This window comes from Trifolium pratense, linkage group LG2 (genome assembly GCF_020283565.1).
Source record: "Trifolium pratense cultivar HEN17-A07 linkage group LG2, ARS_RC_1.1, whole genome shotgun sequence".
Lineage (NCBI taxonomy): Eukaryota > Viridiplantae > Streptophyta > Magnoliopsida > Fabales > Fabaceae > Trifolium > Trifolium pratense.
The window spans coordinates 66,250,097-66,374,545 of record NC_060060.1 but is presented as its reverse complement, the minus strand read 5'-3'; the positions used below and the strand labels follow the sequence as shown (position 1 = coordinate 66,374,545).

At 34.9% G+C, this 124,449-nt stretch overlaps 10 protein-coding genes and 1 long non-coding RNA gene across 43 annotated transcripts; 9 read left to right on the top strand and 2 right to left on the bottom strand.

The window, feature by feature from the left end:
- The first annotated feature begins 25,295 nt into the window (after positions 1-25,295).
- Positions 25,296-28,804, top strand: LOC123906365 (metal transporter Nramp3). 2 transcript variants are annotated; one of them, XR_006808864.1, is made up of 5 exons: positions 25,414-26,130; positions 27,020-27,156; positions 27,282-27,934; positions 28,290-28,607; positions 28,679-28,804. XR_006808864.1 is itself a non-coding variant. In XM_045956274.1 (4 exons), the coding sequence occupies exons 1-4, from the start codon at positions 25,604-25,606 to the stop codon at positions 28,509-28,511; spliced, it is 1,539 nt and encodes a 512-aa protein (XP_045812230.1). In that variant the 5' UTR covers positions 25,296-25,603; the 3' UTR covers positions 28,512-28,804. The 2 variants fall into 2 exon arrangements, 1 of the variants encoding a protein (XP_045812230.1); XM_045956274.1 differs by having other exon boundaries at positions 25,296-26,130; positions 28,290-28,804.
- A 1,837-nt stretch (positions 28,805-30,641) lies between these two features.
- On the top strand, positions 30,642-37,192 carry LOC123906364 (aspartic proteinase 36-like). The gene is made up of 12 exons (XM_045956273.1): positions 30,642-31,084; positions 31,177-31,297; positions 32,083-32,510; positions 32,620-32,776; positions 33,148-33,230; positions 33,314-33,410; positions 33,505-33,577; positions 33,730-33,939; positions 34,141-34,265; positions 34,557-34,658; positions 34,741-34,838; positions 36,595-37,192. Exons 1-12 carry the CDS (start codon positions 30,807-30,809, stop codon positions 36,764-36,766), a joined length of 1,944 nt encoding a protein of 647 aa, XP_045812229.1. The 5' UTR covers positions 30,642-30,806; the 3' UTR covers positions 36,767-37,192.
- A 1,935-nt stretch (positions 37,193-39,127) lies between these two features.
- LOC123905252 lies at positions 39,128-39,959 on the top strand. The gene is made up of 2 exons (XM_045954870.1): positions 39,128-39,444; positions 39,515-39,959. The coding sequence occupies exons 1-2, from the start codon at positions 39,128-39,130 to the stop codon at positions 39,957-39,959; spliced, it is 762 nt and encodes a 253-aa protein (XP_045810826.1).
- Positions 39,960-50,586: 10,627 nt separating this feature from the next.
- LOC123905251 (lisH domain-containing protein C1711.05-like) lies at positions 50,587-52,787 on the top strand. Its single transcript, XM_045954869.1, has 3 exons — positions 50,587-51,423; positions 51,613-51,859; positions 52,750-52,787. The coding sequence occupies exons 1-3, from the start codon at positions 50,587-50,589 to the stop codon at positions 52,785-52,787; spliced, it is 1,122 nt and encodes a 373-aa protein (XP_045810825.1).
- A 4,194-nt stretch (positions 52,788-56,981) lies between these two features.
- LOC123906363 (lysine-rich arabinogalactan protein 18) lies at positions 56,982-58,596 on the bottom strand. The gene is made up of 2 exons (XM_045956272.1): positions 57,934-58,596; positions 56,982-57,262 (listed from the first exon to the last, which is right to left on the bottom strand). The coding sequence occupies exons 1-2, from the start codon at positions 58,507-58,509 to the stop codon at positions 57,182-57,184; spliced, it is 657 nt and encodes a 218-aa protein (XP_045812228.1). The 5' UTR covers positions 58,510-58,596; the 3' UTR covers positions 56,982-57,181.
- An 11,646-nt stretch (positions 58,597-70,242) lies between these two features.
- LOC123906361 lies at positions 70,243-78,866 on the top strand. Of its 32 annotated transcripts, none has more exons than XR_006808845.1 (11): positions 70,285-70,780; positions 70,915-73,633; positions 73,794-73,849; positions 74,286-74,423; positions 74,577-74,660; positions 74,743-74,800; positions 75,533-75,594; positions 75,792-75,882; positions 76,959-77,227; positions 78,138-78,349; positions 78,465-78,866. It is a non-coding gene; the product is annotated as an uncharacterized LOC123906361 (long non-coding RNA). The 32 variants fall into 32 exon arrangements; XR_006808847.1 differs by having other exon boundaries at positions 70,285-70,914; positions 71,494-73,633; XR_006808837.1 differs by having other exon boundaries at positions 70,306-70,914; positions 71,041-73,633.
- Positions 78,867-80,394: 1,528 nt separating this feature from the next.
- On the top strand, positions 80,395-83,809 carry LOC123906359 (DNA-directed RNA polymerases II and IV subunit 5A-like). The gene is made up of 4 exons (XM_045956270.1): positions 80,395-80,537; positions 81,222-81,628; positions 81,719-81,832; positions 83,347-83,809. Exons 2-4 carry the CDS (start codon positions 81,248-81,250, stop codon positions 83,470-83,472), a joined length of 621 nt encoding a protein of 206 aa, XP_045812226.1. The 5' UTR covers positions 80,395-80,537; positions 81,222-81,247; the 3' UTR covers positions 83,473-83,809.
- Positions 83,810-85,327: 1,518 nt separating this feature from the next.
- On the bottom strand, positions 85,328-87,635 carry LOC123906358 (subtilisin-like protease SBT1.7). The gene has a single exon (XM_045956269.1). The coding sequence runs from the start codon at positions 87,611-87,613 to the stop codon at positions 85,328-85,330; it is 2,286 nt and encodes a 761-aa protein (XP_045812225.1). The 5' UTR covers positions 87,614-87,635.
- Positions 87,636-97,716: 10,081 nt separating this feature from the next.
- Positions 97,717-101,237, top strand: LOC123906357 (probable esterase KAI2). Its single transcript, XM_045956268.1, has 3 exons — positions 97,717-98,833; positions 99,114-99,560; positions 100,748-101,237. The coding sequence occupies exons 1-3, from the start codon at positions 98,466-98,468 to the stop codon at positions 100,848-100,850; spliced, it is 918 nt and encodes a 305-aa protein (XP_045812224.1). The 5' UTR covers positions 97,717-98,465; the 3' UTR covers positions 100,851-101,237.
- Positions 101,238-103,365: 2,128 nt separating this feature from the next.
- On the top strand, positions 103,366-116,177 carry LOC123906356 (suppressor of RPS4-RLD 1). Its single transcript, XM_045956267.1, has 23 exons — positions 103,366-103,791; positions 103,909-104,018; positions 104,667-105,292; positions 105,367-105,411; positions 105,531-105,632; positions 105,721-105,801; positions 106,630-106,696; positions 106,931-107,031; positions 107,131-107,238; positions 107,559-107,629; positions 107,752-107,808; positions 108,193-108,301; positions 108,381-108,461; positions 109,763-109,849; positions 110,148-110,354; positions 111,304-111,638; positions 113,594-113,680; positions 113,751-113,850; positions 114,701-114,792; positions 114,880-114,918; positions 115,041-115,131; positions 115,411-115,508; positions 115,598-116,177. The coding sequence occupies exons 1-23, from the start codon at positions 103,670-103,672 to the stop codon at positions 115,887-115,889; spliced, it is 3,108 nt and encodes a 1,035-aa protein (XP_045812223.1). The 5' UTR covers positions 103,366-103,669; the 3' UTR covers positions 115,890-116,177.
- Positions 116,178-117,838: 1,661 nt separating this feature from the next.
- On the top strand, positions 117,839-120,635 carry LOC123906355 (subtilisin-like protease SBT1.7). Its single transcript, XM_045956266.1, has 2 exons — positions 117,839-117,892; positions 118,112-120,635. Exon 2 carries the CDS (start codon positions 118,118-118,120, stop codon positions 120,455-120,457), a length of 2,340 nt encoding a protein of 779 aa, XP_045812222.1. The 5' UTR covers positions 117,839-117,892; positions 118,112-118,117; the 3' UTR covers positions 120,458-120,635.
- The last annotated feature ends 3,814 nt before the right edge of the window (positions 120,636-124,449 follow it).

Here is a 124,449-nt window from a genome sequence, read left to right as displayed (position 1 = left end):
GGTTCGAGATTGGACTCCGATATGAAATTAGGGAGTCTGTGGAGCCTTTGGAGATTCGTCAGTTTCAAGCACTGGTGGAGAAATGCAAAAAGGTGGAGCGTATGAAAAGAGAACGCATGAATAGAGGATCGTCAGGAGGACCGTCTAGACTTCAGGTAGAGTCTAAACATTTCTTCCTATAATTTTATGAAGTTTTCTGTCGCTGAGCCTTATTTCAAACAGGGACACCAGGACCAGAATAGAGGTAGGCAACAACATCCATACAACCGTCCTCAAGGGAATGGTAGGGACCAATCTCGAGCACAAAACAGGGGAGGCCAGAGGCAACAGAATACAAGCCAGGTTCGATGCTACCATTGCGATCAGGTGGGGCATGTGAGGACTGAATGCCCAGAAAGAGCTAGGGTTTGTTACCGTTGTCAGGAACCAGGACACTTTGCTAGAGACTGTCAAGCACCAAAGAGGAAAGATCTTGTGCCATCTACTAATAACAACAATGATGCTGCCCGCCCTACTGCTAAGGGACGTGTCTATCACATTGGAGGAGAAGAAATTTCGGATGCCTCAGGATTAATCCAGGGTGAGTGTGAAATTTCAGATAAACTATTTCCAGTATTATATGATTCTGGTGCTACTCATTCCTTCATCTCTGTGGAGTGTGTGAATTCTTTACAACTACTTGTTACTTCGTTACCTTTTGATTTGGTTGTCACCATACCATCTTCCGAACCTGTGATTCTTAATAAAGCTTGCTTACAATGTCCCTTGACTATATTGGGCATGAAATTCAAAGTTGACTTGATTTGCATTCCCCTTACACATTTGGGAGTGATCCTTGGGATGGACTGGTTATCTAGTCATTACGTTCTATTGGACTGTGCTCGAAGGTCTGTTATCCTTCCAGATGTCGGTGTTTCTCGATTCCTTGAGGCCAACCGTTTGAAATTTTCTTTGAAGGGAGGAATCCAGAAGTATGTATTCTTAAATTCTATCGGCATGAAACCAGAAGTAGATATTAAGGAGATCAAAGTGGTAAAAGAGTTCCCAGAAGTATTTCCATCAGACATACCAGGGTTACCGCCAGCACGCGACATAGAGTTTTCTATTGATGTAATTCCAGGAACGGGACCTATTCATATTGCTCCATACAGAATGGCTCCGTCTGAGATGTCGGAATTGAAAAGTCAAATAGAGGACCTACTGTCTAAGAAGTTTATCCGACCAAGTGTCTCACCGTGGGGAGCTCCAGTATTATTGGTGAAGAAGAAAGACGGGAAGTCGAGGTTGTGTGTCGACTACCGACAACTTAATAAAGTCACGATCAAGAATAGGTACCCTCTACCACGCATTGATGACTTGATGGACCAACTTAGAGGTGCTGTAGTATTTTCGAAGATTGATTTGAAGTCAGGATATCACCAAATTCGAGTGAAGGAAGAAGACATACCTAAGACAGCATTCAGAACACGATATGGGCATTTTGAGTATTTGGTGATGCCATTCGGAGTGACCAATGCACCAGCAATTTTTATGGATTATATGAATCGCATCTTTCATCCGTTCTTAGACAAGTTTGTCGTGGTTTTCATTGATGATATCCTTATATACTCTAGGAGCAGAGCAGAACATGAGGAGCATTTGCGTCTAGTGCTAAAAGTATTGAAGGAGAAGCAACTGTATGCAAATTTGGGAAAATGTGAATTTTGGCTAGAGGAGGTGAAGTTCCTAGGCCATGTGATCTCAACGGACGGCATTGCAGTTGACCCATCCAAGGTAGAAGCCGTAGTTGCTTGGGAAAGACCGAAGACTGCCACTGAAATTAGAAGTTTTGTGGGATTGGCCGGATATTACAGAAGATTCATCGAAGGATTTGCCAAGATTGTAGCCCCGTTGACAAACCTCACCCGGAAGAATCAAATTTTTGCATGGACGGATGAGTGTGAGAAGAGTTTCCAACTGATGAAGGAGAAATTGACCACTTCCCCGGTGCTAGTATTGCCACAACCAGAAGAACCTTATGAAATTTATTGTGACGCGTCTTATCAAGGATTGGGTTGTGTGCTCATGCAACATAAACAAGTTGTGGCTTACGCTTCGAGACAATTAAAAATTCATGAGAAGAATTACCCCACACATGACTTAGAGCTTGCCGCTATAGTCTTTGCACTAAAAATATGGAGACATTATCTATATGGTTGCACTTTTGAAGTCTTCAGTGACCATAAGAGCCTGAAATACCTATTTGATCAGAAAGAGTTGAATATCCGACAGAGAAGATGGATGGAATTTCTCAAAGACTATGAATTCACTTTACAATACCACCCAGGAAAGGCGAATGTAGTGGCCGATGCATTGAGCCGAAAGCGAGTTCACCTCTCGGCTGTTGCGGTGAAAGGGTTAGAATTGTTAGAGAAGTTTCGAGACTTGGACTTGAACTTAGATTCTTCAACCGGAAAACTGCACTGTGGAATGATTGCTATCGAGAATGAACTGATGAATGAGATTATGGATCTCCAGAAAACCGATGGAGAAATCCAAGAGAAGAATAAGTTGATCGAGGATGGAAAGGCACCAGAGTTCAAATTGGGACCGGACAATGTCTTACGATGTAATGAGCGTGTTTGTGTCCCTAATAATGCAGAGTTGAGGAAGACTATCTTGGATGAAGCCCACAAAAGTAAATTGAGCATTCACCCCGGAACAACGAAAATGTATCAAGACTTAAAGCAAAGGTTTTGGTGGTCAGGAATGAAGAAACAGGTCGCTGAGTATGTGGCTTCCTGTTTGACATGCCAGAAAGCGAAGGTAGAACATCAAAAGCCGGCTGGATTATTAGAGTCTTTGGATGTGCCGCAGTGGAAGTGGGACAGCATTTCCATGGACTTCGTTGGAGCGTTACCGAAAACTCAAAGAAAGTTTGATTCCATTTGGGTGATCGTGGACAGATTGACTAAATCGGCTCACTTTATACCTGTTCGAACAAATTACATCGTAGCCAAGTATGCAGAAATCTATATCGAAGAGATTGTCAGACTGCACGGAGTACCCTCTAGCATTGTGTCAGATAGAGACCCGAAGTTTACTTCCCACCTTTGGAAAGAATTGCAGGAAGCTTTAGGCACAAAGATAAGATTGAGTTCTGCTTATCACCCTCAGACAGACGGACAAACCGAAAGGACTATTCAAACCTTAGAAGACATGTTGAGGGCTTGTGTCTTAGATGATCAGGGAAGTTGGGACAAATTGTTACCACTTGTTGAATTCACCTACAACAACAGCTACCACGCGAGCATTGGAATGGCACCATATGAGGCTCTATATGGACGCAAGTGTCAGACCCCTTTATGTTGGTACAAGGATGGTGAGAGCACATTAGTAGGACCCGAACTCGTACAACAGACAACTGAGAAGGTCAGGTTGATTCAAGAACGAATGAAGACGGCACAGAGCCGACAAAAGAGTTATGCGGATCAGCGGAGGAGGCCTCTGGAATTTCAGGAAGGTGACCATATATTTTTGAGGGTGACACCGACGACTGGTGTGGGAAGAGCATTGAAGTCAAAGAAGCTTACACCAAAATTTATTGGGCCATACCAGATTCTCAAGCGTGTAGGTCCTGTAGCGTACGAGATTGCATTACCTCCAAATCTAGCCAACCTTCACCGTGTGTTTCATGTGTCCCAGTTGAAGAAGTATATGGCGGATGATTCACATGTTATCACACCAGATGACATTCAGTTAAAAGAGAATCTTTCATTCGAGGTTCCACCGATGAGTATAGGAGGAAGGTCGACAAAACTTTTGAGAGGCAAGGAAATTCCGTTAGTAAAGATGATTTGGAACCAAAAGACTGGAGATGCTACTTGGGAGCGGGAAGATCAAATGAGGGAGCTTTATCCGGACCTTTTTGCGACTACCTAGTTTCGAGGACGAAACTCTTTTAAGGGGGTTAGTATTGTAAGATCCTCTAATTTTAATTAATTAGGAAACATGATTTTTATTTATTTAAATATTTATTTAGTTCAACTATTTTAATTGATTAAGTGTACCCTTGCCTTCTTATTAAGGGTAGTATACAAATGGGTTACGGGTTTAATATATGTAGTTATCATGAGCCTTGTTTTGTGAGAGAGGGAATTGATATGGATGAGAATTATTAGGATAAAACGGGTACTAACTAAACCTAAAATTCCTATGCTATTTGTTCTTATTCACCGCCGCCTCCTATTTTAACATAACTCTCAAACCTTATAAATACCAACATACATATCCCACGTAAAAACATTCCACTCCCACAAACTCTCTAGTTGACAAACAAGTATACTTTGCAGAAGCCACTTCTCACCACCAATCCTCTCGTCAACTCCTAGTGTAGCTCTTGGTCTCTAAGGTATCAATCTTCCATTCACTTCATTATTTCTTCACAGTTCATTCTCTTTCTAATCCTAAAAATAATTATTCTTTCTAGAACCGTTAAGCCCCGATCGTGCGATTAACCGTAGAGAAATCTAGAGTCAAAATCATTATAAGGAAAGCGTCTCAGGTAAGGGCTTTTTCCCCATACACTCATGCTACATAGGACTATGTTGTGAGGTGATAGTAGAGCCTTTGTCACTTAAAACAAATTAGAAACAACCGTAACTTTATTAGAAAAGAAAAGAAATAGGGTAATGCATTAGGAACTATTGGGTTGGTTCATGTAAATGTGTAATCTGTCTAGCTAATTGTGTTTTTACTTACCAGTATATACATATATGTATTTATGACCTGCTTCAATACTTGCTATTAGTTTATTATTTGCATATGTACAATATCATATAATGTCTGATGTGCTATTATGGTTGTTTACAAGCTTATGTGAAACTAGATTATTAAGCAAGTAAAATTTAACCAATTTATACTTAAACCGGGAGGATTAATTCCATTGTTTGTTGGTTAGTATAAAATAAGGTACATATATAGATAAGAGTGCAAGGATTATTAGGGTGCTGTCTACAGTGGTCGGTTAGGACTAATTTATTTAAGAAGATGATAATCTTTACATAGGAGGCATGCATCATATAGAGAAAAGTCTGTTTAGAGCCTGTGTGGCAAGTTTTAGGGCCTGTGTGGCAGATGTTCCCCATTGGTATGTGTTGTAGTAGAGCCTGTGTGGCAAGTTTTAGGGCCTGTGTGGCAGGAGCCTGTGTGGCAGATTTTTCCCATTGGTATGGGTTTTTATCCGGATCATTGTCTCATATAGGGTTGTCTTAGTTACATTGCATTTCACATAGAGAGGAAAAATCAATAGTGGCAATAATGACTCTGGTCATAAGAGAACTAATGTAAATAGAGGGAAAGAAAATAAAATTGGGTTTTTGCAAGTTCAGCATTTTATGAAATAAATATGCCGTTGCGGCAATACTACTTTAATTTCAGTTCTTTTTGACATTTAAACTTGTTTAGAAATGCGGTTATGGATTTTCTTCCGCTAGGATTTTCGAACTACCACTTGGATTTAATTAAGCTATGTTCCTTTTGAATTTCAATTTAGTCGTTATACTATACTATTTTAATTGAAAGAAAAAAAAAAAAAAAAAACAGCCGAAATTTTCTAAGTAAATTTTAAGTAATTTCTTGGATAAAAATCCGGGATGTTACAAGTTCCATCCAGAACTTGTGGAAAAGAAGTTTACTCCTGAAATTCTGAACGCAAGTTTTCTAACCAAGATGCGTCTCATTTCATCAAAATTGGTTCAAACTCCACAAGAGTTTACAGCTCGTCTTGAAGATCGCTTGTATGTGGATGGATATCCAGTAATCTCTGAAATGGATGCTGAGCACATCATTCAAGATTATCTGGAAGTTCTTAGGAAAGAAGGGTTTACTGTTGATAGGAGTATGGTCCCTCCAGCTCCTGTAAACATGTACAATCCTAAGAGGAAGCCTAAGAGGAAAGCTGAACAAGAAAAACCAGATCTTCTTGCTCAGAAGAAGGTTAAGGTAGAAGAAACTATTGCTGAGCAAAGAACGAAAAGGAAACATGAAGCTATTTCTGGAAAAGCTGCTGCAACATCATCAAAGGAGCCCTTTGTTATTGATGAAGAGGAAAGTGAAGAAAATGACTCTTCTGAAACTCAGTCTGATTCAGAAACTCGGTCTGATGAGGAAACTCTGAGTACTATGATGCATCAGAAACAAGTTCCTGATCCCAAAGGTAAGTCTCCTAAGTACATCTTTAAAGAAGCTGAAATTGGAATAGGGTTTACCAAACCTCTTAGAACTATCCTTCCCAACAACCCCCTCTCAGAACTAGAAAAACATCTTAGCCCTGACCCCCTCAATAATCAACCTCTTACTCATGAAACCCACAAATCTTCATCACCTTCTAAAACAAAATCACCTCAACCTCAACCCCAACCACAAAAAGAGTCACCTGACATTCCATCATCTGAACCTCAACCAGATATTCCAACTGCTGAACAAACCTCTCCCACCAAACAACCTTCTCCACATATATCCCCTGAACCAACAATTGAACACACATCTCCTGACACATCTCCTGAACCTCAACCTAATCCAAGTGCTGAACATGCTTCTCCTGAGCGTATTCACACTTGTGCCCCTAAACCTTCAGAAGCAAATGTTGTCATCATTGACAACCCTGCTAATGAATCAACAAAACACTCTACCATTCCCAATATCTCACCCCCATCCTCTGACCCTCTTAGTAACCTCTCCAATCAGCTTTATGATGATTTACTTAGGTTATCACACATTCAGGACAGGTTCTTGGTGTGTCCCTCTGATGTGGATATGGAGGTGTCACTAATCATGGCAAAAATCTGCAATGCTCTGGATGCAGTGGGTGATGAGATCAAGACTGTTATTGGACAACGGGATTTGGAAGTGGTGCATCTGATGAAGGAAGGCTTAGCAAGGGCTAGCTTGAAAAGATTGACTATGTATAGCCATGAAGAGAATGAGCGTGCTAAGCTGGCTGCTATTTCTGCTACTGCAAGGCGTCTGACTGCCTTTAAGGAGTGCTGGGTGGATTCCAAGCTTTTCAAGAGTCTTGAGGATCAAAGGATTGAGAATGAACGTCTGGCTGAATCTGCTGCAAGACTTGCTGAAGAAATTCTTGAACTGAACCAAGAGGATGCTCCAGATGCTGATATTCTGATGATTGATTATCCAGAGGATGGTGAACCCTCCTCTGATAAAGGCAAGGCACCTTTGGTTGAAGATCAGCTGCAAATTCTTCAAGAAGCTCTGAGGGAACAACAAGAAGGTTTGGAAAGGCAAAGGACAGCTCAACTCAATTTGGAATCTAAGGTGGATGGTGTAGTTTCCAACGTGGGTTCTCTGAACGATAAATTTGACCAGCTCTTAGCCTTTCTCCAAAAACCTTAGGATTCTATGCACATTATTATTTGCTTATGGTGTTATGTTTGTGTTTTTAATTTTCTGAACAATTTTTTCTGTTTCATTATATTTCATGCTGGTTATTTGGTTGACATATTATATCTTCTGTTTATGTTTATCTTGATACGATCTGAGTTATTTTATTAGATTAGAAAGAAAAGAACAACACAAGATTTTTGCAAAAATGAAACTTTTATTAATTAACTGAAAATGAAGAGTACATTGGTGACAAGAAAAAGAAACAAAACAACCTAATCCTACTCAGAATGATCCTCAGAAGAAATCTCAAATTTCTCCTCAGCATCATTTGAGGAAATTTCAATGGGTTCTGGGTTGTGATTTTCTTCTTCTTCATCTTCTTGTTCCTCCTCAGGAACATAGCCGGCCAGGTACTCTGCATAATCTTGATCAATTTCATCCTTCTCAGATTCAGAGTCTGAAGAGATGACTATGATCTCAGTTTCTTGTGGTGTTTTCTCTCTTTCTTCTTCTCTTTCGCGTTCTTCTTTTCTCTTGCGAAACTCTGCTATGCGCGTGCTGAACCTTTTCATTCTTCCCAACCTTCTCTTGATATAATGTTTTATATTCTTTTGGTGTGAAGAATGTTTGTCAATCAAGCTCTCTTTTATAGCGTTTTTGGCGCTTTGGTTTTCGCTTTTTGAAATAAATTCACCTTTGTAACAACCAATTTCCTTCTTTGACTGTCTTGGTTATCTAATTTGTTTTTACTTTTTGATAATGACAAAAGGGGGAGTAGGTTACGCATTAATTGATAAGTGATAAGTTTCAAAGCTGAAACCACGCTCACGCTTTTATCTGTTAAGTTAAAAGTTGTTTCTTTTAAGTTGTTTTACGTATTTCAATGTGGAGACTAAGTAAGTTGAAACTGAAATAAATTTCATAAGTAAGGATAAGTTAAGAGTGCAATTTTAACTTAGCCTTATGAGACTTAGGGGGAGAGCTTGCAAACCTCTCACTCTGAAGAAAGATATGAAATTTGTTTTTATTCCAAATTATCTTAATCTTATACTAAATTAAAATATCATGGATAAAACTTAAAGCTTAGGCTTTATGGAGTATCAATCTTAGGGGCAGCTTGCAAACCTCATAAACCTAAGAGAAACATGATAAGTTAATTTAACAACAATTGTCAATTAATACTTATGTTTGTCATCATCAAAAAGGGGGAGATTGTTGGAACAAAATTGATTTAAAAATGTTTGCCCCTAAATCTTTTAAGGTTTTGATGATAACAAAAGTATTAATAAACAATTGGAAGGACTAAAAATTTAATTTAAGTGTGCATGACTTAGATTCAATTAAACTCTGATTAAAGATCAGAAGATAAGGAGTTCAGAAGTTTGCAAGCGTTCAGAAGATCTTGAAACTCAGAAGTTGTAATCTTCAGACGATGAAGTCTTCAGAACTTCTTAAGGTCTAAGCTTCATCAAACTCTGATGATCTTCTTGAAGTTTGTAAAGATTCTCTTTTGCAAGTCAACTCTTCTACCAATGAAGAAAAGGACCTTTCAAGCCTGATCAGAACATCTACTATTTTTTTGTCTGTCCTCTTTTGAGAACGTGGGTCATCAGTTGTGTTAGCTGAATAAGGAAAGTCTTCTCTGCAGTAGTCAAAGTACCTGAAACTCTTACTCAGTTTTAGATACAACCAAACTGCATCAAGACAGGCTGCTTGAAGACAAAAGGTTATCTACTTCAACGGTCTTCTTTGCAACGACTCTTTTCTAGTTATATATATACTAAAGGAATCAGTTGTAAAAACATATCAAGGATTATTAACACGCACGAACAAACTCTGAATTCCACATACAAGCTCTGAACCTCTGAACTGTGTTGTTGCACTTTTAGTTCAAATATTTAGTATTTGTTCTTCTAGGTTCTGATTAAGAGCTGTTGTATTCATTCTATTTTTCATTACATTTGTACTTGAGAAGTCTCTTGCTTGTGTGCTTGAGCATTGTGGTGAAGTCTCTTGCTTGTGTGCTTGAGCAGTTGTAATCTTGTGTGATTATAGTGAAATCCCTTGGAAGTGCAAGGGGACTGGACTACTCTCGTTTTGTGAGAGGAACCAGTATAAATTGCTTGTGTGATCTCTATCTATCTCTTAACTTGTTTTATTGTGTTATTTATCCGCTGCTGTTGAAGTTAAGTTAAGAACTTGAAAAAGTTTTAAACTTGACTAAAACACAATTCAACCCCCCCCCCCCCCCCCCCCCCCCTTCTTGTGTTTTCACACCTTCACTGGTACCACTCTGATGGGGAATTAGCACAATAATAATAATAACGAGCAATACGCAGCGGAAATAAAATTCCCCAAACTTGTAAGAACCTTGAGGATCAACAACAAATAATATGGCAGACAATAAAGCAAAATAAAGACACCGGAATTTTAACGTGGAAAATCCTCGATGTGAGAGTAAAAAACCACGGGTCGTCCAGACCAAAGAAATAGCTCCACTATAATCAAATATGGGTACAAAAGAGTCTCAAAGTGATGCACAAAATGAAATCTGGCACGCAGTGAACACAATGCTGCACAAGATGCTATAGCACACGTTGCAGCAAGACAGTCGCAGAACACAGTAAATAAATAAATAATTTGCAGAATAATAAATAAGACAGGTAGTTGTTAACCCAGTTCAGTGCAACGTCACCTACTCTGGGGGATACCAATCCAGGAATGAATCCACTATAATAGCTCTAGTTCAAAGCCCTCGACCAACACCCGGTACTTGACTTATCACCTAGACACTACCCGTGCAATCCTACCTAAGAACCTCTTAGATAATGAGACCCCGTCCCAAATTCCCTCTAACAACACGTACCATGTTGCTGTCAATAATAATAATCAGGATGGAGACACTCTCCTAGAAACTAGACCACACTCTTGCTTAAAAGCTTATGAGTGAATCACACACACTAACTCCGTGCTTAAAAGCTTAGGAGCAGCTTACAATAAACAACACAAACACAGTCCTAAACTTGCATCAAAGTGACACAAGAAAGGCTGACAAAAGACACAAACTCTAAACCCTAAAAACTCACACTTTGTAAAGAACACGGTTTAGAATACATGAGTAGAATAGCTTGAGGCTTCACATATTTATAGTCTTCAATTGTCTTGATGGGCAAGCTAGGTCTTCAGACAAATACAGCTGTAGGAATTGTGGCCAACCCTAAATTATTTCCAGAAATATAATTCATGTTGTACCAAACAAAAAAAACGCCAAAAATATAATATAATTATATTTTTGTTTTAAATAACATTCCTTCAACCGACTTCAATAAAACTTGCTGAGCAAGGCTCGTTTTGCCCAGACGCACGTGCCTGAATATATAATTGAAGCAAATCTTGACTCAGATTTGAAATAAAAATTCTGCACGAAAACAGAGCTTCAGTATGCTGTACTATAATGCTACAGCACCTCAGTCCAGCATCTGGCTGGTTGGCTTTTGCAAAATGTAGCCAATCAAAACACCAACAATCTCCCCCTTTGGCAAATTTTGGCTAAAACAACCTTAGGCCAGTGCATAGAGAGATACAGTCTAAACTTTCCTTCGAGTCAACATAAGCACACAACTAGGAAAGAAAGTAGAACGATGCTAAGCTATTTGAACTTTCCTTCGAGTCATCATACACACACAACTAGGAAAGAAAGTAAAGGAATTCATCAGATGAAAAGATAGCTAGCACGTAAGCATCAGAGGCATGCAACAGCGGAACATAACACATCTTAGCCTCAAAGTACAGATAGAGAGAAATAAACTCTCACATAGTGGATTCAAGATCGGAGAAATAAACTCCTTAATATTTAAGCAACGCCACAGAGAATAGGAAAAATAAATTCCTATATACGCATGCATATTAAAAGTAGTAGAAAAATAAATTCTACCTACTCCCCCTCAATAGATGCATAAACTTCACTCCCCCTCAAAACATGCATATAAACCAACAACATGCTATACTAGATGCTACCTACTTCCCCTCAATAGATGCATAAACTTCACTCCCCCTCAAAACATGCATATAGATATTACTCCCCTTTTTTAGCCATAAATTCTGACAACTAAACTCATTACCATAGAATAGGAGCAAAGTACAGACTTCCACAGAGTTATCAAAGCATAGAGAAACATAGAGTGCAGAGAGTATCAGAGCATTAGAGATCATAAAGTGCATATTACAGACCATCATGGCAAAGAGAACCTGGAGTGTCGGAGCCAAAAGACATGGATTTATGCATGTTACAATCCAGAGAGCATCAGGGCGTAGCCCACAAAATTAAAATCCAAAAGGGCATGCAAATAAAGCATAAGCAGATCACATAGAAGGACTTGCGTCAGAGTCCTCCTCCTCTACCTCAGTATCACCACCTGTAATTTCATTAAGAACACCAGGATTGACATTAAAAAAAAAAAAAACACCTTGAGGTCAACAATCATTTGCTTCCTAGGCAAAACATCAGTTGACTGATTGACAGATGATGCAGCACAGTCTGCAGCATGTGTACCCTCAAACAGTCTAAAATCAAAAGACAAATCACAACCTCTCTTACTAGGAACATCAGCCTTAGTACAAATGTCAGGATGTTGAGCTAGAATAATGTCACACATCAGTGTAGGAAAGACTATAGGCATCTTCACAGTACATGACTTACCATGCAGAACAGTTTCATCAAGAATATAAGAACCAAAGGCAAAAGGTGATCTGGTCCCTATAACATATATAAACCTAGCCAAACCTGTAGCCACAGTATTGGAATGAGTATTTGGAGCCCAGTTGCAGTTTTCATCAATCCAGCTGCATTATTCAAATCAACAAGCTTTTGGCATTGTAAAAAATCTTCACTTAAATTCCTTTCCACAACATGCCTTCTTTTTATCAAAAATTTCCACCTGTCAACATTTTCAACTCGATGAAAGGAAATGTTGCCCATGGGTACAAGGGATACATCTTGAGAGATCATCTTTTTCTTCACAGATTTCTTTGAGGATGCTTCAAGAGATGCTGTAGAATATTGGTCTTCCTCAAATTTTGAACCACTAGAGAAAACAACCTTCCTTTTCAAAATTTTCTTCTTTGTCTCAGAAGGCCTAGTAATCTTACTCCACTGTCTTTTAAGACCATAGATTTTCTTTTCCTTGGCAGTCTTGACAGGAACATTAGAAACAGCTACACCTTTACCAGCATTGCTCCTTAACCTCCTAGTACTAGAAGCAAGAGTCCTCTCAGTAAGGTTGAGATTGTCCACATAAATAACATTTGAATCTTTCTAAGCAGATTCATCAACATTCAAAGGAACAAACATAGTTTTACCACTATCATCAACATAAGGGATCACATAGATATCATGAACAAAAACATTATCAGTAGTAGTTGCTTCAGAACCCTTTTCTTTGTCAGGAACAATAACATCATCTGGAGACTCGGGTATCACGATGTTATCCAAATTTTCCTGTGCTGCAGATGTTGTAGCATCATGTGCAGCATCTTTCTCAGGAACTTTCTTCTTGACATGTTCCAACACAAAGTCATCTTTGACCTCAGTTGGAGCGCTAATATCATTACCAACAAATGTTAAACACAACAGGGGAGAACACCACATAACTTTCTCTGACAAATACTTTCTCACCATAAGAAACATCCTTATCATCAACAAACACACAATTCTTACCAAATCTTCAGATGTTTCAACATTACCCATAACAGCGTGCATTACTAAATAAGTTGAAGAAAAAACTGCACGCCACACTTGCAATAATTGCTATAACTCTTCAGATAGGCAAATCCCAAGTTTGCCTCACAATTTTTCAAATTGGACCGCATCTAGAGCCTTAGTAAAAATATCAGCCAATTGTTCTTCAGTTGAAATATGCTCAAGAGTCACAATACCTTCTTCAACTAGGTCTCTAATAAAGTGGTGCCTAATATCAATATGCTTTGTCCTGCTATGTTGGATAGGATTCTTTGAAATATTGATGGCACTAAGATTGTCACAGTACAATGCCATAGCATCTTGTACCACATTGTACTCCAGCAACATTTGTTTCATCCATAATAGCTGGGAGTAGCTACTACTAGCAGCTATGTACTCTGCTTCAGCTGTAGATTGTTTCTTGTTGAACCAAGATATAAGATTTTTGCCCAAAAAGAAACAAGCTCCTGAGGTGCTTTTTCTATCATCTGCACAACCTGCCCAATCAGCATCACAATACCCTACTAGCATAGAATTCTCACCATTAGTATACAGGATCCCATAGTCACATGTACCATTCACATACTTCAAAATTCTTTTCACTTGAGCAAGATGACTCATCTTTGGCTCAGCTTGGTACCTAGCACACACTCCTACAGCAAAGGTAATATCAGGCCTGCTGGCTGTGAGATACAATAAGCTTCCTATCATGCTTCTATAAAGACTTTGATCAACATCAACTCCCTTTTCATCCTTGGTAAGCTTTAAATGGGTTGCTGCAGGTGTTCTTTTATGAGCAGCACTTTCCATACCAAACTTTTTCACTATATTTCTTGCATACTTTGAGAAATAAAAATAGTGTCTTCCATCTGCTTTACCTGGAGCCCAAGAAAGTAGGTTAGTTCACCTACTAGACTCATCTCAAATTCAGACTGCATTTGCTGCACGAAATGTTGTACCATCTCACAAGACATTCCTCCAAAGACAATGTCATCAACATAGATTTGTGCTATCAGAAATTTGCCTTGATCCTCTTTCACAAATAGAGTCTTGTCATTTCCTCCTTTCCTGTAGCCTTGACTAATAAGGAACTCAGTCAATCTTTCATACCATGCTCGAGGTGCTTGTTTTAATCCATAAAGAGCTTTCTTTAATTTGTAAACATGATTTGGAAAGCTTGGATCAACAAACCCCTTTGGTTGTTCCACATACACTTCTTCATTTAAGTACCCATTGAGGAAGACACTTTTCACATCCATTTGGAATAACTTGAATTTTAGAATGCATGCCACTCCTAGAAGTAATCTAATGGATTCAAGACGAGCAACCGGAGCAAAAGTCTCATCAAAATCTATTCCTTCAATCTGTGAGTATCCTTGTGCAACCAGCCTTGCCTTGTTTCTGGTCACAGTTCCACTTTCATCTGACTTGTTCTTGTAGACCCATTTGGTACCAATTACATTTGCATTTTCAGGTCTAGGAACCAAGTCCCAAACTTCATTCGTCTTGAACTGATTTAGCTCTTCTTGCATAGCATTTATCCAGAACTCATCAGTCAGAGCTTCCTTCACATTTTTTGGCTCAAATTTAGACACAAAACAAGCATTAGAAACTAAGTCATGTGTCCTTCTAGTAGTAATTCCTTGATTGGGATTACTAATAATCAGGTCTGTAGGGTGATTCTTTTGAGTACGAATAGAAGGTCCTTTCTTTGGAGTAGCAGAGATTTGTTCAGATGCAGCAACCTCTGTATCATTCTTGGATTCATTAGTAGTTTCACAATCTACACCACCTGTTATAGATGCTGTAGCATCTTCTGTATCATCTTCAGCAGTTTCACTTGAGGTGTCATCTATTACCACATTTATAGACTCCATCATGGTTTTGGTTCTATTATTATATACTCTGTAGGCTCTACTATTTGTTGAGTATCCCAAGAATATGCCCTCATCACTTTTAGGGTCCATTTTGGTTCTTGGTTCTCTATCAGACAAGATGTAGCATTTACTCCCAAACACATGGAAGTGCTTAACAGTAGGTTTCCTCTCTTTCCATAGTTCGTACAGAGTAGTTGTAGTTCCAGATCTCAGGGTGACACGATTATGAATATAGCAGGCAGTATTAATAGCTTCTGCCCAAAAACCATGTGAAAGCTTCTTTGCATGTAACATTACCCTTGCAGACTCTTGTATAGTTCTATTTTTCCTTTCTACTACACCATTTTGTTGTGGTGTAATGGGAGATGAGAATTCATGTATGATGCCTTCAGAGGCACAAAAGTCAGAGAAACTGGAGTTCTCAAACTCCTTACCATGATCACTTCTGATCCTTAATACAACATTGTTTTTCACCCTTTGAAGTTGAATACATAGATCTTTGAACACATCAAAGGTTTCTGATTTCTTTCTAATAAAATTTATCCAGGTGTATCTAGAAAAGTCATCAACAACAACATATGCGTACCTTTTACCTCCCAAGCTTTCAGTTTGCATAGGACCCATCAAGTCCATGTGTAGAAGTTCAAGAACTCTGGTGGTGGTAAGATGCTGCAGCTTTGGATGTGGCATCTTGGTTTGTTTCCCAATCTGACAGTCTCCACATATGCTACCTTCTTCGATTTTGAGATTTGGCAGTCCTCTGATGGCTTCTTTAGATATTGCTTTCTTCATGCTTCTTAGATTAAGATGACCAAGCTTTTGGTGCCATAGTTTTACTTCATCTTCTTTAGTGATTAAGCATGTTGACATATTTGCTTCTTCTTGGGGAACCCATAGATAGCAGTTGTCTTTTGATCTGACACCTTTCATCAAAATCTCACCTTCGTTATTTGTAACCAAACATTCAGACTTGGTGAAGTTCACTTTCATTCCTTGGTCGCATAGTTGACTAATACTTATCAAATTTGCAGTCAATCCTCTTACTAACAGCACATTGTTTAGTTTAGGCAAGCTATTACTTCTGAGCTCCCCTATCCCAACAATTTCTCCTTTTGCACCATCACCAAAGGTTACAAAGCTGGTTGAATAAGACTTTATACCAACAAGAAATTTACTTATTCCGGTCATGTGTCTTGAACAGCCACTATCGAGGTACCAGTCTTCCCTTGATGAAGCTCTAAGTGATGTGTGAGCAATCAGAGCAGTAGTCTCTTCTTCAGGTTGAGTTGTATCACTTTTCTTCTCATTTTCACCTTTAGGTTTCCATTCTTGTTGAGTAGAGGCAGTTGTGGAAACATGTTTATGCTGAGGACGTCTGTTAGGGTACCCATATAGTTTGTAGCAGTAAGGCCTTATGTGCCCTTTTCTACCACAGTAATGACATCTCCAAACATGGTGTTTTCTTCTATTTCTTGACATGGAATGCTGCTGATGATGCTGCGGCTTTTGATAAGGCATCCTTTGCTTTTGAGTTTCTCTAGGATCCATGTACATGAGGTCAGGACTATATTTTTTGAATTTGTTGACATTCTCATAGCTAAGCCCAATATTCCTAGGCTTTCGAACATTTTTCTCTAAGATTTCCTCCAGTTGACCATCAGCCTTATGAAGTTTGTCAAGATGCTCATCATCTTTATACAACATGTCAGAGAATTTTCTCAGCCGCCAAATGTCAGCATTTAATTTTTCAATGACTTCCTTAGCTTCTTCAAGATCAGAGGATAGATAATTTACCTTCTTTTGAAGTTCCTCCATCTTTGAGATATTCTCAAATTTTTCTGCTTTTAACTCATTGATGGTTACCTTTTGTTTCTCAATAACCCTGCAGATTTCTTCACTCTTAAGACAAAGTTCCTTGTAGGATTCAGCAAGCTCTTCATAGGTTACCTCTCCATCATCAGATTCTGTATCAGATGTAACAATACCTGTTAAGACTGAGATATGTTTAGCAGTTACAGATGCTGTATCATCTTCTGAGTCATCATCCTCAGACCAACTGACAGTTAGCCCTTTCTTTGTTCTCTTCTGATATGTTGGACACTCAGGTCTGATGTGACCATATCCTTCACATTCATGACATCGAATGTTTCTGTTTAAGCTTGATTTTTCCTCACTTTTTGGTTTTCCTTGATTTTCATTGCTACGCATAGTGCCTGGAGCATTGTTTTTGAAATTTGATCTGGGTCTCTTATCCATTCGTTTCAGAACTTTGTTGAATTGTTTTCCCAATAACACCATGGCCTCAGAAATACTCTCATTAGATTCTTCTTCATCCTTCAGTTCTTCTTCATTATATTTAGATGAGAAGGCAATACTCTTATTTTTCTTTTCACTTCTTCCATTTGCAACACTTTCATAAGTTTGGAGTGATCCAACCAGTTCATCCAGCTTCATCTGAGATATGTTTTTGGCTTCTTCCATAGCTGTGACTTTCATATCAAATTTCTTTGGAAGTGATCTAAGCATTTTTCTTACTAACTTTTCTTCAAGAATTTTCTCCCCCAAAGCATCAAATTGATTATCATAGTCTAGAATAGTCATATGAAAATCTTGAATTGTTTCCTCCTCCTTCATGCGTAAATTTTCAAACTGAGTAGTAAGAATCTGTAATTTAGACATTTTTACCTGAGGAGTACCTTCATGAACAGTTTCAAGAATCTTCCAAGCTTCCTTTGCTGAGACACATTTTTTGATCAGTTTGAAAATGTGTTTGTCTACCCCATTGTATAATGCGTATAATGCTTTTGAGTTTCCCAAAGCAAGCTCATCCTCTTCTTTAGACCAGTCCTCCTCAGCTTTTAGTTCAAGTGTTGGCTTTCCATCCTTGTCCATGACCACAGGGGGGTCCCATCCTTTCAGAACAGCCTTCCAAGTTTTGCTATCCATAGATTTTAGGAAAGCAATCATGCGTGATTTCCAATAATCATAGTTGGAGACACCAACTAGAAGCGGTGGTCTGCTTATAAGCCCTCCTTCTTTTTCCATGTTGCCAGACATTCTCCCTGGAGCTCACCCTATAACCAGAAAGGGTGCCTGCTCTGATGCCAATTGAAATCTGGCACGCAGTGAACACAATGCTGCACAAGATGCTATAGCACACGTTGCAGCAAGACAGTCGCAGAACACAGTAAATAAATAAATAAATTGCAGAATAATAAATAAGACAGGTAGTTGTTAACCCAGTTCAGTGCAACGTCACCTACTCTGGGGGATACCAATCCAGGAATGAATCCACTATAATAGCTCTAGTTCAAAGCCCTCGACCAACACCCAATACTTGACTTATCACCTAGACACTACCCGTGCAATCCTACCTAAGAACCTCTTAGATAATGAGACCCCGTCCCAAATTCCCTCTAACAACACGTACCATGTTGCTGTCAATAATAATAATCAGGATGGAGACACTCTCCTAGAAACTAGACCACACTCTTGCTTAAAAGCTTATGAGTGAATCACACACACTAACTCCGTGCTTAAAAGCTTAGGAGCAGCTTACAATAAACAACACAAACACAGTCCTAAACTTGCATCAAAGTGACACAAGAAAGGCTGACAAAAGACACAAACTCTAAACCCTAAAAACTCACACTTTGTAAAGAACACGGTTTAGAATACATGAGTAGAATAGCTTGAGGCTTCACATATTTATAGTCTTCAATTGTCTTGATGGGCAAGCTAGGTCTTCAGACAAATACAGCTGTAGGAATTGTGGCCAACCCTAAATTATTTCCAGAAATATAATTCATGTTGTACCAAACAAAAAAAACGCCAAAAATATAATATAATTATATTTTTGTTTTAAATAACATTCCTTCAACCGACTTCAATAAAACTTACTGAGCAAGGCTCGTTTTGCCCAGACGCACGTGCCTGAATATATAATTGAAGCAAATCTTGACTCAGATTTGAAATAAATATTCTGCACGAAAACAGAGCTTCAGTATGTTGTACTATAATGCTACAGCACCTCAGTCCAGCATCTGGCTGGTTGGCTTTTGCAAAATGTAGCCAATCAAAACACCAACACAAAACAAGTTCTAACAACCAATTACACAACAAAGCACAAAAGCTTTCAAAACAAGAACTAGAAGATGAAAAAATCCCCAAAAATACTGATGCACAGCGATCAAAATATCTCACGATCCAGACCTGATTTCGACGATCCGAACGGTGAAAGTGTAGCCCCGGAAGCTGCGAACACGCCCTCCAAATTTGAGCCAATTCCAACGGTTAACGAATCGGGAATCACATTTTTAGTGAGACTGCTGTGTGGAATACGGGATTAACTTTCTCTCCTCTTTTCTCTCTTTTTGAAGGTTGTTCTCTCACGAATTTTTTACTCTCTTAATAACCCTAGTATGACCACTCTCCACTTATATAAGTGAGACATAATTGGCTAATAAAATTGGACTTTCTCCACATAGGAAGGGAGCCCAAAACCCAACAAGTTGAACATGTGTTGTTTGATTTTCTAATTTATAGTTTGCGTGAATTGAAATATGGTATAAACAATCATGATTTGTCAATCCTATTGACTAGCCATTCTTTTCTTGACCGGTTATCTCATGAGAAGAAAAATGTACTCGGCAACATGACAAATAATATGATTAAACCGGAAAATATATTGATCACATTTAAGAATTATAATGCACAGAGTTTAACTACCATTAATCATATTTATAATTATAATGCACATCAAGAATATCATTCATCCATCAAAGGAAGCATCATTGAAATTCAACATCTATTGTTGTCGATGGAACGATACAAGTATGTGTATCGTATACAAAGGTGGATGATTTGATTGAGTTGAGGGCCAGGACATCTTATAGGACACATCCAAATTTCTCTTACTACATTGTATGTAGGGGTGGACAACGGTTCGGGTCGGGCGGGTTCGGGCCCAAAACTACCACCCGGCCCAATCCACGGGTGATAAATTACAGTCCACACCGAACCATTTTTGGACTTCGGTTTAAACGGGTTCGGCTCAAGCGGGTCACGGGTAAAACGGATGGGTTATTCCGGATTGAACCGGAAAATTTTCCCTTTACTAATTTACTAATTTTCACAGAATAGAAGAAAGTTTTAAGCAAAAAAATCTAGATCTAACTTATCTAGCCAGATCTTTTCTAAAAAAAACACTAGATCTAACAAATTGAGATCTTAAAAAGTAAGAAACATGGGAATGAGAGATGTTCATTGAGAATGAGAGATGTTTATTGAGCTTGGCAACGAAATCAAAATCTAACTGTGTCTTCTTTATCTATAAATGATGATTTGGCTGAAGGAGAATCTCATGAACTTGACCACAAAATTCATGAAAATGCAAAGTTAACATAAATGGTTGATTGTCTAAAAAATTAGATCAAAAGATAACTTGGATTGTGAAAAGAACAGAGATTTAGTGAAGAGAAACATAGAATATTAATTCATAGAGAAATAGAAAGAAAATAAAAATCAGAGAGAGAAGAAGAAATGATCTGCAAGTTTGAAGAATTAGAGAAAAGAAGAAATTGAAAGGGGAGAGAGAAGGTCATGATAGGTAGGTAGTTAATGAGTAGTAATGAAAAAGAAAATAAAAAGTTAATATTGCGGGTCGGTTCGGTCACCGATGAGTGTAATTTAGAAAACTGAACCCGACCGATTAGACTCATTAAAAACCGATTTTTTTGTCTTTTGAACCCGAGATTCATTTAAAACCGACCCGTAACATAAAAAACCGTCCGGTTTAACTGGGATGGTTCGGTTATGCGGGTCCTGTCCACCCCTAATTGTATGTCTTACATTTGCATATACTAAGTAAGATCGTATATTCCTTAAAAAAAAGAAGTAAGATCCTAGAATTAGAGTAATGATATATTAACATCAATTTTTTGACAACAATTGACAACATGATTTAAATATAATATTTTTCACTTACTTTTTGCTTTTTTACTGTAGTCAGATGCAAAAAATGACTTTTGTATGCTGGTGCAGTTACAAAATTACCCCTATTGTCAAATTGTTGTCCAAAAAATGTTGTTCATGTATCATTACTCTAGAATTATTCACGACAAGCATTTCGTGCATTCGTACACATTGATGATTAAAAAAATGTTAAGTGTCAGTTTTTGTTATCAGCGGTGCTATTTCTTAAGAACACGTCCAATTTGTGTGTGGTGCCTCCCAAATGCATATGGCTATATGAGATTTAATTATTTTTACATTAAAGAGATACTATTTGAATAGAATTACTCCAAAACAAAATCTACAAAACAAATAGTTACACTTACTGCTTTTCGTGTCTAAGTTGTTCACTTATTCCTAATATTGATGTAGGAAGGTTGGCCGCGCCAGATTGAAGATCAAGTGATGCGCAAGAAAGGTTCACTCGAAAAATAGTGAAGATTTAATTTTATATTTTAGCTAGATTTATTATTTTTATATTTTAGCAAGATTTATTATTTTTATTTAGCTAGGTTTGTTATTTTTATTTTTACAATCTTTTAGAAGATTTGTTATTTTTATTTTTCACTACTATTTAAACTAAACTATTGTAGCCTTGAAAGGCAACTTTTTGATTTAATAAAATATAGAGTTTTCTCTTAAATTTGGTGGATTTCAAATTACTCATTCTGGTGGATTCCGGAAGTCTAGTGGATTCTAGATTAGTTACTCTTTCTGGTGGATTCCGGAAATCTGGTGGATTCCAGAGCCTTATCTAACAGGTTTGTCGCTTGCGGACCTGTGTTTTATTATAGAATTAGCGCTTGCTTTTCCTTCATGCTTCCGTACTGCGTCAGTTGGTATCAGAGCCTGGTTTCCCCTGTTCTTTCGTGAATTGATCAGCCATGGGAGATCAACCGGTGACGAGGGCAGACTTTGACGAGTTAGCTACAATGGTCAAAGTTCTGTCAGATAAGTTCACTGCATTGACGACTAAGGGGGTCGACGTCGCTAACAACAACAGCAATAGAAACAATAACAACAGAAACAGCGACAACAACCCTACTACTGATGACTCGAGTTCTGAGGATGAGGAAGTTGTGCCCGAAGAGGGAGGTGAACGTGGGAATCACCATGATTACCGCATGAAGGCTGATATTCCCTTGTTTCACGGAACAATGGGGGTGGAAGAATTTATGGACTGACAGATCGATGTTGACAGGTTTTTCGACGTCATGGACGTCCCGGAAAATAAGCAGGTTAAGATGGTGGCGATCAGGCTGAAAAGTACCGCAGCTGTTTGGTGGGATAGACTTGTTGTTCAGAGGAAGAGGCAAAAGAAACGCCCTATTCGAACTTGGAGAAAGATGAAACCGTTAATGCTTGAAAGATTTTTACCTGAAGATTATGAACAAATTCTGTATAAGATGTATATTGAATGTGTTCTGGGCAAGCGATCAGTGGCTGAGTACACGGCTGAATTCTTACGTTTTTCTGAACGTAATGAATTAGGTGAGTCCGAGAATCAGAAAGTGGCTCGTTATATTAGTGGTTTGAAAAGTTCGTTGCAAGAGAAGATGGGATTACAAACTGTTTGGACCGTTGCTGAAGCGTCCAACCTAGCTTTAAAGGCGGAATTATTAGAGAAATCCCCCTTAAATTCCTCAAATTTCAGAAGGTATTCTCCAAAGAATAATGTTGATGACAAAGAAAAAAGTGCAGAAACCAAAGATTCAAACCTTGTTGACAAAGCAGGCAATTCTGGCAGTGCACCGCAAGGAAAGGCCTCCGTCCAAAAACAACATAACCCTTATGCAAAGCCTACTGGTGATACTTGTTACCGTTGCGGTGGGAAGGGTCACAGGTCCAATGTGTGTCCATCAAGGAGGGTTATTGGAGTAGTGGAGGAAAGGGATGATGATGATGATGAGCATCTTGCTGACAAAGATGAATACGCAGAAGTTGAATTTGCTGAAGAAGAATCTGATGAGAGGGTAAGTTTTGTGTTGCAAAGAACTTTACTAGCATCCAAAGATGAAGGGCAGCACAAAAATTTATTTAAAACACATTGTTCTATCAAGAACAAAGTGTGTAATCTGATTGTGGATACTGGCAGCACGGAAAATCTAGTGTCGCAGAAACTAGTAGACTATTTGAAGTTATCCACTGAACCTCATCAGAAGCCATACACCCTCGGTTGGGTAAGCAAGGATTCCCATGTTCTAGTTAGACTAGCTTGCAAAGTTCCTATCTCCATCGGAAAGCATTACAGAGAAAAGGTACTTTGTGATGTTCTTGATATGGATGCTTATCATGTTTTACTTGGTAGACCTTGGCAATTTGATAATGATATCACTTATCGAGGACGAGATAATGTGATGATGTTTACATGGGGCACACAAAAGATTACTATGGCTCTTGTTTTACACTTTGAAAAGAACCAAAGGGAAAAGAAGTCTAGCTTCTTGTTGATGACGCAAAGTGAAGAGGAGCTTAATAAGGATGTTAAAGAAGTTGTCAAGGCTAAGTTAGAAGATACTGGGCAAAAGAATAAAGCAGTTGCTGAAAAATGTAGAAGTGTTAAAGTTTTCAATGTAGCAAATATATATGAATACCATGTCGATGAGGTCCTTTATCAAGATGAGAACTCGGGGTCGAGTTCTTTTGAGGTAGAGGAGACTGATGTAGGAAGGTTGGTCGCGCCAGATTGAAGATCAAGTGATGCGCAAGAAAGGTTCACTTGGAAAATAGTGAAAATTTAATTTTATATTTTAGCTAGATTTATTATTTTTATATTTTAACAAGATTTATTATTTTTATTTAGCTAGGTTTGTTATTTTTATTTTTATAATCTTTTAGAAGATTTGTTATTTTTATTTTTCACTACTATTTAAACTAAACTATTGTAGCCTTGAAAGACAACTTTTTGATTTAATAAAATATAGAGTTTTCTCTTAAATTTGGTGGATTCCAAATTACTCCTTCCGGTGGATTCCGGAAGTCTGGTGGATTCCAGAGCCTTATCTAACAGGTTTGTCGCTTGCGGACCTGTATTTTATTATAGGATTAGCGCTTGCTTTTCCTTCACGCTTTCGTACTGCGTCAAATATTTAGCATTATTCTTTTGTTATTTACATTTTTTTTCATCAAAGGTGCTAGACCTCCAACCACAATATAAACACCTTTAGGAAAAATAAATTCAAGCATCATCAAAGGAGGAAAACATCCATAAAAACATAGGAATAGGATGAATGAGTTCAAAGAAATTATCTTCCGACAATTAGAAGCATTTTTTGAATCACTCTTTTAAAGTATAATATACCGCAAAAAAGAGTAAATAACCATTTTGGTTTTTAAAGATTGTCACATATAAGATTTTTCTCTTTCTCGTAATTTTTTTGTCACTAAATAACATTTTTCATGATTAAATTTATGGACCAAAAAATAAATTTGACACTATTGTCACATTTCTATCACATTTAAAGACTATTGTGACAATCACTTTGAGAGACCAAATTCGTTTACTACACTATTGCAAAAACCTCAACTTCAAAATATTCAAACCATAATAAATTCCTCACAACTCCACTTCAACCTCCCAAGACCCACAACAACATAAGTTACATAACAAACAATATAATAATATAATGCCCCTTGCTCATCTCATATAATACCACCACAAAATACAAAAAATAATAGTTACATAACTAAACAAATATTATATAATCCTACCACTTGCATATAAAAACGAAATTTCCTAAGATGAAAATTTAAGTGGCATCAACAATTAATTAGTCCAAGTAGTAAAAATTCCGGTTCTTTTATGCACGTGGTTAGGGTTCAATTCCTGACATGAAAAAAAAATTAATTGGGAAAGGAGAACCTACCTTATATGCTTCACATAGGGCCGATCCCGTATTTGGAGGCCCTATTTGAAAATTAAAGATGGATCTTTAATGAAAACTTTCTTGTAATGTAATTTTATTTTTTTATAATCAACTGCAAGTTAGTTATAAAATTAAAAGTGTGTCTATTAGATTTTCTTTTTTGAGTAATAAAATATGTTTACTAATAATAAAGTCATTATTTTTTTTACATGTATAAATTTTTTAATAAATCAATATAAACAATTAGAAGCCGTAAATATTTAAGACTTGTACGATGGCTCACTTTACACACTTACTCTGTTAGAAACTTTCTACCAATATTCACATCAACCAAACAAAATTCACATGTGCAAACGTGCTCTCTCACTATCACTATACAACAGCGGTTATTTTATTGAAAAAATAATAACAATAAAAAATAAAGAAAAGAGTGGAGAAAAAAATCGGAACCGAATTCCCAAATCAGGGACCACAAGAGTAGTTTTAAGTTTTAACTAATTATCATTTCAATTTTATTCCTTCCTTTATCATAAGCAAGTTCAGAAAACAGAACAGAGTATTATTTCTATTTCAATTTTGATGTGCTATTTATTTATTCTACTGAAAACTCCACTATAGACAGTGACTCATTTCAATTTCAAACCAATTTTCTTCAACCTCTCAAAACACAACACGCCTGCGTGCGTAACCGTAACGCTAATCATTATCCACTCATCACCACCACCACCATGTCTCATCGACAAAACCAAAATCAACAACCACTGTTAGAACAAGAAGAAGAAACCGCTTATGATTCATCGGAGAAGATAGTTATTATCGGAGATGAAGAATACGAAGCTGACGTGGACGCCGGAGTACGAATTCCACCATTTTCATGGAAAAAACTATGGTTATTCAGTGGTCCAGGTTTTCTAATGAGTATAGCTTTTCTGGATCCTGGAAACTTGGAAGGAGATCTTCAATCTGGTGCAATTGCTGGTTACTCATTGTTATGGCTTCTTATGTGGGCTACAGCTATGGGACTTCTTATTCAGTTATTGTCAGCAAGATTAGGTGTTGCTACTGGAAGACACTTGGCTGAACTTTGTAGAGATGAGTATCCTACTTGGTCTAGGATTGTTCTTTGGTTGATGACTGAAGTTGCTCTTATTGGTTCTGATATTCAAGAGGTTATTGGTAGTGCTATTGCTATTAGGATTTTGAGTAATGGTTATGTTCCTCTTTGGGCTGGTGTTGTTATTACTGCTTTAGATTGGTAAATTTCATTTTCTCTAAATTATTTTTTTGTTTATAATTTCCATTTAAAGTACTTGATTAATGTCTTATTACTAAATATATTGTTGGTGCCAGTCCTAGAGGCCAATAAGTTTTATTAGTATGGGATGGGTAGTGAGTCGTATGGTATTTTTTAGAAGAAAAAATGTTAGGTAAAGTTGTATGGGTGAGGATGTTGCAATAAATAGAATAGAGATGAAAAATATGATTGTGTGGTTACTGTAAAGTGTGTGGGAACACTGAGTTTTAGGTACAATTTGTCTCTACAATTTTGTCTAAACTAGATGGCACAGTGTGTCTATGAGTCGCATTTAAGATACTTTAGGGTTGCTTTATATGAATTGCACATGCACTATCAAACATATTGTTCGATGATGGTTTACAGAACAATAGTACTCTAACTTGAATTTGGCATAGTTTGGATAAGAAACAAATGAGTTTCGTTGTCCTTTTGTATGTAGAGTTGTTTAATTTATAGAGTAACTGATACTACTTGATGAAGGGAAATAACTCTTAATGAAGAGTTTCATTCTTTCATAAATTGATTCAAATGAAAAGATGTATTAATTCACGAGTAAACACATTCAATCTTTAACGAATACATTCTATTAATTTGAGTTTCAAATCCATGAAGAGAAATACCTTCTTGGATTGTATTATTTTGGAAATATCTCACATTAAATATAATCTAAACTTGATGGGAATAATATATGGAAGGTAATTAATAAGTTCAAAATCAGAAATATTTACAAGTCCGTGATCAAATGTCCCTTTTTAGGCATTTTATTGGAACAATTATTTTTACTTGTTAAACAATGTATAGTATTCAAAATTAAATATTTAACTTCTGTGTGATTGCCTTATTACAGTTTTATCTTTCTCTTTCTTGAGAACTATGGTGTGAGGAAATTGGAAGCATTTTTTGCTGTTCTTATTGCTATAATGGCTCTCTCCTTTGCATGGATGTTTGGCGAAGCAAAGCCTGATGGTGTTGATGTTCTTGTTGGTAAGCAGTTTATTTCCTCGATTTGGAGTTTGGACATGTGCAGATTTGTCTTCATTATAAGTAAATTTTCTAGGTATGCTCATGCTTCATATCTGATACACTGCTTTCTCATTTTACCTTTGCAGGTATTTTGGTCCCTAAACTTAGCTCCAGAACTATACAACAAGCTGTTGGAGTTGTTGGTTGCATTATTATGCCTCACAATGTATTCTTGCATTCTGCTCTTGTTCAATCAAGACAGGTTGACCCAAAAAAGAAAGGCCGTGTTCAAGAGGCTATTAATTACTACTCAATAGAGTCCACCATTGCGCTTGTTGTCTCCTTTGTGATTAATATATTTGTCACAACTGTGTTTGCTAAGGGCTTTTATGGTACTGAAATAGCAAATAGGATCGGTCTCGTAAATGCAGGGCAGTACCTTCAAGAGAAGTATGGAGGTGGAGTATTCCCAATCCTGTATATATGGGGTATTGGGTTATTAGCAGCTGGTCAGAGTAGCACTATTACTGGTACATATGCTGGACAATTCATCATGGGGGGTTTTCTGAATTTGAAGTTGAAAAAATGGATAAGGGCATTGATTACACGGAGCTTTGCAATCGTCCCGACTATGATAGTTGCGCTTATATTTGATACCTCAGAGGAATCATTAGATGTTCTGAATGAATGGCTTAATGTTCTTCAGTCAGTGCAAATTCCCTTTGCACTGATTCCCTTGCTTTGTTTGGTATCGAAGGAACAAATAATGGGCACTTTCAAGATTGGCTCTGCCCTCAAGGTATATATGATTCTGTTGCTTTCTGGTTGCCTTTGTTTGACTAGTTATCTATTGTCGGTTTCTGTATTTACTATGAAATGCCAGATTAATTCATTTGATATGAAATTGCATCTCTATATTTATAAGTCAGTTTGACCCTTTACACACATATTAAGAAAAGTTGATAGTGCAATTAATGGGTACGTTCAATGTTGTGGATTGGTGCTGCTTGTTAATTTCTTTAATCTTTATTGATTAGGTTCAGACACTATTGTCAGTATGATGCTTTGACTTTTTGGCAATTGTTCTTAAACCATATTGGATGTATTATCATATAACAGTCACAGTTGATAATTGCCTTATGATTTCATTACAGACCATTTCCTGGCTTGTGGCTGCACTGGTGATAGTGATAAATGGCTATCTTTTGCTGGAATTCTTTTCATCTGAAGTGAGTGGAGCAGTGGTAACCGCTATTGTGTCTACCATAACTGCTGCATACGTTGCATTCATAGTTTACCTCATTTCAAGTGCCTTCGCATTTACACCTTGGAACAGTTTTACTCGACCAAAGACAGTAGCTTCCACGGAGAGTTGAGCAGTCACAAAGACAGTAGCTACCTCGCAAAGTTCAGCAGTTAATATTATTTCATAAAATCATGAAGTAGGACATTCTATGCTGCTAAAGGATATTTAATCAACATTTTTGCCCTATATTTATTGGGCATACTAATGCTTGTTATTTGTATAACTACTAACTTGAAATGATTCAGGGGTACTGGTACCTTATTGGTTGTTTGTACTTCAATGAAACAAGTTAGAGTAGATGTTACTGCACACTACTGTAAAATTTGATTTACAATGGAGCTATAATCATACCTTTTAAGACTATGATGTTAAGAATGCTATTTTTAAGTTAAGCTATAAATATTTCTTGTATTTTCTCAGGGATATGACCTGCAAATACAAATAGCTCAAGTAGATATCATCACTCAAGCATGTGACTGGTTTTATTACTTAACTAAGTATTAGTGTGGTATTGGTGTTGGACACCAACATGTGTCGGATACTCAAACCTGCCTTCAATTCGAATTCAAAGTGTTTGTGCTACACATTCTAACTAAGAGGTGATGCGAATGTGATATATGCTTGCCAAATATTGATTATTCTTTTAATAATTCTTCATGCAGCTATTGGAAAATTATTAATCAATGATGGGAAACAAATTGCTTGTGTATGTTTCATGTATGTCTTCCCAGCTCGAAGAAAGCTTCACCCTTGTTCCTCTTCTAAGGTATATCTCAAGTCTCAACAACTCCTGGAGAAATTTACAACGCTAGCTCCATTGGTGCAGTATTGAAATTTGAATTAATCATGTTAATGTCTACATTCTGGATTCTCTTAGTCTACATTGCTTATAGATGTTTGTAAATCCTCATTTATCCACATAGCGACGCCAATGCTCACCAGAGCTTGCGATCAAATGCAGTTGATGTCATGGTCTGAGTTGTGATGCATAACTATTTTCTAAATGTTTTTAACGACAGACTATAATTTGTCTCATTATTGTGATAAATCAATTAGACAATTACTAGTATGGTGTAGCACTATTATGTTAAGCAAAATGAACGGATCCTCTCTAGTCGATTTTTCATTGGAGTAGTGGCGATCCTCACCTTCAATTATGTTTGACAAATTAAATCAATGGCTAGGATCACTGCAGAAAATTTACACTGCAAGTAGTATGCCTTACCCACCCTCAAAACATTGGTACTAGCTCCATAGACAGTAGCACATAGTAATCATCTCAATTTTCAGCACATCAGTATTTTCCATCCATAGACCATAAGTATACATCCACCAGCTCCCGTCCAAACTTTTTTTTGTCTCCTCTCCAGGTAAATTACCTTCCGTCCTTCCTCCTTCATGCTCCAACAACGTACATTTTGTTGCTTGCACGCTTGTCTATTACTTCATTTTATCATTATCAACCAAAAAAGTAACATGTTTGACGTAAATTGGATATCTACCGTTATCAACCGTAAAAACTAATTTTCAAATTTTGTGGAAACTAAAAAATAACATATGAATGGCAGGACATTTTTGTCATATTTATTTCATTAAAGAAGTTACCAATCGTTAGTTGGTTCAGTGGTGATTGGCGCTGAATTTGGTAGGGAGGACCACGGTTCGATCCCCCGCAACTGCGATTGGGGGAGGGGGCTGGAACCACATGATGACAGAACTAACTCTCAAACCAGAATAAACTGGTGGTGAAAAACCCAAAAAAAAAAAAGTTTTATACCATTAACAAATCGCAATCGATACTACATAAATAGTTATAATTAAAGAATTATCCCATTTGGACTTGCTATGAGATTTATCATCCGGTTAGCAAACCAGACATTTTTTAACTGAAATATCTCCCAAATAGACAACTCTAGGCTTCTGAAACGGTTAATCTTAATAATTATTTATTAAATTAGTATTTTTTTTCTCTGTTAGACGGTTCATGTTAGCAATGAATGAAATTGAAAATGATAGTTGAATCAATCGCTAGTTGATCTAGCGATGATTGACGCTGAACTTAGTAGAAAGATCACAGATCCCGTTTTTTTTTGTCCTTTTCTTATTGCCTTTCACTTTCACATATTTACTAGATTAAGAAAAAAAATCTTTTAACTCAAGAAAAAATAAATACTATTACTATTATAATTATTTTAAAAACATATGAAATAGCCATGTTGATTCAAGCACACATAATAACTTGACTTCCCTCCTTCCTTCTTTCCGTAATTGAGAATTAAAGGCCACCACCGTGTTCTCGCATCATCTCTTCGCTCTCTCTATTCCGTTCCGATCAGCGCCATCACGCGCGCATAACTAACTTATCATGGCGGTGGCACCGACTCAATTCATCTCAATCTTCTTTCTAATTCTACACCTCATAAACTTCGCTCTCTCTATTAACCCCAACAACCTCTTACTCTTCCCAAAAACTCATCGTAACGCCTCTCGTGACTCTCGTCCCGCCATGATTCTCCCTCTGCATCTTTCTCCACCAGTTTCTTCAATCTCATCGTTCAATCCTCGCCGTCAACTCCAGAGATCCGAATCACAACACCATCCTAACGCTCGTATGCGACTCTACGATGATCTTCTTATAAACGGGTTAGAATCTTTCATTTCCTGTACAATTTCATTTTGAACGCGATTTTAATTTAATTTAATTTTTTTTTTTTTTGTGGAATTCGATTATGTAGATACTATACGACGCGGCTTTGGATCGGTACTCCTCCGCAGAGATTTGCGCTTATTGTTGATACGGGGAGTACTGTTACGTATGTTCCTTGTTCTACTTGTGAACACTGTGGTAGACACCAGGTAATAATTCTTCAATTCCATTTTTGTTTTCAATTATAGAAGTCTTCAATCAAATTAATGATTATATTGGTTGATTATTGTGTAGAAGAATTTCTATTGAGTTTGTGTAGAAGAATTTCTATTGGTTTGTAGATATGACTTGCGATTTTAGTAAAGAAATGAATAAATCATTAAGCCACTAGGTTTGGTCTAGTGGTGAGGGGATTTGGGTAATAGGCTATTGTAAACAAAAAAAAAAATGAATAAATCATTAATTTACTATCTAAAGTATTACTCTCTCTTCAATTTAGTATGGAAATAAAATATATGAAAATCTTTTGTTGTAGTCGCTAGAGTATATGAAAATCTATCAGGTTAGTCTCTAACATCTTAATAGCACGGACTGAAGTGAAGAATTTCATATAATTTAAGGATTAAGTATTATTTTTTATATATTTTAGAGACTAAATTAGAGAGAAAGTGATAATTTACTGGGTTGATGGTTTATTCAAAACCTACTTGTACAAGGCTTTATATGATTATTTGATTTGCTACGGAGTTTGTGTACTTGTGCACTACCGGCTGTGGGATGTTCGTTTTATGTAAGTTATGAAAATGGAGAGGTAGAACATGGAGGAATGGCAATTGGCAGCTATGACTATGAGTACTGGATACTGGTTTTGTCAATGAATATTATTTATTCCATCTTGAAATAATGGGTGCGAAAAGGAATAATTTTGTTTTAGAATTTGTTGTTTCTGTGTGTGTGCAATTCTTGTGATTTATGCCTGATTTTATTTTAATAGGATCCGAAGTTCCAGCCTGACTTGTCGGAAACTTATCAACCGGTAAAATGCACACCGGATTGCAACTGTAACAATGACAGGACGCAGTGTATGTATGATAGACAATATGCTGAAATGAGTAGTAGCAGTGGAGTCCTTGGTGAGGATGTTGTGTCCTTTGGAAATTTGAGTGAGCTTTCTCCCCAACGTGCTGTCTTTGGTTGTGAAAACGATGAGACTGGTGATATCTATAGTCAGCGAGCTGATGGCATCATGGGTTTGGGTCGTGGAGATCTAAGTATCATGGATCAATTGGTTGATAAAAAGGTAATAAGTAATTCATTCTCACTATGCTATGGTGGAATGGATGTTGGTGGAGGTGCTATGATTCTTGGTGGAATATCTTCCCCAGCAGACATGGTCTTTACACATTCAGATCCTGATAGAAGGTGAGTGTCAAATTTTCTTTCTTATCTGACAGATATGAGATTTCATGCATTTTCTTAAAAAATGCATTTGATTAATCTCACATTTACTCTAGTTTCGGGATGGCAACAGTCCATATTACAATATCAATTTGAAGGAGCTACATGTTGCGGGGAAGAAATTGCAGCTAAACTCAGATGTTTTTGATGGGAAGCATGGAACTGTCTTGGATAGTGGCACTACTTATGCATACCTACCAGAAGTTGCATTTATTGCTTTTAAACGTGCTGTAAGTCCTTTCAAAATATCATTGTAGAATGTTCTGAATTGCATTTCTTGCTTTCAAACATAGAGTCATCTTCGAGTCCTGCGTCATCAGGTGTTGAGTTAAAATAAATTGATGAAGAGGGTTATAAAATGGTTAATTGTGAAAGAGGAACTGTCTCTACTGTTATTGTTTATGAATCATATATCCATTATAGAAATTATTGCTGCTAACACATTCTGGTTTCACAATTATAGCCGGATATCCTGTTAGACTTTACAATAAAAAAAAGTATCCTGTAAAGATAAACTTTTTTTTTTTGTTGGAAAAGCTGTAATGATAAACTTTATCTTATATGTCTGATGAATTTGCTTTTGTATTTACCTGTTATGCAGATTATGAAGGAACACAACTCTTTGAAGCAAATTAGTGGTCCAGATCCAAATTATAAGGATATATGTTTTTCTGGTGCTGGAATGTATGTCTGTATCATTATTATGTATTGAACACATAAAAGCCTATTGCAACATTATTAACAATTCGAATTTACTTGTATTTCAGAAATGTCTCTCAACTCTCTAAAAGCTTTCCAGTCGTTGACATGGTATTTGAAAGTGGTCACAAGTTGTTGCTATCTCCTGAAAATTACTTGTTTCGGGTTAGTATCTCCTGAAAATTAGTATCTTTAGCTGTGTTTACAGGTTGACTGATTTCCTAATTTCTACTTTTCTTGGGGCTATCTTTTTATAAAGCATTCAAAAGTACGGGGTGCATATTGTCTGGGGGTTTTCTCAAATGGAAGGGATCCAACTACTCTTTTAGGAGGTAACTAATTTACTGTGGGCAACTCCATTTCATTTCATACTTTGTGGTGATTGGAAATATTTTTCCTTAGTTTTTGTGTTAGATTGACAGCTTATGAGTTATGGGTGTGTCTAACACTTAGTGATATATCCTAACTATTTGTGTTTGTGTAGGTATCTTTGTCCGTAACACTCTTGTTATGTATGATCGTGAGAATTCAAAAATTGGTTTCTGGAAAACAAATTGTTCCGAGTTATGGGAAAGACTACACGTCTCTGATGCCCCACCACCAGTGCCTTCAAATTCAGATGTAACAAATTTAACCAAAGCATTTGCGCCTTCGGTTGCTCCATCTGCGTCGCAGCAGGATAATATTCATCAAGGTAATATTATCTCCTAATGATCTAATTTTATTATTTCAAGTATATGCAGAGACGTCATGTTTAAGCATGGATAGATGTTAAACTTACATAAAGTAGTTCATCATGTTATTTTATTTTTCAGAAATTAGTGTGATTGCTTTGTAGCTTATATGCTCACTAATGAGTAACGACTAATCTCCAATGATTGCCTTGAATGTGCAGGTGAACTCCAAATTGCTCAAATAACAATTGCCATTTCATTTAACATGAGCTACACGGATATGAAGCCTTACATTACAGAGTTAGCTGAACGCATAGCTCATGAGTTAGATGTTAATACATCGCAGGTTAGAAAATGGTCATCAATGTGCAGGAAATATTGGGGCTTAGTTACAGCTTTAAGATTAATTTATAAATTTGATGCTAATGGAGATGCAATTAACTATATGCATATACAATCATGGCTAGATCAGTTGGCCGGTGTAGGTTGGGATATATGTAGGTCATAGACGTAAGACTTTTGTCATGTGTCAACTTCCCAAAGTACCAAGAAAATTAAACATTTCAAGCTAACTTCTTCCTGTTCGCGTGCATTGTTACTTTATGATAATGACATTTTGTGATTGGAATGCTTGCAGGTTCACTTAATGAATTTTTCTTCACTTGGAAATGGGTCCCTTTCTAGATGGGTCATAACCCCAAGGCCATATGCGGATTTCTTTTCGAATACCACTGCAACGGTAAGTTAACATCTGTGCATTTGCATTTTTGTGATTGTGAAGACAACCCATTTGAATGTGATGGTGATTTTTTATGTTACAGAGTATGATATCCCGGCTCTCTGAACATCGCATGCAACTTCCGGACACATTTGGAAGTTATAAGTTGCTTGATTGGAATGCTGAGCCTTCATCAAAACGGTAATTTCTATCTTGAAACCAGAGAGAAAATTATCTGCCCTGCATCATTGTATACCTACCTTCTTTATCATTCATAGTGCATGCAATACCGAGTTGCATTATTTCTCTCGTTCAGATTAGTTGGAACTTGAAAAGTATGTTGTACTAATTTATGAAAACTCATGCTTCAGTGTTGGGGCCGTATGCTGCTTTCGACATTTGATATTTTGTAAAAACACGTGTGTCTTTTCATATTTATAATTATATATATTGATAGATACAACCGTTCTACACTACTGTGTGTGTGAGTCAAGACTCAAGATCTGTTTATACTCAGCAGACTGGATCTTCGACTACATCCAGCATTTTGTAGAAAATATTTTGTTTACAAAAGTGCAACTGCATGCGGTGGTATGCTGTTCCATAGTTAAAAGATACTTTGCTCTACCACTGCACCGTGGCAGAGGAACCGGATCCGTTTACAATGAGTATTATTTTATTTTTTTTGGTACAGTTTACAATGAGTATTATTAATCTTGGTATACTTATACCACTTAAGTACAGGCTGGATTTAATTAATCCAACCATTGAATTGAACTTTCTTACGAAGTACTCCCTCCGGTCCTAATTATAAGAGAACTTTTATTTTTTAGATTCATTTGAAAACTATATATTTAGACTATATTATAGGTTAGTTACATTAACATTTCAATGAACCTAAAAATTAAAAGTTCTCTTATAATTAGGACTAGAGGAAGTAGATTAGGTTTACCGAATTCATACAGAAAGAGAAATCAGTACTATTATTGCAATTTAAGGTATACACTATGTTGTCTAAAAAATAAGTAAATGTCCACTATGTTAGAACTAGAGAAATTTCAGAAACTTGAAGACACTTTCATTATATTTCAAAATGATGTTTCTGATACAATATATAGGAAAAAAACAGCATAGATAAACAGTAGGACAGCATGGTGGTCTGTCACCTAACTATGATTACAAAGTCTTAAAACACTCCAACAAGTATGGGTCAGCATACTTTTTGCAGAGGTAACTTCAACAACTAAATAAAACATAGAATAAAATAAAATATAACAAAATATTGTTGTGAACATCTAAAACCTCAATATCTCAACACACTATTGGATTACAGACAGACCTACAATTTTCTAAATTATTTAAAATTTGATATGTGATCATAAAATAATATCACAAGATTCAATTATTTGATTGGTTTGTTTCAGATTTTACATGAAGTTATTAAGTGATGTAAATATCCACGACTTTCACCTGGTGTGAGTGTGTGACTGGTGTCGACGAATTCTAACAGCCACACACACACACACAGACACATCCTCTCCAGGAAATGTATAGTTATTTATCTTTGCGTCGTGGTCTCCTTTTTCAGACTTCACCATTTTGTGGTGGATTATTTGGAATCTTGATCTAATGTTGTATTTACTTTTAAAACCTTAAAATTACTTTGTTGAGGAAGTACTTATAATTCTAATAGTTTCTCAAACAAATGTTTTTCATGACATATGTAACTTTTGGGACACCAAGTGGGAAACCCACCTGTTCGTTCTGAGCAACTCATATCCTACCTGCATAATTGTTAATTCAACCTTTTTCTCTCCATTCCTTATTTCAGTTGCCTTGTTTGGTTACTACTTTTCATGTGTGCATATAGCTAATGTCTAAAATCTACTATTAATTGAACATGGGGGCTTATTCTATAACCCATTTGCTGTTAACATATTTTTCTGAGATGATGCAGGACCTGGTGGGAGAAATATTATTGGGTTGTGGGTTTAGCGGTTTTGCTTACAATGCTTCTTGGGGTATCAGCCTTGGGAATATTCTTAATTTGGAAAAACAGACAGAAAGCAGAGCATTCATATAAGCCCGTTGATGCAGCTGTTCCAGAGCAGGAACTTCAACCATTATGAGCTCCGTTTGGACTGCTGCTGGATAACTGTTTCCCGAATTAGTGTGGCGATTACGAGCAATTTATACAACCATAGTATTCGCTCTTCAAGATTTTTATTTCAAAGATATCAGGCTGTCTATTTTGATGTTTCAAAACCCTGATAAATGTACAGTAAGGAATTATTATTTTTTTAGGCAAAGTGAGTTTATTTCATTTCATTAGCAACAATAAGCAAAAATACAATGGGGAATAGAGTAATAACTGCAGGGGCTAGACTCTAATGTGGACTTAGCTAAACTATGTGCAACTCTATTTGTTTGCCTCATGATGCCGCCAAGCTTATACAGTAAGGATTATTTAGAAGTTGTATAATCTACAGATGCAATTTTGTTTGTGGCATTTCAATATATAGGTGAATCAAAAGGTGGAAGCACCATTTCGCATAGTATGATGTTTACATTTTCGAGAGTTATGTTACACTCCTGTTATAAGATGAAATTGTGTTTTCAGTCGTCCACTGTTCCACCATTGTTGTCACCAACGATCGGTCAATTTTAAAGGTTTACAATGTTGCAACTTCCAAAAACCCAACTTGCTTTAAGTAGTCAACTATAATTTGATTTTTTTTGCAACTTTACCAGTTGATGCCAGAACTGACCATTGAATCGGATTAAACTGACGGTGAAAGTAGATATATTATTCAGATGTAACATTAACATAATAACTCAAATTGCCAAGTGGTAAATTTGCCTTTGTATTATCCAAAGACCTGTGTTCAAATCTTCCTGACCACAGCTTTGAAATATTTATCCAAGCTCAAACCGCCGGTTTGGTTCAACATGGGTTTTTCCGGTTCCCGGTTCAACTAGAGACCCAGCTGGGCTGCATCGATCTTCACTGGATCAAATGCATAACCGGTCCTGCAACTGGACCGAATCGCTTACACTACCGGTTCCCCGCCGGACTAGTTCGACTGGCCGAACCGGTTTTTAGAACATTGGGTAAACTAAGCTTCACTTGTATTGCTTCCATTTCCGGTCCAATTTATTGAAATTCAACATTGCACTTTCAACAATAAATAAGTGAAGTTATGTACCTCAGTATTGTAAGCCAATAACTTGTAATTCAACATTACACTTTCAAAAAAAAATAATAATGGTATGTCTCATATTCCTTAATATCATATAACTTTAGTGTGTATGTAGTACAAACGAGATCAAAAGTGTGTCTCATATTTAATGGTTAGAAGTAGCTCATGTTCTGATTCAAAAATTTGCACTAAACAATATCCGACTTTTGAAGCATATTTTTCGTCATGTATCTACAAAAATAAAATACGTATCAAATTAAATAGACAAGATCCAAAAATGTAAATAATAAATGATAATACTCCAAGGAAGTTCATACATCCAGACTAATCCAGATGCGATTTCCATGAAGAGAGATAATGTATGATCAATAACCACTTTGCACTGCAAATAGAGCTTCCATGTTATGTTGGCTTTGACAAAGGAGGAGGTGCATGGTGATTTTGGCAGGTATAGGTACTGTCAATGTCAAAGGTTGGATCAACAAAATTAGCACTACAAGGGTAGAAATTTCTTCCGACACAACCCGATGCGAGGTAATGATAGGGATGACCATACGCCATAATAACCTGCCCCACCTCAACCTTTCCCTCACCAAATTTGCCGATTTCCATCTTTGTCACCCTATCAACCCTTAGCAAGGTCATATCACAGTTGGTCTTTATATCAACAATATGTTTGATCTGAAGATAGAGGTTTTGTTGTAATCTCAAGATTCCTATGTGTGGACCAACCTCCGTGGGTACATGTCATCAATAAATTACCCTTAACAGCGAATGTCGTGAGAGTCCCATCATATGCATTCCCCCATTTCAAATGCAACCTCCAAACAATTGGTTTCACTGTATCATGTACCATCTTAAGATTTCCCGTAAGTGTAGGATGATTTTGAGGCAGTGAAGGTTGTGCTTGAGATGAAGATTCAGCTTGAGTTTCCATTATAGGAAAATAAAACGAGTGTTGTTTGTGTGTATGTGTTTGTTGTGATTTGTGAAAGAAGGTTTCAAGGTTTGTGTTTATAAAACATGGGAAAGGGCAGTGACCAAAAAGCACAATAATAAATAGGGAAACAGAAATAAAAACAAGGGCAGTCACAGCTCTCAATCTTTCTCTCTCTCGCGTTCAATCTCCAATCCGCCGCATTGCACCACTGCTCACCGCTCAATCTCCAATCCGCCACACCACACCACCTCTCACCGCTCTCACTCTTTCTCCTCGTCGCAAAGGTTTTGAGAAGATGGAAAGGGGAAAGATGCGGAGTTATAACGTGATGGATGATGAACCGGTTATATATGAATTTTTCGAGATCGAGATTCAAAATCTCAAAATTGCTGCTGAAAAAAAGACCTACGTTTTCCGGCGTCGAAAACTTAGATGACAACACTAAAGTTTCTGCGCTGAAGGCTTCATCTTTTGTCGTTTCCCTCGTCTCATCTTCTGGTGCCTCCGTATTGAGTCAAAATTGCGGAGCAATTGTTGAAAGAGATGGTAATACCAATATTGTAATCACATCACTCAATTTAGCACGCCCTTGTGATGAAACCAAATTTCGTAAAAACGATTTGGCAGATGATTTAAAGGTGGTTGTTTATGCTAGTGATGGTAGTTGGTATCTGGGAGAAATAATTTTTTTCGGATTTTTTCTACAATTTGGTTGTTGTCAAGTTCCGTTCTAAAAGCTTTTTTGAGCCGGCAAAGTTATCCATGATTAATGACGCTAGTGTTTCGGAAACTGATTTTCTTCGTCGTCATTCAAACAAATCAAAACATGGTGATAACGTAATTGTAGTTGGCCGTTATTTTCAAGGGGTAAATGCATATATGGCCGCTCCGGGTGTGTTAAGTTTGAACCGGTTTAGGTCCGAGAAATATGATTGTAACGAGCTTTTTACGATAAGTTCTCGTTTTACTCGGTGTGGGGATGGAGCTTCTGTTATAAGCACCTCAAGAGAATTGCTTGGAATTACTTTCTTTGACATCAGTACTTCATCACCTCTTCTGCCCATCAACCTTATCAATAAGATGTGGGAGCATTTCAAAGAACATGGGAAAATGCGCCACCCCTCTTATGGTTTTGATGCTAAGAATGTTCGCTTCGCCCTACTGCCTAAGCTTGAGAGTTGAGGTTTGCACTATACTTATAAAGGCTATCTTTGCCATATCTATAGCCAATGTGGGACTTCTAACAATCTTCAAAGAACGTAATTTTGTACATACAATAACATGAAATTCGAGAATAGAATAAAAAAACATAACCTGAAATGTACAGAGGTAAGGAAAAAATTTGAGCTGATCTTGCATCATTTCTACATTAACAAGTGGATGTTCACCAAATTGTTTAAAAGAGTATAAAAATAGTTGACTTGGATCAAAGCAAATCTCGATGATACAAAATCCTAATAACATTAGAGGCATATTCTTCTAACTTAGGCTATGTTTGGATTGGTGGTATGTGGTGGAATGGAATGGAGTGGTAAATAATAACATTCCATTGTTTGGATTTGCAAAAAATTAATGGAATGGAATGGAACCCAATGGAACCAATTCCATTCTATACCACCCAATCCTTCAATTTTTCATTCCCCCCAATTTGGGGTGTATCCAATGTTTTAAGAACCGGACCGGACCGGCCGGTTCAACCGGGAACCGGACACAGCAGCGGTCCGGACTAGTGCTGAGAACCGATAGTCTGCAGAACCGGAAAAAAACCGCTTGAAACCGGTACGAATCGTCCTGAACCGCTCAAACCGTCGAACCGGGGGCGGTTTTAAAAAACCGGCCGGTTCGGAATCTAGCTTTAAAAATCCATTACCTGCTACCGTTTATTCACCATTAACTTTTTTTTTTTTCTTTTCATTCTTTTGGAATTGAATCGTCGTCATCATCATCATCTATTTGTCAAAAACAAATCGATCCCCATAGCCAAATACGTCAACATCATCATCATCTGGTGTTAGTAATACTTTTGTGGTTTCAAAAACTTCATTTTAGTACATGTCTCTTTCATTTTAAGAACATTGTCAAACTCAATCTTCTTCTTAAAGATGTACAGAGGAAAAATCGTCCTCCTATAGACCCAGATCTCAACCTCTTTGTTCATCTCCACCAAGACAAAAGTCAAAGATTGAAAGTTGTAAATGGGGTTTTGTTCCATAGCCAAAGATCTGAAAATCTCTTCGTTTTCCAACAGAAATAATAACAACAACTTCAAATAATTTTACAATCCTTTTGTCAATCCTCTCAACTATACTGATAGTGATTTGATTTAACATTCTTGTTGAAGGATTAGATTGTGGGTACTGGGTAGTGGTGCTAACCGAGGTTAGTGGTGACGAATAACTATAAAAGAAGAAAGAGAAAAAATGAAAAATAAAAATAGTTCAACTTGTTCAATAGGTTAACCGGTAATGAATTTAAAAAAATGGATGATGTGGTCTAATAAATGAGAGTGTGTTTAAAAAAGTGTGATAAAGAGTGTGTTCCTAGCATTGCTCACTATTTATTTATTTATTATTTTCTTAAGTTGTGTTTTGTTAGTTTGTTATAGAGAAGAAAAAAAATTCCATTCTATTTTGTTATTATAATAAAATTATATGAACGGTTCAATGTAAACGGTTCAATAATGGTTGAACCGGTCCGACTGATTGAACCTTGAACCGATGGTCACAACGGTTCAACTTCTGGTCCGGTTCTTAAAACATTGGGTGTATCCAATGGAATGGAACTTCATATTTTAAATATTACTCTTTTACCCTTATTTTATTTTTCTCTTCCTCTTCCCAAATACCATATCACACGAGAAACTCATACCTCTCTTCTTCTTCACAAAACTCTTTATCTCACTTCTTCTTTTGTGTGCTGACTGTTAATTTTTCCTTGTCCAATAAAATATGCCATTTTTTATTAATCGTTGTTTGCCCAAAAAATAAAAATAAATTGTTCTTGTATTTTTTTTTAAAAAAAATTGGCATGCATGTTGCTGGTTGTGATGCATTTTCCATTTACTTTTCATATGCAAGATTATGTTTTTCCAATTCTATGTTTAAGTAGATTAACATGAATGAAGTCTAGAACCTAGGTGCTTTGTATTTGTGTTTTTTGTTTGGTATTTTTTTTATTGTGTTTGTTTTTCGTCTCTTTTGGTTGTTGTTGTTCTTCTTCATCAAAGGGGCATATTCCATTGATTATGAGAACAAAAAATCTTAAAGTAAGTAAGTTGCTTGTTTATTCCAATTAACTGAGATGATAACATAATTCTTGGATATCAGTTAGCAAATTCATATGAAAAAAAGTCCAAAAGCCATTTTTTGTAAAACCTCTTTCAATATTTGTCTTTGTTAATTGATTATGGTGGTTTGCTTATGGTGCTCATATATTATGTGTTTTTAGTATTTGAGTCTTTTTTGTTGGTTTAGTTTGAGTGAATTGGAGTTATTGCATATAGTTTAATATTTTAAAATAAGGGTAAAATTGGAATAAAAATGTTATAATTTATTTCATTCCGTTCACTTCCCAAACGATTGAGTGGTAATTTTGTTCCACTCCATAGTTGAATATCCAAACAGTGGAATGAAATTTGTGTTCCATTCCATCCCGCTCCACTCCATTCCATTATATTTCATTCCGCTCCATTCCGTTCTGTATCATCAATCCAAACAGAGCCTTAGGGTTGTTGATACTCCAGACGTCCCTGATTTACACCATAAATTTAGAAGCATTTATTCAATATGGTTTGGTTTTCAATTTCATTGTTAAGAAGCTTGAAGATGGTATTTTGAGTTGAAAATGGAATAACCAATGTTGGAGGATTATGTTCCTTGGAGTATTATTAGGTAAATTCTATAACCCTTAAAATTTAGAAGTGATTTTGGAGCACACTTAGTCGTCGCCTTACGACCAATCAGACAAAAAAAAATTAAAGCGGTTTTGGGTCTTAAGGTTTCCATTTCTAACAGTTTGTAACACAGTAACACAAGATTAGGACACTGAGAAACTGCATATTCGTTGGCTTAAACGATGGAGTCTCCCAGATATGTCTGAAAATAAAAATAAAAATAAATTAATTAAAATCATTTATATAAATTTTATTAAAAAAAAATAACACTACCGTGTAGTCGGGGTCGTTGTAGTGTTGAATGGTATTTCAAACATAGCGAAGTAATTTAAATATATCATGTACTTTTGCATGCCTAATTAAAGGGTTGGAACTTGAACAATAATAATATCCCTTCTGACGAAGGTCCACGATAAAGACCCTGGAAATAGTTGTATACCAAATTAAAGAGCATAAAAACAGTTGACTTGGATCAAATGAAATCTCGATAATACAAAATTCTGAATAACTGCAAAGACATTCCTGAGAAACTTCTCATACGTCGCTAATTTACACCATAATATTAGAAGATAATATTCATCAATGTTGTTAGCCCGCTGAAAGAAATGAAAAAGTACAATTATTAAGTAAATCATTAATTGCAACTATGAAAGATGTCCTAAAGATGAGAAAATAAAGAGGAAAAGAAAATGTAAATAAATAAATAAATAAAAATGGAATAAGTAAGACAATGTCTTCATTAAAAAACTTAACAAAGAGATTATGGTATGCCCATATTGGGAATGTTTCCGCATATTGCTATTTTTCAGGTGTCGTTGTGGAGGAAGCAAATGAAATATTCGGGCATAACATCCATACGTTTATAAATAACTCGATTGAGGCATTGCGTAGAAATTATTTACGAGATAATCGGATGTCAAAATGACCAGGTTACTTCGAGTTTTGTCATTAATGAAGAAACTATAGTGAGTTATTTCTTACATAAACTATCAACACAATGGATATTAAAATGTTTAATTGTAAACATTGTGTAAGAAGTATATATTGTTTTTATTCTCTTTAAATTTATCAAATTTCATTTTTAGTTTCTCTAAAGATATTTCTTCGAATATTGGTCCCTCTAAATTTTCAATTTTAGTCCCTACTTTTTTTCAAAAGTTCACATATCATGTTCTAAATGACTTTTTTTTAAAACATGTCATTATTAAGACATTAAAATATCATAAATTAATTTGATTATTTAACTATTTAATCTTTAGTTTGACAATTTAATCTAGGGTTAGAAGAGAAGAAGAAAGTGGTTTTTATTTTCAGATTCAATCAATGTCGACTTTAATGTCATCAAGTTATATCTGTAGACTTATGCATTTGCCGTTTTATGCATATTAACATATGGATATTGTGAGTTTGTTTTGTTTTTAGCGACTTTGAATTTGTATTGCATTGGTGTACTCTATCGATTTAAATGAATGAATATCGTTTTATTTTTAATAATAAAAAAAAAACATGTTAGTATGCTTTGTTAACTAAAAATTTATGTCAACCGACGACTAGTACAAAGTTATATTCAAATTCTGATTTGCAAATGTATGTCTTTACTATTTTTGCAAATGTATGTCCAATTAAAGAAAGAATAATAACTAGTAGAAATTAAAAACACTCAATCATATAAATATAACTCAGTTAATAGCTTCAATGACATATGCATGTAGAAATCGAGACCTAAATCCGCTACTTTTAAGGTTGAAGGCAAGAAAGGCATGACACTTTTGTGTCTATATCTCTTCTATATTGTTCTCCGCCTTATCTATTATTTCTCTTGCATCGTTTTTTCTCGTAAAATATATTTAATTACGGTGAACTTTCCGCCACCAAAGTCTGTTGGATATTTGAAATTGGCTTAATTTTGCTAAAACAAATATTCTAACAAGATGTTGGAAAACATGTTACAACATCATATTTATTAAAGGAAATCTCCCGCATTTATGAGAGCATCTGCTATATATGGAAATCCACTGATAAACACGCTTATTGAAGATTTGATCTGATCAGGAGCTTTAAGGATAAGACAAACTTAATGGAATAGTTGGATGACTTATCCTATCTTCTAAAGTCCCTTAAACACTTTTGGAAAGTCTTGATATATCCTTAATGAAGATTGAAAAAGTATCAGATCATCTTTTATGATTCTCAAGGAGCGTCCTATTGATTCTGAAGCAAGAGGAGCGTACTATTATGCTATATATACGAAGACCAAGCTCAAGACCAAGTATCTCATTGAAAAGTATTAGTTACACATATTGAGTCTTTGTTGAGTCTTTTATTATTTGATTGTAATTCTTGCTTGTGGATTCTATAACACGAGTTAAGAAGTGAGTTTATTATTTTAAGGTTACTCCTAAGCTTTGAAGTACGGAGTTTACCGTGTGTGATTCACTTGAAGCTTTTAAGCAAAAGTGAAGTAGTGTCTTGGTAAGTTGTTGCCACATCATTCCCAACATTGTTTAAACAACACAGGTTGTGTTGTGTGAGTGGAAGTGAGATGGGATCTCATGTCTAGGAGTTCCTAGGCAGAAATTGCATGAGTAGTGTCGAGGTTATAAGGCGTAAACCAGGGGTTTGCTGGAGGTCTTAGTTTAAGGCGTAAATCCTAGGGTTTGCTGGAGGTCTTAGTAACTAGAGCTATTAGTGGATTTCCTTCCTGGATTGGTATCCCCCAGAGTAGGCAGTTGGCTGAACTGGGTTAACAATTACTTGTGCACTTTATTTATTCTCTGTCAGTATTTTATATGTTATGTAAGATGTGCCAACAATAGAAACAACATTACTCATAAAGAAGTTGTTGGGACATCTTAGGCAACATCTTTCTAGAGATACCAGAATTTCAATTAGCATCAGAGCAGGCACCTTGTTCTGTTATTTTGGGTGAGCTCCAGGGAAGTATTTTCTGGTACAATGGATAAAGAAGGAGGGTCAGTGTCTAAACCCCCTTTACTGACAGGTCCTGAGAACTATGATTATTGGAAATCTCGTATGGAGGCTTTCATAAAATCAATTGACAGCAGGACATGGAAGGCTGTGTTACATGGATGGGAACCACCAATGGTTCTTGACAAAGATGGCAGGAAAACTGATGTAAAGAAGCCATACGACGAATGGACAAAAGATGAGGATGATCTGGCACTTGACAACTCCAAAGCCTTGTATGCAATTTTCAATGGTGTGGATGCTAACATGTTCAGGCTTGTCAAGAGATGTACTACTACTAAGCATGCCTGGGAAATTCTGAGAAAAGCTCATGAAGGAACATCTAAAGTGAAGCTATCTAAGCTTCAGATGCTCAAAACCAATTTTGAGAATCTCAGAATGAAGGAGGAGGAAAGCATTCATGACTTTCAAATGAATGTGCTTGACTTTGCAAATTCGTTTGATGCACTTGGAAAACCTATCTCAGATGAGGAGCTAGTTGGAAAAATACTCAGATCTTTGCCTAAAAGGTTTTATATGAAGGTGACAGCCATTGAGGAGGCTCATGATCTTTCAAGTCTAAATTTAGATGAACTCATAGGATCACTTCAGACCTATGAAATTGGCTTGAACAGGAGGAATGAAAAGAAAGATAAGAATCTAGCCTTTGCTTCAAAAAGTGGTGCTGATGAACAAATTGAATCTGAAGGTGAAGAAAGCTTAGCTGAGTCTATGGCTATGCTTGGGAGACAGTTCAACAAGTTGATGAAAAAAGTGGATCAAAGACCCAAGTCAAATGGTCGATTCAACAACAACAAACAATCCAGCTTTCAGAAAAAGGCAAGTGAAGATGAAAAAGGAGTAAGATGCCATGAATGTGAAGGTTTTGGCCATATCAGAACTGAATGTCCAACCTTTCTAAAAAGACAAAAGAAAAGTCTTGTGGTTTCATGGTCTGATACAGATTCAGAGGAGGAAGAATCTGCTAAATTTGTTAAAGCATTAACAGGAGTTTGTGTATCTGACTCAGAATCATGTGATGATGAGGTAACTTATGAAGAACTAGCTGCTACTTACAAAGATCTTCATAATAGAAGCATAGAGGTTTGCAAAGCATTGGAGAAACAAAAGAAAATCAATGGCAAACTGCAAGCTGAAAGAAATGAGTTACTCACAAGTAAGATTCATCAGTTGGAAATAGAAAAGTCCAACCTCCTAAGTAAGATTGCTGTACAAAGAGAAGAAGTGGCCAAGTTAAATGCTGACTTGGATCATGTCACAAAGGTGGCTAAAATGATGACCAAAGACACTGATGCCTTTGAAGAAATGTTACAAAGACAAAACTATGGGAAACCTAAGCCCATTGGTTTTGAACATGAAAGAGTAAAGCAGCAGATGGAGTTCAACAATGCCACCATACACACTCCAATCAACAGAATTTTTGTGTCAGGAGGATTGTCGCAACAACCTATGGAACATCCTATGCCCAGGTTCTATAATTGGACATGTCATCATTGTGGAAGGAAAGGACATATTAGGCCTTTCTGCTATAGGCTGCACGGATATCCAAGGAGAGTTCATCAAGAGTTACATACTCCTGCCTTTCCTAATGTTACAACTAGAAAAGAATGCAGAGAAAAGAAGAAGATCACAGGTCTGATAGCTCATACATCCTTGAGAGCTTCTTCAAGAGAAACCTGGTACTTTGATAGTGGCTGTTCTAGACATATGACAGGTGTTGAACACTATCTTGAAGATCTGAAGTCTTATGCTACCAGTTTTGTGACGCTTGGAAATGGAGCCAAAGGAGAGATTAAGGGAGTTGGTAAACTTACAAACTATGGCTAACCAAAGCTAGATAATGTGTTACTTGTAAAAGGACTTAAAGCAAATCTAATCAGCATAAGCCAACTTTGTGATCAAGGCATGAAAGTAAACTTCACAAAAACTGAATGCCTAGTTACAAATGAGCAAGGAGAGCTGTTGATGAAAGGAGTAAGGTCAAGAGACAACTGTTATCTTTGGATTCCTAAAGAAGAAGACAATTTATCCACATGTTATATTAGCAAAGAAGATGAGGTAAAGTTGTGGCACCAAAAACTTGGCCACCTGCACCTTAAGGGCATGAAAAAGGCAATAGCTAAAGAGGCAATCAGAGGTCTTCCTAAACTCAAAATAGAGGAAGGAAGTATATGTGGAGAATGCCAAATAGGGAAGCAGACAAAGATGTCGCATCCAAAGTTGCAACATCTTACCACAACAAGGGTGCTAGAATTGCTGCACATAGACCTTATGGGGCCAATGCAAGTGGAGAGCCTTGGAGGAAAAAGGTACGCATTTGTCATGGTAGATGACTTTTCAAGGTTCACATGGATTGAATTTCTAAAAGACAAATCTGAAAGTTTTGATGCATTCAAAGAACTTTGCCTTCAACTTCAAAGAGAAAAGAACTCTGCTATTGTGAGGATACGAAGTGATCATAGTAAAGAGTTTGAGAATGCAAGCTTCCTTGAATTTTGTACCTCTGAAGGAATCAAGCATGAATTCTCAGCTCCAATCACACCTCAACAAAATGGTGTTGTTGAAAGGAAGAACAGGACAATTCAAGAGTCAGCCAGAGTAATGTTGCATGCAAAACATCTTCCATATCAATTATGGGTTGAGGCTATGCATACTGCCTGTTACATTCACAATCGTGTCACTCTCAGAACTGGAACCTCCACTACACTATATGAACTGTGACCAACTGTGAAACACTTTCATGTGTTTGGAAGTAAATGTTACATTTTATCTGATAGAGAACACAGAAGAAAAATGGATCCTAAAAGCGAAGAAGGGTTATTTCTTGGATACTCAACAAACAGCAGGGCCTATAGAGTTTACAACAAGAGAACCAAGGTAATAGTAGAATCTATCAATGTTGTGATTGATGATTTAACATCTGCAAGAACATCAGACACTGAAGAAGATGTTGCAACAACTTTGCCAACATCTGAAGAAACTGTAGCAGAGAAAGAATCAGATTCAGATGATGAATCAACTATTCCTACACCTGGTCCTGTAAGCAAAGTTCCTTTAATAAGAATACAGAAGAACCATCCCAAGGATCTCATCATTGGAAATCCTAACTAGGGAATTGCTACAAGAAGGACAAATGAAGTGGTTACTAATTCATGTTTTGTTTCAAAGTTTGAGCCTAAAAATGTAAAAGAGGCTCTTACTGATGAGTTTTGGATAGAAGCCATGCAAGATGAACTAACTCAGTTTAGAAGAAGTGATGTGTGGGATCTTGTTCCCAGACCCAATGGTGTTAATGTCATAGGCATAAAATGGGTGTTCAAGAACAAATCAGATGAAAATGGTGTTGTAACAAGAAACAAGGCAAGATTAGTGGCTCAAGGGTATACTCAGGTTGAAAGACTTGATTTTGATGAAACATTTGCGTCAGTAGCAAGACTGGAATCTATTAGGCTACTTCTTGGTATAGCATGCATCTTTAAATTTAAGCTGTACCAAATGGATGTCAAGAGTGCCTTTCTTAATGGGTACTTACATGAAGAAGTTTATGTGGAGCAGCCAAAAGGTTTTGTAGATCCTGCCAATCCTGATCATGTGTACAAGCTAAAGAAAGCTCTTTATGGACTGAAACAGGCTCCAAGGGCTTGGTATGAGAGGCTGACAAATTTCCTTGTTAGTCAAGGATACAGAAAAGGAGGCCATGACAAAACCTTGTTTGTTAAAGAACAGGAAGAAAAGCTGATGATTGCCCAAATTTATGTTGATGACATAGTATTTGGAGGAATGTCTGAAAAGATGGTGCAACATTTTGTACAACAAATGCAGTCAGAGTTTGAAATGAGTTTAGTAGGTGAGCTAACATACTTCCTTGGTCTACAAGTCAAACAGATGGAAGACACCATATTTGTTTCTCAAAGCAAGTATGCGAAGAATATGATCAAGAAGTTTGGAATGGACACTGCAGCACACAAGAGAACTCCAGCTGCTACCCATCTGAAGCTAACCAAAGATGAGAATGGCATTGATGTTGATCAAAGCCTATACAGGAGCATGATTAGCAGTCTCTTGTATCTTACAGCTAGTAGACCTGACATCACCTTTGCTGTTGGAGTATGTGCAAGATATCAAGCCAAGCCAAAGATGAGCCATCTTGTACAAGTCAAAAGAATTCTGAAGTATATAAAGGGCACCAGTGATTATGGAATTCTGTACTCCCAGACAAAGAATTCTACCTTGGTAGGGTATTATGATGCAAATTGGGCTGGAAGTGCTGATGATAGAAAGAGCACTTCAGGAGGTTGCTTCTTTTTGGGTGATAATTTAATCTCATGGTTCAGCAAGAAGCAGAATTGTGTGTCTCTATCTACTGCAGAGGCTGAATACATAGCTGCAGGTAGCAGTTGTTCCCAGCTAATGTGGATGAAACAGATGCTGAAAGAATATAATGTCGACCAAGATGTCATGACATTATATTGTGACAACTTGAGTGCAATCAATATCTCAAAGAATCCAGTTCAACACTCAAGAACCAAACATATAGACATCAGGCATCACTTCATTAGAGACCTTGTGGAAGAAAATTGCGTGGAACTTAAGCATATTGGTACAAGTGAACAGCTAGCTGATATTTTTACAAAGGCACTTGATGCAAATCAGTTTGAGTTTTTAAGGGGCAAATTAGGAATTTGCCTGCATGAAGAAGCATAGCAGTTACAGCAGTTAAGGCGTGCAAAAGGAAACCGTTTTCTCTTCCATCCATTAATGCACGCTAATTTAGGGAAATTATTGCAAACTTCCCTTAAATGTGTCATCACACGCAATCAATTCCTTTTCTTCCAAAAATTTAACTCTGCTCGAGAACCCTATTCTCATACTTCTCCATTCAAACTCCATTGTTTCATCTTCTCAAATCTCAGAAATCACCATTCCAACATGTCTGAATCTTCTCAAACCACTAAGTCTACTCGATCCACACGATCAAAGGCAAAGATTGAATCGTCTCAAATCATCAAAGATGTTGTTCCTGTTACGAATGTTCGTACTAGCACAACCAAAGTTCAATCAAGTGTTGCTGAGAAGAAAGTAAAAGGAAAATCAGTTGAAAAGAAGAAAATTCCTAAAGTAAGTGACGATATCTCTCCTTCTATTGATAAATCTAGTAAAGGAAGTTCTAAGAAGAAAAGAAGAGATTACAAATCTAGAATCCCTCTGTCTATGTCTGATTTGGTTTTTGAGTCGAATGTTAACACATCTGAGAAAGCAACTGAAACCAACGAAGGAGAACCTCAGAACCCTAATCCTGTGTCTGAAGTTGTTGAAACAATTATTCCAACCGCTGATAACCCTAGTCAGGTGGATTTGGGATCTGACGCTGAAAGGAAGGATCTTAATTCTAAACCAGTTGAAACTGAAATGGAAGACGCCCCGACAGAGGTTGAACCTGAAATTGCTGATAAATCACCAACAATTGCTGAGATGGTGACTAAAAAATCAACCCATGTTGTCACTGAAGAAGTTGTCATGCCGGATGTTGAGACATCCCTGAATGAGCATGAAGAAGTTGAAACTGTTGAGAAGGAAGCCACAAAGGAAACTGCAGTTGAGAAAGATGTTGAGACAACTTGCACAACATCTGAATCTTCTGCTGAAGGAACTGGAACTGCTCAAGAAGATACCTCTGCTGATGAAGAGGATACTCAGACTGAAGAGAGTAACCAAGAGGCTGAAGCTGACAAATCTGTAGAAGCTGAGAAAGAGAAAGAAAAAGATGTAGTGGATGTTGATAATTATGAGACCACCAAGACTGCTGAAAGACCTAGTGGTGGTATAACAAAAAGGCTGAGGAGCTGTACAGGCAATGTTGTGCCCACTGCAAGCAAGACTCCTGCACCAAGAGTGAAAACAAAAGGTGTTGGACCAGTCAAAGGTTGGAGCAAAGTTTTCTCTCCTCCCAGCAAGAAGAAGGAGACCCTGAAAAGGAAGAAGGAGTCATCTAGTGACTCAGACTATGATGCTGCTGAAGATGTTACTAACATCCCATCTCTAAACCCTAAGAAGGCTACTGCAAAGAAGGCTCCTCAAGGTATTGAAGAAGCCCCTTGTGACAACATTTCTTTCCATCGTGCTGCCTTTGCACTAAGATGGGACTACATCTACCAGAGGAGATTAGCTGTTGAGAGGGAATTGACCAAAGATGCTCTAAAATGTCAAGACATCTTTGACTACATCAAGGAAGTTGGTCTGCTGAAGACAGTCTGTGATTTCAGTCCCTGCTATGAGCTGCTGGTGAAAGAATTTCTGGTGAATATTCCTGAAGAATGTGATAACCCACTGAGCAAGGACTACCACAAAGTTTTTGTCAGAGGTAAATGTATCAATTTTTCTCTTGTTGTCATCAATAATTACTTAGGTAGGTCTGTAGAACCTAAGGCTGAATTAGAGGTTGCAAATGATGTTGTGAGTGCTGAAATAACTGCTGGTAAGGTCAAAGTGTGGCCCAAGAAGAAACTGATACCCACTAGTAAGTTGAATGTCAAGTATGTCATCCTCAATAGGATAAGGTCAACAAATTGGGTATCATCTAAGCATGCAACCAATGTTGCCACCAACCTGGGTAGATTTATATATGCTGTAGGAACCAAGGTTGACTATGATTATGGCACTTTTATCTTTGATCAAACCATTAAGCATATCAGATCTACTGCTGTGAAAATGCCAATAACATTTCCATCTCTTTTATGTGGAATCATCTTGGATCAATATCCAGACATCAAGGTTGTGACTGACACTCCAAAGAAGAGGGAATCTGGTTTTACTTTTCATCATAAGCTATTTGGTAATCATGTTGCTGATAATGTTGGAACATCTGCTGCTGGAGCTGGCACTATGACCAAAAAGGAGATTATTGCTGGTTTGAAGGTTCAATGTCAGGACATTGACAAACAGCAGGCTGAGCTTGAGGAAAGAAAGAAAATATTTCTGAAGATGATTGAAGGACTGGAAGCTGATGAGGTACTGTCAAAGCTAGTGCAAATGTGGCTGCTACAGGTGATCAAAACAATGCTGATGAGGATGAAGGATATGATACTGCTACAGATGAGGATGATGACTCTCATAGTAGTAATGATGAATGATTTTGTAATCTTTTTACTTTTTGGTTTTGCTGTACTTTGTTATTTGGTTTGTGGGTTTTGTGCCCTGGATTTAGCACCTTCTGAGTGCATGGTCTGTACTTTGTTTAATTCTGCACTTTGGATACTTTACTTTCCTATTTTGGCACATTTTGTGGCAAAAAAAGGGGGAGTAGCATTTTGATTTGTTTGTTTCTGCTACATGTTGTTGTGTCTTCTGTTATGACATGTTTTAAGTAGCAGTAAGCAAGTATTCAGGGGGAGTAAATTTTTTTACCCTGAGATGATGCACAAGCTGATGAATTCAGGGGGAGTCTGCTACTAAATGGATGCTTCCCTGATTGGACGAACATGTGCTAGAAGATGTGCTCAATGACATATGCTTTGATTGATCATTTGCTCTGATACCATGCTAAGACAAACATGTTAAAACATCTTTGCTAAACATGTTTTATTTTTGCTCGAGGCTATTTGATGATAACTCCGCTGCTGCTGCCTCTGATGCATATATTTTTCATCATTGTGAAATTTTGTTTAAAAGATGCTCTAACATCCTTCTTTTATGTAATCATGGTGATTTGAAGGATTGCGCTTTTTTTCATCTCTCAAAGGTAATGGCCTGAAATTGTTTTAGCCAAAAATTGCCAAAGGGGGAGATTGTTGGATATTTGAAATTGGCTTAATTTTGCTAAAACAAATATTCTAACAAGATGTTGGAAAACATGTTACAACATCATATTTATTAAAGGAAATCTCGCGCATTTATGAGAGCATCTGCTATATATGGAAATCCACTGATAAACACGCTTATTGAAGATTTGATCTGATCAGGAGCTTTAAGGATAAGACAAACTTAATGGAATAGCTGGATGACTTATCCTATCTTCTAAAGTCCCTTAAACACTTTTGGAAAGTCTTGATATATCCTTAATGAAGATTGAAAAAGTATCAGATCACCTTTTATGATTCTCAAGGAGCGTCCTATTGATTCTGAAGCAAGAGGAGCGTGCTATTATGCTATATATACGAAGACCAAGCTCAAGACTAAGTATCTCATTGAAAAGTATTAGTTACACATATTGAGTCTTTGTTGAGTCTTTTATTATTTGATTGTAATTCTTGCTTGTGGATTCTATAACACGAGTTAAGAAGTGAGTTTATTATTTTAAGGTTACTCCTAAGCTTTGAAGTACGGAGTTTACCGTGTGTGATTCACTTGAAGCTTTTAAGCAAAAGTGAAGTAGTGTCTTGGTAAGTTGTTGCCACATCATTCCCAACATTGTTTAAACAACACAGGTTGTGTTGTGTGAGTGGAAGTGAGATGGGATCTCATGTCTAGGAGTACCTAGGCAGAAGTTGCATGAGTAGTGTCGAGGTTATAAGGCGTAAACCAGGGGTTTGCTGGAGGTCTTAGTTTAAGGCGTAAATCCTAGGGTTTGCTGGAGGTCTTAGTAACTAGAGCTATTAGTGGATTTCCTTCCTAGATTGGTATCCCCCAGAGTAGGCAGTTGGCTGAACTGGGTTAACAATTACTTGTGCACTTTATTTATTCTCTGTCAGTAATTTATATGTTATGTAAGATGTGCCAACAATAGAAACAACATTACTCATAAAGAAGTTGTTGGGACATCTTAGACAACATCTTTCTAGAAATACCAGAATTTCAAAGTCGATGAATCTGAATTTGTATAAATGCTTGGCCACTAAAAGGAGATTTGTTGGAGGAAGATTATAAAGTGAGAGCCTATGTTATACCAAACTGCCCTTGATGGCTAAGTAAAGAACATTGAGTGTGGCTTTGGAATTGAACATTTCTTCCTAGCAAAGGAAACTTATGAAAGGGATAAACTTTAGTATATTTGTGCTTAAAGAAAAATCCACTACAACACAATTTTGGCTTGTCTTCATTAACTAAAAAAAAGTCATTACACTACACCACAACTAATAATAAATTATAGCAAGCTGCAAGGTGAAGAAATTATCATATGATACAAGAAAAGAAAAATATATCTGATAGATTAATGATAGTGAAAGATTATCAAACTTTTTAATTATTGAAAGCCAACTATAGTATGTTACAAAGATCTAACACGTGAAAGTATAATGGTGACTTGACTTGCAGCCCGTAGCCATAAATAGCGACTCATAACTAGCCAATATTTGTTAGGACTTATGTGGTAGGTAACATGTAGTCCAAACTATAAAAATGTGGCTTTGTTTATTTGTCATAGTCATACATGATCCTACGGAATCACTGAATCTGGTAATTGGCACGTTATATTCATAGAAATATTTGCAAGGAAATTTATTTCTTTAGGTCTTGGTTGTTAATTACATTGACATATAATGGAAGATTCAATGATTTTTTGTAATATATTAGACATCACATGATTGATATACTCGAATAAGATATATATGTGAATATATATACATATATCCATAAGAGGCTATCATTTGAAGCATTGCAAAAAGAGAAGAAAAGAGTAAACTATGAAAGATTAAGTTGAATCATTATAACCATATAAAAGCATAAATTCTAACGCAAGCTTAGAAAAAGTTTTGAGTAATGATTATGTGCATAATTGGATGGGACTATGATCATTGAATCATTGTAACCATTTAGCAAAATCACGGTGGCCTTGTGATTTTGTGAAGTTTTAGAATGTAATTTTTAAAATTACGGTTAATTTAAACATGTACTATGTCTTGGATGATATAGTAGTATACTAGTATTGTTGGTTTATTTTATATTCTTTCTACCACAAAATTACTATATCATCTAAAGATAATTTTACCAAAAGTTTCTTCTTTTTTTACTGAAGTTAAAATTGCATTTCAACATCAATAAGAGAAGCAATATAACCAGGGATATGTAAAACTAAAAACAATTGAGAACAAGCATGAGATGTGGCTATTCGTGCACAAGTAATTGAACCAAACAATATTGTTACTCCTTCGAAAATAGATTAATTAACTGAGGCTCTCAATAATAGCTCTTCTCCAACACAAATACTCAAAGAAAATTGGATTCTTGCTCTCGCTTCCATTGACCATGGAGAATTGAAGAACGGATTCTTGTTGATTTGCTTTCTATGGCATTCAACACCGAAGTTTTGTGCCACCAATCGTTATGTTGTGGATTTCTCACATAAAAGATAGGGTTTTACATAAAGAAGAGAGGACAATTTACCGATGTTTTAGTCATTTTAGCCCTTCAAAAATCGATCAATTGAGTCTCTATGATGTGGCAATGAGGTTACGTCCATGTGAGAATGCCACAAACACATTTAACATCTAGCTAACAGAAAAACTTGGTTGAGGGACTGACTCAAGTGACACATTTAACATCTAGCACACATTTGACGAGAGGACAAGATCAATGCAGGGAAGAATATATAGTTTACATAAAATCTGAACATAGAAAGGAAACAAATGAAGAGAAAGTAAATAGCTATTGACAATTTTACCAATGTTTCGGTCCTTAGAACATTAAAAAATCGGTCAATTTAGTCTTTATATAGTAGTGAGGTTACATCCACGTAAAAATGCCACAAACACATTTAAAGTCTAGCTAACAAAACACATTCAAAATAGTGATTATACTCATTTTGTACATATACACATGATGACATGAACAACAATAACTATGAACTACCCTTCAAATTAAAAAGTACATAAATGTATAATTTCAACTTTTAAAATTACACCACTTATGAATATTGATGTGTAGATAATGTCCTGATAACAATTTTCTTTAGTTTTAGATTTAGTAGTATTTTTCTTTTGTCTTGTCTTCGTTTCTTGCTCTTGCACAATAAGAAACATTATTTTCCGCTCTTAACAACTCTTTGCATATTCATTATTTTTGTTTTCAATGATGTTGAATTTATATTTATTTTCAACGTAGTCCACCAATTTAAATGAATAAATATCGATTTTTTTTAGTTAAAAACAACTGCAATTGTGCTTCTTCAGCTCTAGTAGTTCGTGTTTGGTTGATATGAATTAAATACATCAGCTTATTTATTTCTTTTTTAAGACCGTGACTAGATGACTAGGAAGTTAGCAAAACACAAACTAGAAATGTATCATTGTCTTGTGTCGGTGCTTACCTCTTCAACCAAACCACAAGGTAAACCCCAAAACAAACACCAGAATCAAAATGGTAAACAACCAATATTATACTAATGTGTAAAATAATGGCAAAATCATAATCTCATCAATATAATAATAGAATATCAAGAGTTTGAAAGAAAGAAAAAAAACAATGGTAAATAAATTTAATGTGTTATTAGCCCATAACAGGGCCAAAATAAGAAAATAAATGATACATGAATGAATATAGCCATATACTAGTAACACAAGTTACACAACAGCAATGGAATCTCATCTCATCTCTAGAACATGAAAACAAGGCTAACCAAGCCCAATGCAAGTCCTCCTATCACCTTCAAGCACCTGATGCTCTCTGCTCCACTCTGCAATACACAACAAAATTCAGATCTTAGTATTGACTCAATTTTTTTTTCTTCTCTTATTGCATTTAATTTTATGTTGTCACAGATAGACAATAATACAATATCAATAATTACCATGACCAAAACATACATTTCTTTTAAAATGCATGTGAGTACATTTATAGCAACAATTACATTTTCTGATTTTAGTACTTATTTTTGGTAAAATTATTTTGAATTCATCATAATTTTAGGGAGATCACGGCTCGATCTCCGCAAATGTGATCGCGATGGGATTTGAACCACTCGATACCAAAATTAGATTAGACAGTCCACTATATAGAGTTGTGAAAACAAAATAAAGAAAAATCTTCAAAAAAATTCATCAAATCCACCTCAATAGTGGCGCGTGACTACACAAACATGATAAGATAAGACAACATTTGAGTTCAAATTCAATCTACATTGAAGCAAAAATATACTCTGTTTTCTGTCTCTCTCAATTTCGGCTAAAAAAATCGAATCTGAATAATCTTATAATTGTTAAACTGTAAAATTAAACTAAGCATTTCAATTTCTTGTGTCACACTATTCAGATCTGAGACTAAAATAGAAAATTCTAGATCTGATATGAATTGTACGAACCGCAAAATATGTAAAAAGCAGAAGAAACAGTTATAACAGAATCATACCTCATCGGCAGCAGTAGTAGCTGGACCAGGAGACGAAGCATCATCACCAGGTCCCGGAGCACCGACAGGTGGTTCCGGAGGACTCAACAATGACGGTGAAGGTGCTGGAGCACCGTGTTTCTTACCTTTCTTTCCCTTTTTCTTTGATTTGCTTGGAGCTTGAGCAGGAACCTCAGCAACCGGTGTAACTGCCGGTGCAGGTGTAGGTGGAGAACTCACTGGAACAGGTGCAGGTGGTGAACTCACCGGAACTGGTGCCGGTGGTGAACTCACTGGAGCAACCACTGGAGGTGTAGCTGCTGGTGCTTTTGCTACTGGAGCAACAGCATTTGCAGGAGATTTAGCCGGAGCCACAGGTGCAGCAGTTGGAGATGTAGCAGGAGCTGATGCTGCTGGTGATTTGGCTACTGGTGCTGGTGCTGTTGGTTTGGTAGGAGCTGCGACGGGAGCGACGGGAGCGGCAGTAGGTGTTTTGACGGTAGGTGCGGTTGTTGGAGCTCCGGTTGGAGATTGTCCTCCGACGCCGGCGAAGATAATGCAGATCAATGCGAGGGAGAGAACACTGTTACGATCCATTTTTTGATGTGTTGATTTTGGGTTTGTGTGAGGTTGGAGGAAAGTGGCAGAGAGGTTTATAAAGAGAGAGAACTATGGTTGGAGTTTGATCTGTGTTATGAGAAAAGGATCAAAGGGTGTTGATTGGTCTTGTGAAGTGGGGCCCATGATAAATGGGACATCACTAACCGTTAGATTAACTTATTTGGGTTGGGAAAAGAAGCTTCGTCTTTTGGGGCCCACTTGTTGTTTTTTATTTCAGTATAATAACATTTTCCATATGGAAAATGTAGAATTAGTGTGCACTAATTAAGGATGTTTATATGGTAATTTATGCATTCTTATCTTAAAATGTAAATAATTATCTTTCCATCATTAATTAAGATATTAATAAGGAAATTTTATATTGTAATTTGTGTATTTAATGTCTTAAAAATGTAAATAATTATCTTTCCATTATTAGTTTTGTTATTTATTTCTTTTTTTAGTATGTTTAACTGGTGTTCCGACACTGTTTAACATGACTTATAAAACATTACTCCTCCCGGTCATTTTATAATATATGATTCATCTTTCTATATTTATCGAATAATTAATGTATATAGTTTATAATATAGACTAAATATATCAATTATTTAAATAATCTAAAATATGTGAATTGTCTTTTATAAAATGAAATGGAGGGAGTATTAAGAATTTAATTTAGGTAACTTGGTTTGTAGCATTCACCAATATTAAGATTGATCTCAAGACTTAGAATGCTGAAAGAAGTATTTAGCGATGAGAACTATACAGTTGATGGTCAAAGTTAAACTCAGACACTTGTAAGATTAGTCAACTTACTAAATGGATTAAATTACGTTGGCGGACCTAATTGGTTTTGCGACATGACATATATTTACTCTGTCCATCGTAAAATATGTCACAGTTTGACTTTCAAACATGTTAGTGTACGATTTTAATCATTAATATTTTCAATTATCAATTAACAAAAATCATAAAAGTTGATATTTTAAATATTTTTTTAAAATAAATTGAATAACATCATATATTTAACATATATCTTTATATGTGGTAGTAAAAATATACAGTCAACAGATTATACGAATAGATAAACACTCTACTATCCAATTTACATTGTTGGATATCGCTACTCCATAGATAAAATTCAATATCATTTTATATTTTCATATTTTAAATTAATTTTAACTATAAAATACCAATGTCCAACAATATAAATTTGAGTACTTAAAAATTTACCATATGAATCATGCATATAAAATTGTGACCTTATTTGGACACAAAAAATTATTGTTTCATAGACAAAAGACAAAATAGTAATAGTATTTTTTTTTAGTTTTAAGACAATTTTAAAGGATTAAAAAACTGTCAAATTATGCACCGTTATAACGAGTGGAGTAGGTGCTAAGTAAGTTCTCAAAATCTGATTATACAATTCAACCAGTCTGGACCTGGGCCCCATTAGGTACATGTGACATCCAACGGTTGGTTAGAAGGGGCATTTCATTTGGTATAGACCAACAAAATAAAAACATAAGGGACAAAGGTATAATTGCATGAATCATATGCTAAAAAAAGTGCATGAATCACATATAGTGACACTTCGCCCAATGTGCTTATGTCTCTGGCTAAGTTTTTTATAGATAAATTTGTATGTTTGAATGAACTTGATAAAATTTTGCTATCACCAATGATGGATGAGTTCAAATGATAAAGAGTTTGAACATCTTAAACTTAAGCATATTATAGTTAGAAATTCGTACTTATATAACAAAAATAATATTTGTTAAATGGTATCTCTTGTAAAAAACAAATGTGATCTTTTAAAAATGTTTTTTTTCATTGACTCTTGACTCTTTTTCTTTTGAGGTTTTTTTTCTTCAAATTAGTCATTTATATTATTCTTTGTATTATAAGTCTATTAATTTCTTACCTTCAATAACCACCTGTACAATTGAAAGTATTTAGTCATTAGAGTATATGTTCGTGGTTGCAAGAATATGGTCTCATGTTAATCTTCAATTAAACTCTATAATCGGCCTACATTTCTAGATGTTCTCTATAGTCATCGATCAAAGCATGTCTTTAGCCTCTTAAAAAATTGGTTATAAAGGTTTGTCCACATAACTAATGTTCTTAGGTGAGACTAAGGTTATCCCTTGTTGATTTAGGGATAGTTTACCCTACATGACCCCAAATAAAAGGTGTTCGACTACGTCTACGTTCGTTTCAAAATCATATCAATCTTTGCTTCCTCCACGATAGTATAGGTTAATATCAAAATATTTTTTTGTATGTTTGAATCACTCTTTTGTTGATATTCAAGGATAGTATTTTCTGCTCCAACTCTATCATGTGGTAGATCATAGGTGTGGAATGGGGTAAGTTGCAACTAGCTAAATCCGCAATTTATTTTTTATATATATACTACGTTAGGATGCTGTGAGCTTGTTCGCAGATTCATCCGTTTTAGTTTTTAGCGATTTTAAATATGTAATAATTTTGATCGATGTAATATCTACCAATTTGAAAGAATGAATATTATTGTTTTTGTTGTCAAAAAATAAGTCATGAGTTTGACCTTTAAAAGACTTGAGAGGAAGTGAGTGACACCAGGATCAGATCCCTCAATCTCTTCACAATATTTTTATTTCATTCGTAATCCCCTTCACCCCCACTTCCCACTTATTCTACCAAAGATCAATCATTCTCTTACTACTTGGTAAATTCCTTGAAAATTGGAATGTACCCCTCTTTATTTTAGGATTTAGATCATACAGTATATCTTTTAGGCAGAAAAGATAAAGCGACATTAAGTAAAATTTAGATAAAGTAGATGATATGATGATGTTTAAAATGGAGTGATCAAAAGAAAAAAAGATAAACGACTAAAAGCTATGTTGCACGGGTACTTCATTTTAGGCAGAGTACCGGTATCAGGTACGTAGCGGGTACCGGTATGCGTACGGTACTCCTATGGTAGGTACCCTCAAAGTACCGAGTTTTTATTTTGTTTTTTCATGCGATTACACGCGTGGTACTTCTGGGGTACGCACGTGGTACTCTCAGGGTACACACATCGTACATATTGCATAAAAAACTATTCTCATTCTTTTTTATTTGTTTATTTTTTAATAAAAATTCACTTTAATTTAGAATTAGAATCGATTCACTCTTCTTCCCTTTTTATTTATTTTTAAAAGTAGAGCCTCATAGTCTTACTACTACTCTTAATTTCCTAAACGTGTAAACCACAATATAACTACTTTTAAAGTTTGTTATTTTTTATGTTTAATTATTTGTTTTAAGAATATAATTTTATTGTTTTAGTTTTTTTTTATACAAACGTACTCGTACCTTAGTTTTTTTAAAAATGTTGTACCACATACCGGTACCAGTACCGGATACCGGTACCGTACCCGCACCTATATATGCAACATAGACTGAAACTTATAGAACTTTTATCTCTCAATTTCACTATATCAAGGTAGCCGTCAAGACATCTATTATTCGGCTGCCTAATTATCATCGATATGATCAATAGAAAAATATACACCGGATACCTTTAATTACCTATTATAGACTATAAGAACATCCACAATGGAGCTTCCTATTTTTTGGTATTTAATCGGGCCTCACGTGTACACATCACTCATTTATAATTTTTTAATAGTAGTACTTAATCTCAATCCCTCCAACCCAACAATTCTTAAAAAGTTTTAAATAGGTCCCACCAATAACACATCTGACCAATAACTCTACATCATTATAAATTGGTCCCACAAAAATGATATAAGTATCAAGTCTTATTTTAGAACTAGTACATATTAGGTACTATTTTGATTTTGCTTCAATGGAAGTACCTATTAGGTACTAGTACTTAAAAAAAAAAAATAAGAACCACCATTGGAGATGGTCTAATGCACCAATTTGTACTACACGTCTACACCTGTTAAATGGTGTACACATAAAAACGAGTTACTACATGAATCTATCTATCTATGTTGTGTTAAATAATAGTTATGTTATTATTGTAGGGGTAGTTTAGTCTTTTATAATCCCTAATTTATATACTCAATTGTAACTCTTGTTCCAAATGTCTTCTTGGTTTATTGTAATGGAAAACCCTAGCCTCCTTTTCTCTTTGAATAATCTCAATAGTTAACATGGTATCAAAGAGCTTGGTTAATCCATTAGCAATTGTTGAAGATTTTTGTTTGGGTTTCTTTTGTAATTCTGGCCTTCGATTTGAATTGTAAAGGTAACAGTTTCACTTATTCCACCGTCTTTTCTCATTGAATTTTCCATTTGTAAGGAATTAGTGGTGTGTGAGAGCCACATCCTATGATAGGCTTTTGTGTTCTTCTTTGGTAGATCATTGTTGAAGATAATCACGTTTTGGATTTGGTTTCTTTTTGCCTTGATAATTGCTTCATATAGGTGACTCACGTGTTGGGATTTTAGGATTTGCTATTTGTGTTGTGACCTTGTTGGTGTGATTGTCTTCTATATTGGGATATTGATTTTATCTATTGTATAAGGAAGTGATATTTTGGATTTGATACGTGTTTTTTGTTGTTGATGAACTCAAATCTAGAGTAGAGGATTATTACATCATTACTAGTGGTTGGATGCCTCTGGTTGGTTGGTATATTGCTTATTGAATTTGTTATTGGTTGGCTCTAGTAAGTTTTGACATTGTGAGTGATTGGTTGGACCTCTACATTTGAAGTAATTGTTTGTTGGTTTATTTGATTGTTTGATAATATGGTTGTGTCTCATTTGACTGCTCCTCCTTCCATTGGCATTGGTATTGATCATGTATATCCACATGAGACTACTTCAAGAGTGTTTGATCTTGCTGAACAGTTCCAAAAATTTCTCGCGACCCAGCCACATGCAACGTCTGTCTCCTCTATTAAAGGTTTGACCCCTTCTAATTGTTCAAGTATTTCTTCTATATGGATCCTTGACTCTGGAGCATCACATCATATGTCATATGATCGTAAGTCTTTTTTGTCTTTAAATCATACTTCATCCGCCTCAGTGATGACTGTTGATGGCACTCCTATGCCATTAGCAGGAATTGGATCAGTGTCCACATCTAATTTGTCTCTTTCTGATGTTTATTATATTCCTAATCTCACTTTGAGTCTTGCTTCTGTTAGTCAGTTGTGTGATTCTGGATACTCTGTTATGTTTTCTTCTACTCATTGTCATGTGCAGGATCCACATTCAGGGAGGTTGATTGGGAAAGGTCGTAGACATGGGGGACTTTATGTTCTGGATGAGCTGAGAGTTCCAGATACTGCAGCCTCAACTTCTACTTCCACTGATTTATCATCTTTTCGATTGAGTTTATCATCCTCTAACTTTTATTTGTGGCATTCTCGTCTTGGTCATGTTTCTGCATCTAGATTAAAATACTTGGCCTCTACTGGAGCTTTGGGAAAATTGCAAATTAGTGATATTTCTGATTGTTGCGGTTGCAAACTTGCTAAATTTTCTGCTTTGCCATTTAATAAAAGTGCTTCTGTGTCCAAAGCACCTTTTGACTTAGTTCATTCTGATGTATGGGGTCCATCACCGGTTCTTACAAAAGGTGGATCTCGATATTATGTCTTATTTATTGATGATTATACTCGTTATTGTTGGGTTTATCTAATGAAAAATCGTTCTGAGTTTTTTGAAATTTATCATATGTTTCGTGCTATGGTTAAAACTCAACATAATGCTGTTATAAAGTGTTTTCGTTGTGATCAAGGTGGTGAATATACTTCTAATAAATTCTATGAGTTGCTTGCTTATGATGGTACAATTCAGCAGACCTCTTGTACTGATACTCCTCAACAAAATGGCGTTGCTGAGAGAAAACATCGTCATATTGTTGAAACTGCTCGTTCTCTTTTGTTGTCTGCTTCTGTTCCAACTGAGTTTTGGGGTGAAGCAATTCGTACTGCTGTCCATGCTATTAATAGGATTCCGTCGTCGGTCACCTCAGGTTTGTCTCCCTTTGAAAAATTATATGGTTATAGTCCTGATTATTCTTCTTTGAAGGTATTTGGTTCTACTTGTTTTGTTCTTCTCCCACAAGTAGAACGAAATAAATTGTCTCCTCGTTCTACCATATGTGTCTTTCTTGGTTATGGGGATGGTCAAAAGGGTTATCGTTGTTATGACCCTTCAAGTAAAAAATTGTATGTTTCTCGTCATGTTGTGTTTCTTGAGCACATACCATTTTTCTCTCTTTCGTCTGATACGCATACTCCTAGCAAGTCTGAAATAATTAATATTGATCCTTTCGGTGTCGATAATGATATGTCTAGTGATTGTAATTTTGAGAACTGCAGGGATGGTACTAGTGCTACTCCAGATACATATGCCCCTTTTGTCCCATCAGCTACTCAACAACCTCCTACGACTGTTGTTCCTACTGCACCTCCTCTACCACCTCCACCACCAACACCACCACCACCTCCTCGTTATCCTTCTCGTGATCGTAAGTCTACTCAATTGCCTGATTTTGTTTATTCAATTTATTCTGATTCTTTTGCTTCTTTTCTTACATCTATTTATAGTTTGTCTGAGCCCTCGTCCTATAAAGAAGCTATTCTTGATCCTCTTTGGCAGAAGGCTATGGCTGAGGAACTTGCGGCTTTGCACAAGACAAATACTTGGGACATAGTACCTCTTCCGCCAGGAAAACGTGCTATTGGGTCTCGTTGGGTATACAAGATTAAAACCAAGTCTGATGGGTCAGTTGAGCGTTACAAAGCCCGTCTTGTGGCTAAGGGATTCTCTCAACAATATGGTATGGATTATGAAGAAACATTTGCTCCTGTGGCCAAAATGACTACTATTCGCACTCTTATTGCTGTTGCATCTGTTCGTCAGTGGAATATTTCTCAAATGGATGTTAAAAATGCTTTTTTAAATGGTGATCTTCAGGAGGAAGTTTATATGGTACCTCCATCAGGTGTTTCTCATAATCAGGGTGAAGTATGTAAGTTGAAGAAAGCTTTATATGGTTTGAAACAAGCTCCAAGAGCTTGGTATGAGAAGTTCTCTACTGTGATTAGATCTCTTGGATTTTGCTCTAGTGATCATGACTCTGCTTTATTTGTTAAGACAACTTCTCATGGTCGTATTATACTTTCTTTATATGTTGATGATATGATTATTACAGGTGATGATGTTGATGGGATTTGTGAGTTGAAGTTACAGTTAGCTAAAAGATTTGAAATGAAGGATTTAGGTCTTCTTCGCTACTTCTTAGGGATTGAAGTTGCCTATTCTCGTAAGGGTTATCTTTTATCTCAATCCAAGTACATTGCAAACATTCTTGAGCAAGCAGGTCTCTCTTATACTCGAGCAGTAGACAGTCCCTTAGAGATGAATGTGAAATATGTTCCTTCTGATGGGGTTCCTCTATCGGATCCTACTTTGTACCGTACTTTGGTTGGAAGCTTGGTCTACCTTACTATTACTAGACCCGATATTGCTTATGCAGTGCATGTTGTTAGTCAGTTTGTTGTTTCTCCCACTACAGTACATTGGGCAGCCGTGCTTCGTATTCTCCGTTATCTTCGGGGAACTCAATTTCAGAGTCTTTTGTTTCCGTCATCCTCTTCCTTAGAGTTACGTGCTTACTCTGATGCTGATTGGGCTGGTAATCCTACTGACCGTAAGTCTACCACAGGTTTTTGTATTTTTCTTGGAGATTCTCTTATCTCTTGGAAGAGTAAGAAACAAGATATTGTTTCCCGCTCTTCTACAGAAGCTGAGTATCGTGCTATGGCATCTACCACTACTGAAATAGTTTGGTTGCGTTGGTTACTTTCTGATATGGGTGTGACTCTTTCTGAACCAACTCCTATGTATTGTGATAACAAGAGTGCAATTCAAATTGCCCACAACTCTGTATTTCATGAACGTACCAAACACATTGAGATCGACTGTCATTTCACACGTCACCATCTTCAACATGGTACCATTACTTTGCCGTTTATTACTTCCTCCTTGCAGATTGCTGATTTGTTCACGAAGACACATTCTATTAAACGTTTTCGTTTCTTAATTGACAAACTCTCGATGCTCCATGCTACCACATCGTGAGTTTGAGGGGAGATGTTAAATAATAGTTATGTTATTATTGTAGGGGTAGTTTAGTCTTTTATAATCCCTAATTTATATACTCAATTGTAACTCTTGTTCCAAATGTCTTCTTGGTTTATTGTAATGGAAAACCCTAGCCTCCTTTTCTCTTTGAATAATCTCAATAGTTAACATGTTGTACTCCATATCCGTCTAAAAAAGATTGTCTTTTAAGGTTGTTTCACACATATTAAGAAATATAATGATGTTAAAAAAAATATTTTTACTAAATTACCCCTATTAGTTATAGGTTTGTTTCCTTGAGAATAGTTCATATAGTAATTATTAGGGGATACCATTGGAAAGTACTACATTGAAAAGTGAGAATGACAATTATTTTGAGACAAAATTTTATTCCTAAAGTGACAATTATTTTGGGATGGAGGGAGTATTGTTGTATCTTTTCATTTGTTGGTTGGTGATACAGCTGGGTTCTTATTTTATTTGTAGGACATATCATTGTGTAATCATTCATTCTAATGAACTACTACTACTGTAATAGTATCATTTCCAGCCATTATTGTCTAGAAGATATTACAAGGGGAGCTGGCATGGTCAAATTGTAGACCCCGCGTCAACATACATACAGTATAAGGATTTCAATCTTCCCATTGAAAATAGTCAAAACTCAAAATACTAGTAGTACCGGTAATGTTTTTAGTTTTTGAGAAATACTAACAAGTCTTTTAAGTTTAGATTAGAGATTAGACAAAAAAAAATTAGACTAAAGGTTTATTTTGGTCTCTTATAAAATATTTTGAGATACAATGTACATCTGTCTCTTATATAAGGGATGAACAAGAAAAATAAACAACATGCAAGGTCAACATGTATAATGGACAACAAACTTCAATACTGAAAATAAATAAGAGATGTCACAAAGATGCTAAGGACTTATAAAAGCCTAACATTGGAGATGCTCTGAGAGTTTTACGTACATAGTTGTTCCCCCATTGTGGTTCGCATTGATCTCTTTAAATTATAATCTCTATTGTTGTTTTAAGGTTAATTGGGATCTTCAATTCATGTAGCTAGGTTCTTATGTTTTTATAATGTTTTGGTTGGACGAGATTAGTGTTTCTGCAAATTATTTGGTGAGGGAATAATGTCATTTGGCGGCACGAATGCATAACATGGTGGATTGGTTAATTTCTCTTCTTCGTTGGTATCATTTTTTTTAGCGACATTAGTTAGTATGACTTCTATTATATTAAAGACTAATGGTGGTTAGATCATCATGATTTAATGGAGAAATTGACAATATAACACTCAGCCATTTTTTCAAGTTGGCATTAACATTAGTAACTTATACATCACATGTTTAACTTGACATTTCAACAATCAATTAATTTATTATTAGGCTAAATATTTTAGCTGAATTCACACTCAAAACTTCGCAGTTATGTGATACTTCTCATTTTATCAAATGAAAAAAAAAATACAAGCAAAAATTTAATAGTAATATTTTTTGTTGATAATAGAAGTAATAAATTTAGATCAATGTATTTGATATTTAATTTATATTTAGGAATCTCGCCATAGAAAATGAAACTACATATCACTTTTTAGGGTTTCATCACAACAATCAGCATGGTTGAGAGAAAATCAAACTACATAAGCTAAAACTCAGCCTGAAACAGAATATTAATATGCAAACTTTCACTCAGCTTAACTAAACAAGGATTAAATATTACAAATTTACAGTTTAAGTACGTACACCGACATCATACTCCATCCAGAGATGGGGTGGGGAGGCTGGATAGTGGATGCTGCTCTCATATTATACATCATAAGTTTTTAATACTTTTAGCCAAAAATAAATATTATATTTTACACGTATATATATGTGCATGTACACTATTTTATAGTATCTAACTATACATACAATGTATATATTTTTTCCTATTATTATAGGACCTTTGTTTTCCAACTCTTTGGCCTACAGCGTCATCATAATTAAAGATTAAAAGCATGTAAGCAGCATGAAAATTATTTTGGCTGAAAGTGCTTATATATTTTTTAAAATATGATTTTTGTAAATACAATGTTACTCCATTATTTTGATACATTTTAATAACACAGTAGCTGAACAACATTACTTGCGTAAATTTGTTCCAATTCTTCGGTGGAATGCATTGATTTCTTTTCATAATTTTATTTGATGTATGAGTGGGAGGGATTATGACATTCTTTTCCTTTTTCCACTTGTCGAGAAAATGGCATTCTTTGCTTTTGGCACAAGCCAATTAAGACATGGGATTTTATTATTTTATGTGTAAAACACCACTAATATAAATACTACTTCAATTCACTTTGTCAATGAGAAATTCTAAGAAAGTGAATGAGAAGTTCTAAGAAACACATTAGGATTTTGGACCCTCTCATATTTTTTCTCTCATGTTGTTCATTAAGTATTAATCTTAGTATTAATTATTTTCTTTCTCTCTTTTTAAGATCACATTTTTCTTCCTAATAAATTAATCACCCTTGAATGAGGAAAATGAGAGAGAATTAGACCAAAATGGCATGAGAGGATCAAAGTCCAAGAAACACGTACTACTTTTTCGTCACAAGTGTAAATAAAATATACTTTTTCATATCATCAATTCAATCTTGAAACTCTTTCTTTTTTCTTTTTTGTTAAAAAAACTATTACTCTTTTAAATTTAATTCTAAATTATATAAATATGAATTCGACTCTTCTAAAGTAGGTGAGCTATTTTATAGCATAAAATAAGTAATATCAATCGTTGATAAATAAGTACTATCACCCTTGATTTACTCACTTTATTCACTTTAGAGGATTCAAATCCTATAAATAAATATACATTAGATAGTATCTTATATTGTCAATTTTTATATTTGTAAGTCTAATTTAGCTGTCAATGTTGAAAATACTAGATTAAACACCTTCACCTAGATTCAATCACGAGACCTCGTAGTAACGTGTGTGAATTTGAGTAGTGTTTACCACTTACTATTATTAAAAGGAAATAAATTGTCATTGTTTTAATTATATTAGAGATTAGTAAAGATGTCAAGTGGGTTGGGTTGACCGGTTGTTTCATGGAGGAATATTTTTTTACCCTACATTTATCCCTTTATCACAACATATTTTAAAATATTCTTATTTTACCCTTATCTTACTATAATATATTTTATTATTTTTTACTTTGTCGTTTTCTCACTTTTCGGGTAAACATAGTGTTCCGGTAAGATTTTTTTTTTCCAATTTGTTAATTTTACCGGAACACTTTTAAAAAGTGTCCCGATACGATATTTTCTTTCCTGGATTGTTAAACTGAGCCCGACTTGACTAATAATGGGCTTTGTGTCCCGATGGGTCGGCCTAACTAATTTCTATATTATTTATAAAAAAAGATATGCAATGAACAATAAAATTAAATATCACATAAATTATTATCCATCGAATAATTGAGTGTCGTGATTTCATACTAGATAAATACTACAAAGACATCAATGCAAAAGTAGAGAGTATTTGTGGATGATAAATCACAAAGTGCAACCTTAGAGAGCATATAAAATTAAACCTTACATCACAAACTAAATTTTTGACCTAACAATTTAAAATACATAACAAAATAAACTATAAATTAGATAACTTCTCAGCAGTGCTGAAGCTTGAAAAGCGGCATGGCGGTGCAGCGAGTTTTTAACCAAATAGGTGCATTTTTTACATCAATAAACCTTACAATACGATGCGCCCAAAGTGCTACTGTTGATTGCAAAATTTCGGTTGCCCTGCTCCTGTTCACGATTCCAAATTCCCTTCCATGTCGATTCCCTTTTTCTCGTTTGTTTTACTCGACAGTCTTTCTCCCGGTTCTATTGCGTCTGGTAGGAAGCTTTTTATTTTTGTCAGTCCCAGGCTTTCTATCTGCCATCGCAGATTGCTTTTGGAGTTTGTTTGTCTCGTTTCCAATTTGTTTTGGCTATATACCCGTTTCCTTCTTCCTCCTCTTTCGTTCTATCTCGCTCTCTCGCTCTTCATTATTGTTTCTGTTCTGATTTGTTTTTTTTTTGTTTTCTCTCCATGGCCGATAGGTTTGATTTCTTGTGCGATGCCGTTCCGGGAAGAACTGCTTGGCGATTCAAGGTTAGGGTCGCTGGGATATGGGAAGTAACTGGTTTGATTTCCTTTTGTTCAATTCTGCTTTTTCATTTATAGTTGTTCTGACTTTGTACCTATTGCTTCTTGTTTGGTTGATTGGCTTGGACTGCATCATCAAGGTTTGTATTGTTATTACAAACTTTATCTTTGGTTTATTCTTTTTTGTTTTTCAATAGATTTTGTGTGTTTTTATTTTTTGGTTCTTTAATTGAACTGTTCAATTTTGATTTTTTTTTCTTTTGCAGGGTTTGATTTTGTTTGTTTGTTTGTTTGTTTCATTTCAAGGTTTGAACTTGTTTCTTGTTTTATTTGCACTGGGTTTTTATTTTTCATAAATTGTGTTTCTGCAAAGTTCCTGGCCACTGCATTTTTTCCTTTATTTTCAGGTCCTGTTTTTCCTTGGTTCAATATTCAACATGGTATTTTTTTTTTTAATCTGATTTGAAGTTGATATAGTCCAGACCAATTTTTTTTTTTGATTGGATAGTCCTGACCAATTTGAAGAAAATGATGTAATGTGGTTTTTTGTATAAAACCTTTTGTTGATTTTTTCCTGATTTGGTTGGTTTGTTTCTTAGGCTGAGTATGTGAACCTTGATACACTGTGGGTTACTCATCCTTAAGTGGATTTTTCACACGATATATTTAATTTTCGTATATGTTTGTGTGCATAATGATCTGTGTTAGTTTTTGTGTAGCTTGGGATTCAAACACACTTTTACATGGATAGGTCGATTTCCTGTTTCTTGTGTAGCTTGTGACCCTTCTAATATTATTTGAGGTAACTACTAACTTCAAAGGTTTTCAAAAGGATTTTATGTTTGTGTCTGCTTTGTAGGTTCTTATGAGTCAACATATTTTCTCATTTTCTTGTGAAGAAAAGTGTTGTTCTTTGCTTGGGTTGATCAAGATCATAGTTGGAAGTTAACCTTAATGTGTTATGCCCACACTATGCCAGTGTAGTGATAAATTTTTGTGTCATTTTTGGAATTTGGGCAAGTGATAGCACGTCTTGTATTTAATATTAACTAGCCATCACTGCCATATGTAGAAAAGTACACTACTGCTATATGCAGTAAAATGTTTGGAACAAAAATGTGGATATATATACACAAATTCATAATTCAATTAATATTAAGAATAATGTCTCTTACAAACTTTGTGTGTTATATTAAGAATAAGAATTCTCTTACAATATGATTGCTTGATTTGGTTGGTTTGTTTCTTAGGCTGAGTATGTGAACCGATACACTATGGGACCGTCTCAATGATGTTGTTAACACCTGAAGTGTATTTATTTGACATTAATGAATTTGTTTTGCTTATTGAAAACATCTATATGTTCATGTTGTACATTGCTTCTGACCCTGTCACTAATTGGGGTGTGCATTTGCATCCATAGCTGAAAACGATGCTCAAACTACCCACATATTACTATGCTCAACAGGAGAAGAACATGATTTCATGCTTGTCTCTTATCAGGGTGATGGGAAGTAAAAACCTGTCCTGCCTGTGTCAAATTTGTATTGTATTGCCAAGTTTCTTTTTTTCAAATGGTTTTAGCTCTTATCATTGTTTTATGTTTTTTTAACTATAACTCTAATGATGCTGAACAAATACTTATTTAATATATTAATGTGTTGTAAGTTGTAACAATTTAATTGGTTGTGCCTAATCATTAATTCTTAGGTTCGTATCCATCTAAGAAACTTATATTTGACTTCACCAAATCATATTTAAAATATGAACTAAAAAAGTATTGTTATTTATATCCATATTGATTTCCTTATTGATGGATTGTGAGGATTCCTATTTCTTAGTTTCATTAGTTTTATTTTTTAAGATTGCAATTTTATTGCAGTTTAGAGGTGTTCCCGAGGTTTCTTTGCTTTGCTTCCAAGTTTGGTCCTTTTTATGGAAAGCTGGCTGGTTTGCTTTTCAAGTTGTGTACTTAAAGCTTTTGGTGGCAGAATTTATCTTTTCTTACATTGCATTTAAGTATGCAGACAGCTTTGCTTTGTTATCAAGTAGTGTACCTTAGGCCAATGTAGAGTAGGAAGACATTTGATTCTGGTTGTTGGATATTCTACTGGTTTGTGCACAAATACAGCCAGCGAATGTAGTTTGATTTGGTTACTTTTAATTGATCTTTTTAGCATGATTTTAGCATAATTATTTAGTGCACACAGTGAGTCTTGTTTTTAATTGATATTTTAGTATGATTTCTGCCCTAATATATGCCGTAATTGATTGTTACTTTTAATTTCAAGAATTTAGATGCAGTAATTGATTGTTACTTTTTATTTCAAGGAGTTTTTATCATGATTGAAATTGTTAGAAAATGCTTTCTTTAGGGGGTGTGAGGTAATAGTTTTTGGTTAAATCAAAGGGTCATGCTAACCTCATGATATAGTGTCTAATGCACTAATTGAGTTTTTGGTGATGTGATGATATGATTATATATGATTTAATTTGAATTGGTATGCGAAGTGCTAGCATTGAGAAGCATACACGAAAGTTTATTTGATCCAAATGGACATTTGAGCAATTGGAATAGTGATGGAGACCCATGCCTATCTAACTGGACAGGAGTTGTGTCTTCTAATCAAACAATTGAAGAAAACTTTCTACATGTTGTAGAATTGTATGACTTCTATCTTCCCCACTTGTATAAAGTTACACCGATCATGAATCTGCAATTTTAGATTATGCGTTGAGGGGTTACATAATCAGTGTTGTGATGGCAGAGAAATCTGTACCAAGGGCTCCACAATCAAATAACTATGGGTTTGCATTACAGATTGATACTTGCTTATGGTGTAGATTGAGATTGAAAATGTGGGTTATTGTCATTATAATTTAAAAGAGTTCACTAATTGAATTTCTATGCATATCTTTTGTTTTTAATATTTTAAATTAGTTTTATTTATTTTATTTTTCTTTGCTTTGCTTCCAAGTTTGGTCCTTTTTATGGAAAGCTGGCTGGTTTGCTTTTCAGGTTCTGTGCTTAAAGCTTTTGGAGGCAAAATTTGCCTTTTCTTACATTGCATTTAAGTATGCAGACAGCTTTGACTTGTTTACCTGTTCAATTTCTTGTTTTTTTGTCTCTTCACTTTATATGAGCTTTGACAATTTAGTTGACAATCTTTGGTCTTTTGTACAGTGTTTAAAAATATTGAAGCTTGAACATCAATTCATTTGATTCATGTGATCAATCAATAAAATGTTTTGTTGATGCTGAAATTAAATGTTTAGTTTTACAAAACAATTGAAAACTTTTAATGTGTAAACATAATATTTTTATTTCTAATCAATTATGTCATCTTCCTCCAAGGAATATGTCAGCTTGGTCTGACTGAAGTAATCCAGAGTTGCTTAAAACATTTTTGTAATATGTGTTATCAAATGTGTTTGTAGTGACAGGTTCTAACGGAGCCAAATTGGTGTCGGAATCGGCTTGATTTGGACATATTTTCTGTAAATTTTGTAGAAGGGATTAATCAAGTGATGGATCAGATTTTCCAGAGCTACCAAAATCAAAGAGCCTGTTCTACATTCGAAGGGATTACTGCACAGAGATATCAAACCAGATAATTTTCTCATGGGTCTTGGGAAGAAAGCAACTCGGGTAGCTAGCTTAATTAGTATATTTTTTCCTATGTATAATTCGTCTTTATACTTCCAATTTTTAATATATGATAATGTGTGGTGTATTCATATAATTTATTTTATTTTCTTCTGTTGATGTTATACATTGTAATTACATTGTGTGCTGCTGCAGAAATTTGGCGATGATGGAATGGGAGGCCTTGGCGGAATGGAAGGATTGGGAGGAATGGGAGGACTAGGAGGAATGGACTTCTCTGTAAGTGATGTTTTCAATTGATTTGCTGTTCTTCTTTTTATGTTATATGTTGTAATTACTTAATTACTTGTGTGTGCTGCAGAAATTTGCTGGGATGGGTGGTGATGCATTGGATGATGTTGACGAAAGTGACAATGAAGGTATGCATGCACAATTTCATTTTTGTGGTTGATCTCTGTGTTTGTGTGGTGTGTGTGTGTGTGTGTGTTCCCTGCACATGATACTTGGTTATTAGTAAGTTAATATAATATGCTTGTATGTAGTAGCAAGGTAGCTTACTATTTAAAGCAATAGTAACGTCTTTTTGTTGTAGGATATGTTAAATATCGGTTATTATTATGTATTTTTGTTAACATATGGGTATCTTAAATTGGTTGTTAACATGAGGATTGAGGATTAAGAGTGAAACTAAGTTGGAGTTGATTAAGTAGCACTACAGCTTCTATCATGTTTTACTACTGCATGGAACTTCTGGAAACTAAAAAAAAAAACCTAAAACATATACATTTATGTATTTACACAAATCAGAGATTAAATTCGAAATTTATATGTAATATACTAGCGGCTTGTTAATTTCAATTTGAGGGCATTCTACTCGGATAAGGAAAATAAAGAAAAGAGGATTTTTATTGAAGTCATTTAGTTTTTTATCATCATTTTGTTGCATTTTTTACCCCTTTAGTTACAGGCATATCCCTTACAGGTATAAGAATTTTCTGTTTCAACTTTTCTGTTGCGAGTCTTTTCTCTTGATGAAAATTAAATTCATTTACATAATAACATGTTAATGAATTAAATTCATTTTGAATTTTGGATTCATTTTTAGTGTCTTATGCCTTAATGTTTTGTTTAACTCTGATAAATTCATCCAGAGAGAACAAAAACTTAACAGGAACAGCGCGTTATGCAAGTTGCAATACTCATAAAGGAATTGGTGAGTACTTAAAGAATTTCGCCTTCTTTATATGTAACCAACAATTTTCTCTCTAAATTTTGGTTTTACTTCTTCAGAGCAAAGTCACAGAGATGATTTGGAGTCTCTTGGCTATGTTCTTTTGCATTTCAAATGCTTTGTTTGTAACTTGTTTTTCAATTGCCGAACCTTACCCATGCAATTCTTTTTTTTCCTAGGAATTGATCATGAAGCAGTGGGAGAAGAATTATTACATTACTTCTATTGCTGGAGTTACTAATGGGAGCTCTCTTGTGGTGTTGTCAAAAGGTTTGTTTGCTTTAAGTACTTACAAATAGAGGTGGGAATAGGCTAGGTCGAGCTAGGCTTTGCCAAGCCTGAGCCTGGCCTGTCAAAAAATCGAAGGTCTGAGCCTGGCCTGTGGCCTATCATAGGCTTAAATTCTAGGCCTGAGCCTGACCTTTTGAAAGTCTGATGTGGCCTGTTAGCCTGTTTAAAAGCCTATTTCATATGAACATATTTAAATAAATAATTATATTTATTTTGAAATATACTTATGAACTAATAAAATAATGTTCCATTTGATATTTTAGAGAATTTGACTATATATGTCATCATATTTCAATTCTAGTTTATAATAATACATTTATATATGTTAAAAACTAATGTAGATTAATAAACTTAAATTACTTAAAAAGTTAATAGATTTATAATTTAATCAAAGTATAAATTTTAATATATAAATAATAATCGTAATAAAAATATTATTCATGTTAACTTAAATAGGCCGGCCTAGTAGGCCTCAAAGGCTTTTTTAATGGCCTGCGGCCTGGCTTTTTTAGCTAAATAGGCTTATAAAAAAACATTGACCTGCTCTATTTAAAGAAATAGGCTGGCCTGGCCTGAGCCTATGTAGGCTAGGCCTTAAGGCCATGTAGGTCGGCCTGGCCTGTTCCCACCTCTACTTACAAATGATGAATGAGATTTTCCCCTAATTGATGATGCATTGGATGCAATTCTGAGGCTCTTTAGTTAGGTCATTTGATCATATTTTGGGTCTCTCTTCTGAACTGTTAGACTGTCTGTAGGATCCACAGAAATGGGAGTGAAGATGGTTAGGTCATATGATTGTAGTAGAATATAAGGAGGGTTTAAATGTTGGAGGGCATTTTGGTTGTTGAATAAACTTGGTGAATTTTAAAGAATTATTAAGTTAATCAGTTGCATATTTTGATTTGGAGCAATTTGAAATTCCACTCACATGGAATTATATTTTCACATGATTTGTCTCTTTTATATTCCCTCCTGTTCCAATTTGTTGTATAAGTGTGACGAAGAAGCTCTTGCCAAATTTAGTGCCTGTTTGATTTTCCATTTTTCGGCAGATCTATCTGGATGTTGTTTGATCACATGCTTGAGGGTTTATCTGTTTTCATTCTAGAGAGGGAACAAAAGAGATAAAAACTACATTGTGATTTGAGTTCTGATTTCCACAAGCACACAGTATACACAACAATCATACAAAGTAAGTGAGTCTTTCCCCTTCAAATGGATAAACAAGAAGTGGATAGAAGGTTTTCACGTGACTTCAATGGCAATTGCTGGAAGTCGTTGGGGTGTTGTTATGTCACGGAATGCGGGATTCAGTGATCAGGTTTGCTGTTTATTTGTATTCTAATCTATGATATGATATTGTTGGAATAAAAGCTTTTATGCTTTGTTTGAGTATTTGTTTTCCTTTCCTGCCTTTATTTGGAATGTTTTGTATTTCATTGAAAATCACTATTACTACATGGCCTGGCTTTGGTCTGAGTAATATTCTAAACTGGTGTGCTTGAAATCCTCTTTGGATCAGATCTTAATTTAGTTTTACCACCCTGCCAACAAAGTTTAATAGAATTTAGCCAAAATTCACCCATTTTCTAGAGAGTGGTTATTGTCTTGTTAGCAATTTGGTACTTTTATTGAACTCATTCTAATTCATGTAAAAAAAGAGTTTGTTAATTGTTCCGGATGAAGATGGTGACATTTTGTTTTCCGAATTGGCTGGAACAAAGTAGTATGGTTGGCACCTAGCTTATGAGTTGGGATTACCAAAACGTGCTTTGCAGGACTGATTCCTTGGATGCAGTTACTACTATCCCGGACAGAGTTCATCACAGGTTCCATTCTTACGCGCAGATATGCTTCAGCAGGTTGTGGACCTGCTGCATCGGGATTCGACAGTTTCTCTGTCTCATGTCCTTTGTGACGCTAAACAGTGGGTGCTTTATGTCATTGGTCATCTCCGATGGGATTAGGCTCCTTGCTCATTTTGGATTCTATAGGAGCTCCGACTTGAGTTTTTTTGCTTTGTTTTTCCTTTCTGTTATTTTGGCGGGCTTCCGCCTTAATGTCACTGAAAAAAAACTGTTCCTCTTAGTAAACACTTTATTAAACACCATAAGCTAAATTTCTTGTTACTTATAATAAAGCGGCAATTTTTCCCTTGTCTTCTCTGCTCTTCTGCTCTGCAGTTAACATCTCTTTTTGTTACTTTCTCATCGTCCACCTTTTACATGTAGGTTGTTGAACCTGATTTTCTCTATCCTAGCGAAGGAATCCATAGACGATGGGATAATGGTTATAGGATCACAGAAACTGCTGCTACATGGGATCAATATGCTCTTATATTAAGCAATTGCATTTTAGCCTTCCTTGGCAGGGTCTGCAAGCTGCCACCAAAATGCAAAAAAATGAAAAATTTTGCAATATGAAGTTCTCAACTCGTGCTGAGGTATACGCATCTTGTTTCCCCTTGTTTCCCCTTGTTACATACTCGCTCCGGAATTGAACATAAGTGAAAAAGTCCATCTAAAATAGTTTCGTGACTACAAACTTCTTGTTCTTAGGTACTTTGCAAGTCATATCCCGTGGAGTTTGCGTCTTACTTTCATTATTGCCGCTCCTTGTCATTTGATCAACGACCAGATTATGGATATTTGAAGCGCCTGTTTTGAACCTGATATCTTTTTTACTATTGTGTTCATGGAATATCGTGGTAGAAAAGAATCACGTGGTCCGAAGAGAAATTATCGAAGAAAAACTCACAACGCAGAGAGAAAATGCAACCATTGTGACGAAACTGCCCCTATGTAAAAAATTGAATTGACGAAACTACCCTATGTATGCATAAACGTTCTCAAATACATGTGGGTCAAGTATATGTATATGCGTAGAATTACTGTGTTCCAGTAACATTTCTACAACTTTAGACAATTTATTTGCAACGAAAATTTTACTTCTCAGATCAACTTCCTGAAAAAAAATAGAAATTATGGGGAAAAAAGATATAAGATAATGCATTATCTTATATTCAGAAACTTTATTTATTTTTTTTATTTTGCTTTATACAAATAATGGGCTACATGTGTCCCATATGGGCTAGCCCGTATTTTAAACTGAATTTTATGATCGGGCTAAAAGTCATAAAAAAGAATCGGGCTAATATTTTAAGGTTCAAACTCTATATATATTCGGGTTTGGCAAGACAACCAAACAAGTTAGTCCATTTTAACAGCTCTACCTCAAAAGACAAAAATTGTGTATTTTTTTAATAAGAAATTGTGTATTTTCTTTATTATAGTTGCAAAACAAATTATAGGCAATAATTATTAAAAAATATTGTGTATTCTCTTTACTACGTGTCTCTTAAATATGATTAGTCAATAAGGATGAAAATTTGACCCATCCACAGTAGGCACCCGAAAAAAATACCCGCAACGGGTAGAGTAAAACCCACATTTGGATACGAGCATTGGTATGAGTAATTACCCATAAAAATGAGCGGGTATTTATTTTATATCCCACCACATACCCACATAATATATATCTATTTATTTTGTTTATATTATTATATAATAATATATGTATATCAATTTTAAAAAATAAAACTCTATTAAACCTTATACATTTTTAATAAAAATGTTTATTTATAAGATAATGCAAACTCAATGTGAATATATCAACAAATATATGAATTTTAGCATGAGGTTGGTAATGATTTTGTTTATAATTTTCATTAGTCGACATTAAAATCTCTTAATTTTTTTTAATTCTCTTAAAATTATGTGATATTTTATAATTGATCGATGAATTTTTCGTAAAAATGCGGGTAGCGAGTACGATATGGATACTTAGGTACCCATAGGATATGTGCACGGGTACAAAGGTTGTTACCCAAGCAGGTATGAGAATGGATACATGTATTTTTTCAACGTGCGGGTATGGGAATAGGTATCATAGTAATCTTACCATACCTTACCCATTGTTATCCCTAATAATCAAAATATTTATCATAAAATAATTATACAGAAATATTTTCAATGATACATCATAATTTTAGTCTGAGTTTTAATCTCCCAAAATTTTTATCATTGATATTATAAAAATTTAATTTTAAATTTAATCCACCCGTGCGAAGCACGGGTAAAACCCTAGTTATTTACCAAACAAGTGCACTTTTAAAAAATAATAACACAAATAAGGTAAGTCATAGCTACCAACAATGAATATTCGACTTATAGTAACAAAATTTGTTTGTCACTAAAAGTTAATTTACGTTAAATAAAATAAGGGCAAGTCATTAGTTGCAGGCACGACTTGTTTGGTAAATTATTGCTTTACGAAAAAACACTATTTTTTTTTAGTTTTTAATGGGTTAAGGCCCAGCTCGGTAGCCCAGCCCATTTTGTCTCTATACGGATTAGATATAAATAGAAAGGAAAAATAATGATAATTTATAGAATTGTTTTTTTTCCTCCAAAAAACTATACGGTACCGTTCACCTCACACCTTTCACTTTCAGTACCCTTGCATTGCATTGCATGCATATATTCATTCACACTCATACTCATTAAACCCTACTGCACCCTTCCACCATTCGCCGCCGTTCTCCTCCGTCTTCGTTCCCTTCCCCGCTCTTTGTAAGTCGCTATTTATTTTCCGATTTCGTTCCAAATTATTATTATTTGGATTACAATCTTTAGCACTTAGTTGAAAATAGCAATATGTACTCCATATAATTTCTCATTCATCAAATAAACCTTCAAAACTGAAACTACATTCACCATAAAATTTCGTTCCAATTCTTAGAATTACTCTCGTTGACAAGAAATTTCTTTTTTTACGTTTCATATTTGAGTTCTGAATATCTTCTATTGAAAAATCTTTATCCCTTATTAGGTCAGATTTAACATGGATTATTTGGGATTTTTTTTGCTCTATGCTTGATAATCTTTGTTATTTTGTTTGATTGATTTTTCGCCTATGCATGATTTTGGGGATTTTTTGCTCTGTGCATGATTTTGCTCTTTGCATGAGCTCGGGTTGTGTATTTGGAATCCATATTTGAACATAGCTTGTTTAGCCCGCCCCGATTAAGCAAGAAATCAACTTTGCTATATGAAGTTAATTTATGAATGCTATGGAGTTAATTTATTTTTTGTATTAAACTAATAAAGAACCCGTTCATTTGCCGCGCACACCTGTTTATATAAATCTTAAATGTAATAGTTGCTTTTTGTACTTTTTATTGAATTGAGTTTATGTAGATAATTAGAGATACTTGTTGTAAGAGATTATGATTATGCTGTGATTTGGTTCAATAGTGTGAGTACCAGAGGGGTGTGCCACAATGGTGTTTTCGGAGAATGAGATGACAAGGCTGTATAGGATCAGGAAGACAGTGATGGAGATGCTTAGGGATAGGGGTTACCTTGTTGGAGATTTTGAGGTTAACATGTCAAAAGACGAATTCAGGGAGAAGTATGGAGAGAACATGAAGAGAGAAGACCTTGTCATCAACAAGGCCAAAAAAAACAAACCCTCTGACCAGATTTACGTCTTATTCCCGGAGGAAGTCAAGGTCGGAATCCATGTTTTGAGGACTTACATAAATCGTATGAAATCCGAGAATGTCTACAGAGCCATCCTTGTTTGCCAGAGCAGCCTTACTACCCAATCGAAAAATTTCATCTTTGAAATGGCCTCCAAATTTCACTTGGAAATCTTTCAGGTAATTCATCTATCAATCAATTCTCGACCCTAATTTCTTCTGCACGTGATGGTTGTTAATGGTTGAGGTAACTGTCGTTGGTGCTTGCAGGAGGCAGAATTGTTGGTTAACGTGAAAGATCACGTGCTTGTGCCAGAACATCAGGTTCTCACTGACACTGAGAAGAAAACCTTGCTAGAGAGGTACACCCTCAAGGAAACTCAGGTCAGTATGTCACTTCTTTTCTTTTTTCATTGGGGTGTAAGGGGTGGGGAGTTATGTTATTTAGAATGTAACTAATTGAACGAATATGTGTGATGACATTGTAATATTGAAGGAAGGACAAAGTAAAATTGGGGTGGGGGAGTTATGTTATTTAGAATGTAATAATTGAATGAATACGCGTGGTGATGTTGTAATATTGAAGGAAGGACAAAGTAAAATTGTAAATCATTAGGGATTTATTAATAGCGTGTACAAAGTAGTAGCTGATGATGGATGCGGTAGATGATAGCAGTCTGTAAAATTGTTCATTTCCTTTCTTTTAGTGTTTTTGCTGATCTGAAAAATAGTATATTAATTTCAGAGTGAAGTGAGGTTGAAGCATTTTCGCCTATTCCCCTCCCTGTTTGGTTATCATCTTAACCCCCCCGACCCTTACTCCTTTAACACTTCGCTCAGTCCACAGCCCCACGCCCTCCCTTTTCCGATTCAACTCACTCATTCTGTCTTCCCCCCTGTTCATCCTTTTAGAAATTTTCTTTGATTGTCTTAAATTGTCACTTGGGTGAGTATTTAGAGCTTAATGTCACCAATTGTGTACTGTGCACCATGCAGCATCAAGCTTCCGTGGATGGTTTTGAATACTAAAATAATTGAATGGTTAAATTCAGATTTGGTGTTACAGATATTGAATTTGAACACTGAACTTAATGTTTGTCTAGCGACATCTTAAGATTTTTTCAGAGGAAGTCAGATGATACAGTGCGCAAGTCTAGAAATTGGAGTGATTTTGGTAGTACAATCTACAAGCGCTCAGGGGTTTAAATTGAATATAGTGTATCATATTAATTCTAGAAAATGTAGTGATTTTTTTAGACATTTAAAGATATTTTCGTCAGGTCAGTGAATTCTGACTTTCCTAAATGACAGAGTACTTTAAATATTATAAGTGCATCATTTGTACCTCACTCTCACCAGTGTATGATTTTGTATAAATTAAAACATATGAAATCCTTTGCAATTAAAGCCACTAGTTGGAACTATTCCATTAGCTGAAGCTGAACACCCAAATGAAGCTAAGAAAGACAGTTTTTTATCATTCAAGGGACAGCAGCACATACTTATCAATAGCTGCAATCACGACAAACTGCTATAAAGTGTTGCCCTTTTGCGATATTCTCTTTACTTATCCCAGCCATTTACTTAGAGTAATAGAATAGTGTATCAGCTAGGCATTTAAAAAGTTTGGGAACACACATGTATTCCCTGCTTTACACATGCTTCATCTTCTATGATTTTCACCTTTCTTCTTTCCTGGTTCCATGATGATGAAGTTCTATCTAGTTTATGATTCTAATTTAGATTTGGATGTAATTAAGCATGCAGAAAAAAATAAATAAAGCTTCTTCGTTGTTTATTTCTTTAGTCAAAGTTATCAGATTTGTTACCATTGTCATTATTATCTTGTATTTGCAATTATCTCTTTGTCTAATTAATATTTGTGGTCTGTATCTCAGCTACCTAGAATTCAGGTGAAGGATCCTGTTGCAAGATATTATGGCCTGGATCGTGGAGAAGTTGTTAAGATAATCCGCCCAAGTGAGACTGCAGGAAGATATGTTACATACCGATTTGTTGTATGATTTCCGTTGTTTCTCTACAGTATAGACCTACTTGTGATGCTTGAGTACAATACATTTTCTTTTCTACTGAGACTAAGTTCCTTCCGAAGCAAACTTGAATCCGTTTAGTTCTATATATGTTTCCTGGTGAAATTGTTAAGATTTAAAGAATCTTCTATTTGTAAAGAGCCATCTTCTGATATTTCCATAGATTTCATGTTATTATGTAAAGGTAACTGGCAGGAATTAGAGCAGTTATTCAATTATTATCGAGACTTCAATTGATATGGGAAGTGGAAATGGACCAAATGGTTACTCATTGTACCATCTATTATAATCAAATCCTTGACTGAATTAATTCTATTTGCCTACTTCCTATCATTCTATTTGCTTACTCTAAATGTGTTATTATCAATACCTTGTCTTATCATACATATGCTAATGGTCAAAAATAGAATTCGAATTTTCTTATTCTTTATTATGACATCTTCTAATGTATATATTGGCAAATATCAATTGCCTAATATTGGAAAGAAAGGCAGAAGTTTAAAACTCGGTCTAATATTTTGTGATCAATTAAGATTTAAGGAAAGCTCATATCGAAAAAAAATGGTAGACGCCAAAATACTTGCTATGAATTGTGAAAATGGTATGATTATTGTCAAAATTGTTAATATATCAAAATACTTGTGAAATTGTATGATTATAGTTAAAATTGTTACCTACTTTATCAAAAAAATAAATAAAAATTTGTTACCTACTATATCATGTGATGTTTCTATGAAGTTGCTACTTTGGGGATACCAATTCGGGGAACAAAAGTTTCACCACCGAGAGTATTGGTTTAAGTTTCTAGTGATATTACATGGATGAAGAAGTCACGCTTTTAGATTGGAATGTTATGTTTCTTCTAATCTTTATTATACATGTTATAGCTTTTGATGTTGAAATGGTGATAAATACAAAAGGTTTTTGTATAACTAATGACGGCATCAAGTTAATTATAGTGCAGGGACCACGAACAAATGTGGTGAATAAAAATTGTTAACTAATGACGACATCAAGTTAATTATAGCACCAGACGCGAGAAAATATGTTAAGAAATCATGCATCGATTGCGAAATGACCTAAATAGTACAAAATAACTTGAGTTACTATATGAAAAGTCAAAAGCTAATGAGTCACATTATCTCATGAGAAAGAAAGATGTCAAATTATCACATGAAACCAACAAAAAAATTTAACATAACCTCGTTTAATTTCAATCTAATTTAGATTTCTGAATGCTGCTCATGTATCTTCATAATATATTGGTTTTGTGAGCTTCTACAATGCTACCTACGGATACCATTGGATGGTTTTCTGCACAAGGAAAGTTACATGGCATTTTAGAATGGTTCTCCATGAGCTTTTTGTTGTTATGTTTTCTATTTGCAAATGATGTTGAATACTTATTTTGAAAATGGAATTACTTGTATTTATGAATTTATGCTATATTAAACACATAAGAAAATGCTAAAGGTTGTACAAGGACAATGAATATGATGCTTTAATATATGTCTAATATTGCAAAAGAAATCATAATAATGCTAGAAGGATTAATTTGGAAACAGAATCTCTACGGTAAATGGGTTCACACAATTTTCATTCTTGATCGTTCAGTCTGAATCAATGACAAAGATTGTTTAAAACTGATTTTGTTAATGTTAGTAATGTGTAATTTGAACAATTCAATCTTATATTAATGGTCAAGATGGTTTACTACATCAGGTTTATATTTTATTATTATAGAATCATAACACTCAAATTGTATAAAAACATGATTTTTTATTTATTATAGAATCATAACAATCAAACATTATGAGAGCTTTCACTGTCATTTCCAACTAAATGCTATAGGACTTCTAACAACAGTTTTTCCGTCAGACCATTCCAAACTTCCAAAACTTTGAGAGCTACTTGGTTTCGAACCAGATGTCCTAAATGTAATTGTGTATAATTTTTTCTCATTTGCCTTAAAACTTAACACGTTTGGTTCAACCGAGATCTTGACGGATGGTGCATCTGACTTAATTGATACCTTGTATGTCCCTGCCGCACCCACATTGGTAAGAGTCCGCGTATGTTTAATCTCCTCTGCACCATGCCCTCCCTCAAAGACCACAGCAAAGGAAGGGTAATTAAGGTCTGTTACACTATATTGTTTATCTGGGTCGCATGTGTACTTTCTCCTCGCCACAATTTCGATATCAGCAGCTGAGTAGTTTAATGCACAGAGAAAGCTCAAATAGTCATCCGCTGTCAAATCGTAGACAAGTCCAGGATTTAGTGCGGAAACAGGGTCGACGTGTCCAGCACCAAAATCAAATGGTGTTCCTGGATTTTTGCTAGCACCGTCCAATAATGTTTGTTTGTTCTTGTAAGCTGTATAAGCTGTTGTCATCAATGCAGACCGAATGGCAGCCGGGCTCCATTCTGGATGAACTGACTTGACCAAAGCTGCTAATCCACTTACATGAGGGCATGACATGGACGTTCCTGAGATAATGTTGAAATCAACGCGCCTTGGATCGGAATCTAAACTTGTGGGACTCGCATTCCTTGTATATGCTGCTAAGATGTTAACACCAGGCGCAATTAAATCAGGCTTCAATATTTGTGGGGTTAATGAATTGGGGCCTCGTGAGCTGAACTCTGCAACAACAGGTGACGGCTCAACCCCGACCTTTGTTCCCTGGAACACAATTGTTCCCGTTGATTTTGGATCAGAAAATAAGTATTTCTTGATAGCTTCACCATCTTTGAATCCAACGGCTGTTGCTGGCAAAATGTGGGCATCTGCCACCGGTTGTTCTCCATCGGTATTGGCTAACACCATACCCAAACCACCAGCAGATTTTACTACATTTCCTTTCTCGGTCCTAGAAATCCCTCCACGATCACACAACACAATCTTTCCAGAAACCTTTTTTGGATCCAAGCTACCTGGAAGACATAATCCAAGACCTTCTTCATCTTTGCTTACATTTCCTGCATATATGAATGGCACAAGAGTTTTGGGCAAAGAACTGCCATTATAAAGGGATACACCTGGATATTTTTTTCCATTTCCGAGATTGACATATGCAGGAAAATCTCGATCAAGTGTGCCAGCACCCACAGTGGTAATCCAAGGTGCTACATTTGTGACACTTGAAGGCCTAGGACCTGAATTTCCTGCAGCACATGAAACTAGAATCCCATGCTCCATTGCTGCAAAGGCTCCAATTGCAAGATTGTCCTCAAAGTAATCAATTGATTGACCACCAAGAGACAAGGAAAGAACATTGACATTGTCTGTAATGGCCTGATCTATTGCAGCCAATATATCAGAAACACTACATGCTTCTTTGTAACAAACCTTATAGGCAGCAACTCGAGCACTAGCAGCCATCCCACGTGCAGTCCCATTGGCATAGCCAAAAAGATTTGCATTTTCCACAGGAGATCCTACAGCTGTGCTCGCCGTGTGGGTTCCATGGCCATCATCGTCTCGAGGCGATCTAGCCTCGTTGATTTCATTCATCGAACCCATCGATGCCTCAAATCCCTTTGTATAGAACCTTGCACCGATCAATTTTTTATTACAGTTTGAGGTCGTGAAATTGGTACTTGTTTCACATTTCCCTTTCCAACTGCGGGGGATTGGCCCGTATCCGGTATCATCAAAGCTCTTACTTTCAGGCCATACACCAGTGTCAAGGACTCCCACAACTACATCACTACTTTTGTTTGTTGTGGGGAACGTACTAGCAATTTTATCGAGCCCAAGGAACTCCGGTGTTCGAGTTGTCAGAAGTTTATACTTTTTATCTGGTGTCACCTTAAGAATCCCAGGTTGGCTCTTTAATGACTGAAGTTCTTCAGCAGTCAAAGTTGTCGAGAATCCATTAAGTGCATTGTTATAGGTGTATAACATTTCAGCTGACTTAGATACCGACTTAAGAATTGATTCATACCATGTCAAATGGTGATCAAAGCTTGTTGGCATTTGAGATCTTGCAACATGTACTATGTAAGTAATCTTCTCATTATCACTCTTATCTGTTCTTGCCAGAGACACATTGCTCATGACCAGAATCACAAAAAGAGTTACAACGAGAGGTTTCTTAAGTGTTTCCATGTTAGAAGCTTTGATTGTATGTAATGAGAAGGGGTGAGATTGTGTGAGAAATGTAGTAGAAGAATTTGCTTTATATAGGGGTGCACTTGAATACATTGGAACTATTGCCAAAGAAGAAGTGCAGTAGAATAAGGAAAAGTTACATAAAAGATGCCATTCATTTAGGAAAAAGTATTAAATGACATATTAAATAATTATAATTTTGACTTATGCAGTGATTTTACTTCTTCGGGTCTCATATATAAGCAAATTTTCATTTTTTAGGTTCAATCAATAACGAATGTATCTGGTCTATAATATAGACCACATACATTAGTTATAATATGAATCTAAAAAGTAGTTTTTTTTTATTAACTTTTTGGTTCCTAGGGCAAGGGGGCCTCAGTAATCTAGAGTTCAGCTGCGAAGTTCAAAAAATATGGCAAAAAATTGTTTCCACCAGGAATTAAAGTTGAATTCTCCCGAACAATTCGTCTTAGAGGGACTCATTAACCAGTTGTGTTCAATTTATTTAGGGTGCGTTTAATTTGCTAAAAAACAGAGGACTGAACTGGACAACTTTTATTGTACCCTGTTTGATTTGAAAGTGGTTATGAGACTGGACAAATTAGGCAGCAAGGGACATGACAAAAACAAGATTTTTTGTCCCCCACTGAACCACAGGACAACTTTTTGTCCACAGTACAACTCTAAAAAATATGAAAATACTCATTTTATTTTCGAATATAAAAATATTATCGTCATATATCTCTCCGGTACAGTTTTGTTCTGTCCTGTATTATCTTGTTATGTCATGTACTGTTCTGTCCAATTCTTCTTGTTTTACGAATCAAACGCATCCTTAGTGGAGTATTAAATTCATAATTAAATGAAACAATTTCTTTTTGACCAAAAATGAAATAGTTGAATGCTATAAAACTATAGTAGTAATTGTTTAAGTTTCATTCAACATATAAATTTACAATTTTGACTTATGTAATTAAATGGTATATATACTTTTTGACTAAATAAATAATACGATAACCGATCGTTAGTTGGTCCAGCGGTGATTGATGCTGGACTTGGTAGGGAGGACTACAGTTTGATTCTTCGCAACTGCGATCGTGAGGGGTTTGAAATCACATGATGCCAGAACTAACCCCGAATCAGATTAGACGGTCCAATAGGCCGAATACTGATGGTGAAAACAAAAAAAATTAATAAAAAAAATTAAATTATATGATCACTTCTTGTACAAAAGATTAAATATGTTTTTTATCCCTATAGTTTCTAAAGATTAGACGGTCCCTGAAATTTTTTTTTGCACTTTTTATCGGAAATGTTCTTATAATATTATAAATATGAATATAAAAGATCATTAAAAAAATGTGAAAGTATTAAGGACTAAAAACCTAGAAGGAAAAAACTTCATGGATTAAAAAGTGTGAAAAAAATCTTCAGAGACTAAAACAAAAATTCTGAAAAATTATAGGGACTAAAACATATTTAACCCTAATCATTATTGCTAATGGACAGCGGGCTCGATTTCCCTTAAATTAATTGATGTTTAGATCGGATATCCAATTTTTTTAAAAAATGTTATAATAATTATTATAAGCAAAGGGTCATGTTAAACAGTGCACCCGGTGCACTTGTTAAACATACCAAAAATAGAAATAAAATATAAAGTTAATGTTGATAAAAACAACTTTTTACACTTTCAATGCATTGAATGCAAGAGTTTCAAAACAAAATTTTCTTTTTTGTATGTTTAACTAGTGCACTGGGTGCACTATTTAACATTTTCCATAAGTAAATTGTTTTTTTTTTCTTTCTAAGAATTAAACTTAGAATAATACTAACAACACGCTATTTAAAACGTAATTTTTAACACAATTTTATTTTTATAATTCATATAGGTCTCACTTAATTGATATGAGATCCATATAAATTTTAACAATGTGCGTAAAAAGTGTGTCGATAGTGCTCATCGAAAACGTATTACAATTCATTAAATTTCAAACTTGGATTAAAATTATGTTGACTAAAACAATTCATATAAATATTAGTAACCATAAAAAAAATACTTCTTGGGTCTCATATTAGGTGTTTTTTAGGGGTGTTCGCGGTTTTGTTTGGATCGTTTTTTTATGTAAAAATTTATCTGATCCAAAAATAAATTTTTTCGCGGTTCGGCTGGATTTTGGATGACAAATAAAAAAATCTGATCTAATTTCATTGAGATTAAGTCCTAATAATTGGTGTTTTCATTAATTTGAGAGTTGTGTCACGGAAAGAGCTACCTATAGACTGGATCAAGGTTTTTCGCCGAATACTAATAGTTGAGTGAAGCCTCCAAAAAGAAAGGGCTATCATCCGATCAATGTCGATAGACTAAAAGTTGTTGTGAACGTCGGCTCTCAAAGAGCGTGATAATGTTAAGAGTCACACATCGAATATATCAAAGTGTCTAATGTGATACTTAAGCCAGGAGGTTCCCCAACATATTGGATCAGTCTTTTGGGTTGGATTCTCAATAAAAACACCAATTATTAAGACTTAAGCAGTAATCTAATAGATGGAAGAACTTAATGGTTTAAGTACCACATTAATCACTATACTCGATGTGAGACTTCTAACACCGTCGATATAAGTAGATCTATTGACCAATGCATATGAATATTATCGACGAGGTTATTTGACAACCGTAGTTTTAACTGTTAATTGATTTTTCTCAATTGTCATGTCTACTTATTATTGTGTGCATAAGTAAACTTACATTTGTGGTCATTTAAAGATAATTGTAAAATTTTAAAAATAAAAAACTTAATTTTAAGTAATATTTTAGTCTTTTATATTCTTTTTTCATGATATTTTAGTTTTTTATTTTTATGTTTGGATATGAATTTCAAATTTTAAATCTATAATTTTCTTTCTTTGTGTGTATCTCAATCATAAATATATGTTATTCTCCAAAATTAAACTAACTTGAAACTTGAAAAAATATATACAAACATGGATTAAAAAAAAAAGGACAACAATGACGTGAAAAAATATAAAAGACTAAGATCGGAGATTCAAATATTTACTCAGCGCACATAAAAAATTCAGTTTGTGTGCATGTCCATTTATGTGAGTTATCATAGTCACATATGCTTGAATTGTTACTTGCAAATTAGATGTTTAATATTAATTTGGTTTTTTTTATAAGGCGACGATTAGCTGGACATTTGGGGACAAAACAGGTCTCGTCCTCAATCTTATGTCTATATCTCCTTATTATATTAAAAAAAAAAATTAAAAATTGGGGAACATAGACTGATAGACCTAATCCGGTGAGTCCACACAAAAACGCCACTAAAGGAAATTTAATTTTTTGCAACACCTTTTTTTGTTACAAGTCGTTGGCAACGACTTGTAACAAAAAAGGCGTTGCCAAAAATCAAATTTCTTGTAGTGCGCGTAGGACAATGAAACATACAAACTTCTAGTTAATCCTAAAAGACAAAATAAAAGTCCTAAAAATTCGAGGCGAATGAACCGACCGTCAACAAGAAAACGGTCCACGTACCCGCTACTCTTTGCAGCAAACAATGATGACCTTTTTAAGCTAAGCAACCTGAAATCAATGAATCATACAAATATTGAGATAGACCCGACACAATAGAGGCAATATGAGACATCTCTATCGATTATCTTTGATGAATCAATTCTTGTTGATAGCAACCCAGGACCAATCAAAAGCCAGATCAGTGGATGATCAATCAACGGGGCTGAGCACCACGAGCACACGAAACACCAAAACCAGCGAACCCATTAGCACGACGAACAACTACTATCGTCAAGTATCTACACACCTAGCCCTTTCGAACAATATAAAGCCGACTCAAGTCTTGATGAATCTACCCCTGATCGCTGTCGTTTCGTGATCAAAATAAGTTTTAATTAAGAAAAGTAGTAACAAGGTAGTTAACCTTGGTCGTCTCACAATGACCTCTGATATGATAATAAGTAAAAATAAGAATGATGAATAACACAATTTAATGGGGGTTTAGGTTGGTTCGCAGAAGAATTGCAAGTAATGAGAAGGCAATCAATCCATTAGCTTCAGGTACTTCTTTTGGATTTCTATCACAGGTTTCAAAAGATCATTCGTTCTATAAATTTATTCTTGTTTGATAGAAACTAACCGAACAAGCGTCGAGTAACTTCTATTCGAATCCTATTGATTAAGCATCAAAAAGTTCAATTAACCATGGAAGAACAAGCGTCTATAACATAATTAATCTAAATCCGGATTTGATCAAACCTATAATTAAGCATCATAGACTTTATCAATTTCTACTCAACTAACTTAAACAAGCGATAAATCAGTTAAACAAACTATCAATGAATTGCACAAAACGAAACTACATATGATTAAGCATCATAAGACAAATCGATTCGCACAAGAATTAATATGAAATTGATAAAGAAAGAGATAAAACACAAAATGAATTTGACATTAAAATAGAACCTCAAGAATCCGTATAAAGTACCCTTCGTCAATGGATTGATCTAAAGTTTTAGTTCTCCATGACTAACAAGAATCAGCCTCTTTTCTATTTTTTGCATGAAGACTGAATCGTCCCTGAAACCCTAGCTGTGTTTTTGCTTAAGTACTCAGAGAAAATTGGGCTTAAAAAGCTACGGGTCGAAAAACATAAGTTTGACCCGAAATTACATTATTTTCATAAAGTATGGAACATAAACGTAAATATTTGACTGCGTTGCGCTCCGAACTGGGTTCTGGCCTTAACATGAACGTTGTAGCTCTTTCTCTTATCTTTCCAACGCATATTCTTACACCTCAATCCGATACTCGTAGCTCAAGTTATGACCTGCGGACTGAGAAGGATCAACATGCAATTAAATCCGAAAATTAATCAAAGAAATACATTAGAACTCAATTATGACCCAAAGTTTAGAAACATGGTAAAAAGTTAATATTAGGCTAGAAAAGCTTTCAATATGTCAAAGTACAAAGCCATAAAATATGTGCCAAAATGCACTGATCAAATTCCCCCACACTTATTCTTTTGCTCTCCTGAGCAAAACTCAAGTTTAAAGACTCGAGTAAAACTTTTTTTAAGAGATAACAAAGCATGATACAACGTCATAAGCAATCAACACATTCTAAGATTCAAGTTCAAACCATGGATTGTATTTCAAAGATTGGCATAACTCCTGTGTATCAACCGTCAATGATAATCAAGCGTGTGTGTGTACTGCCTATTACTGTCAACTAGAGTCATGACATGATCCTTCTCAAAAACTACACAGTCAAGATACTAAGCTACCTTTTCTTTCCTACAACTTAGAGTTTGAGTTTAGATTTCAGCTTGTGGGGAAGCTTTTCTTTTCTTGTTCTCACAAGCTTTTTGATTTTTATACGCAGGGATACTACTTAAGTTCATTTTAGTTATGCTTTAGGTGCTACTCTACCTTTTCACCTGACGGGATCTCACTTGTAATGAGTCCAACCTGTTACTCCGAATAGAGCACCCTACACAGCATTTGTTCCTCCAGTTTTAGGCACAGGAACTCAACATATTCATTATTGTTCCTCCAGTTTCGGGCACAGGAACTTATTCTATAATTAATTTTTTAATTTTTTAATTGTGTAGTATCCCATCATTTAATCTAGCCATGATCCTACAATCAAGTAATCCAGTTTTCCCCCAAACTTAGTCCTAATCATACCTCTTTATCGTATTCTATACTCAGACAACTTAGCTGATGACTGTGTATTTTAAAGATTTATCAAGCCACTACTAAGTTTGCAAGATTTTCAGCAATTGTGCATTAAGGTGCAAAGATCATCATATCAAGTATGAAAACGAGAATTTCCAAAAATTTCATCAATCCTACAGCTATATTGCTCTAGTCCTAAAACATGTAACTACTCATAACAATTGCATGCATGCTAAATTATTTTTTATTATTATTATTATATTTTTTTTAATTGACAGAAAAATAAAATAAATAAATGTTCCCCCCACACTTAAAAGAGACATTGTCCGCAATGTATAACAATAAGCATAAATTGAGAAAAGGAAGGAACACACCCGATGAGCTAAGTTGTAGTAGCTGGAAAGTCCATGTCCGGCGGTTTTGGTGGAGGCCTTTCTGCACTACGAACACATGAAACAAGAAAAAGCAAATAGCACGTGAACTTGTATAATAGTACAAAATCCGGTGGCTTAGGAGGAATAGCCAACACATATAGTGAACCTGCATTAACAAAAGCATGGAAATCACAAAATCCATAGTTAACTGGTGAGTCAGGTAAAATAGGTGGAAGAGATGCATAAATGATGAAGGATGGCTACTTGTTGTGCGGCTTAATCAGAGGTTCCATCAACAATTTTTCCGCTATGGGCAATGGTTGCTTGCGGCTAACATCCACACTTGTAGTGTCAAATTCAATTGTTATTGAATTCTTTTGAATTTCTGCACAAGTTGTTGTCGGCATCAAAATTTCTTCACTTACAATGGCTGCATTGATCTCACAACAAACATTACAGACATCACATTTAGAAGCAAAAATTTCAAAAGACTTATCTACTTCAAGCGAAGTATATAATTCATCTATATCAGATTCAAAGGAATTTTGTGGTGTGATCTCTTCCATGCATTCACTTGAATTTATGTTGCTTATTTTGTGTTCATCAACAGAAACAAGTATTGTTTCAATGGGCTCACCTGGAGTTTCATCAACACTTGTATCACATTGCATTACCTCTAAGAGTGCAGCAGGTTGTACATCATCATGCAACATCTTCTTCTCTTGAATTAGATGGGCATTGGAGACTATTTGCTCAACTTGGACTGCTAAACTTTGAAGAGAGGATTGCATCCATTCATCCATTTGATTATTATGTTCAGTCATCTGCTTTATCAATTCTTCCAAACTAGGTTGTGGCTCAACCACCAATGAATCAATTTGCTGAAACTGTGGATGTGACCAAATAGGCTGCTCAGCAGGATATGAATTTTGTTCTTGATAGTATTGTCCTTGAAAATTACCTACAAATTGCGTCTCACCACAAAAAATATCCAAAAATATAGGACAATCATCACTAATATGAAAACTCGAAGAACAAATATTACACATCACAGCTGGAATATAATTTTGATAGCAAGATTGTTGTTTTCTTGCATCCAAGCAATTTATGATATAAACCAACTGGTCCGATGAATCTCCCATTTTTTTTATTGGTTATTTTTTTTGTCTAAATAAAATGAAGAGAAAAATAAAAACCGAGTAAAATAAAATCTAAAAAAAATTAAAAATAAAACCTAAAATCTCTAAAAATCAAACAAATCTAAGTATAATTTTTTGGGATTTTTTTTAAATGTATGGAAAATTCAAAAAAAATAAAAAGTGGTCTAAACGAAGGAATTTCGCAATTTCAGCCTCAATTTTCGTATCAAAGATACGAAAGTTTTGTTCCTTGATTTGTGGACCAAATTTCGGATCAATCTGAGATATCAACCGAAAATTAATTATTTTTCAGCTTAACTACAAAATTCAAAGTCAGAACCTGAAACACAACAAAAACTCACAAAACAAAAAGTGTTAGTAACGTTAGTTAGTTCTATATTTTACTAATCCTAATCAGAGATCCCCGGCAACGGCGCCAATTTGATCGCTGTCGTTTCGTGATCAAAATAAGTTTTAATTAAGAAAAGTAGTAACAAGGTAGTTAACCTTGGTCGTCTCACAAGGACCTCTGATATGATAATTAGTTAAAATAAGAATGATGAATAACACAATTTAATGGGGGTTTAGGTTGGTTCGCAGAAGAATTGCAAGTAATGAGAAGGCAATCAATCCATTAGCTTCAGGTACTTCTTTTGGATTTCTATCACAAGTTTCAAAAGATCATTCGTTCTATAAATTTATTCTTGTTTGATAGAAACTAACCGAACAAGCGTCAAGTAACTTCTATTTGAATCCTATTGATTAAGAATCAAAAAGTTCAATTAACCATGGAAGAACAAGCGTCTATAACATAATTAATCTAAATCCGAATTTGATCAAACCTATAATTAAGCATCATAGACTTTATCAATTTCTATTCAACTAACCTAAACAAGAGATAAATCAGTTAAGCAAACTATCAATGAATTGCACAAAACGAAACTACATATGATTAAGCATCATAAGACAAATCGATTCGCACAAGAATTAATATGAAATTGATAAAGAAAGAGATAAAACATAAAATGAATTTGACATTAAAATAGAACCTCAAGAATCCGTATAAAGTACTCTTGGTCAATGGATTGATCTAGAGTTTTAGTTCTCCATGACTGACAAGAATCAGCCTCTTTTCTATTTTTTGCGTGAAGACTGAATCGTCCCTGAAACCCTAGCTGTGTTTTTGCTTAAGTACTCAGAGAAAATTGGGCTTAAAAAGCTACGGGTCGAAAAATATAAGTTTGACCCGAATTTCAAATGATGATTTTGTTGTTTACTTATATATCTTTTTATCAAGAAGAATGTTTCCACTTTATCTTGTGCAAAACTTGGTCAAGTTACTGAATCATATTATATTATGACACTTGGTTAAATGTGTTGATACCAAGTATGTAAAATGAAAAGTATGTTCTCTATATCATATTGAGTTAAATGCTCATAGCAATACCAAATATATATGTTAAGTGTTGCTGAGTTTTGTCATTGAGAGTTTTACATTATCTTAGGTGTTGTTGGGAATGAATAGATATTATTAATGCTTTAATTTAATAGTTAACATTATTGATTTGTTTATATGTATGGTTCAGACATTTATCTGTTGCTATTTTTACAAACTGCTTTATTTCGATATATTCTAAACTGTTTCTAATATTAACTACAAATAATAATCAATGCTTAAGTATTTTCTGATGGACTTTTGAAGGTAGAGCTTATCTCACTAGTTTTCAATCTAGACTTTCAGAATTTGCCTCTTGTTTCATTAAGTATCCATTATGGTGTTTTTAGGTACTTGTCTGCACAATAACTCTGGCATGGGGTGTCAATCTACCAAACTTAGTATTGCACTTGGAAAAAAAAATATTGATTGAATGTGTCTTATTCATCATTATTCTATATAGTGTTGTCTGGATCAATAATTTCACTAACTTAGCTCATGGGAATCTACTAATCTGTTGCTCATGGGAATTTTCAATATTCATTTATAGTGTTATCAGGAACACATTAAGAAATTTTCTCTGAATTTGTTTTGTAGTTGATGAAGAGTGATCAGTCTCGGCTTTCCCTTGAAGCACATGGATTTGTTTTGGGTAAATTGAACTTTTCTTTTTACTGAGTTCTGAATTCTTGATAACTCGAGGCATTAAATAGATCAATATATTTACTTTGCTAATCAATTTCATGTTCAAATTATGCATTACATTAGTTCTGTTCATATGTTTATTAATTGGGAATTAGCTTGGTTTTAGGAATGGATTCATAGTAATTAGCCTTTTATAATTATAATTTTTTTCTAAAATGCTTGAAGTTGGCTGCGAAATCGCTAGGAAACATAACCTTTTCAACAATATTTAACTATGTATTAATTGAGAATTAGCTATGATTTCCTATATATTAGTTGCAAATTAGCTAGGAAATATTTTTCTAGATGATTTGCCGCCCAATCCATGCTAGGACCTATACGGCAGCTAATTCACAACAAATGCGTAGCAAACACTGTTTTACTAGCGATTAGCTACGCATTAGCTACAAGTGTCTTCGTAGCTAAACGCAGATTTTCTTGTAGTGGAAATTACATTATTTTCATAAAGTCTGGAACATAAACGTAAATATTTGACTGCGTTTCGCTCCGAACTGGGTTCTGGCCTTAACATGAAAGTTGTAGCTCTTTCTTTTATCTTTTCAACGCATATTCGTACACCTTAATCCGATACTCGTAGCTCAAGTTATGACCTGCGGACTGAGAAGGATCAACATGCAATTAAATCCGAAAATTAATCAAAGAAATACATTAGAGCTCAATTATGACCCAAAGTTTAGAAACATGGTAAAAAGTTAATATTAGGCTAGAAAAGCTTCCAATATGTCAAAGTACAAAGCCATAAAATATGTGTCAAAATGCACTGATCAACCCCATAAAAAGCTTCCAACAAAATTGATTCCTCCAACGTTCAAAGTTGATTTTTCATTTTGCAGACGCCGTAAAGAATCTCGTGTGTTCCACAACACAACAATCTTCTTGTCCGTAACAAACTAGAAGAATATCGGTGTGAACAGTACCCCATGAACAGTTCTTAACATAAAGTGGTTTCAGTCCTCTCAATTGCAGTTGCAGTGGATCGAACCGTGACCCTTCATACTAAGTTCAATGTCAATCACTACTGAACCAGTAACAAATTGTGTCAACTTTAATACTACAAACAAGGCCCTATCGTTCCAAAAAAGAAGAAGTAAGTCACCATTAAATAATAAATGCAGTCACTATATGAGGAGAGTTTGATGCCATGATATTTGTTGCAATTTGCAACAATGATGCCATGTTACATTTAATGAAGGTCGGTCCTATAAGTTGTTTGTAACCATGAGTCTTCAATCTCTCAACAAACCTACCCATTGAACAATAGAGAATCCTCTTTTAATTAACCAATGAAAATTCATTATTTTTCTTTAATCTTTATGTGTATACCAAATATCTCCAAGGTGTGGCTCAACTTGTTCCTCGTGGCCTCACAAGTCCAAATATAAGACTTTTCAGTTTTCACATAGTCGGTGAATGATTTATCAAATATATAATCAAATATAGAAAGAAAAAAAACACAAAAGATCGAGAAAATTGTGTAACAAAAAAAAATGGGGATAGTTGAAGAAGCTCACAACGTGAAAGTTTTAGGAAAAGGAAATAGGTACATAGTTCTAGCTCATGGATTTGGAACAGATCAATCTGTGTGGAAACACTTTGTACCTAATATTGTTGATGATTTTCGAGTTGTTTTATATGATAACATGGGTGCTGGTACTACTAACCCTGAATACTTTGATTCTGAGAGATATTCAAGTTTAGAAGGTTATGCTTATGATTTATTGGCTATTTTAGAAGAGATTGGAATTGATTCTTGTATATTTGTTGGTCACTCTGTTTCTGCAATGATTGGTGTTATTGCTTCTATTTCTCGTCCTGATCTCTTCCATAAACTCATCATGGTCTCTAGTTCACCAAGGTAATTAATTACTTTTGTTTATTTGTAAGTGTGATTTTTGTTTTTTTATAATTTGAGAGGGAGTTAGTACAACTTTAATTAAAAAGTATTTTTGATTTTTTAATTTCATACAGTGTCATGAGTTTCTTATATTAATTATATACTAATACTGATAATTTTTTTTAAAGTATATACACAAATCTTGAAAAGAAAAAAAAGTATATACACAAATAGTTATTATATTTGTAAAACTTACTATTTTAAGTGTGATGGTGTCATGGATTTTTCTTCTTTGGATTAGGTATCTGAACGATGTGAATTACTTTGGAGGATTTGAGCAAGAAGATTTAAACCAATTATTCAAGGCAATTGCTGATAATTACAAAGCATGGTGTTTTGGGTTTGCTCCACTAGCTGTGGGTGGAGACATGGACTCAGTGGCAGTGCAAGAATTTAGTCGAACATTGTTCAACATGAGACCAGACATAGCTCTAATAGTGTCAAGGACAATTTTTCAAAGTGACATGAGGCAAATTTTGAACCTTGTTACTGTCCCTTGTCATATTATACAAGCTGAGAAAGATATGGCAGTTCCGGTGATGGTCTCGGAGTATCTTCACCAACACTTAGGTGGTCCGTCCATTGTTGAGGTCATGGCTACGGATGGTCATTTGCCGCAGTTAAGCTCGCCAGATATTGTTATTCCGGTGTTGCTTAAACATATTCAGCTCAATATTGAGTCCACAAGGTATATATTTTCATTATTGTTGGTAGTGTTTTAAACGGCGGTTACACTAACGGTTGTGGTTATTTTGAAATAATTACGGTTAAATGCAACTGATGCAGCCTCAATTGGGCTCGCATTGCAATTTCCACGGTATAAAAAATCGTTATGTCGCAATATCTTGCCCCGTTTTACTCTATTCAATTGTTAATTTTTGGTTGGTTGGTTGTGATTTAATTATGGTATGGAAGAAATGAGAGTGGGGAATCAAATGTCGTTGTCTATCACTATGTTGTGGGGATGCATACATTTATTTTCTCAACTAGTTCAAGTAGATTGTGTGGACTAAATTTCATGAGGGGCAAGCTTCCTCTACCCTATTATTTCTGTTTAAAAATCACAGAGTCAACTATAGTACTATTTCAAGTTTTGCATTCGATTATAGTTTTATTCATTCTAAAGGTCAGTTTCTACAATTTTGCGCAGAGGAGATATAATTTACTCAAAAAATGAGGTTTTAAGTTAACTTCAAGAAAGGAGGAACGTAGAAACTTAAGCTGACGTTTTCTTTATAGATATTTGTTCCTCTACTTGTTGACTCGTGAAAAAATGATAATTTTAGTCTTGCATGTTTAAATAGCAAAACTTTTTTTTTTTTAAAAAACTTGGTATTCGTCCTTAGGACCGACTAATCTAAGGGGACCAATCCCACCGTCTACTTGTGGGGGCCCATTTAAAACCAGAGTTTTTTTTTGCTCTGTATGGACTTAGCCCACCGAAATTGGCACCAGTGGGAATCGAACCTGAGACCTTGAGAGGAGCATACTCCAAGGGCCCAAGCCAACACCACTCGACCAACCCCAAGTGGGTTGCAAAACTTTTTTTTTGTTTTTTTTCACCACCAATTAAATCTGGTTCGGGGGTCAGTTCTGGCATCAAGTGGTTTCAGCCCCCTCCCGATTAAATAGCAAAACTTAGGAACATGTTTCTTTAGAGATTATCCAGCTTCTCGATTTGTTTCTCTCTTCTAAAATCCTCAAGTGAATTTGAAAATAAAGTCATTCTATATTAACATTAATGTTCTCAATTGGTTGTATTAGTCTTCTCACTTTTTTACGCACAAAATTGTCATTTTTTCGGGTTTGTGATATTTAAATAAAAACTAGTTTTACTTGATCATTTTCACTTACCTCTTTTTCTAACAATCACAGCTGCCAAAGAAACTACAACACTTTCCAAAACCAAGACGCTTCTTCAACAAAGGCAACAAATGCAGAGACTTCCTCGTTGATGAAAATGGAGGCAGATTTATAATCTAAAGAGGCGTTGTCACGCGTCGGCTGCTTGGTGTTGCTAGCTAGTTAGGGACAAGATGAAAGAAGTGTCATTAAGAAGAATATGATAAGTTAAGGGTCCTAGAAGAAGGAGAACAGTAACTTCATCAAAGAAATATGAAAAATTACTATTTCCCCATTTTCTAGTGTGAAGAAGGAAAGAATTAGAGTAACTACAAAATGTTTTATTTTTTCATTATTTCTAAACTCATTTTCTCTTTATTTTGTCATGTACTATCTTATTATTGTCTTAGAAACTACGTTTTAATTAGTGTAACATGTGAATCATATTTAAATATGTGACTCGTGATTCGTGAACAATTCAAATAGGTATTGTTACACATTTAAGGTGATGATACAATTGTTACACCCTTTTGTGAAAATTCTTACATTTGGATTTTGCCAAAGAATATTTGGCTTTACGTCGAACAACCTCAAATATGCACCTGACATGGTCAATCGCAATTTCGTTGATCAAAATGGTGTTTGGGGGGTTTGTTGTGAACATTTCATCATTTTAAACTTGATCACCGTTGAAGCTACTTTTTCTATCGCTACGTCTAGCTAACGTCGATTCACTTGAAAGTTGTGATTTTTTAGATTTGTACTTTCAAAGAAACAACCATGGTGATTTTGCTCTAATTTATGGGGGTTGCTATTTCTATTTCTTCTAAATTTTACGGCGCCTCTAGATTAGAGAAGATCAGACGATCAAGCTCTCGAGTTTAAGACACATTCATTTTTTTGTTATCCAATTTTATTTAATGAAGATCGAGCTCTTGAGGTAAGAAAAACGGTCCACAACGTGTATCTATTATTGTTCAATAAATAAATTATGATTTAGTAATCGACCAAAAAAATTGATTTTTTAAAAATAAATTAAGATATAGAAAAAATTCAAAGTTAAACATCACTTATGCAAAGAAAATAACTAGAAACTTATGCAAAAAAGTGCACATTCATTAATATTTAAACCTACTTCGATAATTACAAGTTCAAAAGTAATTTTGACTAAAACATTTAAATTGATAAAAAAATATTTACTTATAAACTTAAATCAATCAACTTATTTTTAACTAAAATTAATTTTATCAAACTCATTTTTTCTCAATTCAAAATCAAAGATATACGAAGTTATTGTTGTTGCTAAAATATAAAAATAATGAAGTCATCTGAAATACAATCCAATTCCATTTATACTTTTGAAACATGTTTTTTCTAGTCTAAACTATAGTACATAGTACATATAACAATTATTTTAAAATGCTACATTTTCCATCAAACCACAACCTAAAAGGGAATGGAATGTGAAAATAGATGAGAGCAAGATGAAAGTATGAAAATGTATTTTTTTTCTCTATAAGTTTAAAATCTCATTATTTAGAAAAAACTAAAAAAATTGCATTGGATATCTAAAGCGTTAACATTTTGAGAGATCAATATCTCAAAGAAATGCTACGTACAATGTAATTGAGAATTGAGCTCGAAACCCAAATACAATGCTCCTCTATACCCCTACCCTCAAACATGTCTTCATTATTTCAATTTAGAAAATAATAATGTCAATATAAAACCTCGATTGTAAGGGAGAAAACATTTATTTAATTTGCACCAATTTTTATTTTTTATTTTATATTTAATTGAATAATTTACTCGATGATTCTTTGCTCCCACAATAGTTCATCCCTTCCTTATCTCCCATAAGCTATAACAACACATTTTATAATTTGCTTTTACATTTTTTATAATTTATCATCGACATCCTGTATCTTTTACAAATTGGGAAGATATAAAAATCCCATCCATAAAACTCCCAAGTAATCAAAGCATCTAAAAACAAAAAAAAATTATCATTACCTTTTTTTTGTCCAGAAAACTTTTTTTTTTAATTAAATTAAAGGTACGCTTCGTGCGCAATTGTGAAGTTTAATCCGTTTGAAATAACTGAGAAGAGAGAAAAACACAAATTCCAAAGCATGTACTATACATTATTTGGATTAAAAAAGTAGTCCAATTACATGCATTGGAATCTATGTTTTTCTCTTTTTCCATTTTCTTTTTCTCAAAGCAAACACACCAAATGTTGAACTCTACCAACACATATTTTTCGGTACACACAAAATAATTAAGATATTTAAGTATCTCCTTTCCATTTTTGTGCGGTGTATTTTGTTGTCCCGTCTTTGTGCGGTGTTCATTTATTTCAGGTAGAAAGATTAGTTTTGATCAAGTACAAATCCATTAAATGTCGACTTTTGTGTCATCAACGTTATAGATCTGGAGACATGGACATTCCAGACACTTCAATATAGTCATACTCGTAGGCGAATTTGAATTTGTATTATATCGATATACTTTATCAATTTGAATAAATGAATATTATCTATTTTTAGTGAAAAAAATATCTCTCACTTGTGTCACACTCGGAGTATATTACTTGATAGAAACTTTTTTTTTGTTTGTTATGAAAAACCCAAACACAAACGTACAAGAACAAGGTTCTAGACTTCTTTGGGCCGACCCAAACTGTTATCACACGTGCATATCACGCGTTAAGCGCGTCGCGTCACATGTCATTCATTCCAGTTCCATTTCACGCACAACCCTTACTCTCTCTCTCTCTCTCTCATATCCTTTCTTCATCCTAATTTCCAAAGCCACGAACCTCTTTCACCCTCAATTTCCCATTTTACCCTTATCTTCTCCATCTCCAAAATCCATCACCAAAATCTTTCACATCTGAACCCGTTCGTGAAACTCAAAACCAAACCAAAGGATCTGTGTTCATCATCTTCATCAATGGCTCCTGTTACCTCTCAGCGAGCCGAGCTAGCCAAACTCTGTAGCTCCAAAGACTGGTCCAAAGCAATTCGAATCCTCGATTCACTCGTTTCTCAGTCTGATGCTATTCAAGATATCTGGTTCGTTCAATCTTCATTCCTTCAATTCTCTTCGATTCAATTTTTGATCGTTGTTAATTAATTGTCTCTCGTTAATGCTAATTCGTTGTTTAATTTTGTTCTTATGCTTTTTTTCAGCAACAGAGCTTTCTGTTATAGCCAATTGGAACTGCATAAGCATGTAATTAAGGATTGTGATAGAGCAATTCAGCTTAATCCTTCGCTTCTTCAAGCTTATATTCTTAAAGGTTTTTTTTAGTCGTTTATTGAATTTTATTCATCGGTTTTTACTTTATCAAATTGTTTGCATAAAAATCTCTGCTGTGTAGTACCATGGAAAGTGCGATTTGAAGTTAATTGATGTGGTTGATGGATTATTTGACTTTGGAGTTATTATGTTATTGTTTTACATTTTTAATTGATTTATTCGTGCTGCTTATTAATTATCATGAATTTAATTTGTATACTGATAATTTAAAACTTTTTTCACATGCATCCAATCAAATTGCGACATGTAGATATTTTAGAAATTAACTCATAGAAGTGACATTTTGATGTGATTCATTTGATTGAATGCTTGTGTAAAAATGTTTTACACCGTCGGTGCATAAGAATTAATTTCAAATTATCATGGCTCAATTTTTTTATGAACTTTCATTATTGAAATGAAAAATGATATTTTGACATCAAAATTTGGATGTCCTTGGTTTTTGTGTGTATTTTTGAAATGCGTGTAAATTGTAGAAGATAAAAAGTAAGAGAGATAAAGATAAATATATACCGTGTCACATTCGGTGTGTATGCATGTGTTTGTATTTTGATATAAAAATAACACAACTCATTGAAATAGACGAGTGGCTTTTGAACTTAATACTGGTTTTGTTATGTTTATCTAGGTCATGCGCTTTCTGCGTTGGGAAGGAAAGCAGATGCTTTATTGGTATGGGAGCAAGGTTATGAACACACTCAGCATCAGTCTGCAGATTTGAAGCAGTTGTTAGAACTTGAAGAGCTTTTGGTGAAAGCAAAAGAAGATAATAATGCATTATATGAAACCAATGCATCGCCAATGCTGCAAGCCAAATCAGAATCTTCAAGTAAAAGGAACTTGACTGAAACTTGTGAGAGCCAAGCTAAATTAAGTGGCAATACAAGTGGTATATCTGAGATCGTGCTAAAGTCTACTGATAAGTTTGATGCAAGGAATGAATTAAATACTGAAGGTAGAGAGTCTAATAAATGTGATAGCCAAGTGAATGGAAGCCCAGATATTATTGATAATCTGAGGTATAATTCTGAGTCAAGTGATACTTCTGAGTCGTGTGATAAAGTATTTACTAATAGCGGTGAATCAAGTGACTCAAATGATGCTGCTGAAATTCTTAGAAAGCCCAGTTTTAAGTTTACTTTCCCCAGTGAAAAGAATAGTGAAGCAAGGAAAAATAAAAAGTTTTCTGTTGCTCGGGTTTCAAAGACGAAATCTATAAGTGTAGATTTTCGGCTTTCACGGGGAATAGCAGAGGTTTGTTTCTGCAACTGCTGATTTGCGGTATTTATCTGTTTTGATTGCATAATTGATATTGTGATTATTTGTAGGTTAATGAAGGAAAATATGCTCATGCTATATCCATATTCGATCAGGTGGAATATTGTCCTCTCTTGTGATACTTGTGGTGTCTTCCTTTGATGTAATTATTTGTATCCTCTTTTTATTGATCATCAAATGACAAACTGTGGACTTGTCTCCATCACTCACTCAGATATTGAAAGAGGACTCTGCATATCCTGAGGCACTGATAGGAAGAGGGACAGCATATGCATTCAAGAGAGAACTTCATTCTGCTATAGATGATTTTACCAAGGTATTTATTTACACAAAATGTTGGAATGGTGCATATTGATATGTTTATTTCCTCAATTTATATGTAGTTTATGTGTTGTATACCTTAGGCTATACAATTTAATCCAGCAGCTGGTGAGGCATGGAAGAGGAGAGGCCAGGCCCGAGCAGCCTTGGGGGAGTTTGTTGAGGTTAGAGTGCTTACCCTTTCTCCGTTTCTGTCTAACATTTTGAAGTTTTACCTAAATTCCGTTTCTGATTGAAATCTCATTTTTGTTGTTTGAATAATTGGCTATTTTAGTTCAACAAGGTTTTCAGTCTGGTCCACTGACGTGCAAACACTCAAATAATGAAGTGGACCAATTCTATTGCAGAAAATTAAAATGGCAAAAAAATTGGTTTTTATTTTTGTATGCCTGCTTCTGTAACTAAGGTGTGAGTTTGATATGGATTACACATTGCTGCTTAAAACTTCTAGTTGAACCAATGCCGAAACATTATACATTTATTTATTGAAAAAACTTAAGTACAGTGCCTAAGGCACCACAATCCTGTTATCTTATTAAAATATGATTCTTGTATTATTTTTTCGAAGTCAGACCCTTGATGTATCAGACCCACATCATTCAATCCACTCTTGGTATAACCGAATATGTTGAGTTGAAGATAGAAAGACTCTGTTGAATTTTAAACAAAAAGCATATGCGTCCCTTGTTTATAAGAGAACAGTTCCACCCATACATATGGAATGTACTCAAGTATTTCCTGTTATTTATTTTAGTCTAAACTAAACTAATGTGGTTGTTAAGAAGAGTTAAGTGGTTTTTATTGTGATAGATTCATGTTATTGCACCATGCACTATGTTATTGCACTATGCACTATGTTATTGCACTATGAAAGGTTGAACTTTTTGGCGCTTCTTGTGATGCTACTTGAGTCAATTCTGGTTGTATATTCTGATCTTCTTACACAAATAACAATCCATAACTGTGACACTGACCACTGCTTCTTATGTCAGGCTATCGAAGACTTGACCAAGGCATTAGAGTTTGAATCCAACACAGCAGACATTTTACACGAGAGAGGTATTTTTTCTAACACCGAGTGTTTTCATCTTGTTTTTTCAATAAGTGATTGATGCATGTATCATATAGGAACTCCTTGAAGTCTAGACAGAGCTTTCATTAATTTTATGTGAAATGAGTTTAATATCTCAGTTAATTTCTAGTTTAGGGAGTTTGATTCTAAATAATTGTGGTGATAACATTGAACCAATTATTTCTAGTCTAATGTATGCTTTTTATTATAATTAAATACAGGAATTGTGAATTTCAAGTTTAAAGAGTTCAATACTGCAGTTGAGGACCTTTCTGCTTGTGTGCAGCTAGACAGGGATAATAAGTCTGCCTACACATACTTGGTGGGTCCTAAGTCTTAATATTTAAATCCTCATTCATTCAGAGCCCTTGATGTTGGTTTTCTTCTCTTTTACTTGATGTGCAAACATTGTCTTTTACAGGGTCTGGCATTGTCTTCAATTGGTGAATATAAGAAAGCCGAGGAAGCACATCTAAAGTCACTTCTACTTGATAGGAGTTTCCTTGAAGCATGGGGACACCTGACTCAGGTATCTATGAACTGTAATATATTGATGGAGTGTTGTTTCATTGCACTACTGAATGTAATGTAGTTGCAAAACTGATAGTGTTTGAACTGTGATTAGTTGTATCCTTGTATGCACTCTGGTCTCTTGTAATATCTTTTGTCACCATTCTTATCTGTGCCATTTTTGTCTGCCTGTGTACCTTTTCACTTATCCAACATGAGTTGAAGTTTCCATCTCATGCCAGCTTAGCCAGCATCTACATTTTTATGTTACTTGCATGCTTGATTAGTTTAGTAGGTTACCATTTGCTACTTTTATTCTGAATATAAGGTTTTTGGCAGTTCTATCAAGATTTATCGAGGCCGACAAAAGCTCTTGAATGTCTGACTCAAGTGCTGCAAATTGATGGGAGGTGATTGTTGTGAATGAAATACTATTACAATATCATTGTTTCCTCTGGTTTATTACACTTGATGTAGTTTGTGCCTGTTAGCTCTTTATCTGAGGCTGATTTCTTTTGAATTTTGATGATAGGTTTGCAAGAGCTTATCATTTGCGTGGCGTTTTGTTCCATGCAATGGGAGAGCATAGGTATTTATGCAATCGTAACTGCTGATTAGTTGGAGATTGAATCTTTGTTTGACACGACTGTTTCTTGCTGCGAGCTTTCACTTGTATTGATAATTGGGTCCATGAATACAATTAACAAGAACTTTGATGATATGCTGACAGACATACATGCTGTTATAGAGTATAATTTAGAATTAAAATATGGAATATGCTGAAATCTTTCAGGGAGTAAAAAAGTCTTAGACTGGTTTTAGGTACTTAGGAGTTGTCATGAAGGGAAAACTTCGTTTGATTTTTGTTTTTCACCACATTAACTGAATGAGGTCTTACTAGGAAGAAAGTTTCAGACTTGTAAATATTGGCCGGTTGTAGAATCTGTACTTAAATTGGGATTTACTGTAACAGGAAGGCTATCAAAGATTTGACAACGGGGTTGAGCATTGATGGTGCCAACATTGAGTCCTTATATTTACGAGCTGCATGCTACCATGCTGTCGGACAATACAAAGAGGCGGTAAGATTTTAATTTTAGCTTTTTGAAGCATTGCCAGTTCATATTTGTTAGTCCACAACTTTATTTGATGGTCACACAGGTCAAGGATTATGATGCTGCGCTGGATTTGGAATTGGACTCAATGGATAAGTTTGTGCTCCAGTGTCTTGCGTTTTATCAGGTTTGTTACACTGTGAAATAGTACATTTTGTTCGCCTTTTTTAATCTTAGAGTATTTAACAAAATATCTACAAACTTGCTAAAAGTAGTAAACAACAACCAAGAGACTTAAACCAAGTAATATCCATTAAGGACGGAGAATGAATAGTATTGGTCATAAAACAAGATTTTAAGGTAAGATGGTAGAGTTATTTTCATAAATATTTCTAATGAATGAAGGACATGAGTATTCTTTGGACTTCAATGGACTTAATATTAGAAAGAAGATTTAAATTATTCCTATTATTATTGAAGAATTTAAGAATCTGATGTAAAAGAAGCATTGGAGGTGATAGTAATGGTAATATTGGTAGCTAAGATAATATATACTTGGGAGGGTATGGAAGGGTTTAGCAGAAAAAAGCATAAGATGACTCACAAAATTGTTCAATAAGACCATGCCAAATGAATGGAGGAGTACTTTATTCCCTATTTTGAAGAGCAAAGGTGAAATTGTGCAAATTATAGAGGGAGTAAAGTTGTAATCATACTATGAAGTTTTGGAAGATAGTATGATGCAAAGATTAAATCAAGAGACCTACATTACGGAAAATCAATTTGGTTTATACGAAAGATCGCTTATAGATGCTATATTTCTAATCAACTCCCAAATCTGTTTTTGTAGTTCAAGATCTATATTGTTTTAGGTCTCATGATTTTTTCCATAAACAAATTAAAATGGCGGCGACTCCTTTTCACAAACGATCTGGCCACGAAACGAGGTAAAGGGAGACCTCAATTGTGGGGTTCAGATAGGGTGATTAAAATGGAGGTTTTTTTTTTGGAGTCGTTTGTAATTTGAAAGTGCCACCCAAGCCTAAAGGTAAATCCTATCGCACCTCTATGAGATCTGCAATCCTGTGGGAGACTGAATGCGGTGAAGAGCTTAAGCCTGGAATCATGAGAATGATATGATACAAGACAAGATTAGTAATAATTAAACAGAAAGTTGAATTATGAATTATCCCCAGTTATAGAGCACATAATAGTCACAACTTGTGGTTTGAAGATGGAGAATACCTGCCAAAGCACTAGTAAGGAGTGTTTACTAGATGGAGGATATACATTAGTTAGAGGGAAAGAGAAACCAAAGAAAATTATGTCAACAATACATCTACCTTCCCCAAGCCTTGTGAATTGGGCCTCCCTTTTTATAAAATTATATTTTTGAACTTGTATGTATCTGTGTAATGCAGTCAACATTGTCCCTTTATTAAGAGCCAGGTTCAATGATGTGATTCAAATTCTCCTGTTTTTTTGCAGAAAGAGATTGCTCTTTACACAGCCTCAAAATTTAACAGCGAGTTTTGCTGGTTTGACATTGATGGGGATATTGATCCACTTTTTAAGGTAAAAGTTATGAATCTCATTTCACATTTCTTATACTTTTGTATCTTAATTTGGCCCAACTAAATGTGTTGTGGGATATATGCACTGAACCATTTGGAATCATGGTATCATTCCATGGCATCTGAATGCGAGAAACTCACAAGTCACAACTCTTACTTGTTTGCCTTATGACTTGAGTTTCTTTGTTGGTTTCATAAGCATAGCAATTTGTATTCTGAAACTTTTGTATTGGAGCTACTTTTTGCAATGCCTGGATTCACAATTCTGTCATATTTATTTGTGCCTTCTTTATATTCAGGAATACTGGTGCAAAAGATTGCATCCAAAGAATGTATGTGAAAAGGTTTACAGGCAACCTCCTTTGCGTGAATCTTTAAGAAAGGGAAAGCTTAGAAAGCAAGAATTAGCTATTACAAAGCAGAAGTCTGCTCTTATACAGGCTGCAGACTCCATTGGCAAGAAAATTCAATATGATTGTCCCGGTTTCCTGCCTAATAGACGTCAGGTAAAGTGAATTTATGTTACTGTCTATATGTCTGTGGCTTACTAATCTCAATTTTGTTTTCCTGTTTTCTGTGAAATCCTTTGTCCACAGATTTCTATTTTCTACATTTTTTCTTTGTCGTAAATTCGTAATAGACTCGGGAAAGGATTTTGATCTTTAATAGACCCCTCTTCCTTGATTTGATAATTGCTGTGGAAAGTCTGTTGAGAGTCCCCACAGGGATTGTGACAGGCTTTAACAATGTTCATAAATGGTGGGCATCCCTCATCTTATTAACTGGTTTTTGTATGGATGAGTTTGAGCCAATCCAAAATTCTAATATGGTATTAGAGCCTCTCCTAGATCTATTGGGCCACCTGTTACCATGTCACTTAGATCATGCTCTAGATGTCCAATCTTGAGTGTGAGAGGGGTGTGTATTGAGAGTCCCACATTGGAAGGTGATATGGCCTGAATAGTGTTTATAAATGGTGGGCATCCTTCACCTTACAAGCTTATTTTGTGGGGTTGACTTATACCCAACCCACTTTTTAATGAAGTCCAACACTCCTTTAGTATATCATAATGTGAAATTTTTAGTTTTTATCCATTACATGGTTCATTGATTTGTCATGGTTTATTGGAAGTTTGTTGACATGTCTGTTCTATTTATTAAGCTTGATTACTCTCCTCCTTATACAGTTGGGATGTGTAGTACTGCAAAATTCACACATTCATATTAAATTTCCATTTGTGACCATTATCATATTATCATCTTAATCTTCAGACTCGATGCTTATTATTTGTAAGTTTTTAATGTTCGAATTTTAAAGCAACTTGCATCTAACTAATGGTCATAGTGTTTTTTTTTTGACAATAACTAATGGTTGTAGTTATTCTCATATTGTTGACACTTCGGTGTTTTAATGTTTGTCTCTAACTCTGTCATTTTTTTCTTCTTATTTATCAGCACCGTATGGCAGGATTTGCTGCTATTGAAGTTGCACAAAAGGTCTCTAAGATTTGGCGTATCCTTCAAGGGGAATGGAAATCTTCTAATAAAACCAACTCAAACTCTAAGAATGGCAAACGGGCTCGTAGGAGGGAAAGATTTAATATGCCCAGTCAGAATAGGGGAGGTGCAGGTTGTAGCACAAGTAGTGCCTGGGAATCATCTTCATCTGGTATTGTAGATGACAAACTTTCCAGCCGTCACATGTCATGGAAAGATATTTACTCAATAGCTGTTAGATGGAGACAGATTTCTGAGCCTTGTGACCCTGTTGTGTGGGTGAACAAGCTAAGGTAAACCATCTTACGTGTCAGTCTTTACATGTTTTGTTCTTCGTGCATTTGGTTATTTTACATGTTTTTCTTTATATTTGGAATGTCGAATTGTTCTGCATTATCGTTGTTTCAACTCTCTGTTGAAGTTATAGGGTTTTAGATAAATAATAGACTTAGAATTATGATTATGGTGTGATGTTTTATTAAAAAAATTAAAAGCAACCTTTATTTATACTAATACAAGAATCTAATCCTACTTAAATAGGAAATAAAACATGATACTGACTAAGAGATAATCTAGAATAATCTAATTTAAGAAACTTATCCTATGAGATACACTATGATGATACCAAGATATTATAAAACATTTTCTTATTTTCCAAATCTACAAGACAATCAGTGCCAAACTGAGCTTAGACAAAACTAGTGTCAGACTACAACTACGTCAAAACTAGTGTTTTCAAATAAGCATGTCCAACTGTAGGTCGGATCAAAGAAACAATGATTTATCCAAGGAAAATATGTGAGGTAGGTTTTTCTGGAAATGCACACGGGTCTAAAATCAAACTTAGACGAAAGATCCACAAACTGAAATTGATCTCAACAGAAGCCGGAAGAGCCGAGAAACCAAACTTGACCACAAGCGTGACAAAAGATGGTTGGAAGGTGCTGTGTAGACCTCACGCGTTGACAAGAGTAAACTTGATGGCTGAAAAGGAACGGAGACGGTTAAAACGGATTTCAAATAAAATTAATGTTATACAGTCCCAAGCACAAGGGAAATTAGCAACGGAATAGTGATGGGACAGGTTGTGTAGGATGGTATCACTTTGATGGCAAGTTCTACGATGGACCATTTCCTTTAAAGGTAGTCCACTGTGGATCAGTTCCTGAAAATTGCCCAAAATATGATAAATGAAGTCCCCCTCTAGAAGTAAAAGCTTACATTCCCCTTCGTCCTCACGATTGAGATGGTGACTTGATAGGTGCCGGTTTGACAAAAACAAGTGAAAACAAATATGAGTTGAGTTTTGAAGCACATATATATGTGATCTCTTGTTTTTTTCCAAACTCACACTGATCAGGTCACTGTATTAGACATTACAATAAGGATGACATGCACCTGTACTTCCAGGGGCTGACACGGTAATCATCGTTGAAGTTTCGGACAATTTTCAAGTATCGGTACAGTGGGCCACTTATTCATGGTAGAATTTGCCCCATTATGATACAATGTTCATATTATCTGTAATTTCGTTTAATGAAGTACTTCTATTGAGTAGGTATGATAAAACCTGATTTGGATATCTTATTACTTATTAGTAATTTTTATGATTTATTCCATTTAATATTGTGCATATGAGTTGTCCCTTACATTCTGATTGTTTAGTCCTTGAGTAATTTTTGTGTATAGGTAGCTTAACTTATGTGCTTTTGTGGATGCTTGTAGTTTTTCATTGATAAAAAAAGACTGATTTTTTTTTTTTTGTTGCAAAGGCTGTATGATGGTTTTATTTAGCTCTCTATGTTGATCTCTTGTATTAAGGATAACAATTTTGTAGCAAATAAGGAATATAAAAGAGGTGTGTCACCTGCATATTGTATTAAGGATAACAATAGAAAGAAAAGGAACAAAAATGAATATTCATTAGAAGATGGGTGACTTAAAGTATGTGTATGTGTCACCTTCATATTGTTTTCCACTTTTTGGGCTCTAACCTAATTGCTGATTTTTCGTGATGTTTGGTTTTACATTTATTCAAATTTTGAAAATTTCGAAGGGCAACTAAATTTTCTTTATGCTGTTTTATGAAAATATGCTGTTAATTATGTGTGCCTCGGTTTGAAAATTTGCTTGCTTGCTTCCTGCAATCTTTGGTTAACACTCCCAGTTTCTCTTCAGATTATTACTTTGGACTTTGATAAAATTGAGATATTGTTTTAGATTTTTAATTAGTTTCCTTGCACTGCAGTGAGGAGTTTAATTCGGGATTTGGTTCTCACACACCCATGATTCTGGGACAAGCCAAAGTTGTCCGTTACTTTCCGAACTATGAAAGGTAAAGAGACTTTTTTTATTCTATATTGACTGATTGGCTTTGGAATGCTCATTTTTTTTAAATGCCACAGGACCTTAGATATTGCAAAGACTGTCATGAAGGAGAGAACTTATGTCCACGGAAAAACTGATCAGATCATTCATCTTTCCAAAGATGGGAAATTAGAAGAGGTGCTTTGTATTAATTTATCTAGATATGTTCTTTTTGTTGTTACCTTGCAAGGGACCTCTAACTTGTGACCTTGACTTCTATAGCTTTGAAAAAGTTTGTTTTAATTTCCTATATTGGAAATGCACCTCTTTGTTGTTTCATCGGGTGATACTCAGTTTTTCACTTGTAGGATATACATTATTTCTTCTATACATACTACATAGACATAGTTGATGTGCAAGTAACATTGAAAGTTGAAACTTTCAAGTTGCATCATTGATAACATTTCCGAATACTAGTGGGTCGAGTCAGATGTACTATGTCTATTATTAAAAGCATAAGCAGTTAAGCAATAGGATGCAAATAGTTTTGTGTCATTGACATTCCCCTTTTAAGGCTCGGGCTTGAAACATGGACAACACAAGCTAGTTTTTGCTGTAAAACTCCGCTGATTTTTTGGAACAGTGGGGGGAAGCATGGATAGAGCTCTGACGAATAGAGGCTTCCATACTATGCACAGAACCAATCATCTTAGAAACTGAAGTCGTTAGCTAAAGATGCATTAATGGTTTTAGATTACAAGTATCAAGCATGTAATCTGCTGTTTTTATTTATAAGGTTTAACTTTCTTAGTTAACTGATTGGAATTGGAATTTCCTTCTAATAAGCTTAAGAATTTTTAATAATCAATTAAATTCTATGAATAAATTCTCCAAGTTTCTCGTCATTTTGCTTGTGATTGTTGCAAATTTTAATAATGGTCTCCGGTGGAGCTTACGTGTTACTATTTTTTCATATAGCAGTTTGAATGTTAGTATTTCAATATTTCATGCTTTTATGAAAACAGAAAGTTAAATATTTGATGTGCAGATCATGCATGCAAAGTCATGCTCTGACCTTTATAATGTTGTTGGTGAGGATTTCTGGTCGGCTACTTGGTGCAACAGTACTGCATTTGAAGAGTAAGTGTGCATAGTGAAAATATAGCCTGTGGGAAGGAACATCTAATTTTTCCAAATGCTTACCTCTGGATGTTAATGCTTCTACAGGAAACAGCTTGAAGGGACAAGGATAACACTTGTAAAAATGTAAGCTAGATACACGTCTTATAAAAGTTCAAGTTATTTTTGTTCCCTATTTCCCATTTCTTGCTACTTAACTTTAGCTTTTATACATATGTATATTTAAGTGGAAATTGATGAATATTCAGGGGGCAACATGGTTTTGACTTTGCAATTAGAACACCTTGTACGCCTGCCAGATGGGAAGATTATGATGCAGAAATGGCAATGGCATGGGAAGTATGTTATACTTTTACTTTTTAGTCTATTGATGTTACCCTATCTCTCCAATTTGCGTGGCTTGTTTCTGATTTTAATATTTCTTTTGATCTTTGCCCATGATCCCATGATGGCTTTATCATTAAACAATTTCTGATGCTTCCATGGGAATTGTTTAGAAATTTGCTGGCTGTATTTTTTCTTTTACATTTCATAAGAATAGTAGAATATATGTTCTTTATAATTAAAGTTACCAGATGATATGTGGAAACTTACCTTGATTGATACTGTTTTTGTTAGGCTCTTTGCAATGCTTACTGTGGTGAAAATTATGGATCTACTGATTTCGACGTGCTTGAAAATGTGAGAGATGCAATATTAAGGATAACATATTACTGGTATGATGACATTATCAAAATATGTAAATTATCTCGTCTCCTGTAGCATTTGCAATGATTTCTATAAATCTATCCAATTTGTTTTTCAGGTATAATTTTATGCCACTGTCTAGAGGAACTGCTGCAGCTGGATTTGTAGTTATGCTGGGTTTGTTACTTGCTGCTAATATGGAGTTCACAGGAAGCATCCCACAGGGTTTCCAAGTTGATTGGGAAGCCATTTTGAACTTGGATCCAGATTCTTTTGTGGATTCGGTCAAAAGTTGGCTATACCCATCTCTGAAGGTGACAACCTCATGGAAAGACTATCATGATGTCGCGTCAACTTTTGCAACAACAGGGTCAGTTGTTGCTGCCCTGAGCTCTTATGATGATGAATGAACTCTTGGAAACAATGGCCAGGTAATTCCATGGCATACCACATATTTTAGGCATCTGTTTGGTTTGATAATAACAATATTGCTGCTGGTTTTTCGCAACCTTCTGTGGAAAGAATTGACTTGTTGATCTTCCAATTGAGGCTTAATTTGTACACTAATTTGTGTTATTTTTATATTTATTGTAATAATAATATGCTATTGTAATCTGTACATTAATGTAACTTTACTATTGAATGAATTTATAAATGAATATCGAATTTAAAATTAATAAATAGATTTTGGATTCTCATTTTGTTATAATAAGGTCTGTATCTGTCCGCTCTAAGGAAGAAAAAAAAAAGAATCGAACGTTACAGTATTCTAACTTCATATCAAAAAATCATAGAAGGAGGGACGTATATGCATTGGGCGATGAAATTACCTTTATGTTTGTTATTTTTCAATAATCACTCCTCCCCATTTCCCAAGCAAGAAAAGAAAAAATGGTCTATATACAAATAGACACATACGGTTTGTGTGTATTGTTTGAATGGGGATTATATTTTACAAAAGGTGCTATAGTATGTATTTGGGTTTAAGCAGTTAAAAGAATGTAACAATTGACTAATGATGAGTTTATTATTTTATTTAAGCTTGGATTTAAATCGAATGTGCTCGAGTATTGGATTCTCTTGGATTTATATTTCAGCCATCAAATAAATTAAAATAAGTTGACTAAAACAATGTATGTGAATTAAATTCATAAATACATTTAATTTCAAGATAATTCAAACGGTCTCTCTAACACTCACTTTTTAATGAATAAAATAAATGTGCGTCCCACTTAAAAAATGTGCAGCATATAAAGTAATGAGATTCACGTTAATTTTATCAAATAGGAGGCCAAGTGTTAAACAAAGTATTAGAAAAGAGTGTTATGCTATGTTCACATTGGAAAAATAATTTTTGTTTTTGTTTTTTAAAACACGTATTTATCTTACTAATAAGATGTTAAATTTGTGAAATAAATCGTTATGACAGAGAAGAGACGAAAAATGTTAGTTAGGTCTTCCATGTTGTTGGCAATGAAAATCTAGCTATAACGAGAATAGCTATCAAGCGAGCTCAACATTTTATTCTTTGACGCCGAATTTGCTTACATGTTGGCAACTAATATTCATCTTTAGGAGTGCATAATTATATCACATAGACAGTGAAATACATATTTGAATTCCCGCCGTAGAGATTACAAGTAGTTTTACGTTATACTGAATTTCAGTCATTAATTTTAAATCAGATACTTCTGATTATAAGCTCATGAGTTTTATAATGCAAAATAATTTTAATGTCAATTTAAAATTGGACGGCTCAAATTAATTATAAGAAAAAATTTATTTTGAAATATGTGCATTAAATACTTTGAAAATTTCAAGTTATCTTTTCAATATTAATTAGTCTTTAGGATTTTAAAAAAATTGTATGAAAATATAGGTAGTAATTTTTATTTTATTTTTATAAAAGGTAGTAATTGTTATATTATTATTTTCTTCCGTGTAAGGGTTTGAACTTAGAACTTTGAAATTCTTTAATTCATATGGTGTACTTTAGTAAGTCTTGTGAACGTTTGTTGTTCACATCACATTACATTTTTAGCAAGCCTAGCTTGTGTTGTTCTCTACTGCAAAGCTTACATATTTAGCAATGGATCTCAAAGTCTTATTTCATTTATAGAGATTTAGTCTTGTGACTTTGCAGGGAAGGTTGAGATCAAAGGGAAACTAACTAATTCCATCTTCATATGACTTTGGTGAGTTCCTTTTTAATGCTATGAAAATTTCCAACTTTTTTCAACAATCCTGAAGCTACATCCAACTCAGTTCTTAAAATTCTGCTACCACAAACATTAAATCCATACATTAACAAATTTGTCTCATTTTGTAACAGCTTGCTTTGTGCTGGTGAAGACAGAAGAAGAAAAAGAAGATAAGCAACTAAAGAAATCAAAACAGATCAACAAAATTTGAGGTAAAATTTTCTAAATTCATCTTCATATTTGATTTTGTAGTCTACAATCTAATGTCATACTTACACAACGCAAATGAAACTCTGATTATGCTGCTTCCTACATTTGTTTGTTTGTTTGTTTGTTTTCCTTTTTCTTTTTTTCACGTGTCCAAATTAAATAATCACTTAATCACCACACAAACACACTCATCTTTCTTGTATTTGCTATAATAACTGCAGGCTAGCATGAAGAAACTATTGAAGAAACCTAAACCTTTGTCTTTTACTTTTTTTATGATTCTGGTGGTTTATAATGTTTCTATGGTTAGAGGAAAGTATCATGAGGAAAAGACTCCATACATAGTTCATATGTCTAAGTCACAAATGCCGGCAAGCTTCAATCATCATTTTCATTGGTATGAATCAACTCTGAAGTCTGTATCTAACACATCAGAAATAATTTACACCTATGAGGATGCAATTCATGGGTTTTCAACTAGTTTAACACCTACCGAAGCGAGGTTAATGTTGACCCAAGCTGGTATTCTGAAAGTTTATCCAGATAAAAAGTATAAGCTTTTAACAACACGAACTCCAGAGTTCCTTGGACTGGATAGAATTCCGGCCATGTTCCCTGCATCATCATCATCATCATCATCATCAAGTAGAAGCATGGAGGATGTAATTGTTGGTGTTATAGACTCTGGAATTTGGCCTGAAAGCAAGAGCTTTGACGATACCGGATATGGTCCCATCCCGAAAACATGGAAAGGAAAGTGCGAAACAGGTCCTGATTTCACAGCTTCAAACTGTAATAAGAAATTGATCGGTGCAAGGTTCTTTCTGAAGGGCTATGAGGCTGACAAGGGTAGTCCGATCAATGAAACCAAAGAATCTAGGTCACCACGAGACACTAATGGCCATGGAACCCACACAGCGAGCACAGCAGTAGGATCTCCGGTGAGAAATGCGAGTCTTTTCGGTTATGCTGCCGGTACAGCACGTGGGATGGCCCCAAGGGCCAGAGTTGCTATATACAAGGTTTGCTGGGAAGGTCATGGTTGTTTGGGTTCTGATTATCTAGCTGCCATAGATCAGGCTATCACCGACAAAGTCAATGTCCTTTCATTGTCATTCGGAACTGTTCCACGTGATTATGCAGAGGACCCCCTCGCAATCGGAGCCTTTGCAGCAATGGAGCATGGGATTCTAGTATCTTGTGCAGGAGGAAACTCAGGTACCCGTGCTTCTATGATCACCAATGTTGCACCTTGGATTACCACAGTGGGAGCTGGCACTCTTGACCGAGATTTCCCTGCATATATGACTCTCGGAAACAGGCAGAATTATACAGGAGTGTCACTTTATAATGGTAGTTCTTTGCCGGATACTCCTATGTTATTAATATACGCAGGGAATGCAAGCCTTCCTGGTGAAGAAGATAATGCTGGAATGTGTACGCAGGAAAGCTTAGACAAAGAAAAAGTAGAAGGAAAGATTGTAATGTGTGAGTCTGGATTCCTTAATGGGCCGGAGAAAGGAAATATAGTTAAATCAGTTGGTGGTTTGGGCATGGTATTGGCCACCTTTGATTACGAAGAAGAGGAGCTGTTGGTAGAACCCCATATTTTGCCAACAATAGTGGTGAAATTCAAAGATGGTCAAGCCATCAAGAAATATTTGTTTTCCCAAAATCCAAATAAATCGATGGCTACGGTTGTATTTGAAAGAACAAAGCTTGGGGTGCAGCCGTCCCCTGTCGTTGCGATGCTTAGCTCACGAGGCCCCAATAAAATAACTTCGCAAATATTGAAGCCCGATGTCATTGCTCCAGGTATTAACATCTTAGCAGCATGTAGTAGGAAAGTGAGTCCCACTAATGAGGATTGGGATCCAAGGCGCGTGGATTTTAACATTTACTCAGGTACGTCCATGGCATGCCCTCACATGAGCGGGATAGCAGCTCTAATCAAGTCGATTCACCCAGATTGGACCCCAGCCGCCATTCGATCTGCATTGATGACAACAGCTTATACAGCTTACAAGAACGGAAAGACATTGTTGGACGGTAGTGACAAACAGCCAGCGACACCTTTTGATTTTGGGGCTGGACATGTGGACCCCGTTCTTGCATTAAATCCTGGACTTGTCTATGATCTGACGGTGGACGACTACTTGAGCTTCCTCTGCGCATTAAACTATTCAGCTGCTGATATGGAAGTCGTGGTGAGGAGAAATTTCACATGTGACCCAAAGAAACATTACAGTGTAGCAAACCTTAATTACCCGTCATTTGCTGTGGTCTTTGAGGGTGGACATGGTACAGAGAAGATTAAACACACGCGGACTCTTACTAATGTGGGTGCGGCAGGAACATACAAGGTATCAATTAAGTCAGATGCTCCATTTGTCAAGATCTTGGTTGAACCAGAAGTGTTAAGTTTCAAGAGAAAAGAGAAAAAGTTCTACACAATTACATTTACCACATCTGGTTCGAAACCAAATAGCTCTCAAAGTTTTGGAAGTTTGGAATGGTCTGATGGAAAGACTATTGTTAGAAGTCCGATTGCATTTAGCTGGAAATGACAGTGAAAGCTCCAAGAATGTTTTAGTGTTTGGAATGGTCTCAACACTTATGCTCATATATGTATAATAGTACACACTTGACTCTAAAGTCTGACTTTTATTGAAGATTTATTATGGGCTTGTATCTATTTTGGTGTGATTTTAATTCTAATTTGCTTGATTATTTTTTCTTCAATTTTCTCAACAATTTAATTTGATAACGGATTCACAGCATATGATGGGTTTTCACAGCTCTGAAAGTTGGTGCTGCCATGGGTTACCTTGCTCTCCTATAAGGTTTTCACAGCTATTAAAGGTTTTGATTGGCATTTTGTATAACTTTAATTTATTGTTGTTCTGATCTGCGGTAATTAGCTAGGTATTAGCTTTACTTCGCATCACTGCATTAGAAGCACAAAACATGTCAATGTTAATTAGATGCATCAGTGTTAGTTAACTGTACTGAGAAATGTGGAGCAGAAAAGCTTGAATCAGCTGTGGAAGTGTTGTGGCAGATTGTATCTGTTTCCACTTCTCTGCAGTGTGGCAATAGCCTCTAATTAAGAGCTGTTTTTGTTAGGTATTATTTAGATGTAGGTGCAAAATTCAGGTTCTGAATTTGGGGCATTAAGGTGTCTATATAAGTTGATCACCAAAACATGTCTTCGTCACCAAAATATGTAGCAAGGTATATGACAAAAATAATAATTTTTGTCCCTCACTTTATTTTTTAATATAAAAAATATGAAAATACGAAAAATATCCATTTTATTTTTAAATATTAAAAATATTATCGTTCTATCTCTATTCGATACAGTTTTGTCTTATCATGTACTATCTTATACTATATTGTATTATTATGTTCAGTACTTGCTAATTTGCGAATCAAACGCACCATAATGTAGTTCACTTTTTAATATTCTATGAAATGACTTAATAAAACTATTTATGCTACTTAATTTATTTTTTTTGTTAAACTAATATATTTCACTTTTTTATTTTTTTTACTAATATATTAAAATCAATTACCACCAAAGTTACTAATTTATCCTTATTACTTTTAACCACGTTGCAAGTTTTATATCCTTCATTGTAATTTCACTAAAAAAATAAAAAATATATATAAGATAAATAAAAAAAAAAAAAATTTTGGCATAATTGTTTTTTCGTACAAATGTCGTACTTATCATGGGAAAAAGACAAGAGGGATATACAATTGCTAATGTTATGTATGATGATGTGTTCATTTTTTTTCTTCTTTCAAATAGTCCGTGGCTTAAAATGGATTAGTAGGGTTATTGGGGTTTGAACTTCGATCGCCTGTATATATAATATAATGTCTTTTCCAACCGAGTTAAACTCACGAAACTTACGTTTTCTAATAATAAAGTAATAATATCTCTTTATTTTTTTTGGTTTTTCACCACTAATTTAATCTTGTTCGGGGGTTAGTTCTGACATCAAGTGGTTCGAGCTCCCTCCCGATCGCAGTTGCGGGGATCAAATTGCGGTCCTCCCTACCAAGTTCAGCGTCAATCACCACTGAACCAACTGACGATTGGTTGTAATTTTTCTAATTAATAAGAGTAATAATATCCCTTTCTGTCAAAAAAAAAAAAAAGAGTAATAATATCCCTTTGGTAAAAAATGGTAATAATATCCTATTTGTTATCAATAATATGTAATGAATGTCCATTATTGTGTAGGTTTTCTTGTCCCCTAATTGTGTCCTATAAATAAGACCTCTTTGTTACAATGTAAAACACACTTGTGAATAGAATAATAACAATGGTCTATTCCTTTCTCTTCTCTCTTTCTCTTCTCCTTCTATATTCTTGCTATTCTTTAGAAATAGTTCATAACACGTTATCAGCACGATAGTCTCTCCTCTTTCAAGAAATGTATAACAACAATGGGAAGTGACAATTTTATTTTATATATTAATTTTTTTTATTCTATTTTTTCAGATCATTTTGTTCTTCTCGTTTTTTTTATATTGATTCACAAACCTACGATCCAGAAGTATCGTGGTGAAATTTTGAAATATGAATCCTGAAGATTCATAGTATGATGAAATTTTAAAATATGAATCATGAAGATTCATAAGCATACGCTTCTAAAAGTACCGTAAAATATCTTTTAAAATATGAATCCTGAAGATTCATAAGCATACGCTTCTAAAAGTACCGTAAAATATCTTTTAAAATATGAATCCTGAAGATTCATAGATATAAGTAAAATGAACATCAATCCCTGAAGGATTGAATAAATGACTGATTTGATCTGTTATATAGTTCTTGAACAATTTAAAAACCAATTATACTCCACGAATTCTTGAAGAATTCATTATGGATACATCTATGAAGGATTGTACAATTAGATATATTATAATATAACGAAGAATATGGATTATTCTTATGAGGATTGTATAAAGGATTATTCTTACATTATAACGATATTATATAGTTCCTGAAGAACTTAAAAGAAAAATCAAATTATTTCTTAAGAATTCCAGAAGAATTCAATATACATATGCATTCCTAAAGGATAGTTTTACCAATTTTTATAAAATTTTGGCAATTTACAATTTTCAATGGATTTATTTATTTATTTCTATATTGTACAAAACATAAAAAATGTATATCATATGCCAATTTTGTTATCAATACATTATATGCCAATTTATTTTTTATTTTTTCAATAAGTTACTAATTAATCTTATTCATAACATAGGTTACATTATAATTATTATTAAGTTACTATTTAATTTGCATTATAAATTTTCAGTACGTTACATTACATTAGTATTAATAAAAAATAATTGGAATTAATTTTTTTTATTTGACTATGTTTATTATGCTTATCTAAGTATTTGCTTAATTTTATTATTTGATGATAGTATATATCAATGATAAATGAATGAAAAATCATTCCCAGAAGTGAATGAAGTCCAACCCATTGATGTTATTCCATTCCCGGAAGTGAATGTAGCAACACACGATTACCATGGACAAAATTGTGGCCATCGTTGAGGTAATAGTCATGGCCGTGTTAATTTTAAAAGCTCGGCTTCTCGCTAGAATTGAAAGAAAAAAAAAGGAAAAGTGGACAAATTAGCAAAACTAATGAAAATATATGCGATATTAGCTAGTTCCCGAAGAACTAATTAAAGAAGAAAAAGGGAAAACCTTAATATTGAAGCATCTTTGAATGATAGCTCAAAGAATGAAATTTTCTTGAAGAAATTATGAAGATCATTGTGATCATTATATGAAGGTCACTTGTGATATAGTTCTTGAAGAACTAAAGCTTTAATATTGACGCATCTTAGATGAATTACTCAAAGAATATGGATTTTCTTAGCTATTGTTAATGAAAAAAATTGTGAATTTCTCCGGCCATTCTAAAAAGAGATTTGTTGAAGAACTTATAAAATTTTACAACATGATTACCATCTATATGATATATTTGATCTTCGTATAAGATGGACCAAAATTAAAGGAATTATTTACAATTGAAGAATTATTTATGTCTTGAAGTAGCAATTTTGAAAAAAATAAGTTCAAAAATATTTTGTATATCCATTATTGTACATACATTGGATGGATGTTATTGATATATTAAACTCATGATTGAATGCATGGTTCATACGTTTTTTTTCCTCTCATAATAATGATTAAACTCAAATTATTCTTTGCAAACATAAACTGATTTTAGTTATTCGGTTACATATTTAAATCAATTGATTGATTTTAATTTTAAAATCTTTTAATTGTTACTATATTTTAATTTCTAATTCTACCGAAATCCACGTAAACATTATTCTGTTATACTTTATTTTTTACTCTTTTAATTCTCATACAAATAAATTATTACTATTTTTTTTATTGTGTTCCACCGAAAAGATTTTTTTTGTAGAAACATATTTGTTTAGCTTGAAAATATTCATAAATACTACTATTCATGAAAAATTAAATTTTATATTTGGTAGTACGAAAATTATTGAAGGCTCC

What these genes read in the sequence shown, in the direction of transcription:
- LOC123906365 (XM_045956274.1), top strand. Translation starts at nt 25,604, where the DNA reads ATGTCTCATCGACAAAACCAAAATCAACAACCACTGTTAGAACAAGAA. An exon ending in GTTATTACTGCTTTAGATTG is followed by an intron (nt 26,131 to 27,019) that starts GTAAATTTCATT and finishes GCCTTATTACAG; the next exon opens with TTTTATCTTTCTCTTTCTTG. An exon ending in AGATTGGCTCTGCCCTCAAG is followed by an intron (nt 27,935 to 28,289) that starts GTATATATGATT and finishes ATTTCATTACAG; the next exon opens with ACCATTTCCTGGCTTGTGGC.
- LOC123906364 (XM_045956273.1), top strand. Translation starts at nt 30,807, where the DNA reads ATGGCGGTGGCACCGACTCAATTCATCTCAATCTTCTTTCTAATTCTA. An exon ending in GCAGGATAATATTCATCAAG is followed by an intron (nt 33,940 to 34,140) that starts GTAATATTATCT and finishes TTGAATGTGCAG; the next exon opens with GTGAACTCCAAATTGCTCAA. An exon ending in TTTCGAATACCACTGCAACG is followed by an intron (nt 34,659 to 34,740) that starts GTAAGTTAACAT and finishes TTTATGTTACAG; the next exon opens with AGTATGATATCCCGGCTCTC.
- LOC123905252 (XM_045954870.1), top strand. Translation starts at nt 39,128, where the DNA reads ATGAATTTTTCGAGATCGAGATTCAAAATCTCAAAATTGCTGCTGAAA. An exon ending in TATGCTAGTGATGGTAGTTG is followed by an intron (nt 39,445 to 39,514) that starts GTATCTGGGAGA and finishes CCGTTCTAAAAG; the next exon opens with CTTTTTTGAGCCGGCAAAGT.
- LOC123905251 (XM_045954869.1), top strand. Translation starts at nt 50,587, where the DNA reads ATGTCTGAATCTTCTCAAACCACTAAGTCTACTCGATCCACACGATCA. An exon ending in AGAAAGAGAAAGAAAAAGAT is followed by an intron (nt 51,424 to 51,612) that starts GTAGTGGATGTT and finishes CCTCCCAGCAAG; the next exon opens with AAGAAGGAGACCCTGAAAAG. An exon ending in GACCAAAGATGCTCTAAAAT is followed by an intron (nt 51,860 to 52,749) that starts GTCAAGACATCT and finishes ATACTGCTACAG; the next exon opens with ATGAGGATGATGACTCTCAT.
- LOC123906363 (XM_045956272.1), bottom strand. Translation starts at nt 58,509, where the DNA reads ATGGATCGTAACAGTGTTCTCTCCCTCGCATTGATCTGCATTATCTTC. An exon ending in CTACTACTGCTGCCGATGAG is followed by an intron (nt 57,263 to 57,933) that starts GTATGATTCTGT and finishes TGTGTATTGCAG; the next exon opens with AGTGGAGCAGAGAGCATCAG.
- LOC123906359 (XM_045956270.1), top strand. Translation starts at nt 81,248, where the DNA reads ATGGTGTTTTCGGAGAATGAGATGACAAGGCTGTATAGGATCAGGAAG. An exon ending in TTCACTTGGAAATCTTTCAG is followed by an intron (nt 81,629 to 81,718) that starts GTAATTCATCTA and finishes TGGTGCTTGCAG; the next exon opens with GAGGCAGAATTGTTGGTTAA. An exon ending in ACACCCTCAAGGAAACTCAG is followed by an intron (nt 81,833 to 83,346) that starts GTCAGTATGTCA and finishes TCTGTATCTCAG; the next exon opens with CTACCTAGAATTCAGGTGAA.
- LOC123906358 (XM_045956269.1), bottom strand. Translation starts at nt 87,613, where the DNA reads ATGGAAACACTTAAGAAACCTCTCGTTGTAACTCTTTTTGTGATTCTG.
- LOC123906357 (XM_045956268.1), top strand. Translation starts at nt 98,466, where the DNA reads ATGGGGATAGTTGAAGAAGCTCACAACGTGAAAGTTTTAGGAAAAGGA. An exon ending in ATGGTCTCTAGTTCACCAAG is followed by an intron (nt 98,834 to 99,113) that starts GTAATTAATTAC and finishes TCTTTGGATTAG; the next exon opens with GTATCTGAACGATGTGAATT. An exon ending in CTCAATATTGAGTCCACAAG is followed by an intron (nt 99,561 to 100,747) that starts GTATATATTTTC and finishes TAACAATCACAG; the next exon opens with CTGCCAAAGAAACTACAACA.
- LOC123906356 (XM_045956267.1), top strand. Translation starts at nt 103,670, where the DNA reads ATGGCTCCTGTTACCTCTCAGCGAGCCGAGCTAGCCAAACTCTGTAGC. An exon ending in TTTCACGGGGAATAGCAGAG is followed by an intron (nt 105,293 to 105,366) that starts GTTTGTTTCTGC and finishes GATTATTTGTAG; the next exon opens with GTTAATGAAGGAAAATATGC. An exon ending in AAGATGGGAAATTAGAAGAG is followed by an intron (nt 113,851 to 114,700) that starts GTGCTTTGTATT and finishes TTTGATGTGCAG; the next exon opens with ATCATGCATGCAAAGTCATG.
- LOC123906355 (XM_045956266.1), top strand. Translation starts at nt 118,118, where the DNA reads ATGAAGAAACTATTGAAGAAACCTAAACCTTTGTCTTTTACTTTTTTT.